Genomic DNA, 143563 nt, shown 5'->3' with positions numbered 1-143563 from the left:
AGCAGTGTCTCCTGAATTGTTCACTAGAAGAAAATTACTCCATGAGCTACGCATAGGCATGCAGAAAAATGTTTGAGAACTGTCACAGACCCTGTATCCTTCTTAGACAGTCATAGTGCACATTAGCACATTAAAGGCTCTGAGAAGTCCTGCAGTAAACAAACAAATTCACTATGTTCACGATGTTTGGTACAGCACTTCCCAAACATGGCCGTGAAAACCTTCCTCCTCCTGCTCCTTTTCTTCTTCCTCCAGACAGAATATATAATAACTCACTGTAGAACTGGTATTCTGAAGAACCCAGACTGGGAAATGTTGGCCCAGAGCTCCTAAAGCTGGTGAGAGCACAGCCAGGAAGTGGTGGGAGAGCCCAAGGAAGGTTTTGGGAAGAGCTGGGATTCAAGTTGACACATCTTTCTCGAGTTCAACTTCATCAGAGGGAGGTGCCCTGGCTTTCTTTTCCTGCCCTCTTGAGGGACACGAGCCCTTTGCTGTGTCACTGGGGAGCTCCAGCTTGGTCAGTGGAAAAGGATTCTTTGAGGAAAAGCCACTGCCTACTTGGGTTTCAGGGTCTCTAATGAGGCACTGAGCACAGCAGCCCCTTCATCCCCCACCTCCCGCCCCCCAGCCGGGTCCTCCCACCTCAGTCCACAGCACCTGGGTTCACCCAGCTGCTTGGACCACAAACATCGGATTCACCCTTGACCCATTCTTTCCTTTACACCCTACATCCAATTCACCAGCAAGTCTTCAACGGCACCTTCCAGACACGTTATGAATCCAGCTGCTTCTCACCACCTCCACCCGGGTCCGCCTGACCCACAGTAGTTAGCACTCCTCCCCAAACTCTTCCTAGGCCCCAGAGCGGGAAGGAGAGGAACCATTAAACCTTTTATTTATATTTATCCATTTCCCGTCCTGTCTACTTAATAGCATACACACTGTACGTTTGTAACATGCATAATCTATTACTAAAACAGGACATGTTTATAACATAAATAACGCGTGTGTGTGTGTGCATGTCTGTGTATATAGAGGGAGGGGTGGTGAATTTGAGTTATTTTTGCGTGCAATCTGTCACACACACATAGAGTGAAATCCACCTCTCCTGGAGACAGCTAGCAATGAAGAAAACATGAAAAGTATTTGAAGTCATTGGAGAGTTACCAGGCAGTGATGTAGGGCCAAGATCTTGGAGAGGAACGAAACACAGAAAGGGGAGCCAGAATTTCCCCTAGGTGTTTTTTTTTTCCAGAAGAAGAAAGAAGCTAAGAGAATGAGAAGCTATCAGAGCCATTGATGGACAAGGGGACAGAAAAACAAACATTGGACTCATGGGCTGCAAGGAACTGGAGGCCCCATAGGATGACAGCCTGGAAGTAAAGGGGGACAAGAAATAGACAGGCCTTCACAAGAAATGAAGCCCAGCTTTGAATTGTTTCAATCCCGGATTGGATGAAGGAGGTTAGGGATTGCTGGTGCCCATAGCTGCCTACCGTGAGTAAATGCAATTTCTCTCGGAAAAAGGGGACACCCTCCTACATCTCTATGTTTTCCATACACGATGTCTGGCATTCAATCAAAATAATCTGAGCATCAGGAGACAAGACAATGATATTTAAAAAAAGAGAGAGAGAGAATTAAGAAGTAAGAGAAACATATCAATGGGGAATCCAGATAGTGGAGTTAACACAACTATGTTTAATATATTCAAGGAAATAAATACAAATTGAAGATTTTCACAGAGAACTAGAAACCATAAAAGAGAATCAAAAGAAAATCTTGGAAATGAAAAATAGGATAACAAATTAAGACCCCAAGGTTTCATACAGATAAGATAAAGCTGAGGAGAAAATTAGTGAACAGGAACAAGAAAAATATCCACAAGGAAGCACAGAGAGAAGAAAGCAGGAAAGAGCCAGAGACATAAGGAGGCAGAAAAAAGGTCTCACATGCATATATTTGAAGTCCCAGAAGGAGAGAGGGAGAAAATGAGGCAGAAGTAATATCTGAAGAGAGAATGATTGAAAATTTTCCAAAAGAGATGACAGATATCAGACCACATATTCCAGAAGGACTCTAAACCCGAAGCAAGATAAATATGAAGAAAACCATGTCTAAGTGCATGACAGAAAAACTGCTCGTGACCACAGACAAGGGGAAACCTCAAAGGAATCACGTCTAAACTCCCTACCGTGGCCGACAAAGACGGCCTGACCTGCTTCCACTCCATCTCTTGCCACCCTCCACCTCGCTTTCTATCCCCCAGTTTTATTGAGATATAATTGACATAGAACATTGCATTAGTCCAAGGTCTACAACATAATGATTCGATATTTGCATATATTGCACAATGATCACCACAGTAAGTCTAGTTAACATCCGTCACCTCACATAGTTACAATTTTTTTTCTTATGATAAGAACTTTTAAGATTTACTCTTTTAGCAACTTTCAGATACATAATACAGTACTGGTAACTACAGTCACCATGGCTGTACATTGTATCCTCTGGACTTACTCATCTTATAATTGGAACTTTGTACTTTTCAATCACCTGCACTCATTCCACCCAAAATCCCCCACCCCACACCTCTGGCAACCACCAGTCTGTTCTCTGCATCTATGAGTTTGTTTTTTTAGATTCCACAAATGAGGGACGTCATACAGTATTTGTCTTTCTCTGTCTGAGTTACTTCACTCAGCATAATGACCTCAAGGTCCATCCATGTTGTTGCAAATGGCAGGATTTCCTTCTTTTTTATGGCTGAATAATATTCCATTGTATGTATAGTTCTTTATTTTCACGTTTTTTTATCCATTCATCCACTGATGGACGCTCAGCTTGTTTCCACGTCTTGCTTGTTGTGAATCACGCTGCAATGAACATGGGGATGCAGATAGCTTTTTGAGTTAATGATTTCGTTTCCTTTGAATAGATACCCAGAAGTGGGATGGCTGGACATATGGTAGCTCTATTTTTAATCTTTCGAGGATGCTCCATACTGTTTTTTGTGTTGGCTGCACCAATTTACACCCCCACCCACAGTGTACAAGGGTTTCCTGTTCTCCACATCCTTGCCAACACCTATTATCTCGTCTTTTTGATAACAGCCATCCTAACAGGTGTGAGGTCACACAAGCCTTCTTGATTGGACGCTCCTCGAACACAGCAAGCTTGTTCCCAGGTCAGGACTTCCATTCCCTTTGCCTGCAAAGTTCTTCCCAGATATTGTTTGGCTTTTCTCCTCACTTCATTCGGGTCTCTGCTCAAGCATCGCCTCCTAAGAGAGGCTTTCTCTGGCCACCCTAAGAACCCCGTGGCCCCCTGTCCACGGTTCTCTGTCTACTTCCAGGTTGTTATTTTTCTTCACTACCTGATGAGATGCTAGGTGCATATTTACATATTATTTGGTCTCTGTCACTAGACCATGAGCTCCATGAGGGCAGGACCTTGTCTTGCCCACTACCATATTCAAAGCACTGAGCACAATGCCTGGCCCAGAGGAAGTCTCAATAAATATTGTTGGATGCATTAATGAATGAAAGAATGAGTGAGTGAATGCTTGGCACTTACTAGGTGCCATAGGCATGTGAAAGAATTCTAAGTCATCCTCTTCACTGAGAGATGGGTGCTTCATTCCAATGAATTCATCAGGGGCCACTTCTCCTGCAGGGGTGGGTGACTGCCTCAGTGGGTGGGTAAGTCCCCAGGTTATGAAGGAAAATTGTTCTTTACAGGCAATGGAAGACTACTGCTCCCACCTTGACAAAGACAAAAAATTTTGATGGCAAATTCTCAGATCCTTGTGGGAAGGTCAACTCCTTTTAGAAAGCCAGTGTCTGCTCTGGCTAGGGTTATGTGTCTCGTGATTTTTGAGTCTAACTTAGAAAACTTTCTGACAGCCAGTTAATCTATTTTAAGAGAACTGGTCAATGCGATTGAGATTTTTTTTTCCCTGAGATAATTGAGATGAAGCTTGAAAGAGATTAAAAAAAAATTTTTGTAAGCCTTTTTATTTATTGAACAGCCAAAGGTGAAGACATCTGTTTCATAATGACTGTCTTTGGGGGGAAGCCGTAAAGATGCCAACAATAAGTAAATACGCCCATAAAATGTCCGCCAAGGTCCTGCAAAGCGATTCTTCCTCTTGCTCTCTGCCTCTTTGGCTACCCTTGGGTAGCCGAGCAGTAAATGGCTCCAAGTGTTTGCTGGTGTCACTGGATGAGTTCCGAGGCTGAGCAGCATTCAGGGTCATGGCACTAATGTCTGATTTGTTAGATGTGAGTTTCCAGGAGACAGAGACGGGAGGCCTCGGGGGCTGGGGCCAAATTTCCTCTTGGGATGACCTTTGACCCTGTCTTTTTCCTAGGGGTAACTGACACACAATATCTTCCTACGTTGTGCTGGGTCAGTTCACGCCAAGGATAATTAAGTGGCGCCTGCTGCCGGAAAGCCCAAGGCCAATTTGGGGCTAACGTGCGCCATGATGGCCCCTAATTGGTGACTCTGGTGGCCACCACGCAGGAGAATTTCCAGATTTCCTGAGACCTAAGGTGGGAACAGCAGCGTGGGGCCATGATAACACAGGTTGAGAGTTGGGCTTTCTAGAATCTGTACGCCAAACTGTGATTTAAAAATTAGATGCCACGCTGTGCACGGTGCTGGCCTCCTGTCTTCGAAACTCTCTTTTCGTTGGTACAATTTAACAGAAACCTCCATCTGTCAGGCGACCGCTTTTGATCTTCTGCGTAGGTTTCAGACGGAAGACAGGTCTTTGACCGCGGATCATTTTCACTTTGCAAAGAGGTGTGTGGGAGACTGGACGGCAGTGTAATGTCAGAGACACTTCAGTTCCTGAGCCCTCCTTTAGGTGAACGTGGAAAATCTCCAGACCGTGCTAGTGATATTAGATTTTCACCCCAGTTATGCTGAGGCCATTCCGGCGCGGTTAGCACGCACCCCGTAATTAGGGGGCGAGGTGGTCGGTTGTCACTGATGGCTCAGCTCCCAGGCATAATGACCAGCCGGCCCCAGTGCAAAAGGGCTGACACTTCTGCTTCTGATGAAAAGCAGATGCAAATGCGACCTGAGTAATGGCAGGAAACTTCGTTAATAGGATGGGGTTCTGCAGAGAAGTCACCACGGGGAAAACCAGGGAAAACGCGGGCTTTATCTTGATTTGTCTGTAAAGGAAGGCCATTCTTTCATCAGCACTTTGAAATGCTGACAGTGACCTGCAGTTTATTGTTCACAAAATCATGCCAGCAATTTCGGCCTGCTTGACCTTTTCGTCCTCAGAGCCTACATCAGAGCCGTCTTTGTTTTTGGAAAGGATGTTTAATCGTGACTGTTGTGACATGGGTCCTGCGTGGACTTGGGACACCCTGAGGGGACATGCCTTACTGTCCTGGAAGGTGTCCAGCCCACAGGTGGGCCGCAGTCACTTTTGCAAGAAAGGAAAACTGCACACTCATGTGTATTGCTTAAAATTTGAGGCTTATGAGTCTTGTTTGGTTCCCCTCGAGGTTTGTTTCCACTTCCTTGCCCGACTGTTTCTCTCACTTCCCCAATATCTTGTTAAGGCCACAGAAAAAGGAACAAATTGTTTCTTGCCAAAGGTCATCTTTTGAAAAAGTGCATTTGGCTTTCAAAGGTGCAGGATTCCTGGCCTCGACGGCGAAACGCCCTGCTCCAAGGAACCTTGGAGCTGAACTGTCCCGGCGGAGGGAACAGGCAGTAGACAGGCCTCGGGAATGGGGACAGGCCTCTGGAAACAAGGTGGATGGGGCCTGAGTTCTCTGAGAGGAGGACAGAGCCGAGGGACAGCCCCAGACAGGTGCAGGAGCAGGAACGCCGTGGGAGGGAAGGAAGCGGGAAAGAGATGCTGATGTCAGGAGAGAGTTCAGTCGCCTGGAGGTTTCCCATGACGGCGGCCCGTTAAGGAGGAGGGCCCACCCCCCTCTAACTGCTCCAGCGAGTGCAGCAACTGATGCAGGGCAGTGGGGCCTCTTTCCATTTGGCGCATGGTCACCTGGGGGGCCAAGTCATGACCTGACTTTTAAGAAGCTCCTTTTCCTGGCCCAGGGCCTCCACAGGGCGAGAGGGAGCAGCCCCACAATCGCAACCGCACTCTGGGACTCTGTGGGCTCCCAGTGCAGCCTGCATGAAAACCCATTGCCTTGGCCTGGCATGGACAATCCCTGGATCTGCCTCAATTGACTGCCTTTCCCTTTGTCACCCTCTCCCTGCACGGTGCCCATGCTCCAGCTAACTAGGCACCTGGTGTGTTCTGGACCCACCTTGTGTCCACAGCCACCTTCTCATTGTCTGGAACGCCCTCATTATCTTCCTCACCCAGCAGTGCCATCCGCAGTCATCAGGCACAGCCCCAAGATCAGCTCCCTGAGCCCCTGTGTGGGAACTGAGCTCAGTTCTCCAGCACCAGAGCCAGCATGGGCTTCCCTCCTTGAAGGGCACTCATGAGCCAGCGTTGACCTACACGTCTGCCTGGAGTCAGGGCCTGCCCAGCCAGCCAGAGACCAGCAGAGCCTTCTTCTCACCTTTGCCTCTTTGTACCTGGTCCAAACAAGTACAAACAACAGGGCTTTAATAAATGACAGCTGGAGGAATGAATGGATTTTTGTGTTGGGATCCTCTTCCAGATTCTCCAGAAACCAGAAAAGAGTTCACTTTCAAAAAAGAGTAGGTGAAGTCTATGCTGAAAAAGAAATATTTAGGAAGTTCAGCTGTCACATCAGAAATAGCAGGTGACCCATATCCTGACTGGAGAGATAATAATTTTTTTGAGAATTCTGAGTCTAAAGAAGCCTATGACTAAAGCCTTTAATTCATCCATCCATCCATCCATCCATCCATCCAGCATCCATCATCATCCATCCAGCATCCATCCATCCACCATTCATCCATCCATCTTCCATCCATTCATCCATGTATTTATTTCCCTTCATTTCCTCCAAGTACTGATGAGACTATAAAGACAAATAAGACAAGGTTCCAGGCTTGAGAAGCATACGGATTTTTTCTCCTCAGAGATATTCCTGGCTCTGTGATTATTATGAGGAGGAAATTCAAATCAATATTTGAAAGAAGGGGAATGAATACAGCTGTAAAAATGATGATTGCTAAGCGTAGGTGATAATATGGACAATGGCATGGTATGATATAAGGATTTGAAAAATATATCTATAGCATTTGAAATAGATATATTCAATATTTAAATATATTCAATATAAAAATATATTCAATGAAAAAAGCCTGGAAGAAAATGGAAAAATGTGAACAGTGGCTCAAGTGGTGGCAGTATGGGTGACTCTAGACTCTTCGCTCCACTTCTGTGTAGTTCCCAGGTTTTCCTTAATGAGCCCATTCTCTCTGCACCTTCCATTCTTGTTGAGTAGAATGCTTATGCAGAAATTTCTTCCATGTTCTCCACACTTTCTTTTGACTACTTGAATCTGTATCAATAGAGTTTGCTCCATATAACAGGAAAGACAGTGTCTTTCTGTGGTTAAAAAAAAAAATAATATGTATGGGGCCAGCCCCGTGGCTGAGTGGTTAAGTTCTCATGCTCCGCTTCAGCGCCCAGGGTTTCACCGGTTCAGATTGTGGGCACGGACATGGCATCGCTCATCAAGCCATGCTGAGGTGGCGTCCCAGATAGGACCACCAGAAGGACCGGCAACTAGAATATACAACTATGTACTGGGGGGCTTTGCGGAGAAGAAGAAGAAGAAAATAAGAAGACTGGCAACAGATGTTAGCTGAGGTGCCAATCTTAAAAAAAATACGTATGTATAAAATACATAACATAATATGTATGTATATACACATATAAACATATGCGTATATATATGTATATACATTCTTTATTCCTTTTTCCCATAGATGTTTTCTGTCTTGTTTCCAATCAGTTTAAACCTGGGTGGGCTTTGCTGCTGGGTGTCTCTGGACCCCCTGCTGGGAGCCTGGACTGGAGCCCAAGACTTCAAGTCAGGCACTTGCAGCATCTCCTCACACTGTGGCCACACTGAAGAATCAGCTCTTGAATTCTAATAATTTCTCCCAAAGGAGAAGCCCTATTAAAAGGCCTGTTTATAAGCACTAATGTGAATGCGCCTATTTCAACAGAGCAAATGACGCGTTCCTCGGCCAATCTTAGCTCACAGTGTTTATCTGGGCTTCAGATCCCTTGCAATTTAATATTCGATGTCACAGTCTCCTCGTGGGCACTTCTCACCACGTGTCTCTCAAGCCTCTCGTTTTATCTGCTGTCACCCCGTGGCTGGTGGTCCTGGGCGTTCACTTACCTCCTCTCTCGGTTTTAGAGTCCATCCTGTAACTGGACGGGAAGCGTTTTTGTTGGCAGCCTCTGCATAGAGAACGACTTTGAAGCCTCTACACATGCTCCAAGGGCCTCCATATGTGGTTTCACTGCTTGGAAAAGACAGTGACTTCTCTGGCAACCAAGGTCTGTGGTTACTTCTTTGCAGCTGGCTTAAACCTCAGCACCCTCAGATCCGGCCAAGAAGAGCTCTGAGGGCGGCTCAGCCAAGGGAGCAGGACCACTCCATCGTGAGCTCACCAGTCTGGGGAGGGCTTTCGGGTCTCATGCAGTGATGGGGTTTCGGGGAGCATCCTGCCTTCTGTTGGGGCCACTTCCAGCCTTTCCCTGGGCTGGTGTTGACATTCAGCACTGTGCACAATTCACAGTTACCGAGTCCTTTTTTGGGCTGGAAAGTGCTTTATATGCATTATCTCCTTTAATCCGAGAAAACAGAGTAATTGCCCATGGTCTCAGCCGGAGGCGCAGAGCTGGATGTGGGCCAGGCCCGCCTGGTTCCCAAATCTTCACTCTTAGCCCTTTGCTCACCCATCCCTGCATCTCACTGTGCTGCACGGCACAGGGACTCCCGTGTCCCCTGGGTCGCAAAGAAGAATCAGGGGACATGGTAATAGTGCAGGGTTGACATGAAATGGGCCTCTTCCAACAGACACGGAGGTGCTTGGGAAATTTCCAAAGGGGACAGATTTAAAAAAATGCAGTTACTTTAAGCTCATGAGGACTCAATGAGGGAGGATTAGAATTTGGCCTCCTTCTTAGAAAAGAAGGTCACTGACACCAGGGTCTGTGTGAAATCCTGCGTCCCCTCCCTCGCAGGCCACGTGTTAATGGAGTTGACGGGTCTCATCATTTAAAGCTCCCTGGGACGCTGCATTCTTCCCTGCCTCCACATTGGGACTGCGTGTACAGTGCTGACAGCACGGCTGTTTGCCTGTCCTGGGCTAGGGAAAAAAATCGATGTCGCCATTTGCATTGATGACATTGCATTTTTTCAGGTAAATATGTTTTTGCAACATTATGTTTGAATCATGTTGAGATATTTTAAACTCATAGACGAGAGGTGGTTCTCTTTATGTGCAGAATTCGTTATTCATCCTCCAAGATGTCAGAAGGTTCAGAAGACCGATGGGGCAGAGAAAGCCCAGAGCTCTAAGTGCTGAGCCGGGCTCTCTCATTGCCTGTTCGGTGTCGCTTGGCCGCTGTGAGGCTGTGGGACTTTGCGGGCAGACATGCTTTTGGACGCCCATCCTGCCATCCTGCCACGGATGCCACGCATTACTAGGTACAGACGTCCCCTTAGAGACCAGCTCGCATTCTGTGGGCACTTTGGAAAAGAAAACAAAAGGAAACAATGACAAGCCAGCTTCCCAAATCTCACATACGGTTTGTCAAACAATGATGCCAGCCTCTATTCTTCGTTTTTCGTTTACTCAGACTCGAGCTGACGTATGTCTCATACCGGGAACAGGGGACCTCGCGTTCCTTGGTACCCCCAAAGAGGAAGTGAAACAACTGAGCAAAACAATTCCATTCAAGAAAAAAGCCCCAAACTGCTTACAGAAATATGACTTGCGCCTGCAGTTCAGCAGCCTCCTAAAATAGGAACGGGCGCGGCAGGAGCCTCTGAGAAGGCTTTTGAAGAATGAAATGAGGAAACGAGGAGCCATCCTGGGCTCCTCGGACGCGGGGTTCGCCTCGGTCTGTCTGGAGCTGATGCCCTGCCACGCTGATTCTCCACACAAGACCTGTGGCGCAGGCTTGGACATATGCCCACCGGCCAAACGACTTGACCGGGCCGCTCCTCACCCGGGGGACCAGGAGCGCCCCAGTGTGTGTCGGTCAATTTCCACACCCGGGCTACGACCTGTGGGGGCCGAGAGGGGGCGAGGAGAGCTATCTTGAGGCTCTTCCTTCTGCCCTTGAACTCCTGAGTTTTTCTCAGGGTGACCGGAAGGCGGGCTGATTCATTTGCCATCCCAGTGGCAGGTGCCGTGGGGAGAAGCCACCTGCTGCACTTGTCGGACGTCCCCATCTCCCTGAGGGTCTGTCCTGCCTCATTTGGAGTTGGTTGTGGGGGGCACAGACAGTGGGAATCTTTGCCAAAGACGCTGTCCACACGGGGCTAGTGCTCGGCCTCATGGTCAAGGGCAGGTCTCAGCTCTTAGGGGGGGCCTCTCGCTGACCTCCCAGATGAGCCATTCTTAGGATCTGTGAACTTGGATTTGATGGGAACAAACTGCATCTTCATTTTCACTGACCTCTGACCTCTCTAACTAAAGGGGGCCTCTCTTTGCTTTGTGGGGCAAGCGCCAGACGGCAGTTGTGTCAGCAGTTCCTGTCACGTTGTGGTGACAGAAACCGCAGGTAACTTCGGATTGTGGTACAGTTGTCACAGATACCCAGAAACGGGGTTGATCTCGTCACTCCTTCACAATGTCGGGTGTCACTAGCCTCGCTGCTGGCACTGTTGGCCAATGTGTGAAAGGAGCGTGTCTGTTTTATCCCAGGAACTGAAGGACTGTTTTGATAATGCTGCGTTTTCAGTATCATTGGCTTCCTTTGTAACCTGTGTGTTTTATTTCACATATGTGAGAACATTCTTTTGAGAAGGGGCCCACAGGCTTCACCACATGGCCATACAAGGTTGGGAGCCTCAGATACAGGAAACTTTTTCCTTTTTCTTTGGCCTCAACCCCCAACACTTCACTCTTTTCACAGAAACTGAGCATGCTTCAGGTGAAATGGGATCCAGCTGCCTCATGGGGATGGGTACTAAGCAAGGGGTGCTGTCTTCCAGGCCAGGATGGCCATGCCCCTTGGTGGGAAGGGTCAGAGACTTGGTCGGCATGGGGTCCAAGCATCCTGGGATGGGATGAAAGGCTAGTGATGGACTTGGTTTTCTCTGCTTTCCTCTCAAGAGCTATGCTTCTAACTCAGACCCCTCCCATGGGGCTTGTCTTTTGACTAGTCTTGGGTTTCTAATTCTCCTCCACTGAGGGGGCCCTGCAGAGCCAAGGGGGTCAGTGAAATGAATGGAAGCTTTTTTTTTCCCCCTTTAACTTTATTTAAAACAAGCTACTTTGTTATGAAAGTATTGTTTGTTCATTCTAAAAAATAGATCAATTAAGAGGAAAGACATCAACATTATTTTCTGCCACTTAAATATGCTGCTAAGCGTTTGGGGTTGATCTTTCCATACTTGAAGGAACCCTAGTGACTGTCTGTGACCTGCTTTCCTCTTCCTTAGCAGTCTATTCTGAACATCACCTAGTGTTAATTTTTTTGTTATACTGTTCCTTCAACACAGCCTCCTTTGTCAATGTGTGGAATTAATTTTTATCCCTGATGTATTTGTTCAAGCTCCTAATGTTGGCACAGTGATTTTTTTACTATTATAAATAATGCCCATCTTGCGTCTATGAATCAATATTTATTTAGCTTAAGAAGATTTGGGTTTTTTTGTCTCTTAATCTCTAAAGGCGGCTTTTGATTCTTACTGGCAATAATACTAACTATGAGGCCCAGAAATTACAAAGTTGAACCTTCCAGGTAACCACCTGGGGTAGCTGCCCATTCGGGAGTGAATTTAGCCAACACCCAGATCCCCTGTGTGGCCCGGGAACCAGCCAGATGCCGAGAACTGCCCTCCCTGGTCCCACCCTGGGCAGGGTACAACGGGCAGAGGGTGCAACAGGGAGAGGCAGTCGGGGGGTGGTCAGCGTCCAGGGGCTGCGTCTGCATGGGAGGAGAGGAAGGCACAGCGCGTCTGTCTGAGCCATGAGTCAACTTCCTAAAAAGGTGGGGTGTGGTGAGTGTTGCGTGGAGTACAGAAAGTTCTAGAACCCAGGGGACGTGGGCCTGACTTTGTCTCTAAGCAGCAGTAAGACCTCAGGTTTAACATTACCACTCATGGCCTTTAAGTGAGCACCTGCTTTTTCTGAGTCCGGTCTGTTTTAAGGATCAAAATAGCTACTTTTGGTAAAAACGCTAAGAACAGCTTATTTCAGTATAAAAGGTGGGGAGTGTTGTTATTAAAGACAGCTAAAATCTAGGCCCTGTTGTAACTGAATATATTTTTTCTTCATAAAGACACAGCATCACCCTCCTGGGTTGCCATGGGAAGGAACCCCTTCTTGAGGTTTCCCTGTCATGGGACACCCACCAGGGAGCCCTGACACCTCATTGTGACCTCAGGTGTACCCCTCTTTCTCTCACCCTCACTTTGTACCAAAGGTCCCTGAGATAAGGCCAGGGGCAAGGGCCTCGGGTTGAGGCACTGGGACCTGCGAAGAAGCCTGAACAAACTCATTCGCTCTGCCCATCCTGGGATCAGGCCAGAGCCTCCAGGCCTTGGTCATCTCAGGAAGTCCTCTTGGTCCCTGGTCTCCTCTGCCCTGAAATGACCAGTGCCAGCCTCTGGGGTCAGGGCAGGTGTGTGATTTGGGGGCCTTTTAGGGGTTGCCTGTGTCCCCCCAAAAGATACGCTGGAATCCTAACCCCCAGGACCAGAGATGTGACTTGATTTGGAGCAGGGTCTTCAAAGGGGTAATCGAGTCCAAGTGAGGTCATTCGGGTGGGCTCTAATCCAACAGGATTGTGTCCTTATAAGCGGGGGGCAAATTGGACACAGACAAGCACATGGTGAGAACCCCGTGTGAAGAGAAGGCAGAGACCAAGGCGATGCTTCCTCAAGTCAAGGAATGTTGGAGATTGCCAGCAACCCCAGAAGCTGGGAGACAGGATGGAACGGACATTCCTTTCCCCATCGGGAGGACCCAACCCTGCCCACCCCTTGATCTCAGACTTCTGGCCTCCAGATCCTGGGACAGTGAGTTTCTGTTGTTTAAACACCCAGTGTGTGGGACTCGATTTGATAGTGGGGCACCTGCCTGTATGGACCTCCTGGGAGACCGGATTGGACCTGCTTTCTTGGCATTTCCGGTTTGCTTTCTGGCATCACTTGTTGGGGAATCTCAAAAACCAAAGGAGAAAACCCACAAAACTCAACCCACCAAACAACAGCAACCAAAGCAACGAAATAACAACTTGACTCCTTCCGGATCCAGGTCCCACCAAGGGAAGTGGCCGGTCGAGAAGCTTTCTCTCCAGTTGTCAAGACTGTTTAGCTCAGCAAAAGCTGCAGGAAGCTCAGCAAAGCAAAGAAAGGCCCTGAGCTGGCAGCTTGTGCTTGTTGGGCTGGGGAAGAGCTGGATCACCAGAGGCCGCCACGTGGATGCGCTACGCTCACCTTTCAACAGGCCTTGAGATTTGGCAGCAGGTGCCAACCCCGGCTGCACATTAGATTCACCTCGGGAGCTTTAAAAAGGTGCCTGCCACAGACTGCTGTGCCCGGACACCAGTGTTTTACAAAGTGCATTCTATGCACAGCCAGGCTTGGGGGCCACAGGTGTGGGCAGAGAGTTCTAGATCCAGCCAACAACCTAGCCTCCCCCAGCCTCTCCAGGCTTCATATTCAGTCACCAGTCTCTGTGCACCCTGACTCGTCAGTGGTTCTCAGCCTGCGCGAGAATCACCTGGTGGGGCTGTTACCTGGGGCTGCCATAACCAAGCGTCACAAACTGGTGGCTTTGAATGACAGACATTTATTCTCTCACGGTTTCAGAGGCCAAAATAAAGGTGTCAGCAGGGCTGGTTCCTTCTGGAGGCCTCTCTCCCAGCTCCTGGTGATTCCCACAATCCTTGCATTCCTTGGCTTCTGGACCCCTTACTCCACTCTCTGCCTCCATCCCCACATGGCCTTCTCTTGGGGTCTCTGTGTGTCTCTTCTTTCTCTTATAAAGACATTAGTCATTGGATTTCAGGCCCACCCTCATCGGGGATGAGCTCATCTAAAGAGCCTAAGTTCCACCTGTGAAGACCCGTATCCCAACCAAGTCACATTCTGAGGTTCTGGGTGGACGTATCTTCTGACGGGGAACACCCTTCAACCCCAGACACCTGAGGGTTTTCAAAATCCTGATGTCCAGGCTCATCCCAGGTCAAGGACATCAGGACCCCGCGGCCGGGACACAGGCCTGGGGGAGATTTCAAAGCTCCTGGGGATTCCAACGTGCAGCCTAGGTTGCCAAACCGAAGGGGGACTTTGTGTTTTCATTTGCCTTTTATATGCCTGAAAAATCTAAACAGAGACGGGCTCCGGGGGACCCCGCAGTGGAGGGGTCAGCGCGATCTCTGCTCTCGCCCGGTCCTCGCTTTCCCGGGGCGGTGTGTGCGCGCGCGCATCCCTTGTCGGTAAACGAAACTTCGTGAAAGAGCGGTTGTGGGCCCCCTGGCTCTGGCTCCAGCTGGCGGGTGTTGTTTCTGGCTCGGCCTCCCCTGGGCAGCCTCCGCTGCAGGAGGCGACGTCTGTTCTAACTGGGCGGCGGGGCGCTTTGTAACCCGAGTCCCAGGCTCGCGCGAAAGCCGGGGGGACAAAGCGTCTCTTCAGTGCTGGACGCATTCACGGTTTTCTCCTAAGAAACCATGCAGCGGGTTTCTTTGGTCTGTCAGTTGGATTTCCAGCCGGGTGCTTTTGATCCACAAAAGGGTTATTCAGCGTTCCCTTCAGTCTTAATTAATCACAGACCCTCTGGACGGCGGGCCTGCGGCCCCGGCTGGTTTCCATCCCCGCGCGCGCGCTGCGCCCCCTCCGCGGCGGAGCCCCGCTGGCACCAGACCCCGGGTGGGTCTGTCCCCGCTGCTCAGGCCCAGACCCCGGCTGGCTCCTCGTGGGGCGGGATCAGAGCGAATTTGAGCCTCAGACATCAGCTCGGGGATGGGTTTGGAAGGCTGGCGGCCTCAAGCTTTCCGTTCTGGACCTGCTTCCCTTGCTCTCAGGGAAAGGGGATGAGGACCTGGTGGAAGCCTGCCTGGGGGAGGTAGGCTGGCTCCTGGGTTCCACATCTCTGCCTGAAGACGGGACACCAGAGTGTCTGAGAGCACAGACCTTGCCACTGGCATGGGTTCAAACCCCAGCTTTGCCATGACAAGTTGTGGGACCGGGAGCAACGTCTTAATCTCTCTGCGCCTTCCTTGAGCCCCCGGAACGTAGTTATGACCATGGTCCCTACCATGGCGGTGATTGCGTGCGACATCCTTAGCTCCAGTAAATGCTCACTGTCATCACTGTGACCTGACTGAAGCCGTGACTCTGCCTGAGAATTGTCACGTTTGAGAGGCACACTTGGACCATCAAAGGTCATGCAAAGGAAACGCCATTCTTTATTCGTGCCCCTGGAAGGACATTAAACAGCTCCAGTGGATGGCTTCCAGCACGCTTCTCATTGCTCCTTCTCTGGGGCACGGCAGCTTCGCACACGCTCATCTTCTCCTGCCTCCTTGCCAAGGCCCGAAGCTCTTCTTCTGCCCTCTTCCAGTTCTCCATAATCCCCAAACTCATATACCTCCCAGAGCAGCACAACCCAACTGGGTGGCTGAGGAAGGGGAGACCCCGGGTGTGCAGAGCCAAATTCTTCCAGCGTGGGCCAGAAGAGCGGAGTGGTTGAGGTCCTCGTGGGTTGATAGTTACGTTAATATTATTAAGAAGCGGTGAGGCTGGGACTCGAACACAGGTCTGTTGATGCTCAAGGACTTTCTATACTTTGTAAATAGGAGCAGGTGCAGAGGGCCTGTGCGAAGCCTCTGGAGCCAGGTCGACTGTGAAGTGTGGTTTTCCGGGGTGGCACTGCCTTCCTGTCTTTGTCAAGGCCCCACTGCTCACTCCTAGGCCTCAGGGCGAATGCCTGCTCTCCTGGAACGGTTCTAAGGGTGTGTGTGTAAATCGAGAGCCATTCATGCAGCAACAGTGACATATGGTTTCTTGCTTTTTGTGACGAGGCTTTTACGCAGTCATCCGGCACATACTTACTGAGCATCTTGATGACAGCTCTCCTGGGTGCTGAACAATTTGAGAGAAGGAAAACAGAATAATAAATGAAGGTCATCCCTGCCCCTCAGCAGACTGGCATTTTCAATGGGGAAATAAGACAGGAGTTGGAGAGGGCCAAAGATACCAAGTACGAAAGGCCATCGTGTGTCCATGAGCGGGGAGTGGGCAGGTCAGCGCGGGCTGCAAAGGGCCAGAGAAGCTTCATGGACGAGGGGAGCTTGAGCCGGGCTTCGAAGGGTGAGGGATAGGGTGGGGTGTGGATGGGAATGATGATGGCAAAGGCTGAAAGCTCCGTGTGTTTCATGAATGTCAGTGACCAAGCGAGATGGCAGCAGAAATGCAAATGTCCACGTCATCTTGGAGGGGACCATCAAGGGGCCCAATTTCATTCAGAGCCGTCACTAGAATTGGCCGTGCGTGTGCATGTGGAGTCATGGGGTATCTGTTCTATGCTTCACACTAGTAGAGAAAGCACACGCCACACTGGACTTTGTCCTCCTGGGTCCCTGAGTGAAATGCATAAGGCTCTGGTCAGGATCTTGGAGCCTTGGAGCAAGACAGACCAAACCAGAGCCTGCAAGAAGACAGCATAACAACAGTGAGGGGGGTTGGGTTCTCTCCCCTCACAGCAGCCTTCCTGGCAAACACACCTGGCCTGGGAGCTGCGCTCTGTCTTCTGGAGCAGGGAGGAGCAGACAGCTCCCTCTGGAGCAGCCAAGACTGGGACAAGCCCATGCCCTTGGGAAGCGCACAGTCTCCCCTGCGGTTCTCACACTTCAGGTACATCAGAGTCGCCTGGAGGAACCACCCCCAGGGTTTCTGATTCAGCAGGTCTGGGTGGGGCCTGAGAGTCTGCACACCTAACAGCCTCCCAGGTGGTGCTGATGCTGCTGGAAGGGGGACCCCACTTTGAGAACCACTTGTCCAAGATGGGGTCCCGAGCTTCGGATGCCTGGGAGTCATCTGGGCCTAGCTTCTGGAGATTCTGATTCAGTTAGTCTGCCACGTACTGGGGTGTATGCATGCCTTCTGACAATGTCCCTGGGGATGCTGCTATTTGAGAAATAAGCCGCTGGCATCCAGCCAGGGGTGCTTGTTGTTGCAGCTCCCCAGGTCTTGTTACAGGCTTCTAATTAATACTGGCACTGATATCAGTTCTCCTGCATTGAAGCCAGCATGTATGGGCTTAAAACCAAAAGCACACATCCCTGTTCCCTGCTTCTTTAGTTACACTCATATGTAAATATCTGTTTCTTTAACCTCTGACTCCCTGAGCTTGTAGAAATTCCAAATTGTTCAAAGCCCAGGTGGCCTCAGGCTGGGCTCCCACTAAAGTTATGGCTGATCACAGGTCCTTGAAGTCTATTACAGGGAAACTGATGTCTAGAGAACATCAAGAAGCTGAAGCTTTCCAGGCCCAGCTCCTCGGTTTCCTGGCACCAGAGTCCACCTTCCACCATGGAGGCAGACGGCCAAGGATATCTACCTGTGGAATCCCTTATCTCCTCCTCTTCCCCTCCAAGCAGCCCCAAAGGCAGGCCAATGGGAAAGTGCTGACCAGCAAGGCCACGGGCCCCCTCCCTACAAGCAGCCACATTCCTCAACCTTTAAAAACCCCTACTCGCTTTTTAACGAGGAGCTAGCAATTCTTAAGGTGCTAGCCTTTGCTTTGCTCCCTCTGTCTGGCAAAGAAAGTCAAGCTGTTTTCCCTTTTGACTTGACACTGTTCTCATTATTTGGATTGGCACTGGGTTCAGACAGAACGTTCAGTGACAGTCTCTCCACTGGAGAGCTGGATTCTGGAGCTCTGGGGCAGGGTCCCAAACCTGCGTGAAACAAGCACCCCCTTACACTGGGCCAGATGACACTGGCCAGGTGGGGGAGAGAGGGTGGGAGTAGGGGCTCCTACTTCACCAGGGAGGGAGCGTCTGTTGTCCCTTTGTCAAGCCCTGCTTGTCTCCCACCTACCACTGCCAGGTGCTCCATGGCAACAATGCAGCCACTACTGTGGGTCCAGTAGGTGCCCGATTGTCCATCGTGTTACGCTTGGCACCTGAGAACATCATTCGATATTCTCAACGTGGAGACACCCAGCAGTCCTGAGGAAAATTTTGACCTTGCTCAAGCTCCTCAGGGCTGGGTCGGGGACCTCACAGTGCCCCTCGCCCCGCAACTTTAGCTGCTGTCGACTATTTCCTCGCTAGGAGGCTCAGCGAGTCTGATCGCAGCCTTCTGGATCCTTACGTCCAATCTCCCAAGAAAGCAGAGATTTGATCCAATGGCTAATGATATGCAGACGCTTATGCAAATATGTGCTCCGGAATTCTCACTCATCTTGCCTGAGCAAGGCTTGTGCAACCTGATGCCTTGAGTCATGCCCCCCTAGTACCACCCCACACAATCAGGAGACTGACAGATGCTAAATAGGCAAGATTGCAAAACAGTGTGCAGCGTATACAGGACCTGGTGTCCTAAGCAAAAGCCTTCCAGCTCCACCCCATGCAATCCTGTGACTAGTAATTCGGGGAGATTGCCCCGAGGAAGTCCCAGCGATAGGAGGCAGATTTAAGAGGTCAGAGAGCAGAGGAAGAGGGCCAGGGGCAGTTTTTGCTGCTTCGAGGCTCAATGTCCAGACAATCCCACCTGTGGAGCACAGAGGAAGGCTAATCCAGACTCATCCAGAAACCTAGGAGCCTGTGCTCTCTCTCCCACACAGAGCCAAGGGCGGGTGAGGGTGGCGTGAGAGCTAAGGATGGGGAGCAGGCGCCAACCAGGCTCCCCCACACAAGGTGGAGTCTCTCGGTTCCAGCACCTGTAAAATGGGAGGAAAATGTCTTTCTGACTCCCTACAGAGGGAGATCCGAGAGACGCGCGGACATGAAGCTGGCTTCCGGGGAGATACCATCGCCAGGCTGCCAGCCCGGTCTTCTCCAGTGACAGGGGCTGGGAGCGGGCCCCCCGACCCAGGCGTCGAGTTTTAGTGGGGAACCCACCTGGAGAAGCAGGAGGACTCCGAGGGCAGCCATGGGGCAGGAAATGAAAATGCTTTCTGACCTTTTACATGTATTTTTGCAGGTATCCTGGAGGAAGTGGGTGGCTGGCGGGGTAGATCCCTCAGCGTTACCTTCGTTGATGCTATTTGTGCTTGCGTGGCTTCCACGGCGTCCTCAACAATGGCACCCGGTGTGTGCTTTGAGAAACCAAGGGACCGGGCCCCTCCACCCCCCCCAGGCCAATAAGTACGTGCACACTTGTGCTAAAGATCCTCGTCCCATGGTACCCCATCAGCCTACCTTCTCAGGAGGCGGCGGCGCTGCAGGGCGGGGCCGCGCAGAGCGCACGCGCGACCCACGCAGGCGCGGAGGATGCCCGCAGCCGGGCTGCGAGGCTTTGCTCCACCCCCCGCGGGTGGATTGAGTGATGCTGGTCAAGACGGCACAGTTCTTGGAGTTTCAGCTTTATTTAAAAAATGGCAAAATATCCAAACTGCCAGGCTTGCAGTTACGCGGTTCTAGTGCAACGGCTTGCATACTGTCTGTAAACTGTTATATGAGAATAAAACGTGTTGTAACCAGCCATTTCCGCTCCACAGAAAGGCTTCGAGTCAGTTTAGTTGTTATAAAGTATGAGTATGGCCAAGATTTTGATGGATGCCCAAGAAGCAGCTGTTGCTCCAGCCCCTCCTGGAGTCTCTGTCCACCTTGCTCACCTGCGGGTGGGCAGTCTGGGTTGCGGTCCCCGTGGGTGTCCTCTGCTCTGTGAGCTGGGGTTCTGATTAGGGCCGGGGTTCTCTCCTCTCCGGGTGCCGTGACCCCTTGGGTGAAGCCTACGGACCCCTCGTTAGGATAATGTTTTTAAACCTATAAAATAAAACATTCTGGTTTGCAAAGAAAATCAGTTACATCGACACATAGTTATCGAATTAAAACAATTTGTGCCCTTCTTTTGAATGCATTTTGTTACAAGACCTGTCAGCAGTTCTGATAACCACTCTAATTTCAAGGTAGTGACTGCGATAAACGCTATTATTCTGAGATTTCTGGGATGTGTAATGTTGCGTCAAAGTTCTGCGGTGTCTGGTCGGTGACGGGGTCCTGGGTTCTGTCTCGGCTCTTTGTTGTGTCCACTCATGATGGAAGGAAATACGAATGTTCAGTTGGAGATTTGTGAGAATCAAAACATCATTGTTTTGCTGTGCATTTTTAAGGAGCCCCTGAATTCTGACCACAGACACATTGGGTGTCTTGTGGGCTCCCGATTAAGAGCCCTTGAATTAGAGCTTGTTTACCGGGAACATCTGCCTGGCTGCACTCACTGTGCTGTGCGTTTCCTTCCCTCTCCTTTCTTCTCACCATCTGTGTCTCTCTCTCCTCCCTTCCCACCCTCCTTCCCTCCTTCTTCACCACTGGATGCCCAGCCTGGTACACAACAGCCCTTGATAAATATTTCTGGAAGGAATGAATCCTTCAGTTATAGGCCTGGGGGGAGCTTCTATGATGAGCCCAGTCCCGTGTAAGATGTTGATAAAAAAGAACTCCAGCAGCAAGCCTCGTGGTCTGGTGGTTAAGTTTGGCACGCTGCATGTCAGTGGTCTGGGTTCATAGGTTCAGTTCCTGGGTGTGGACCTACACCCGTCGTCAGCCATGCTGTGGTGGCATCCCACATACAAAATAGAGGAAGATTGGCCACAGGTGTTGGCTCAGCAACAATCATCCTCATGCAAAAAGAGGAAGATTGGCAACAGATGTTAGCTCAGGGCCAATCTTCCTTAGCAGGGAAAAAATAAAAAATAAAAAGAACTTCCGTGAGGTCCCTGCCGTCTAGAAACCTCACCTTGGCGGCGGGGATGTGGCACTGTGTGAATGTGTCTGTGCTGTTGCCAGGTAAGTGGTGTGGCCCAAAGGACTCTGGGTGTCCCTTGCAGCTACCCCCTCAACGTGGCCAGGAAGGGAAGCCCCCTGCAGGCTGCTGGGACTCTGTGCCCGGGGGTGGCCAGCTGCTGTCCCGACAGGCTGCACCTGGTATTGGGCCCCTTTCCCTCCCATGGCCCAGTCCCCATCCCTCGTCCTCACGGTGTGCTGGTGTTTCCACTTTCTTCTCCCGGGTCCGAGAATACAGAAGAACGAGGGTTTGTTTTTACGCTTGGATTGAAGTGTGAAATGGCACCCTCCCAGCTTCCAGGACAAAGCCGCAGAGCTCCCGGGTTTCCACCCGGGACTTTGAAGCGTATCCTCGAAGTCTCATTTCCATAAAAGCTTACACACCCTGAAAGGAATTTTTCTGAGTCAGGATCTCGTCACAGCTCAGTCCTCTCTCCTTCTCAGGAAACTCTGGGACTTTCCACTGTGTCTTGGGTGGCCCTCGGTTTCGCAAAGGCATCCCCAGGCCAGGAGGGCTCTGATGTGCTGGTACTGCTGGTGGACAGGGTGATCCCGCTGTGGGATCCCTCTGTGGGGCTGCTCAAGGCCAGACTGGTCACTGCAGAGGTGGTTCCGGTCCCCAGTGGCCCTTCTGGGACCTTGGATGATATTTTAAGAGCAAATACAGGCCTCACTTCAAGGGACTTACACAGTGAAGGAGAGAGAAAAAAACCCAAGTTAAGAGGTCGTTTCTCTGGAAAGCCTCTCGTCCATTTCTCCGGAGCTGGGCCTGCAGCCAGGCCTGAGGAGCAGGGGCGGAAAGCCTGGCCATGCTGGTGGAGTGGCCACAGCCAGACTGATGGCTGCAGGCAGGACTCTGGAAAACTTGGTGTGGCCAGGTCTCCCGAAGATTTTAAGGAAAGCAGAATATCTTTATTTTATATCAAATCTCCAGAATTCTAAGTGTTGACAACTAATTCAAAATTTGAAACTTTTTTTTTTTGGTGAGGAAGATTGGCCCTGAGCTAACATCTGTTGCCAATCTTTCTCTTTTTGCTTGAGGAACATTGTCCCTGAGCTAACATCTGTGCCAGTCTTCCTCCACTTTATGTAGGATGCTGCCACTGCGTGGCTCAACCAGCAGTGCTAGGTCTGTGCCGTGGATCCGAACCTGCAAACCCTGGGCTGCTAAAGCAGAGTGCACAAATTTAACCACTACGCCCACCATGGGGCTGGCCCCTAAAATTTGAAACTTTTTTATTTTGTGTTTTTCAGTGGGCTAGACAAACTATATCTACAGGCTGGACCTGGCCTGAGAGTTCTCCGACCTTGGAACTCACTCAACAAAATGGGAATGTTGGTGCCAGTTTGGAGAATTAGCAGCTACCAAATGTTAAAGAGGTTTTAAAGAGGAGAAAGCGCTTTGTAAACGTGCGCTATCTCACTCTGTCTGTCCACAGGGTGCCTGGTGGACAGGAGCTGGTCGCTGGACGCCTGGCTGCAGGCTTGAATAATTATTTGATGTTTGCCATGAACGTTTCTTACATTTTTTTCTTACTAAATTATAAGATCCTTGAGGGTTGAACCTATTGCGGACAGTTTCCTGTGGCTGCTGAAACAAATTACCGTAAATTTAGTGTCTTAACACAAACATCCAGCCTTACAGTCTGGAGGTCAGAAGTCCGAGATGGGGCTCACGGGCTGAAATCAAGGTGTCACCACCAGGCTGGCTCCTTTTGGGGGCTCCGGGGAGAATCTGCTTCCTGCCTTTTCTAGCTTCTAGAGGCCGCCTGCATCCCTTGGCTTGTGGCCCCATCACTTCGTCGTCCTCCACTTCCGTCTTTGTCGCTCCTCCAGTGTGGACCTCTGTGGCTGGAGAGGGGTCCATGCTGGGTGGGGTGGGAGGCAGCCGAGCTGAGGGGTGGAAGGCGGGAGTCAGAATCCCGGCTCCCTGTGCTCCACCTGGGAGACCCAGGCAAGTCCCATCCCCTCAGTTCAACTGAAACAGAGGGGACGATGGAGTCCCTGCCCCGTGGGTGGTTAGGTCACACAAGTTGAAGTGTTGGGAGGGCTTTGAACGGTCCTGGCATGTGGTCAGGGGGACCAGCTGCCTCATTTGCCCTGGGTTTTGAGAGGGGACTTTAGTGTTAAAACCCCAAAAGTCTGAAGCAAATGAGGATAAGTCGGTCACCCTACTAGATGCATAGCCACCATCACCATCTGGGGTGGCGGTGTCAGAGCGTGTGGAGGAGGAAAGGAGGGGAGTTGGTGTTGAGCGACGGGAGGTTCTGAGCCTGACCTTCAACGGGGGGACCCCTGTGGAATTCTGATTTCCTTAACAGTTAACTTAAAAGGATGCCCACCCTTTGTGACCCTATTTAAAATCAAGCGTCTCAAAAAGGGGCAACATAAAGCCCCAAACCTCAGCGCCCAGCGTCATGAAAGGGCTGGCGTTGAAAGGGGAGCCTTGGTGCCCTCCTCCCGGGACCCCACTCACTGTGGACTCCCAGTCCCCCCCAGGGACGACTGGTCCCGCCTTGGGTTTTGGGGTTGGGATATTTTGCTGCAATGATAGGCTGTTTGGAGATTCGAAATTTTTTTCACAAACCCATATGCTTTGGGATTCCTTTGTAAGTGTTGTAAAATCAGGATTCTATTCTCTGGGCTATTTCAGTGGATTTGTTGCAGTTTATAATCCTCCACAGGTGCTGTTAGCTCGTGCTGAAAACTGGAAAGGTCGATATTCTCATCTTCGCTTCCTGAGCGTCTGACAGCCGGGTTCATGGAAGTTCAGATCTTTCTCCAGGACAAGTGTTGCTTGTAACTTTTGCATGTGGAACTGGGAAAGTCTTGGTAACTATTAGAGCCCTTTGCACATTTGTCAATTGATTGTGGAATTTTTTTTTTTTTTTGCTGAGGAAGATTCACCCTGAGCGACCATCTCTGCCAGTCTTCCTCTATTTTGTATGTGGGTCACTGCCACAGCTTGGCTGATGAGCGGTGTAGATCTGCTACTGGGATCCAAACCCGTGAAGCCAGGCTGCTGAAGCAGAGTGCGCCAAACTTGAACAACTTGGCCATGGGGCCAGTCCCTGATCATGGAATTTAATTGCTGCATTTAGGATTAATTTCATGCACCTGTCTCTTTAGGAAATAAACAGACATCCCATGACTCTCTGTATGTAAAGTACCTGCTGTGGGCTCCACCTTCTGCTTCTCCTGCCTCGTTCACCCTCCCCATACAGCACGATGTCCCCAAATGGAACCACGGGCTTTCCCCCTCTCGGGCTCCGCGAGCTCCTGAAGGATGCATTAAACAGAGGCTTCTAATCCTTTCTGAGCGTAACTCAAAAAGTTTAGTAAAACATATGTATACATATGTACAGATGTGTGTGTGTGTATAATTGGGAGAGTTTCTCCAAACAGCATTTACCCTTAACGTGCACTATGCATGCTGATGGTTTTGATTCCAGTCCAGGTGAGCGAGCCTATGTCCATGTCCATACATGCCATACGCATGTTGACATGTGCACACATTGCTGAAGAAGTTTAACACAACACCCCTCTCCGTATGCGACGCCTTTCGACACACTCTATTCTGGTTTCATTTTGCTTGGTTGCTGGCCGCCAGCCCCTGCGCTGAGGTCGTAACTCACTGGTGGGCTGCAGCCCCACGCGACTGCAGCTGGAGCGCAGCCTCCACGGGCGTGCGGGCAGAGCAGCTGAGCTTGCCACGCAGCCAGGCATTTCCTTGGACGCTCTTGCAGAGGTGGGGCGGTCGGCCTGCTTCTAGCGGCTTCTGCATTCGCGGGCCTCCCCTCTTCTCCTGCCTCTGATCTCGGTCTGCCTGTTCCCCCAGATTCTAATTTTTTCCTGGCCCCCGTGGCTCCTCGGAGCGGGTCGCCGTGGGGTGTCCTCCGCCCGGCCTGCACTCTAGTCTGTGCAGCGCGAGGGCTGGGTGGGGAAGCGCCCTGACTTGCTGGAGCTCACAGCCCAGCGGCCCTGCAGACCGTGTGTCTCCTTCAGTCACGCAGCAGCCCTGCGAAGTCACTGCTCTCCTCACCTGAAGAGGAGCTTTGCCCCTCCGAGAGATGCCGGCCTGGCTCCTGAAGCAAGGAGGGCCAAGGGCAACCCGGCAAAGCCAGACCTGCCTGCCCCGGGCCGCGGTTCTCATCTCCGTGCTGTCCAGACTCTCGTTTGCCATTTTTGGAGGCTGCGGTTTATGGGAAGAGCTCGAAGGGAAATACACTCTTCTTCTTTTTTTTTTTTTGAGGAAGATTAGCCCTGAGCTAACATCTGCTGCCAATCCTCGTTTTGCTGAGGAAGACTGGCCCTGAGCTAACATCATGCCCATCTTCCTTTACTTTCTATGTGGGACGCCTGCCACAGCATGGCTTGCCAAGCGGTGCCATGTCTGCACCTGGGATCTGAACAGATGAACCCCGGGCTCCCGAAGTGGAATGCGGGCACTTAACCGCTGTGCCACCAGGCCGGCCCCAATATACACTCTTCTTAATGGGAACCGGTTCCTTAGAATTTGATTGTCAACCTTGCCCGAGTTATGGAGCTTTTCAGAAAGTTGTTGAACATGAAATTGATTTTGTTTTTAAAACCACCGGAAAGGATAAAGGCTGCAGTCAGGGTTCCTTGTCTGTTCTCCTTGAATCTGTATGTGGTGGGGGTGCCTGTTGACATTAGGCCTGTTGGAGGGAGATGTACAATCATGCTGGTGAGGTTTCGGTATTTCTGAGGAAGCAAAGCACTGTCCAGCCATGGGATAGGTTGCTCTGTACAGGTAATGAGCTCCCCGTTACTGGAAGTATCCAAGCCAAATTGCCCAAGTAAACCTCCTGGAAGGCATCATTTTGAATACTCAAGACTTAGCATGGTGCCTGCATACAGCAAGGGCTCAATAAATGCTTGTTGGATGAATGAGTTTCTCAGCTCGGGTGACCCTTCCTCCCTTGATAAAGCTCAGACAAGATGAATGCTGGGAAAGACATTCAGCGAGTGGTCAATGTATTCATCAGCCTTTCATCCTGAAAGTCAGCTTTCTGGAAGCTCAGCTCGGCTGCTCCGATCAGGGGCACATCCCAGGATTCCACATGTTCCGTGATCAGCAAGTTCTTAAGGGGCTGCCTCAACTCACTTCTGCCACGAGCTGGTGCCTTTCCCTTGTCACTCTCCCTGGCAATAGAAATGAGAGGGTGCCTGTAACCGTGTCGGTAAAGAGCGCGTGTTCTGACCTCTCCTACCCCCTCCCGGCTGAAGGAGGTCTGTCCCCTGGGGAGCCGAGCGCGTGGGGCAGGCCACGTCCCCCTGTGCTTGTCCTAGAGCCGGGGCTGGCAAACCGCAGCCTGAGGGCCAACTCCAGCCTGCCACCTGCTTCTGTGAATGAAGTTTTACTGGTGCGCAATAAGCTTTTTATGTATTGTTTGTGGTTGCTTCACGCTGCAGAGGCAGAGCTGAGCAGCTGCCACAGAGACCGTAAGGCCCCCCAAATCTAAAATATTTACTTCCCCAGCCCTCACGGGACAAGTCTGCTGGCCTTTGATTGACCGTAAAGATTCAGGATCAATGCTGAAAATGTGAGCAGATATGAGCAGAATACCCTGCAATAGAAGGTCTCAGCAAGGTTTGCCGTACAATCAAAATGATGGGCACGCAGGGCAATTCCGCTCCTGGGTATACACTCTGAAGAATTGAAAACCAGTACTTAACAGACTCTTGTACACGAATGCTCACAGCAGCATTATTCACAACAGCCAGAAGGTGGAAAGAACCCACATGTCCAATGGATGAACGGATAAACACAATGTGGTCTATTCATACAATGGAATATTATTCAACCACAAAAAAGAATCAAGCCCTGATATATGCCGCAATGTGGATGAACCTCGAAAACGTCATGCTTAGTCAAAGAAGTCAGATGCCAAGGGTCACCTATTATGCGTTTCCATTTGTGTGCAATATGCAGAATATGTAAATCCAAAGAGACAAATCAGATTAGTGCTGGCCAGGGGCTGGGGGAAGGGGGAACGCGGAGCATGTTTGACCGCTACAGAGTTTTATTTGGGGTGATGAAAATGTTTGGAGCTCGACAGAGGCGGTGGTTGCACGACATGGTGAATGTGCTAAATGCCCCTGCATTGTTCACTTGCAAATGGCTACTCTTACATTATGCAAATTTCATCTCAATTAAAACAAATGATGAGGAGGCTAACCAGTGCGACACGTCCCAGAGGGACATCTGCAGCCTTGAGCGTCCTCAATGGGCCAGCCTCCCTGCGTCGAGGCTGCATCCGTGCATGGCGCGTCTATGCCGACCCTGAGTCCCTCTCTATACGACACTGTACACGCTTTTTTCTCTGGGCGTATTTCTGTTAAGCAGGCAGGCAGAGTCTTACGATCCCTCTTCAGAATTTCTCCATCGCGTGGGTCCCTCTGCTGCTAGTAAACTTCCCATCCCCACCTTCACTGTGCTCGAAGTTTCCCGCCAAGCCATCGTTGCTTAGGTAACGGGTTTGTTTCCACAGTGCATCCGCATTAGGACATAAGTACAATTCTTGGAGGTGGCAGGCAGGTAGGCAAGGCAGAGAATGGGATAGAAATGCATTAACAAAGAGGGTCTTGTTGCAGATTCTGAAAAGGAGAGGATGGTGATGGCACTGGGAAATGAGAGAGCTGAGATCAGAGAGCAGGTCCCCATGGGTGATCAACATGAAGAGAGGGCTCTTGGCTTAGGGAGGGTTAATTTGTTGAGGCCATGCTTGCTGCACTGTGCAGTTTTGAATACACCATTACATCATGGCTATATGCATGGAGTCCCTGAGATTGCATAGTGCACAGCCTGAGCAACGGTACATGGTGGTCTCTTGGGTGAAGCTAATTCCCCAGACCAATTAATCTAAATCTTCTTTCTTTCTTCCTTTTTTTTTTTCTGCTGAAGAATATTTGCCCTGAGCTGACATCTGTGCCAGTCTTCCTCTATTTTGTATGTGGGTTGCCACCACAGCATGGCCACTGATGAATGGTGTAGGGCCTTGCCTAGGAACTGAACCCAGGCTGCCAAAGCAGAGCATGCCAAACTTAACCACTAGGCCACGGGTCTGGCCCCTAAATCTTATTTCTTTTAGATGACAGCATGATATGAAAAATTTCACTACTAAATGCTAAATTTTTGTTGGCGATCATGAAATATGTTTTTCTATATATTCAATTACCAGAAGCTGAACTCTTGTTAACTCTTTTAATACATTTCTGTTGAAGTTCTTAAGTTCAAACCTATAAAACATCAAAGTCAGTTAATATGGAAATTTAGCCTCTTGGTTATTCGGTCAATTGATATTAATTGAACTGATTTTTGGCCAGTGGCCTGGGGCCCCGGAAAATATGCTGGTTGGTGAGTGCCGACCACTGAGATTCTAGCTGTCCCCTAGTTTGCCCTAACCTGGCCCTTCCTGATCAAGGGCAAACGAAACCCCAAGGAAACAAACAGACCTGGCCCGCCCTGGAAGTAAGAGGACTGAGGAGGAGCCAGGCAGCCTGTCTTCCAGGGCTGTGGGCCTCTTTGGGGCGGGCGAGTGTCTGGAGATGTCCTAGGAGGGGCCTGGACCACGACAGGCCTCCGGGCAGCAGGGACGGACCCGGAGCCAGTGTGCTGCCCTTGCCTTCTCGCTGTAGCCAACGTCACTGTCCCTCACAGTAGCGTTCGCCGCGTTGCGTTGGTGGATCATGAATCCTTTTCAAGAATCTAATAAAAATTACAAACCCTCTCCCCGGACAAATGTGCGTCTATGGTGTATTGGTTGTCTAGGGTGCTGTCACAAAGTGCCACAGACTGAGTGGCCTGAATAATTAGAAATGGACAGTGTCACAGCCTGGAGGCTGCGAGTCCGAGATAGAGGTGTGGGCAGGGCCTGTCTGAGGCTGTCGGGAAGGGTCTGTCGCAGGCTCTCTCCTTGGCTTGTAAGCGGCTGTCTTCTCCCTGTGTCCTCACGTCGTCTCCCCTCTATATTCCTCCGTGTCCAAATTTCCCCTTTTCACAATGATGATGATTAGGGACACCCAATGACCTCACTTTTACTCGATTACCTCTGTAAAGACCCTATCTCATATAGGGACGCCTTCTGAGCTCCTGGGGAGTGTTAGGGCTCGAATTTATCTTTTTGAGGTGGGACGCAATTCAACCCATAACACCTGGCCATGTAAGTTTGCCTGGAATTCAGAGGGTCAGAGAGCCTGGCTGTGGTAGACAATAGGTTTCTTCTCCATTCTTCGTTCCCTCCGGCCTTTGCACAGCGTCCCTGGTGAGATGTTTCCCTCCCACGTGGATGTTAGCCTGGACCACGTGACTTGCTTTGGCTGACGGAATGTGAGCTGATGTGACACAGGCAGTGCTCAGGGGGTTGGCTGGCTTCTGTGCCCCTGCCATTTACCATGAGACGAACCTAACCCCTGTGGGGGGCTGCCAGGTTAGCCTGCGTCCCAGGTGGAGAGATATATGGAGTCGACTGAGCCCTGTCTGCAGCTCGGAGCAAAGCTGCCCCAGCTCACCTGCAGAACTGTGAGCAAGAGGTGGATGTCTGCTGTTCTAAGCCACGAAGATTTGGGATTGTTCATTAGGTAGTGTTATCATGGCAATCGCTGGCTAATACAGTCGATCGCAAACCTCAGATTTATGTAATCCCTGCTCTACTTGTGAAATAATTCAAGATGATAACTTTGATGTTCAAATGTGAGACATCTGAGATCATTATCCAATCTACACTCATTTTAGAGACAAGGAGACGGAGATCCTGTGGTGGTGAGTGACTTACCCCAAGCCACACAGCAGAGACTCCGAGCCAGAATTCTTTTCTTCTCTTCTGATGCTCCTCATGCATTGTCATCACGAAAGATGTGGGTGTAGAAATGGAACGAACTGGGAAACCAACTTTCAGAATTTCTCCCCTTCATCCTTGGCCTCAGTGCCCTTGACAAGACCTTTAAAAGGGGCATTAACACGCAGCAGAATGAATTCGAATTACATCTTTTAGATCTTTGTTTGTGAGAGACCGGAGCAATAGATAGGTCTGCCCTGGGCATGGCGGAATAACAGAAGGGTTACTAAGAGGACAGGACAAGGAAGGGTGTGTGTGGGACACAAGCAAGGGACATTTAGACAGAAAGACCAGGCAGAAGGCAAGGAAACTGAAACCTCTGTGGGAATGGAGGGAAAAACAGAGACTGGAAAATAAACGTAGCTGACGGCAGAGGCTCGGACCCACACGAACCCGGCCTGGGAATCAGCTCCTTGTGGGGAATTGGATAACTTCTAATCTGCTGGTTCAAGGGGCTGGAGGAGAACCCCCACCCAGCCTTCAAGTCACCACGAGCAACAACTGTCTTCAAAGAACGGCGGCCCCCTAGAGCCAAAGACAGCAGACTCTGCCCTGGGCATTCCCAGCACCAAGAAGGAGGAGGGCACACACAGAATCAACCGTGATCCCTGAGCCAGTGACACAGTCATGACATCGTGCAGTGCTGGAAACCCCAGGGTGCACCTGAGAAGAGATGCCGGGGCAAAAGGGCTCCCATCACTGCACGTGAGCTCAGCACGGAACAGACCGAGAGGCCGTGCAATTTTTGGTGATTTTCGTATGGCCTGCTTACCTGCCTTTGGGAACACCTGTCCTCAGGACCAGCCCCGTGATTTGTGGGGCCCATGAAAAATAAAAATGCAGGGCTCCTTGCTCATACACCATTAAGAATTTCAAGACGGCAACAGCAGAAGTTTGAACCAAGCGTGGGGCCCTTCCGAGAGCAGTGCCCTGTGTGATGGCGTGGATCACATGTCCAGAAGCCGGCCCTGACTGTTCAGAATCATCTAGAATGCTTATTCCCATTTCAGGGGGAACAATTCACTCCTGGGCACACATTGAGGTGGACTCTGCATTTTGAACGACAGCGTAGGCATTAGATAAATTGCAATGACAGAAATATTTTACCTACTTAGAAAATGCCAGAATTGAATGTTCTACCAGGGCAATTAAGCGCCTGCTGTTTACTGTGGGAGCATCAGTGAGCTGATGCCAAAGAAGGAACTCTGTCTTTTGGCCCAGCTTCCTGGAAATTCTCCTGGCCCGCCTTGTGGTACCAAACACATGTCTTTCCTACGGAGTCTGAAGTATCCCAAAGATGCTCTCTCTCCAGGCTGGCCAGCTGAAAAGTACAGGACGCCCAGCGAAAGCCGAATTTCAGAAAAACGACAAATACTTTTTTAATATAAGTGTGTCTCGAATATTGCACAGGACACACTTTTGCTTCAACATTATTTGTTATTTATCTGAAATTCAAATTTCACTGAGTACCCTGTACTTTTCCTTGTTAAACCTGACAACTCTCTATCTAACGCATTTTTCAGACACGGGGACCATAAATGGCAGCTTCCAAATTGCGGATGTGGATCTGGAGACCAAGCTGGGCTGACATGTCTGAGTGATGGAAAATAAGCCAAATAACCAACTGTCACAATTCTGCTTTGTATGGGTGTCCTAGGGCTTCTGTAACAAGGTACCATAGACTGAGTGGCTTAGAACAACAGAAGTGTGTTCTCACACAGTCCTGGAGGATGGAAGTCTGAAATCAAGGTGTTGGTAGGCCCAAGATCCCTGGAAGATGCTGGAGGAGAATCTGTTCCAGGCCTTTCTCCGAGCTTCTGGGAGCCCCAGACGTTCCTCGGCTCGTGGCAGCGTAACTCCAGTTTTCAGACGGTCTTCTCCCTCCATCTCCTCACATAGTTCTTGCTCTGTGTGCCTCAGTGTCCACATTTCCCCTTTTTATAAGGACACCCATCAAATTGGATTAGGGTCCTCCCTCATGACCTCATCTCAACTTGATGACCTCCGTGAAGACCCTCCTCCAATGAGGTCACATTCTGAGGAGTAGAGCATCTTGGCCTGTTTGGGCTGCCATCACAGAATCCCATAGACCGGGTGGCTCGTAAACAACAGAAATTTCTTTCTCACCGTTCTGGAGGCTGGGAAGTTCAAGATCAAGGCGTGGGCAGATTCCTTGTCTGGTGGGACCTGCTTTCTGGTTCTCAGACAGCGCCTCTCGCTGTGTCCTCATGTGGCGGAAGAGGCAAGGAGCTCTCTGGAGTCTCTTTTGCAAGGGCACTGATCCCATTCCTCAGGGTCATCCCTCGTGACCTGATCACCTCCCAAAAGTTCTACCTCCTGTTACCATCGCACTGGGGGTTAGGATGTCAATATATGAATTTGGGGGGGGGGACTCAAATATTCAGTCTATAGCATGGCATTTGCAACATATGTTTTTTGGGAACACAATTCAACCCATAACACGACCGTCTAGGGCCTTTCCGTTCTTAAACTTGGTTGACTTGGTTGGATGGCTTCCATTCAGAGGGCTGGGCCCCGGTCCGTACCTTGACTGTGAATAACCCAGTCGTAACCAACGACGGTTCAAAGGGGCCACAGCCACGGTCAATCCAGATGTGTCAAGTCACAGAAAGGCAGCTCCTCAGAGGACAGGCGTGGAGAGGGCCAGGCCAGCCATGGAGAGGGGACTGTACGTCTGTTCAACACTCCAGCGGTCGTGTGGACGTGCAGAAGCTTTCAAAAGGAAGGGCGAGCATGCACACTTACTTCTGCAAAGTAAACACTTCTGGAAACGCCTGCTTCGCGGAAGCGGCCCACGCATTCTGCACAAAATGTTACACAAGCTTTGGAAGTCACTGGTGGAAACTGTTTGCAAAATCCTTTGGAGTCTTACAACTAATGAGGCTTCACACAAACAACCCTTTTCTTTCAGAAGCGTTGGCTAATGAGAAAGACCTTTTCGGAAAGACATTAATGAGAAAGGGAGGGGGGAAGTTATCATTAGACAGGAAGGGTTGAGTGGCTTGTGCTGGTCAAGCAGAGATGTGGCCTGGGGCTCTAATCACCTTTGTTGTTTTATTGGAAAGGAGGATGGTAGCTGGGCTTCAGAGAATATTTTGTTGAATAGACTTAACCGCCATTTTAACAAGGACAGGCTTCTGATCCCTGGAATTGGATAAATCAGAGGCCACCATGATAATATTCAATGGAAGCCTTGGCTGGGGTAAGGGGAAATTTTGTGGCAGATAAATATGTGGCTTCCATTAGCTCCTTTTCTTCTGCTTCCTAGTTGGAAGAGGTAGGTTGACGAGACCAGTTTGGCAAGCTCACAAATTGTGTAAATTCTCAAGAAAGAGGCAAACAGATATAAAACGGTCTTTGAGAATACTTCCAAGAGTTATAGCTTTAAAGCTTTGGGAGTCCAGTGGATCAGTGCTGCCCTATGTAAATGTAATGTGGGCCCTCATGTAATCTAAAATTTTCTCATAGCCACATTAAAAAAAGTAAGGAGTGAAGTTCATTTTAATAATATAGCTTATTTAACCCAATACATCCAAAATATTATCATCTCACCATATAGTCAATATAAAAATTACTGAGATGTTGACATTCGTCGTTTCATTCTAAATCAAAATCCAGTGTTATTTATTTTTTTTTTTAAAGATTTCTTTTTTTAAAGATTTTATTTTTTCCTTTTTCTCCCCAAAGCCCCCCGGTACATAGTTGTGTGTTCTTCGTTGTGGGTTCTTCTAGTTGTGGCATGTGGGACACTGCCTCAGCGTGGTCTGATGAGCAGTGCCATGTCCGCGCCCAGGATTCGAACTAACGAAACACTGGGCCGCCTGCAGCGAAGCGCGCGAACTTAACCACTTGGCCACGGGGCCAGCCCCTCCAGTGTTATTTTTTTATTGAGGATTAGTCCTGAGCTAACATCTGCTGCCAATCCTCCTCTTCTTGCTGAGGAAGATTAGCCCTGAGCTAACATCCGTGCCCATCTTCCTCTACTTTATATGTGGGACGCCTACCACAGCATGGCTTGATGAGCAGTGCCATGTCCACACCAGGGATCTGAACCTGGGAACCCTGGGCCACTGAAGTGGAACGGGCAAACTTTAACCGCTGGGCCACCAGGCCGGCCCCTGTATTTTTTACACTTATAGCACGTTTCAGTTCTCATTTCCGGCCAGCATATCAAGGGCTCAAAAGCCACAGTAGCTAGTGTTACCATATTGGACAGTCCAGCTCTAAACCTTTGCTACTCAAAGTGTCGTCTGCGTGGACCAGTGGTGTCTATACCAACCCGGAGTCGTTAACATGCAGATTCTCAGCACAACCCCCACCACCACCCCTGCCTCCCCCCCCCCCACCGCCACCACCTGCTGAAGCAGCATCTGCATTTGAACCAGATGACCCCCGTGCACATTGCAGTCTGAGATGCTCTGTGGGAGACTTCACCTATTCAGACCTTTCGCAGTGAGGCAGAATGCTTCTGTGCAAAGAGAAAGGAGAAGGAGCTCTCTCTCACTGCCGCCCGGCCGCAGCCCAGCAGCTGCTCTCCTGTGCCCAGCTTCTCGTTGCCCTGGACTCTGGGCTCCCCCCTCCACCCAGCTGCCCCTCCGTGTTGAATGCCCACTGCTCCAGGCTCCCTGGGGGAGGGGCCTGAGTGGTTGCCCCCTCACATCTGATGGCTGGTGGTGAAAGATGGTTTGCAAACAGCAAAAGAGAAAAGAAAGGTTCAACTCCCTCCTCTTCAAATGGGGGCTTCAGAAGGCCAGACTTTGCTTCCGGACCTTAGCAGCGAATGGACTGTTGTCTGCTGTTAGCCCTGAGGTGGGCAGGATAGCATGTGCTGGAGTGCAAAAACCCATGCTTCTGTCCTAGGCCCCCGGAATCATCTCTTTCTCTGTATCTGGGTGAAGTCAGGGAGGTGGGTGAGTCATTGGAGCTTTTCTTCTACTTTGCTGAAGAACAATGCTCTTCTTTCCTCTAACTTCACAGTTAGCTTTGCCCCCTACATGGGTAAGTTTAGATTCTGGTATACGGGACCTCTGTAAATTGCAATTCCATCTTGTGAAATTTATTGGAAAGCCGGTCCAAGTACTGTGACTTTGACTCATTCCGCTGTCGCTCCCGGGGTAGACGTGGTAGCAGCAGATGTGCCTGTGGTCGGGAAATGAAGCCCTGCAGGGAGATGCCACGGCCTCCTGTTTGGGAAGATGTAGCGGGTAAATGGGAGGCCTCCTTGGATGTCAGAGCATGAGAGTGTGGATGCACATTTCAGCACCGTGCTCCTCGCGAAGGAGAGCCAGCCGGGGCTCTGAAGGTAAGCAAATTTGGAGCCAAGTTCCTCGGCGGCAAGTCCTTTAGCCTCTTGGTGTCTCTAGTTTGCCATCAAAGAAACAGAACTTACAACCCTGCGGTGGTTCCTTGCGAGTGGAGAAGACACATGGGACCCACCCGAGAGAGAAGGAATGAAGTGCAGGCGCCGGGAATGGTGCTCATGTGCAGACACCATGTGGAGATGTTGGGATGATGATCTCTGAGCAGGAAATCCAAGAAATCCCCAAGTTCAGATTTTTACCAGAAAGGTCAAATTTTCCACAGGCAAGATAGAGAAAGAAAAAAAAAAAAAAAAAAGAAAAAACAAAAGAAAACAAAACCATGAAGAAATCCAAGAGATTATGGAGAAAAATATCCAGCCAGATTCTCTCAGGGTATAAGTGACTCCATGGGAGTGGAAAAGGTCTGCTGATAGCTGTGCTGACGTTTCGAACCTTTCCGGAACTTTCTAAGCTGGTGGGTAACATAAGCCTCACTCAGATCTCTATCAGCATTCCTTTTACATTATTTTAAAGAAAGCTTCCTAAGAAGGCACTGGTGTACAAATTCCTTTCACACAAACACTCTGCTGGAAAATGAATCCCCTGCTTGTAGGCGGTGGCACAGCTCAGGGTCTCCGAGGGAGTGGCCGCCGGGAGCAATATGGCCAGCCACGTTCCACCCATGCTGCGAGGACTGACAGCCTGATTTCGCCTGGAGAAAAGCATTAGAAGACTGCGTGGAATCCTCTGGACCATATCGTTCACCAAAACAAAAAAGGTAAAATGCCTAAGTTCTGGCACAGAAGTTTCTAGAAAAAGGATTACCTACTAATAATTTTTTTAACAGGCTCTGTTTCTTCAAGGACACTCAGGTACTCAAATATATGAAATGATGGGACTTCTTTTTCATTCCTTTGGTAACACTGAGTGGAATTCTGGAAGCCCAAAAAAGTCCTTCATTCCGTGATATGGCGGCTCATGTTAAAAACTGAGCGGCCCCTCACCATCTCACCCCAGACGTCGATGTTAAGCTCTGAGATGCACCGTGGGAGGGTATGAGCCCTCCTGGAGAGGATGTTACTCAAACACATGGCTGAAGACTCAAGAGTATTACTTCAAATGGCTCATAGTTCTTCTACTTTTAAAAATGAAAATAAAGGAGCCGGCCCCGTGGCCGAGTGGTTAAGTTCATGCGCTCTGCCTTGGCGGCCCAGGGTTTCGCTGGTTCGGATCCTGGGCACAGACATGGCAGCACTCATCAGGCCATGTTGAGGCGGCATCCTACATGCCACAACTAGAAGGACCCACAACTAAAAAGTATACAACTATTTACTGGGGGGGATTTGGAGAGAAAAAGCAAAAAGAAAAAAAAAAGAAAGAGATTGGCAAGTTGTTAGCTCAGGTGCCAATCTTTAGGGAAAAAAAGAAAATAAATATCTGTTTTTCCTAATTATCCTAGTTGTACGTGCCCATTGTAGAACGTTGGAAAATTAGAGTGTCGAGTAAGGAATGAAATTTATGTCTAACCTGACCAGCCAAGATAGCCACTGTGAACATTTTGGAAGAGAACATATTGATTTGGATGGCTTGGGTCTTGCTGTATTGACTTGTTTTCCTGCTTTTTTCTACGTAATACTGCATCATAAGCATTTTTCTGTATCCCTGAAAAATTTTCGGAAGCATGATTTAAACACTTTTTATTATGGAAATTTAAAAACATATACCAAATCAGAGAGCAGTTTGTCATGAGCCTGAAGCACTGACAATGATCAATACATGGCCGATCTTGTCTCTTTTAACCTTCTAATCCTCCCACCCCAAATTATTTTGAAGCACTTTCCAGAAATTCTATAATTTTACCTCTAAATATTTCAGTGTGTATCTGAAAGATAAGAAAAGAAGAACAACTTAAAAAAAATAATACCAGTAAAACACAATACCGTTATCCCATCTAAAACCAGTGATAATTTTTTAATATCACCATATATTGACATTTACATGTGTGTTTACATTTCCTTGATTGTCTTGTGGATTTTATTTAGTTTTTGACAGTTCATTTGAATTTGAATTGGGATCCAAACAAGGTTGGTTGGTTTGGATTGGTCCATGTCTCTCTTATTGTCTTGTAATTTATTTATCGAAGAAACCAACACATTTGCCCTGTAATTTGATGGGATCCCCATGATTTGTTTCACCTGTGTGTCTATCCTTCCGTCTCCCTCTTCATTGTAGTTGGATCTAGAAGTTTGATCAGATTCGAGTTTTGGGGAGTGTTAAGACCACTTTGTCGATGTCTTTGAGTCCTTGCATGGGAAGTACCTGAGGGTCTCTCTTTTCTTGTGATTAGTGTTACCTCGTTGTTGTTAGCGTCATGGGTGAATTCCGACTCGTAGGGAGCCTGTGTCTAGCAGAGTGGAATCTGCCCGGGCTTTTTGTGCCATCCTCTCCCCTTCCAGCGCTCTATCAGACAACGCTCTGCTGCTGTCCACAGAGTTTTCATGGCCGTTTTTTTCAGATGTGGGTGGCCAGGCCCTTCTTCCTAGTCTGTATAGTCTGGAAGCTCCACTGAATCCTGTCCACAAAGGGTGACCCTGCAGGTATTTGACATCCTGGTGGCATAGCTTTCAGCATCACAGCAACACACAGCCGCCACAGTATGATGACTGACAGATAGTGATGTGGTTCTCTGACCAGGAAATGAACTGGAGCCCCAGGGGTGAGAGCACCGAATCTTAACCACTAGACTGCCAGGGCCGGCTAGCATTGCCTAGAGCGATTAATTCATTAGGAGTTTCACGATGCTGACATGAGGTCATTCTTTGTTTATTAATTGGAATCCTTTTTCTCATCAATTCTTTTATCACCCCACAATTTGTATTGTGGAGGCAAGGCACGATAAATGCCAGATCTTTTTTCTTTATCCATTTTCAAAGTAGTGATGTATTCAATACCATCTTCCAACTGTGACCAATGAGCTTTTAAATACTGTTATGAACTCACGGATTTAATCTACTGCAGTTACTAGTCTTACTGATGCTCTAATGGTACCATTTTTGGTGAGTAGGAGCTTATTCAGATTGACTCCTAATTTCTTCTGACACGTCTATGGTAATTTTTGGTAGCTTCCTTATTTTCTGGATGACAAAATTTTAGACTTACCTTGTGTATTTCCTGCTCAGACCCGGGATCTGCCATTCCTCCAAGCAACCCTGGTTCTTTTTGGTGGAAAATGGGATTTAGAGACCACAATATGGCACTATGGATGCTCAGTGCTCGTGGGTCGATCATTATTTCTAGGCCTTGTCAGTAGGCAGTGTGTAATTTCTTAAAGATAACACACATCATGAACTCACGTCAATCCATGATTTTGCGTCATGTGGTTGGGCAGGGCTTGGCTGGGTGGTTCTTCTCTTCCAGGAGGCGGGTACAGAGGTCCCTCAGTGGTATTCAGCTGGTGGAGGGGTTGGTCTGGAGGGCTCATGGTGGCTTCATTCCCAAGTCTGGTGACTTGAAGTGGATGCTGGAAGATTGGGCTCAACTGGGACTCTTGAGCAAAGCACTGCCAGGGTGGTTAGACTTCTTACATGGTAGCTCAGGGCTCCTCATGCTCAAGGAAGCCAAGGGAGAAACCACATGGCTTCTTAGGACCCAATCTCAGAAGTCTCAGGATGTCACTTTCACTGCATTCTGTTGGTTAAGCAGGTATCCCAGGCTGGCCCAGATTTAAGGAGATTTAAGCAATTCCTTTCTACCTCTCAATAGAAGGAGGAGCAAAGACCCAAAGGCTATCTTTAATCCACCACCAAAGGCTTATGTTTCTGTTCTAATGGTTACCTCTTACTCATAGCTGTATATAACACCCATGGTCTCGTCTTTTACTTTTGCTCCTGGTCTTTTGGTTCCCTACCACGAGCAATATTGAAATAACTATTAACCTCTTCTTTATCCTCCTCTTCTTATTTCCCAGCACTGGTTTTCAAGTAACGATCAGAAAGCTTACTCTGCTTTTCATATACACTGCCCATCATGGCACCAATTGTTACAGTTTTACCATATTTCATAATCAGAGCTAAAGCCATTGCATACCTCACTCTGTCCATTCTAGAGTGGATATATTTATTTATTCTTTTAACTAACTTATCCTTAGTTCTACAGGTAAGTATTTCTTGCTCAACAGCAGTTCTTAAGTCCATGCCTCTCTGCTCTTTCTGGATACGGCTGTGCAATATTTTAAGGTAGTTGGTGTGAGACAGAAATGAGAAGCTGGCATTCACTCTCAGAAGACTCGCAATCCCTCCGTGATATTATCAGTGCTGACTTTCATCTGGTTGCCCCCATGGTTCTCTTCCATCTCTGGACATTACGCCGGTGGCTCTTGGTTAATGTTGACCCGCACAGAGGATGGAAGCTGAATGCCACCGTGTGTGCTCATGACGTTTCATCCTGCAGCCCTGGTGCCCGTACACCAGCCCCTCCTGTCTCTGCACCACACACGCGGGGCTGGGGAGGCGTGGGAGTGGAGCACCTTGAGCCAGCATGGAGAGGTGGGCGTGCGGGGTCAGAGCGCTATGCCACAGGACGACAAAGCCGCCCTCTAAGCATGGCGTGTGGTGGGTGGAGGCCCGAGGATTTTGCAGATGTAATACGACACATGGAAGGTGAGCCAGGGAGGGTTGAGATAGATGAAGAATGAGGCGAGCGAGCTGCAAAGGGTTGTGGTCCAGGGACTGTGAGAGGCGCTGAGGGGCATTCAGTCTGGGATCTCAGGGAGCGTGCTCAGATTACCCCTGCTGCCGGGGCTGATGATCAGGAACACGGGGGACAAGAAAGACAATGAGGACTCAGAGAGAGCAGGGCTATCGTGTCGAACAGGAGGCCTCCCACACGCCCAGTCGTCTTTTTCCTCTGGAATCTGGTGACTCCTTGGAGGGCTGAGCATTCGTTTTGGCTGTCACTGTGTCCCCGGCCCACCTCGCCTCCATCGCTGCTGCTGTCCAGAGCTTCCCTCCTTGGGGCCGTGGGCAGGAAGAACTGGAGACTCATCGGGATTCCTGTGCAGATGGAAGGGGCCACAGGGACGGACGGGAGACCATGGGCCCCAGGCCCTGTCAGCTTCATCCACCCTAGAGCTGGAGTCTTTCTGGGGGTCTTCATATCAGTGTGCCTGGTCAGAGGGCTCATGCCAGGCCAACTCCTAGGTGCCTGTCAGCGTTGGAGTGGCCGGGTAGGGTCATGGGGGATCAGGCATAGAGACCCGTGGTGACAACTCCCTTGGAGGAGGGCTACAGCCTGGTGGGCTTCCCCGGGCTCTGGGAAGAGGTGGGGCGGGAGGAGAAGGAGAGTGAGGCCCTTTGCTGGGGCCTCATTAACTCCATCCTGCCTGAGACAGTGTGCTAGGAGGTGCAATGTTCTCGGAGGTTCTAGGCTGTGGACCACATTGTCCTGGTCCTCATGGGGCATGGGTCATTAGGAAGCTGAGGTCCATCCATGTATGGACTTATCGCTTGCCTCGGTCAGCGCAGGCCGGCTCCAGTCTGCTCTGGGGCTCTGGAGGGGCAGTGGAAGAAAGGTGTTGGGCCCTGTAAATGCTCCGTCATGGTCATCATCGGTGTCTTTCAGCAAGTGTGCAAGCCATAATGTGCTCCAAGGGAGAATCAGAATCCTAAGAAGGGGTGTCACAGCAGGACCGAGCTGGGGGTGCATTAACAAGTGATTCCAGCTGAGGGTCATCCTGTAGGTGACCTCGTCCCTGCGGAAACGGCCACTCGGTGACTTAACCCTGTGGTTTCCCTCCAGGAGCAGCTGTAAACGCGAGCTGCACAAAGGAAAGAGAGGAGGGAACTTTCTAGAAAATTCAAGGGGTGAGGGGAGAGGATTGTTTGTGCCTCTGTGTGTGTGTGTGTGTTTGTGTGTACAATACAGATAACTTCATCTCGAGGTAGGACTTTGTTGGTTGAGCTATGAATCATTGGGTTCTCAAATTCTGAACATTTTCTGTTACTGATCGTAACTTGGATCCGTTGTAATCCAGTGTTCACATTTGTGTAGTGACGTGGGAGAGACATTGAACTGAATGTGGAACAGATCTGCGTTTCGGTCTCAGCTCTGCCACCGACCAGCAGCCTGACCTTCAGCAGATCCCTTGGGCTTTCCAAACCTTAGTGTCTTCACCCACAAAATGGGGCAGCAGCCCTTGCCTACCTCACAGTACTGTCGGGAGTGGACGAGGCGGGGTGTTTGAGAAACGCTTTGCAAATTTGAGAAATGCAAAACACAGTCGCCCTACGAGGCAGGCCAGCTGAGCGAGCTGTGCCCTTCCCACCCAGTGTCTTCCTAGGTGCCGAGCACAGCACTTTCCATGTAGTGTGTCTCCCGTAAGCACTTGCCACATCACGTATTTATTAATCCCATTTTAGAAGTGTTCCCTGGATAGCTATAGGTCAGAAAAGGAGAAAGCGGAGGCTGGACTGGACACCACGCATTTCATTGGTCAGTCTCTTCCCCCGCCACAGAGGGCGTCTTGGTTCAGAGAATTTCGACTGGTGTTTAAATAAAGACCAGCTCGAGATCTTCCATCGGGACTGAGGAGCTGGCTGTGTTCTTTCCTTAGCCATGGGCTCACTGAGGCTTCCGCAAAAGAGACCATTTGATCAATAAAGTGCCGGGGGCTGCTCTGTCGCGTACACAGCCGGACAAAGCTCATGGACGCTGAATTCTCAGTATCCACAAGGAGGAATGAATTAGCTCCTTTGTTGATAATCTGAGGCTCCTTCTGAATCAAGCAGCATTTTATGGTATTTTTCCATAAGGAAGAGCGGTCATATATAATTTATAAAACATTGTAAACCTGCTAAAAATAACAGCAGTTATAATACATGAATCTGGGACATTTCTCTGTGTTAGAGGCTCCTGCAAGATTGGGGGAGAGAAGATTAAGTGTGATAATAGATGGTAGCCGTGTCCTGGTATTTCTCTCCACATAGCTCTGCAGTCACTTATCCATGTGTATGCCCACGCGCGTGTGTGTGTGGCAATTCTGAGATTCAGATACAGAAACTGTTTGGATTAGTCACCATAGGCTAATCTCTGTGACAAACAACCCCAATATTTTAGTGGCTTAGTACAATAGAACCGATTCCTCACTCACGTAAAGTACGGTTGGTGGTGGGTGGAAATTTGATGGGGAGAAAGTCTGCTCCACAGCATCATTCAAGGACGTGGGCTCCTTCTGTCTTATGGCCGTACCATTCTCTAGGTCCTTAGCATCCTCTCCATTCAGCCAGCAGATGTGGGAATAAAGTGTACGGAGGATTGCATAGGGATTTTTATGGGTCAGATCAGGAAGTGGCGCATGTTCCTCCTGCCCATGTTCCCTCGGCCAGAACAGTCACATGTCCACCTGTCTGCAAGGGAAAATGGGAAAGTTGGTCCAGCTGTGTGCTAGCCAGCAGAGGGACCCATGTGGGCACAAGGCATTCTCTGTCACCCTGGCCAACCTACAAACTGGTGAACCATCCTAGGAATAGGAAAACAATCTTTTTATTGAATCAAAGGATAGTAAATTAGTATCTACTACATTTCTTTGGGATTCAGTTGCTTTTTGACTCGGTGGGAAGGCTTCGAAAATTAATATCTTGTTAAGAAAGTTATTCTCAGCATTTGGTCACACTCTGTAGGCCAAATTAAAATTTCGTGTATAAAGGTCTTAAGACATATACTTTTTGAAAACATTGTCAAGAATTGTGAAGAGGTCTAGGTTTTACTCTACTGGCAACCGAACGAGTCAGCCTGCCAGGTTCACGGATGCTGGCGGAAGACTCGAGACTCCTGGGTCAGAGTTGCTATCTATCCAGTTCACTACTGTCCACTCAGTGTCTAGAGCACACTGCCTGGCACATGGAAGCCTTAAGTAATATTTATGAATAAATGAATAAGTGAATATTCATTTATTATGAATTTATTATTCACTCTCAACTCTCTCTATCATAATGGAAACCATCACATGCATGAAAACACCTACCACCCAAAAATGGTTCCTCCATGTGCCAACTCATGTTGACTTGATTCTGCCGTTGCTGGCTTTGAAGGTGGAGGGAGGTGCGGTGGAATGCAGGCAGCTGCTAGAAGGCTGGAGAAGGCAAAGAAATAGATTGTCCCCTAGAGTTTTCAGAAGGAACCGGCCCTGCTCACACCTCGATTTTGGCCCAGTGTTACCCATTTCAGATTTCTGACCTCTAGAACTGTAGGAGAATAAGTTTTTGTTGTTTTAAGCCACAGTGTTTTCGGTCATTTATTCCAACAGTGATAGGAAACCAATATACTTGGTAAGGAGAGAGGGGGGCTCACCGGAAACCCATCCCTCCCGGGGAGAACTCGTCAAGGCTGCTGATAGGACCCCACTCCTGAAAAGTTCCCTTTGTAGGGTGAACACAGAGGGAAAGGAGTGTTGAGTGGGTGGCCATGGGGCGGGATTACAGATTCTCTAGAGAGATTTCCAAGCTAGGCTGGAAGGAACCAGAAGGGAGTGTGCTGGCTCCTCCATCCGTGTTATTGAGAGTCTTCAATGTGTACCAAAAGGTGTGAGGACAGGCGTGCAAGGGAGAGGTTAAAATTATCACACAGTTGTGTTTCGGTTCAGTAAAACCAAACCCTCCCTGTGTTGTTGTGAGGAAAAGATTTCTTTCCTTTGCAGGGTGTCTCTGACTTCCCAAATTGCCTCACATCAATGTGATTAAGATCTCGTAAGCTTGCATGAGGTTGATTTTCTTGGCTACGTTCTGGCTGCCAAGATAGTAGCTTTATTTTTTTTTAAATTTCTTTTAAATATTCTTTCTTTCTCCTGATTGCTTGTCCCTCACGATTTTCCAGTGGAACTTGGCGCTTAATGAGGAGGAAAAGAATTACAGATGAGACTTAAAAGGTGAAGCTTCTAAATTTCTAAAAGGAGAATATTGAAAAGGAAAAATGTTCCAGTAGCATCTAAAAGGGAGGGAAGAGAAAAGAGAGAAAGCAAAGGTATAAATGGGATTGTACAATAGGCATGAATGATCACCAGGGCTGAACTGGGCAGTAAGGAGAAGACAGTGACGGGCCTCAAAAGGGCGTACAATCTACTGGGGACCCTTGTCTCCCAAAGAGGGGAAGGGTGGAACTATGAGAAAAGGAAGGCTGAGTATTTCCCACAGTCATTAGAAAGACCTAAGAAGGGAGGCATGCACGATCAGAAACATGACTGATTTTTCTATCTTTTGTCTTCTGTTAGCTGTCTGTTCTCAAAGCTCCATCACGTTAGAAAGAGCACATGGTCTTGGAATTATGTGCTTTCTTTCTCCTACTTCCTGAAGTGTAATTCCAGTAATTTAGCTTGCTGAGTCTTGGAGCACAACTCTATCCGCTTCCATAGCATAGCCTCATGGTGCTCTCTGGTTCACTGTACATGTGTCTACCCCACAATTTTCATCTGACTCCAAATATATATATATATTTGGTCCTGTTGCTTTGAGGTCTTTTGCATGGATATGTTTGTGAAAAATGTGGAATGCTTCGTCTTCACACCCAGCATCACGGAACTTGTATGTACTTGTTGGGTGACTTTGTGAATTATTCAGCAGTCATTGCTTCTAGAATTGCTCAGAAGTTATGAAATGTCTCTTGATATTGGTAATTGGCCTGTGCCTTCAAACTGACAAATAGTCTCCTTACGAAGATGTTTGCAAACATTTGCCTGTGGACGTGCTCCCTGGGGCCTTTCGCGCTCGTTAGTCCTTCTATTCGCAGCTGCTTTTCAATCACTTATCAGTTAGCTTTAATTATGCTTTGTTAATTTGTTAAAGTTTTGTATTTGCTGTCATGTATAATCATAACATTGTAATAAAAGCCAATAATTTGTAGGTGATGGCAGATGGTGGGGATCCAAATGGGTGCCAGAGGGAGAAATGAATTTATAGACCGTATCACAATATTTTGGTCGTCAAAGTTCCTTTCTTTTTCTCCTGCAAAACATTTTTTTTTTTGGTGTTTGTCTTGAGGACATGAGTCTTTGAAGTAATTTTGTCTTTGTGCTGCCAACTCTCCATGACAACTATTGGAAACACACTGAGACATTTTCTAAAAAAAAAAAAAAAAAAGGAAAAAACCCAATAATGGTAATAAAATTACTGGAAGCAAGGATTGAGATCAGCCAAGGCAATTAAAAAGTTTTTGAGTAGCAGAGCAGTCATTTCTGTTGTTGCAATTCCAATCATGTTGGAAATTGTCATTGTCTTGAATCCCTTTGATGAGAAATCTCTCCGGCCCCTTGTACCACCTCTGGTATGAGTGTTTTGGAAAAACAAATGTAGTTTCTGGCTTCCCTTGGGGAGGCGGAGGATGGAATATTTTTTCCTTTTCTGGAACATGGTATTTTTTTTCAGATTCCCTTGTGTGGAGCTTCAGAGCCGATGATAGCAATGTGATAAATGGCCACATGGCTCTGCAAATGATTTGAGATCCTGGGGAAATTCTCCTGGGTTGGCCAGAAGGTGGGGGCTGTGCCATCTCCCACGGAAGTGTATATTTGAGATGAATGGGATCTCCACCATAGTACGCAAATATTTCATGCCGGTTGCCCACCTAGAAAGGGCAAACCAAAGTGGACATTGGTCGTCTCTCAGTGGGGATATTGACCAATCTCTCAGACCCTGAGGTGGTTGAACTTGCCGAAGACCTTCCTGGAGTGAATGTGGCTCTGACCCAAAACTAGGACTTCAGAAAATTGGCAGACAGCTGCAATTATGTCAGGGTAGCGTCCAAATGAGGGTTTCCCTGGGGCTCTTGTTTTGACCTGAAATTACTCGAGTGATCTTGTCTGGGAAGCAGAGCATCTTCCGATGGGGGAAATGACATCTGAATGGCTCTTTGTTCAGATCCTGGCTACTGTCGCTGTGGATTTGTGGTTTGTTGTGGGAAGCCAGCCTGCTGGTGGGGCCTCTGGCTACAAAGACACAGCTAATTTCAGGGCCTGGGACCCCGACTCCAGAGACTTGGGTAGCTGAGGAGGGGAGGGAAAGAAGGAATTTGTCCCTGTCTCCCTCTGTCTTCTGTGGGCTGATCTCTCTCTTGAGGAGTGGATGCCTGATGTCCCCATTCAGAGCTCGACCATCGTGAAATAGTCATGTGTTCTAGTTCACGTGTCAGATTTCTGAGGATCTCAAAGTCCATGGAAGATATCCTCTAATTCTATGTGGTCTTTTCCCTGGAATTTTATTGAGAGTGACAAGTCAATAAGGCCTGAGCCAGCGGTTAAACCATATTTGCATAGACTTTAAGAAACTTGGTGTGGGGGTGCGGCCCCATGGCCTAGTGGTTAACTTCAGCACACTCCGCTTCAGCAGCTGGGGTTTGGTTCCAGGGCGTGGACCTACACCACTTGATGGTGGCTATGCTGTGGTGGTGACCCACATACAGAATAGAGGAAGACTGGCACAGATGTTAGCTCAGGGCCAATCTTCTTCAGGAAAAAAAAAAAAGAAACTTAGGGAATGCCCCCCAATCTGAGACTCCTTCTCCAGAGTCTTCTCCATGAAGCCTTGGCCTTTCTTGGGTAGCTTCCTCTTAACAAAGATCAGGACTGGGGAGGTCTTCACAGGCAGTCCTTGAAACCCCATAACAGTTGCTAACCCTTTAGGTGTAAGGAGTTCTGGAACTAAAGAGTGTGCCTGTGTTCCTGAGGGGGCAGGAGGAAAAGTGTCTTCTTGCTGATGAGTCTGTAGAAGTGATCAGCACATTTTTCCTGTAAAGGGCCAAATAGGAGGCATTTTAAGCTTTGCTGGTCATCCGGACAACTACTCAACTCTGCCATTCTGGCATGGGAGCAGCTCCGGGCAATACTGAAATGAACGGTCGCAGCTGTGTTCCAACAAAACTTTATTTACAAAGCCAGGCAGTGGGCCGGCTTTGCCCTGTGGGCTGCAAGTGGCCAATTTCTGGTCTATAGTGACTCATTCTTCCCATAAAAACAGAGGGCGTGAAATAGTTTCTCAATTTCTCAGCTTATTGACTATAAAAGCCTGACTGTGTCACACTCTGATAAGAACAGAACAGATAGAGGAATGCAGAAAGTGAGGGTGGAGCACGGAGCAGGGGCCCCGAATCCACCCCAGGTGGGGACTAAGGTTGGGTGAAAAGACTTGGAGAGCGGTGAGGGCCCGGGAGCTTCTTAGGTGCAGTGGTACTACGATGGGTTTTGAGGATGAAATAGGAGTTTCAGGAGGTCAAAGTTGGAAGGGGAGTCAGGGAAAACCAATGGCATGTGCAAAGGTACTGAGACATAGCAGAGCTGGACTGTGTGGGGGCTGCATGTACACTGGTGTGTCACTGCCTAAGTCAGAGGGCCAACTTCAGCGGCAGAGGAGGCTGGAAAGGCAGGCCATGACCAAGTCGTGAACAGTCTCTTGCCTCCTGCAAAGGAATTTGGGCTTTCTCCTATAGGAGCTGTGGAGCCACTGAAGACTTTTAAGCAGGGGACACACATGATCAGAACCGGGAGGGTGCCGAGAAGGGGAGATGGGAGGTGGGTGGGGTCCCTGGTGAGGTTTCCATGGCTGCACTTGGCCCTGGCCCAAGGAACCTTGCATGAGTTTTGAGCCCTCTGCAGGGTTGGTCCAGGGCCTGGGTTCATAACTCTTTAGTGTCCCCCAAGTTCAGTCACTTGTATCTGTGTGGCCTTGGATCGGCTATCAGATTCCTCACCCTGCGTGTGTATGTCTCAGTTTCTTCATCTGGAAAATAGCAGTGCCAGTGTACCTCCCCCAGTGACAGAAAAGCATTTCACAGTTCGACGTAGGTCGGTTTCATGTGTCACCTTGGCCTGGCAACAGCATCCAGTTATTTAATTAAATGCTCCTCTGGGTGTTGCTGTGGAGGTGTCTGTAGATGTGACTTTGAGTTGACACTTTAAGTAAAGGAGATTATCGTCCATAATCTGGGTGGGCCCCGTGCGGTCAGTCAAAAGGCTATAAGGGCATATCTGTGGCTTCCTTGAGGAAGAAGAAATTCCACATGTGGACTGAAACTTCTGTTCCTGCCCCAAAGTTTCCAGCCTGCCCTGCAGCCTTCAGACTTGCCCAGCCAGACCCACAATTGCACGTGCCAATTCCTTGAAATCAGTCAATCTGTCTGTCTGTCCCTATACACACACACAAACTCACACACACACACACGCACGCACACACTACTGGTTCTGTTTCCCTTGTAGAGCCCTCACTGATACACATGGGAAGGGCAAGGCTGAGGTCTAATTGTGATGATAAATTTAATTAGTGAGGTGAAAGTTTAGTGGTTTGTTTTCCATGGTGAAGATAGAAAAACATAATCTGTCTTGAACAGAGAAGGACATATTTTTGGTTCTTCTGCCTTCATCCCAGGGGGCCATTAAGAGACATGGAGTCTTCTGTCAACCCAGAATGGTGTTGATGCCCCCGCCCTCTCCCCCCGGGTTGGCTAGATGAGGCTCAGAAGAGATGTTCAGTCATGATTCCCAGGTATGAATCAAGGCACTCGAAGGCGTCGTAGGCTCTTGCCTAATCCCCCTCTGCAGGTGAGGTTACTCCCCGTCATGCATCCCCCAGCAGGGCTTTGTGGGAAAATCCATAAAGGTGTTATTCACTCTTGCTAATGAATAGGTCATCTTGCATAGACAACAGAGTGGTTCCGGGGAAGTGATTTCATGGGCTCAGAAGAAAGTTATGAGCCATGTTGAGTCGGAACCTTAAAGTAAATTACCCAGTGGCTTGCAGGCTAAGTGCTAGGCAGTGGGTACAGGCTCCTGGGCTGGGTCTTCTCACGGAGAGCAGCTGTGTTGAGCAGCCTCAATGCCAGCTCATCGTCCTACGTACGAGTGTTTCTCTCGGTTCTCACAGGCAGAAACCTCTGTGAAATCTGCCCGATGGCCCACGGACCACAGGGGTATTTCTGGGAACCGAGGAGGCAGTGGGCAGAGAGCCCAAAGGGCACTGCTGGCCAGGCTCAGGGGACCTGGGCAGAGGGGAAAGTCCTTCTGGTGCCCACCATCCTGGAAAAGTACACACATTAAAATGAAGGAAATGTCAGAGGCCTGGGGCAGGAGCTGACTTATGGGGAGAAAGGAACATTTGTGAGTGTCAGTCGCTGTTTCAGGATTTAGAGCGCCAACCTTGAGGCAGACAGGAGGTTAGAGCAGGTAACTGAACCCTAGCCGTGAAGCTGGCTTCAACCAGGCCACGTCAAACTTCGGGAAGTTGCCAAGGGCACCACTGTCAGCACATGCCACCAGAGCCTGGGCTCGGGGTCTCTCCTCTGCAGCCCCCACCTGGTGTTTAAGGCCAAGGGTGGGAGGACGAGGTGAATTCATGCTGAGAGGAAAGAAGAGGACAAGCACCGCCCTAGGAAAGATTAACCCTAAACCACCAAGGATTGCAGGAGCTCCACACTTTGTTCCAGTTGCTAAAACTCTGACCGGGCTTGTCAGATTTAGCAAATGAAAATACAAGATGCCTGGAAAAATAGCATTGGGACAACTGAATATCCACATGCAAAAGAATGGAGTGGGAGCCCTTCTTTATACCACGTACCCAACTGATCACAGACCTAAAGCTCAGAGCGGGAACTGTAAAACTCTGAGAAGAAAACATAGGGGTGAATCTTTGTGACCTTGGGTTAAGCAAAGCCATCTTAGGTGTGATATCCACAAAAACACAAGCAACAACAAGAACAAAAATAGATAAATTCGACATCACCAAAATTGTAAAGTTTTGTATTTCAAAGGACACAATCAAGAAAGTGAACAGACAACCCACAGAATGGGAGGAAATATTTTCAAGTCATATATCTGATAAGAGTTTAGTATTCAGAATATATAAAGAACGCTTACAACTCAATAATGGAAAGATAAACATCCCAATTAAGAAAATGGGAGAGAAATCTGAATGGCTATTTTTTTCAAGGAAGATAGATACACATATGGCCAGTAAGCAGGTGAAAAGATGCTCATTAGCCGTCAGGGAAATGTAAATCAAAACCACAAGGAGATACCACTTTACACCTACCAGGATGGCTATGATAAAAAAACACCAGAAACTAAGAAGTCCAGTAAGGATGTGGAGGAATTGGAACCCTGTACACTGCTGTTGGGAATATAAAAAAATAGTTTAGCTGCTGTGGAAAATGGTTTGGCGCTTTCTCTAAATGTTAAGCATAAAGTTACAATATGATCAGTAATTCCACCCCTGGGTATATACCCGAGAGAAATGAAACTGTGTATCCAGACAAGAACTTGTGCATTCACTGCAACGTTATTAACCATAGCTCAAAGTGGAAACTATCCAAATGTCCATCAACTGATGCCTGGATAAACGAAATGTGTTATGTCCATACGATGGAATGTTACTCGGCAATAAAAGGAATGAGATGTTGCCACATATTATAACATGGATGAACCCTGAAAAAATTATGGTAAGTAGAATATGCCAGTCCTAAAACACTACATATTGCATGATTCCATTTATATAAAATGCCCAGAACAGGCAAATCTATAGAGACGAAAAGTAGATGAGTGGACATCTTCGGCTAGGGAATGGCGCTGGGCAAAGCGGATGGAGAGTGACTGCTAATGGGCACCAGGTTCCTTTTCTGGGTGATGAAAATGTTCTGAAATTGATCAAGGTGATGGTGGCACGACTCTATGACTATGCCAAAACCCAGTGAATTTTACACTTTAAATGGGCGAATTGTATGCTTTATAAATTCTCGCTCTATAAAGCTGTTAAAAATACAGAATGCCTAGTTAAGTTTGAATTTCAAATAAATCAGGACTAAGTTTTCAGTCTAAGTATGTCTTTTGCAATATTTGGGATGCACTTAGACTAAAAAATCAGTTGTTGTTTATCTGAAATGCAAGTTTAACTGGGCGTCCCGCATTTTATCTGGCAACCTCACATCTGAGTGCACTTCAGTGACCAGAGGATAACTTTGAGAATCATTAAAGCGGGTCACTCTTTTTTTTAAACCTCTAGGCTACCTGGAATCAGAGATGCAGTCAGCCCGGAGGTGGTTCCAGGTCTCTGAACGTCCCTCCTGGAGCGGTCTCCTTGGTTCCCTCCAAACAACGTGTCATCCATCCCTCAGCCAGGGAGGGTTTGCCTGAAGCCCTCGGAGCTGCATGAGCAGGACCTACAGGTTGTATAGGAAATAACTCGATTCATCTGTGCATATCGTCCTGTGAGACAGGCCCCTCTTCCTGGCTACTTTCTTTGGAACCAGGGCAGACCCCAGGCCATGGCTCTTTGGTTACTTTCAGATCATGCCAAATCCTGTGGGCACCTTATTCCCCTCAAGTCTCGGTCCGGTAGTTAGCATGTGCAGCTCCCCAGACTCATCAAAACCCGTCACTTCACTCAATGTCGGGGCTTCTCTCCTCCCCCAGACCCGGGAAGGGGAAGCAAGGAAGGGGGCTGGTTCTTCTTTCTTTACTCTGCCAGCTCCTTCTTAACCTCCCCCTCCCCTACGGCAGTTCTGACCTCTCCAGGGAGGGGGAGGGGCAGGATAGTTTCACTTTTCTGGTACCATTACAGAGCTGGTCTTGGAGGGGCTTTAAACAGACTCTTTCTCATGTTCTGCACAAATTCATGAGAAGTTTTGGATTCTACCTTATAACGTAGCTGTTTGCTTTATTCTTTTTTTTTTTTTGCTGAGGAAGATTAGCTTTGAACTAAGATCTGTGTCAATCCTCCTCCACTTTATATGTGGGACGCTGCCACAACATGGCTGATGAGTGGTGTAGGTCCAAGCCCAGGATCTGAACGCACAAACCCAGGCCCTTGAAGTGGAGCATGCCAAACTTAATCACTACGCCACTGGGCTTGCCCCTGTTTGCTTTATTCTTAAAATGTGTGTATTGATGACTAATTAAACACTTGACTTTTTGATCTCTTCCTCCACGTTTCTACTCCTGCCCTCAGAGCTTCCAGTTAAATCTCTGCTCCAGGGACACGTGGCACACCCATCCTGGGGGTGGATGTAAATCACGCAGTTAGGGAAGCACTGGGCTCCAGCTTGGGACCTACAGTCCCCAGAGGGTTGTCCTTGTGGCCTGGTGGCCTAGGCTTACATGGAGGCCGTCTGTTTGGAGGTCATAAGACTTTGTGTCCAGGAAACTCTAGTTCATTCTCTCTACTCAGTGCTGTTGGGTACTGGTCCACATTACCAAAACACAAACATACACACAAATAATTTATAGGATGTGATGCAATTATTTCATGTCTGCATTGCACTGTGCCTGCTAATAACCACCAGGGAAAAATGTTGTGTCCCACTAATGCAGGTCCCCAAATGTTGTCTTGCAATGGCTTCTCTGGGACATTCAGGTGGTGGGTTGATATTGTGTTGTCTGGGCTAGTTATTGCATTGTTCTCAGCTGAATGCAAGGCATTCTCCAGAGAATTGTTCTGGAATTTTTTCCTGGAACAGTCATCTCCTCAGACGAATGCACAGGGCTGGGAAAAAGAGGCAGGAGGTCAGCGTCACTTTTCCTGAGACCCGAGGGTGAGAGGTGCAGGCACCAGCACCCTCCGAGAACCCCCCACGAACACAGGGAAACCGCTAAGGCCCGGGCCAGGGGAGGGCGGGGATGTGGACGGGTGCTTGTCCATCATTGTTCTGGCAGCATCATTTACAGTAGCCAACAAGTGGAAGCAACCCAAGGGTCCATAAACGGATGAATGGATAAGCACAACGTGGTCCAGCCATATGATGACGTATTATTCATCCTTAAAAAGGAATGGAATTCTAACATGTGCTAGAATTTTGAGGACATTATGTTAAGTGAAAGAAGCCAGTCACAAGACAAATTCTCTGTGAATCTACTTGATGCGTGCTTCCTGGAGGAGTCAAATTCCTCGAGAGGGAAAGCAGGATGGTGGGTGCCAGGGGAGGGGGAGGGGGGCTGGGGAGTTAGTGTTTAGTGGGGACAGAGTTTCAGTTTGGGAGGATGAAAAAGTCCTGTGGATGGATGGCAGTGATGGCTGCACAACAACGTGAATGTGCTTAATGACACCAAACTGTACACTTAAAAATCATTAACATGGTAAATTTTGCGTTATGTATATTTTACCACAATAAAAAAAAGGGTAAAGAAAGAAAAGACACTGTGAGGAGCGACCTCCCCACCCGCATTGGGAGGGCCTGGAGATGGTCCTTCTAAAGCACTGGATGCGCCATAATGAGGCAGGTTTCTCCCCGCACGCAGCTCCTCAGCCCGGCTCTCCCCTCCCCTCTGAGCCTGCAGGCTGGAGCAAATCTTCCCTCTGTCCGGAGGGCGAGATGCTTCATCTGCGGTGGAACCTCTGCCTTCAAGAGTAAATTTTCTCCCACCAGCAACTTTGTCCTGAGGGGGGAACCAGGTAGCAGGGGCTGACTCAAGCCAGTGTACACATCTCTCTGCCACCTCTCACACTAGTCCCGCGTCAGTTAAGTCACTTGCATAATGTCACATGGCTAGAAAGTGCTAGACGCCAAAATCGAACCCTTGCCAGTCTATTCCAAGGCCCATGGTCTTAACAGCTCTTCTTTGCAGCCATTGGTTCTTCAAAACTCAGCTCAGATCCCCCTTGTCTCGGAAAGCATCTCGAGCTCTCTGGGCTGGGAGCTGCTCCCTTTTGCATGGCCCTGTGGTCCTTGCGCTCCCGTGGGACCAAGTCTGCTGGCTTTCATGTGTTTGTTTGCCCACAGCCTCCCCCATCAGACCGAGGGGCCCTCAAAGGCAGCCCGTGCCTTGTGTATCTCCATGGACTGAGCGCCGTGGAGACCAGCGGCTGCCTCCTGGATCCTCCCCACGGTCCGTGACGATCGGGCCCGCCTATCTGTGAATCCCTGGAGATTTAGGTAAGAGACTACGTTGCCACATGCAATCCCACCCTGTATATTTCCAAGGCCCTCCCGTGGTGAGAATGCCCTCTGGGTGTGATGCACTGAGAAAAATGACTTCCGCTCTTCTAGAGAATCAAAATATTAAAGAGAGAGGATGTCTTTCACAGCTGGGAGCAAATCTTCTTCTTCTCTGGTTCCTGTCTTTCGCTGATTCGTGGCTCAGTGTGCATTGGGGAATATCTTAATTCTACAGTGTTCTGCGTGAGGAATGGGTTTATTCAGCACGGCTGGCATCATAGGGTAGACGAGCCCCTGAGGATCACTGAATAGGAAAGCATCTCCGAGCCCAGTGGAGGAGAATTCTGAGTTGTCCCATGTCCTTCCAAATGTGTCTGTGCAGATACTATTCTACTGATCACACTAAAGTGAACACTGTCTGTTCAACAAAGGAGATCATGCAGGTGTCCCACAGGGAGAAAGTATTTGTAATATCTAATACTGACAGAGGATTAAAATAGAGGTTCAATGATACACAAACCTCCTTGGAATTCATCAAGGAAAAGATGGACTGTCTTTCTACCTTGTATTCTTGCTTCTTGATTGTTTCTAACATCTGTCTTTCATAAATAAGGAAGAAAACAGTTTAATGGTAGAAATATTTAGGTCAAGGAAGACTTGAGTCTCAGTTTGTGATGTTGTGTCCGAAACATCTAAAATTTTAAAGTTATTTTCGCTAACTGATATGTTGATAGAGGCAGCGTGATGCGATAGATTGTGTTAGAGACCAAATGTTTGTGTCTCCCTCGCTCCCTAGATTCATTTGCTGCAGGCCTGACCCCCAGTGCAGCTGCATTGGAGCCGGAGCCCTAAGAAAGTTAATTAAGGTTAAATGAGGTCATAAGGCTGGGCCCCTGATAGGATTAGTGTCCTTGTAAGAGAGACACCAGAGAGCTCCACTGTCCGCAAGCCAGGAAGAGGGCTCTCCTTGGAAACCCACCTTGATCATAGGCTTGATCACGGACTTCTTCTCAGCCTCCAAAATCGTGAGCAAATAAATTTCTGTGGTTCAGGCCACCCAGTCTGTGATACGGTGCTGTGGCAGCCTGAGCTGACTAACACAGACCAGTAGTTCTGGATTAGACAAAATTGGGTTGAAATTCTGGTTCTTCCGCTTGCTGATTGAACTTGGACAAGTTATTCAATCTTTCTGAGCTTGATAAGTAACATAGGATTAAGGTAGCTTGTTGGTAGTTTTGTTGTTAGGGTTAGAGATGACTTTTGGCACCAAATAGACCTTCAATAGGGTCTCACTGAGTTCTAGAGTATGCCCTGTGATGATCTTCTTTCCCAAGAGCCGATCCTCGCCCGGGCCTTGAATTGTGAAACAATGAATAGGTGGTAACTTGGAGGATATGTGTCATTGGAATGGACAAGGCAAAGGGGACCCTTTTCCAAATTCAATTAGTATTTCTATATTTATTCTTTTCATTGTAAGGCTTCAGCACAGACTCCTCTTGGGAAGAAACCAGTTCACACCACTATTAATAGGCATACCCAGCTAGTCATTACAGTTCTCAACTCCCCAGCGAGCCTTCCGAGGAACGGGAAGCTTACAAATAGAACCCAACCTCTTCCCTTGGGCCCAGCCAAGAGAAACGCATTTTTGCTCCAAGGGAAAATGCTCATAAAAGGGCCTGAGTGTTTACTTAAATGTGGCGAATGCCTTTATTCCGGCCACACACAACCAGTATTTGACTAGACACTGAATTCCTAATTCTAAGGTGAATTTTTGAGGAGCTGTTAAGAACGTTGAGAATTAAACACTTAGGTTGTGACGATACCTAGTTCCTGCAATTAGACTAGGTGTAGATTTTTGTGTTGATCGGGGAGGGGGGGTGTGTGGAGAGGTCTTTGCCGAAGTTGATCTTATTGATGACAAGTCTTAAAGGCAGTCTTAGAGTGGCTTCTGTAAATGTCTGAGTGGCAGTCATTCAACGTTCCCCCAAACCTTGGGTTTAGAGCTTGTGTTGAGCCTAGATTTCTGTGTGCTTTGTAGAGTTACTGCGTTCTAGGATTCCAAGCACGGTACCATAGTTCGATGTCCTAATCTTTGATTTAACCAAGGATGGACGTGTGAGAAGAGTCCAGACATTCCTTCGTGATACTGATAGTTCGGATTCTGAAGTGGGCAAAATGTGAAACTGAAGAGTTTATGTCACCCTTTTAAGCTACAGAATAAACGACTGATATTTGATCCGTCAAAAAGTTTGGACAATCCATGACAAACCTACTTTAAAATTAAAGATAAGCTTCGCTCCTTGTCTTCCTCAGAAAGCAAAATTTTAAATGCTTGTATCATAAGCAAAACAAGTTGCTAAAATGTTGTTGCCCATGAGAACCCTATGAACAAAGTTAGAGAAAGATGGCGGATTTGGAGAAGGTGTCAGGCCGCAGGAAGCTCTGTTCAGAGCTCAAACCAATAAGGAAGATACAAGGAACACCTACCAACCAAAAGGGAAAGAAGCAACTCTAATGGAAAAAAGGGTGAAGGGTGTAAATAGGTGATTTACAGGAGAAGAGACCCCCAAAGGTGCTCAAGCATATGAGGAGACCCTCATGATGAAGGGAAGAAATGCAAAGCAAAAGAATAAGAGACCACTTTAAATCTCCCAGGCACAATTAGGAAGCCTTCCAATGCTGAGTGTTGGCAGGTGAGTGGATAGTGGGACCCTCAGGCCTTGCTGGTGGGGTGTAGACAGATGCAGTACTTGGGAGAGCAAAGTGGCAGTACTTCATCTAAGTAAGCACAGGCACACTCAGCGATGAGCACTCGGGAGCACCCAGGACAGGAGCAGCCAGCCATGGTGCTCCTGGGCATGGGTCCCAAAGGCATTCTCACAGAATCATGGCAGCTGCGGGCGAGGATGTGTGTTGCACTGTTGAGGGTGTCCCAGGAAGCTGGGCACACTTGGCTGCCTGCCCCTGGGCCGCAGGGGTGGCTAATGTGCAGGAAGCTCTTCCCAGAGCCCCGGCAGTGGTTAGAGATGCTGGACCAGATGTGCTGGACCATCCTTGCTGGGATGTGAATACTCTCCATGTTTCCCTCCCTCCCTTTCAACAGAGATACCCAAGTTTTCTTCCACTTGTCTATTTTCTTCCCTGGTGTGTAATTCACTCCCAATAATTTTGCCACTTATTCTTGGAAGGTTTTCCTACATTTGACTTAGTGGCACTATTTAATAGTAATTAATGGTAAGGTCTTCCTATCTTCCTTGCTCCCTGCCTTCCTCCCTCATTCATGTACTGGACACCCTCCACATGCACGTGCCCTGTGCTAGGAATATGAGAGGGAACTAAGTCACAGGGTAGACCTCCTAGAATGTCATGTTAACCAACTGATACTCTACATACATTTATTTGTTGTACAGGCCAGGGGTTCTCAAACTTTTTGGTTTTGGGGCCCCTTTCCACTCTTAAAAATTCCTGAAGCCCTCGAAGAGCTTTTCTTTTTGTGGATTGTGCTAAACAGAGCATTTTTACTGTATTAGAAAGTAAAACAGAAATTTAAAAAAATATTTATTCATTAATTGATCTAAAAATAATAATAAACGCAGGTTGACATAAGTAGTGTATTTTTTTAAAAATCTGTATTTTCTGAAAAACAAAATAGCCTATTAGGAAGAGCAGCATTATTTCTCATGTTTTTCAAGTCTCTTTATTGGCTGGCTTCGTGGAAGACAGCTGGATTCTCAGAGCTGCCTCTGTATTCCATCTGATGCAACATTACATGTTCCAAAGCTTCTGGAAAACTCCACCACACACTGAGAGAGCAAGAGTGAAAAAGACAAATAATGTCTCAGTGTTGTTATAAAAATGGCTTTGACCCTACGGGTTCCCTGAAAGGGCCTGAGACTCCCAGGGGTCCCTGGCTAGACCACACTTTGAGAACCACCAGGATCAGCCTCTCTGAAGTCGAGTGTAGTGCCTTCGTCCTAGAAGCCACACGACGGTCCTATGTGAGATCTAGGGTCGAAGTCTGGCTGGGATCATCAGGCAATAACCTAGAAACTGGCGCTGGAGGGGAAGTGATGTGAGCTGCAGGCACCGAACTTTCTTCTTAGCATTTACTCGTGTCTTTTGAGGGTTACATGAGTGCTCCTTTATTGACTATAGGAAGTGGGATATGGGTCGCTCATTGATTTTTGGCCATTGTTTACTGAGCACTTCCTACGGGATGATCATTTTGCTGAGGGAGTGCTTTCTCTTGCTAAAATGAGTTTATCCTTTGCGTTCCTCTCGACATAACAAAGGAGTTGAGTCAAAAGAGTCAAATGTTAGTGGCAATTGAATGGTGCTTGTGGGCCCTTTAATTGTGTGGTGGCTTTGACTTGTCTGAATCTGTGCTACTCATAGATCCCACTGTATATGGGGAACAAGGCGGGCACACATCCTTAGAGTGGAGACAAATTCTCAGAACGACTTCTGGAAAAATGTAGGTGGAAAGGAAGGAATCTTTGGCTCCAAACTTCTGCGGGGTAAGAATGGGTGCTACCTGTTGGAAAGCTGCTTGTCACAAGGGAGACATGGTGCCTTGAGGGCTCTGTGGGATTGTCACGATTCACTCGTCGTGGTGCTGGCCTCCTCAGGCTGTGCTAGGCGCCAGGGAACAGATTGTGTTTGAAAAATAGAGCTGGGTAACTTTGTAGCAGCAGAATGTCAACAACAACATAATGGTCCCCTAAGAGATGACTGGTTAAGAACATCACAGGACAGCTATGCCGTGGAAGGCAAGAAGGGTGTGCTCTTTATGTGCTGATGCAGACAGTTCGAGAAAGAGCGTTAAATTCAAAAAGAAAGTGCAGAATAGGGTATACAGCATGGTCCCCTTTTTGTAAAGGGGACGGAGGAATATATATTTGCATAACAATCTTTGAAGAATATATAAAACCATCTGCTAAGAGTGGAGCCCTACGGGACGGAGTCGGAAGCAAGCTCCTTGTACCAGATACCTTCTTATGCTTTTTGATACCAAGTGAATGTATTATCTATTCAAACATTAGCTATGTTTAAAAATAATAAAAAATAGTAAAATCCAGATGGAAAGCAATCCCAATCCTTCTCACTAAAGCCTCTTGGTTTTTCTAGACAAGGAATAGCCCCTCTGTAAACCGAGGCAGTCCCATTGCTGAGCTCAATGACTTTTCAGTGTTAACGGACGTCAGACTTACTGACTGTGTAACTGTGAGAAATGCAAAAAGGCTTGTACCCAAATCACCGCTGTTTGGCTCAGCCAAGCAGACCTTTATTGATCCCTGTCGCGTCTCGTCGGCTTGGTTTTGAGGAGGGTCATACAGAGACTAAGTGTTCAGAAATGTTGGATCGAGGGTGGAATTTTAACAGTTTTCTTTGGACGGGTTTCAGGGTGCACATTCTTTGAGAGGGTGCCTAAGTGTGCAAAACCGTTAGGTGGGACCCTAAGGCCGCCTCACGGAGCCCTTCCACAGGAAGGAGGTGCCGCCAAGGCGGGAGGCACTTAGCCTACTGGAGTGGTGGCGGGATTGGCCGTGTGTCTCTGGGGAAGCTCTCAGCAAACTAAAGGTAAAGAAGGTAGTGGCTTTTTAAAGGCAGATGTGGGTTCCGGGGACGTCTCAAACGCAGCAGGAAAGAGAAGGTTTGAGTCTTGACAAAAAGCATCATTTTTAAAATGTTTAATAAAGCACATGGTTCCCATCCTATTACATAGTCAACATGTGTCAAAGTTTTAGTTTAATTAATGAAGAGACAACGGCTTGAAGTATTCCCTCATGCACTTTCCTTTTCTAGAACATCAGTGGCTGTCCAGTGCCCACAAACTGCAAATTAAAACATTAGGAGAAGTCTAAGGCAGCCCAGCCTACCCCAGCCTCCTTGCTGTCCCACCTGTGTGGTGTCCCACCTGTGTGGTGTCCCACCTGTGTGGTGTCCCACTTGTATGGTGTCCCACCTGTGTGGTGTCCCACCTGTGTGCCACACTCAGAAGGGCCGCTCCTTGGTTTAATGCTCTGCTCTTGCCATCTTGAATTTCTCGATTTTTGAACAAGTGGCCCTGTATTTTCATTTTGCAATGGGCACCCAAATTATGCAGGCGTCCTGTGCTGAACTCATTGCTTCTGGAACCAGAATTCATCTATAGTTTTTTTTTTTTAATTAATTAAACTTATCAGGTTGAACTTATTTTAAAACAGAAGTCTGCTATTCTTGAATTTTATTTCATTTTAAAAACCCTCTATAGCTTGGTTTTCAGTAAAGTCATTCTGTCTGCTCAGGAGAAGTTTTGTAAAATAATTCCTGATAATTGGCTCATAATCTTTCCTGGAATGGGCCGTTTGTTGTTAGAATAGGAGGGGCCGGGAGCTGAAGAAACAGAGCCCCATTTAAGGCAATGAAACTTGGCACCATTGAGTGATTTTATTATATGCGCTGAGCGGTTAACAGCTTTGTCGTCATAGGTGGATGTGTGTTGAGGTTTGAATTGAGGTGGAACTGAGTGTGATCTGTAGAGCTACCAGGGAAAATATCCTTCTATTTTTTTGGAACGTGGGAAGAGTTTTAATTTCAAAGAGCATGTTAGGTAAGCATTTGCTCTTTTGCCCGAAAGTCGTTTGTTTGTAGTTTTGAAAATGTGATGCTGTGTTCTCCAGTAGGATTGTCTCTCAGTTTAATGGAGGATGTGTTAAAAACAAGCGCTTCTATCTAAGCAGGAATGTAGTTGCGTATCGCTTAAAGACGAGGCTACGTTCTGGGAAATGCGTCATTAGGGGACTTTGTCATTGTGCGAGCATCATAGAGTGTGTCTACACAAACCAAGGTGGGACAGCCCGCTATACACCTGGGCTTTGTGGTACTAATCTTAGGGGACCACTGTCATATGTGCGGTCCCTTGTTGACTGAAACGTCATTACGCGGCTCACGGCTATGTGAAAGGAATGCCGGGACCCTGCCTGGCAGCATCCCTGTGTAGACTTTCTGTTTCATCACGACGTGTTGGGAACAATTGTGCAGAGAGTTTTGGTTTTAACTTAATCATTTAAGAAAGACTTAAACATCCAATTGAATTTTTTCTGTAGAAATTTTAAGATTTATGTTTTGTTCTATTCTACTAAATATTTTCCCTTAACCTCCATGTGCACGTTTGAAGATGAATAAATTCCCCTAATCTGTGCCGCGAATCTCAGTCTGGAAGCCCTCAGCGTAAGTTTCTCAGCATTCATTCTCAGTGCACTTTCTCGTGCATGCTGTGGGATCCAAATGGGCAGATGATATTGCCATATTTAACCTGTTAATTTTAACATATACAACAATGTCATACGAATCCTGTATAACTTTAAGGGTGCATTCTATATTAGATTATATATATAAATAATCAATAGGCTATTTGTCTTTCAGCAGTTGTACGTTTACAGAAAAATTAAGTGGACAGTACAGAGAGTTCCCATGTATCCTCTTGCTCCCCCCGCCCCCCCGAGTTTTCCCTGTTAGGAACATCTTATGTCAGTGTGCTACATTTATTATAAACGATGAGCCAATATGTATCATTTTGTTAACCGAAGTCCCTAGTTTATGTGAGGGCTCACTCTTTGTGGTGTGCATCCTGTGAGTTTTGGCACATGTATAATGACGTGCACCATCATTACAGCATCATCCAGAGCAGTTCACTGCCCTAAAAATCCTCTGTGCCCCATCTATTTATCCCTCCCCTGCCAACCCCCTGAACACTGGCAACCACCGATCTTCTTACTGTCTCTAGAGTTTTGCTTTTTCCAGATGTCACACAGCTGAAATAATATAGTATTTTCAGATTGGCTTCTTTCATTTAGTAATGTGCATGTAAGTTTCCTTCGTGTCTTTTCCTGTCTTAATAACGCCTTTCTTTTTTTTTTTCAATGAGGAAGATTGGCTCTGAGCTAACATCTGTTGCCAATCTTCCTCTTTTTCTTTCTCCCCAGAGCCCCAGTGCATAGTGGCATATCCTAGTTGCAGGTCATTCTTGTTCTTCTATGTGGGATGCCACCACAGCATGGCCTGATGAGTGGTGTGTAGGTCCATGCCTGGGATCCGAACCAGCGAACCCTGGGCCGCCAAAGTGGAGTGTGTGAACTTAACCACTCGGCCACAGGGCCGACCCCTGATGACTCCTTTTAAAATAATATTCCATTGTTTGCACGTACCACAGTTTGTTTATCCATTCACCCACGGAAGGACGTCTTGGTTGCTTCTAAGGTTTGGTAATTATGAATAAAGCTGCTATAGACATCTGTATGCAGGTTTTTGTGTGGACATAGATTTCCAACTCGTCTGAGTAGATGAATATATATATATTTATAAATTATAGTTTATGAAAGAGAAAAAGATCATATATTATTTCAGAGTATGAACCCTGGATCGCATGTGAACTATGTTGTGTGTTAGGAGTGTAAGTTAAAAGTGAATTTAGTGAAAAAAAAAGGGGGGGGTGGGCCCCATGACCAAGTGGTTAAGTTTGCAGGCTCTGCTTCAGCAGCCCAGGGTCTTGGCTGTTCGGATCCTGGGTGTGGACGTGGCACCGCTCACCAAGCCATGCTGAGGCGGCGTCCCACATAGCACAGCCAGAGGCACTCACAGCTAGAATATACGACTAAGTCCTGGGGGGCTTTGGGGGAGAAGAAGAAGAAGAAAAAAAGAAGATTGGCAACAGATGTCAGCTCAGGGCCAATCTTTAAAAAAAGTGCCACAAACGACACTATTGGAAGAAGTGATGAAAGTGGAACGTGGACTACAGATTAGGTAAAAGTATTGTATCGAAGCTAGATTTTCTGACTTTGATAGCCCTCCTGTGGGTCTGTGTTCCTACGACATTACTACTTCTGTATTAAGGTGTAAAGGGCCATGATGTGCATAACCTACTCTCACGTGGTTCAGAAAAAAATAAATAGTAATATGTGTGTATATAAGCATTTGTGTATACGTAGGTATGTATATATTAAAAAAAGAAAAAGCAGAGCAGGGTGGAGGGAGCAGGGCTGTTGGAGATGGAAAGGGATGGGAGGGGATGGGAGGGAGGGGCAGGAGGCAAAAGTCAACAGGGTGATGGATTAGTGTCCTGGGGTGGCCGCAAAAAGCACCACAAACTGGCTTATCACGACAGCGATTTATTCTGTCACAGTTCTGGAGGCAGAAGTCAGAAAGTCCACTGGTGTCCACAGGGCCATGTTCTCTCTGAAGGCTCTGGGGAAGGGTGCTTCCTGGCCTCTTCCAGCTTCTGGTGGCTCCAGACAGTCCTTGGCTTGTGGCGGCATCGCTACAATCTCTGCCTCTGTCTTCACGTGGCCTCCTCCCCTACGTGTCTCTGTGTGACGAATCTCCTTTTCCTTTTCTTATACAGACGTCAGTCATTGGATTTAGGCCCCACCCTAAATCCAGGATGATTTCAGCTTGAGGTTCGTAACTAGTTACATTTGCAAAGACCGTATTACCTAAGGAGATCACATTTACGAGTTTCAGGTGGGCATCAATTTTCCAGGGGTGCTATCTGACCCACTACAGGATCTGGGTAGGTCTCAATGAGAAAAATAGATGGAGAAAAGCTTACAGGAGGTGAGGGAGTGAGCAGACAGCTCTCTGGGGTAAGCGTGTTCCAGGAGGAGGGGTCAGCTGGAACACGCTCCCTGGGATGGAGCTGGCCTGGTGGAGTTGAAGGCAGCGAAGAGGCCGTGTGGCTGCGGCAGAGGCGGTGGGTAGAAGAGATCCTGCCGTGGGAGAGGCATCACGGAGGGGCTTAGAGACTATCATAGGGACTCTGCATTTAGCTCTGTGACAACTGGGGGCCGTGCAGGGCACGGAGAAGAAGAATGACACCATCTAACTTGGGTGATGAGAAGAGGAGCAGGGAGAGGGTTAGGAGGCTGGATCGAGACCAGGAGTGAGCTGAGGATGGCTGGATCCTGGATTCAGTTTAAGGAAGGGCCAACAGGAGCTCCTGGCTAATTGGAGGTGAGGGGGTGGCCGGAGAGAGCGAGAGAAGGAAGACTTGAGAATGGCTCCAAGGCCCTTGGCCCGAGCAACCCGAAGCATGGAGCCAAGTCAGTGGAGATGGGGAGGTTTTGTGGGGCAGCAAGTTTGGGTGGAAAGAGCAGGAGCTCAGCTTGGGGCACGTTGAGCGTGAGACGTTGGGGTTGAGGTGTTGCGTTGGCCGTTGAATATGCACGTCTGGGATCTGGGAGAGAGCTCTGGGCTGGAGACACACATTGGTGGGTGGGTGGCTTTTTTCATGATTGGCTTTTCCTAGACGTTAGTACTTGGGCTTATAGATGGAAAAGAGGGTGGGGAGAAGATAGAGAAAGGAAGGAGAGAGGGGAGATATGGGGAAAGTAAGTGGGGTCAGACACTTCACGGGGGGCACCACGTGGGATTGTTGGCAGAAGTGGTGCGAAGGGGAGAAGAAAGGGCTTTGGAATCAGACAGCCCTGAGCCTCTGTTTCCACTGCTGTGAAACGAGGACAATCATAGCCATCCTCCACCCACCAAGGACCATGGTGTGAATGACCCAGCACAGGCAGAACACCCAACAGGACCATAACAGCAGCTAAGGCTTCACGGTTCTTACCAGGCGCCAGTTCTGAGCACTTTACGTGTTAACTCACTGAGCCCTCGCAGTAGCTATGAGGCAGGCTGATTATTCTTTCTGTTTGGGAGTTGAGCCGTCTGAGGCACAGAGAGGTTACATACCTTGCTCAAGGTCACACAGCTGATAAGAGGCGGTGCCGGCTTTGCTCAGGCCATCTGTCTGCAGTGCCTACGATGTTCACCTAGACGGCTTCTCTGCATGTATGCTTGGCACAGACTAAATACTCAAAAAGTATTCATAAATAAAATCAGGGGCATAGGATCACGAGTATTGGGAATTATAAATAAGAGGGTCATGTTCTACTGCTGGTCCTGGGACAGTCAGGCCGAGGGAGCGACTCTCACTGCTTTCCTCACTCCCCCGTGTTCTGTACTAGCCGGGAGCAAATGAAGGTGACTGTCAGCTGGGGATTAGGGAGGACTCGTCTGTTCTGTCTTAAGACGTCTTAGTGGATCTGCCTGGGGGCACTTTTCTTCATATCCTGTTACCTTTGGACTATAATTTCCTTTATTTCTGTTTCCCTGAATTGCCTGTCTCCCTCTGTATTTTGACCTTTTCTTTTGGAGGATAGAATCATCTAATATTTATTAAGTGACTCCACAAACCGGAAGTGTGTCCTTTCAGCCTGGCGGCCCGGGGGGAGCAGGGCTGGGGGTGGCGTTCCCTCCTGGCCCAGGGCGTCTGCTCCCAGGTCCGGGGTGCGGGGGCAGCAGCTGCCCTGGGCTGTCGCACCCCAGAGCCTGGAGAGCGCGCACACGTTATGTGAGAGAGGCGTTGTCCCCAGCCCGCCCGGTCCCCAACAGACAGCTGTTGTGACCGGGGTGCCCCCTCAGGCTTCCCAAGCAAAGAGCGGCTTTGAAGCCCCATCTCACGCTGACGATCACTAACCGCCCTGGGGAGTCATCTGTTTTGGAAACGAAGCTGATCAAAGGCTCCTAAGGGACAAACGTGACCCCAGGTCCCCTCGCGAAGGTCGTGGGGAGAGGGCTGTGCCTCCTGCTAGAACACACGATGCTGGGTTGGGCTCTTTCCAGATCTCGGGGCCGGCGACGGGTGAGGCTAAAATCGATGGGAAAATATTAAAATGCCTCTATTCCTAACGTCCGAGGGACCCCACTCCCAGGAGCACCCCAGGGCCGCTTATGGAAATGCCCCCTTGCACTTCGCTTTTAACTAACTGACTGCCAAAGCAAGCAGCATCGACCACTAACCCCAGTTTACTTTTCTGAGGGGAAAATCACAAAATCGTTGCAAAGCAAATGTTCAGAGAGGTGTAAGGAAGGAACAAAGATCGCCAGCTGTTCCACCACCTAACATTTGGCGTATTTCCTTCCCAGCGTTTTTCCCACGTGCACGTGTTTTCAGGGTCTTACAAAGTTGCAATAATGCAGATGACACTTATTTGTTTCCTGCATTTTTTTTTCACACATTTATTTATTTATTTATTTATTTTAATTTATTTTTTTATTAATGTTATGATAGATTACAACCTTGTGAGATTTCAGTTGTACATTATTGTTAGTCATGTTGTGGGTACACCACTTCCCCCTTTGTGCCCTCCCCCCACCCCCCCCTTTTCCCTGGTAACCACCGATCAGATCTCCTTGTCAATATATTAACTTCCACCTATGAGTGGAGTCATATAGAGTTTGTCTTTCTCTGACTGGCTTATTTCGCTTAACATAATACCCTCGAGGTCCATCCACGTTGCTGCGAATGGGTCAATTTTGTCTTTTTTTATGGCTGAGTAGTATTCCATTGTGTATATATACCATATCTTCTTTATCCAATCATCAGTTTCTGGGCATGTAGGTTGGTTCCACGTCTTGGCTATTGTAAATAATGCTGCGATGAACATAGGGGTGCAAGGGACTCTTGGGATTTCTGATATCAGGTTCTTAGGATAGATACCCAGTAATGGGATGGCTGGGTCATAGGGTATTTCTATTTTTAACTTTTTGAGAAATCTCCGTACTGTTTTCCATAGTGGCTGTACCAGTTTGCATTCCCACCAACAGTGTATGAGGGTTCCTTTTTCTCCACAACCTCTCCAACATTTGTCGCGCTCTTGGTTTTGGATGTTTTTGCCAATCTAACGGGTGTAAGGTGATATCTTAGTGTAGTTTTGATTTGCATTTCCCTGATGATTAGCGATGATGAACATCTTTTCATGTGTCTATTGGCCATATTTATATCTTCTTTTGAGAAATGTCTGTTCATGTCCTCTGCCCATTTTTTGATCGGGTTGTTTGTTTTTTTGTTGTTAAGCCGTGTGAGTTCTTTGTATATTATGGAGATTAACCCTTTGTCAGATAAGTGGCTTGTAAATATTTTTTCCCAATTAGTGAGCTGTTTTTTTGTTTCAATCCTGTTTTCCCTTGCCTTAAAGAAGCTCTTTAGTCTGATGAAGTCCCATTTGTTTATTCTTTCTATTGTTCCCCTCAACTGAGGATTATAGTGTCCGAAAAGATTCTTTTGAAACTGATGTCAAGGAGTGTACTGCCTATATTCTCTTCCAGAAGACTTATTGTTTCAGGCCTAATCTTTAGGTCTTTGATCCATTTTGAGTTTATTTTGGTGTGTGGTGAAAAAGAATGGTCAATTTTCAATCTTTTGCATGTGGCTGTCCAGTTTTCCCAGCACCATTTGTTGAAGAGACTTTCTTCTCTCCATTGTAGGCCCTCTGCTCCTTTGTCGAAGATTAGCTGTCCATAGATGTGTGGTTTTATCTCTGGGCTTTCAATTCTGTTCCATTGATCTGTGGACCTGTTTTTGTACCAGTACCATGCTGTTTTGATCACTGTAGCTTTGTAGTATGTTTTGAAATTGGGGATTGTGATTCCGCCGGCTTTGTTTTTCTTGCTCAGGATTGCTTTAGCAATTCGCGGTCTTTTGTTGCCCCATATGAATTTTAGGATTCTTTGTTCAATTTCTGTGAAGAATGTTCTTGGGATTCTGATTGGGATAGCATTGAATCTGTAGATTGCTTTAGGTAGTATGGACATTTTAACTATGTTTATTCTTCCAATCCGTGTGCATGGAATGTCTTTCCATCTCTTTATGTCATCGTCAATTTCTTTCAAGAAAGTCTTGTAGTTTTCATTGTATAGATCCTTCACTTCCTTGGTTAAGTTTATCCCAAGGTATTTTATTCTTTTCGTTGCGATTGTGAATGGGACTGAGTTCTGGAGTTCTTTTTCTGTTAGTTCATTGTTAGTGTATAGAAATGCTACTGATTTATGTATGTTGATTTTATACCCTGCTACTTTGCTGTAGTTGTTGATTATTTCTAATAGTTTTTCTATGGATTCTTTGGGGTTTTCTATATATAAGATCATGTCGTCTACAAACAGCGAGAGTTTTACTTCTTCATTGACTATTTGGATTCCTTTTATTTCTTTTTCCTGCCAAATTGTTCTGGCCAACACCTCCAGTACTATGTTGAATAGGAGTGGTGAAAGTGGGCACCCTTGTCTTGTTCCTGTCCTCAGAGGGATGGCTCTCAGTTTTTGTCCATTGAGTATGATGTTGGCTGTGGGTCTGTCATATATGGCCTTTATTATGTTGAGGTACTTTCCTTCTATACCCATTTTATTGAGGGTTTTTATCATAAATGGGTATTGGATCTTGTCAAATGCTTTCTCTGCATCTATTGAGATGATCATGTGGTTTTTGTTTTTCATTTTGTTGATGTAGTGTATCACGTTGATTGACTTGCGGATGTTGAACCATCCCTGTGTCCCTGGTATAAATCCCAGTTGATCATGGTGTATAATCTTTTTGATGTATTGCTGTATTCGGTTTGCCAGAATTTTGTTGAGGATTTTTGCATCTATGTTCATCAGTGATATCGGCCTGTAGTTCTCCTTCTTTGTGTTGTCCTTGTCAGGTTTGGGGATCAGAGTGATGTTGGCTTCATAGAATGTGTTAGGGAGTACTCCATCTTTCTCAATTTTCTGGAATAGTTTGAGAAGAATAGGTATTAAGTCTTCTTTGAATGTTTGGTAGAATTCTCCAGAGAAGCCGTCTGGTCCTGGACTCTTATTTTTGGGGAGGTTTTTGATTACCGTTTCTATTTCCTTACTTGTGATGGGTCTATTCAGATTCTCCATTTCTTCCTGATTCAGTTTGGGGAGGTTGTAGGAGTCTAAGAAGTTGTCCATTTCTTCCAGGTTGTTCAATTTGTTGGCATATAGTTTTTCATAGTATTCTCTTATGATCCCTTGTATTTCATTGGTATCTGTTGTGATTTCTCCTCTCTCATTCCTAATTTTATTTATTTGCGATTTCTCTCTTCTTTTCTTGGTGAGTCTGGCTAAAGGTTTGTCAATTTTGTTAATTTTTTCGAAGAACCAACTCTTTGTTTCATTGATCCTTTCTATTGTCTTTTTTGTTTCAATATCGTTTATTTCTGCTCTTATTTTTATTATTTCCTTCCTTCTACTGACTCTGGGCTTTGTTTGTTCTTCTTTTTCTACTTCTGTTAGGTGTCGTTTGAGGTTGCTTATGTGAGCTTTTTCTTGTTTAGTGAGGTGAGCCTGTATTGCGATGAATTTCCCTCTTAGGACTGCTTTTGCTGCATCCCAGATGATTTGGTATGTCGTGTTCTCATTTTCATTTGTCTCCAGATAATATTTGATTTCTTCTTTAATTTCTTCAATGATCCATTGTTTGTTCAGAAGCGTGTTGTTTAGTCTCCACGTTTTTGCACCTTTCTCTGCTTTTTTCTTGCAGTTTTCTAGTTTCATAGCATTATGATCAGAAAAGATGCTTGATATTATTTCAACTCTCTTGTATTTATTGATGTTTGCTTTGTTTCCCAAAATATGGTCAATCCTTGAGAATGTTCCATGTGCACTTGAGAAGAATGTGTAACCTGCTGTTTTTGGATGAAGTGTTCTATATATATCTATTAAGTCCATCTGGTCTAATTTTTCATTTAATTCTATTATTTCCTTGTTGATTTTCTGTCTGGATGTTCTGTCCATTGGTGTTAATGGTGTGTTGAGGTCCGCTACTATTATTGTATTGTTGTTGATGTTATCTTTTAGTTCTATTAAGAGTTGCTTTACAAATTTTGGTGCTCCTGTGTTGGGTGCGTATATATTTATAAGTGTTACATCTTCTGGTGGAGAGTCCCTTTTATCATTATATACTGTCCCTCTTTGTCTTTCTTTATCTGTTTTGCTTTGAAGTCTACCTTGTCTGATATTAGTATAGCGACACCTGCTTTCTTTTGTTCATTGTTAGCTTGGAGTATTGTTCTCCATCCCTTCACTCTGAGTCTGTGTTTGTCTTTGGGGCTGAGGTGTGTTTCCTGGAGGCAGCATATTGTTGGGTCCTGTTCTTTGATCCATCCTGCTGTTTCCTGCATTTTTAACTTAATATTATCTCATGATCACATTCAACTTTGAAAAAAGTGATTGTGGGGCTGGCCCTGTGGTGTAGTGGTTAAGTCCAGTGCTCTGCACTTCAGCGGCCCGAGTTTGAGGGTTCGGATCCCAGGTGTGGACCTATATCACTCGTCAGCCATGCTGTGGTGGCAATCCACATATAAGGTGGAGGAAGACCGGCACAGATGCTAGCTCAGGGCTAATCTTCCTCACCAAAAAAAAGAAAAAGAAAAAGAAAAAGAAACAAGTGATTGTAATTAAAATCATCTTTATGAAAAGAATTTTAATTGTTCATCATATTCTATTTTGTCATATCACAATTGATATTACCAACTTACTACTGTTGGATTTTTAGGTTGTTTCCAATTTTTTGCCTAATCAAATATGTTGCAATGAACATCTGGCCAATGAACCTTGGCCATAGCTCAGATGTGTTGCTTCAGATGGTGGGTTCTCCAAGTTTCCTTAGTTTAATAGCAACTTTCAGGTCTCCACTTTTTTCTTAAAGTGTTATGAGAATTTTACCTTCTTCTCCACAGCAGACTGGCCTATTTTATTGTTTAGATAATGCTTTCAATCATTTAAATGACTTAATTCTAGGCCTACCCCTAGAGCCTTTCCGTGTGACGATGTCCCAGGAAGACACGCCCTGGGGCCCCTGAGGCCTGAGTCTCACCTGGTACAGGTCACACCCCTCATGGGATGAACACGCGCCAGGCTGAGAACCAGGCCTTGGCAGAGCCGTGCAGAAATGGAATCACAGGGCTGAGGGGCGGGATGTTTTTAGAGGTGGTTGATACATATTGTCATCAGGCATAACAAATTCCACATGGATAAAAGTGAAGTACAGGAAATGAAGTCATGGAAGAATTAGAAAATACGGATGAATACTAATCTGTTTTTAGGGTAAAGGAATTTCTAGATATGGAAGCAAAGGAACAGCATAATGAAAAAAAAAATGAGGGACTGGCCTGGTAGCATAGCGGTCAAGTTTGCGCGCTCTGCTTCGGCCGCCTGGGGTTCATCAATTTGGATACCAGGCGTGGACCTACACACTGCTTATCAAACCATGCTGTGGTGGTGACCCACATATGAAATAGAGGAAGATTGGCACAGATGTTAGCTCAGGGACAATCTTCCTCACTAAAAAAAAAAAAAACAGGATCTGATTCTATATCTGAAAATGACATTAACAAAATTGAAAGGTAGATAATAAACTAGAAGTCTCTACCTGCTGTACGTATCCATCATAGAGGTATATGAGATATTATATGTGTAGACAGAGATTTGATCTCTTTCCTCCAGAGCCCTTTCAACAGACGTTAAGCCAACACTACCCAAGGGGAAAATGAGCAACCACCACAAACAGAAAATCACAAGAAGAAACAGAAATGAGTAATACACATATGAAAAGCAGTCAACCCCACCAGCAACCAAAGCAACGTTAATTAACGCAAAATGCCCTTCTCATCTAACATATTGGCAAAGAATTTTAAAAATACTAATGGCCAGGCCTAGCAAGGGCATCACTATCAAACAAGAATTGAGATGCCCTCCCTCATGTCCCTGCCGTGAGTGAAATGGGTCGGTCCTTGTTTCCTCCCCAGGCCCAGTGACTCCCTGGCTGAGTGCCTTCACTTCTGTTCTGCCTTTCTTCCTCCTCCAACACCCAGGCAGAAACAACTTTTCCCTCATCTAAACCCCCGTCGTCCTGTATCTATGACTCTCTTACCGCAGGTAGTATGAACTCTTTTACTTGATAATATGGATACTAGCAATAGCTAGGGTTTTTTATGGTTTAGAAATAAAGAGCATTTTGTTATCAAATCTGTTCAACAAGCATCTATCGTGCTTCCACGATGGGCACTCGGCACGGATCTGGGTGCTGGGGAGGCTGCAGTGGACAGAACAGACCTGGTGTCCATGTCACAGAGCCGGGTGGGGAGATGGCTGCTAAACCACCAAATACGTAAAAGAGGAAATGCATGGTTTCAGTGGGGGTGACGCCAGAGAAAACGAAGAGGCAAAGCAAGCGAGCAATGGGCCATGGGGGGGCGTGGGAGACATGTCAGCTCAAGATGTGAGAGAAGGCAGCATCTGAGATGAGACTTAAGTGGAGGGAGGGAGCCAGCTATGGGAAAACCTGGGGAAGTTCCTTCCAGCAAAGGGAATGGCATGTGCCAAGGCCCTGAGGCAGGGGCATACTGGGCGGTTCCAGGGCCAGGAGGGAGGCCAGCGTGGCTGGAGAGCCGTGGGGCTGGGGAAATGATAGGAGACGTGGGCAGGGAGGTGGTGGGGGTGGGAACACCCAGGGAGGGCCTCATAGGGGGGCTTTGCATTGTGCTCAGAGGGGGGTGGGGAGCCGCTGGATGGAAGGACTTTGAGCCAAGGAATGTCATGGTCTGACTTTTGTTTTCAAATTGAGATAAAGGACCCGTAAATAAGATTCACTGTTTTAATCTTTTTCAAGTGTACAGTTCACAATGTTGTGCAGCCGTCTCCACCGTCTAATTCCAGAATGTTTTCATCACCCCCAAAAGAAGCCCCTAACCCATTGAGCAGTCCCTCCCATTCCTCCCTCCCCCAGCCCCTGGTAACCACTACGCTACTTTCTGTCCCTGTGGATTTGCCTATTCTGGACATTTCACGTAAACGGAATCGTACAATATGGGGTCCTTCGTGACTGGCTTCTTTTATTTAGCACAATGTTTTCAAGGTTCATCCATCGTGTTGCATGTCAGAACCTCTTCCCTTTTTACAACTGAGTAATACTCCATCGTGTGCACAGACCACATTTTGTCTATCCAGTCAGCCGGTTATGGACATTTGGGCTGTTTGCACCTGACCAACAGTAAAACAATGTCTCTGGGCCCAGAGTGGAGCAGGAGGCCAGGCGGGAGGCGGCTGCCCTCTCTCTAGTGATGCAGGCCAGGGATGAAGGTGGTGGCCGTGCAGGTGACAGACGGCAGAGGGAGGAAGGGCAGCTAGCGAGGTGTAGGGCCAGGGCGAGCCCGTTGATGAGACTTGCTTTCTATCAGGGTCCCCCCACCTGCTCTTTCTCGGTCGTCTGCGTGTCGGCTTTAGTTGTCGGCTTCAGGAACTGGGTAGTGATGACTGAATGAGCTGCCCTCGCTCACCGAGGGAAGTCCCTTCCCCATGCTCCTCTGCCTGGGGCGCGTCCACCCTCCGCGATCTTTCTTTTGAACGAGGATTGCCTGTAAGTGGCGTCTGGAGGGGGCTGCTCGTCCTGCATCAACCTGAAGACGGTATTAACAGCGATTTTCCTCTGCGGGGTGTAGAACCAGTAAGTCAGGACAATGGGCCCCAGCCGAGAAACCTTCCAGAAGTGAGTGCACGCTGGGGCAGAGCCAAGTTCTCAAGCCCCCCCGCCTGCCTCTGGGGGCATCGCTTTCTGTGTCCTGCTGGGAAAACACATGCCTAGAACAATTCCTGAAATTAAGTACCATCCACCGAGTTATTTTAAACCAGAGAACGAGAGAAGCCTTCTTCAACAGGGAGAAATGGATTCGATGCCACGTTCCCACGGCCCTGAAAGGACTCCAGCTCAGTGTCCCACCTGCGACGTGCTTCCGTGTTTTTTCACTAAGGGAGTCATAATTTAGTAAAAAAGAGAGTGTTGTGTGCTTTTTAGGCGAAATGACATTAAGTATGTACCTCACTGGTAAGCTTTGGCAATTGCTGCCCTCAGTATCTTTTTCATTCCTTTTTTTTTTTTTACATTAAAAAAGATCTTTCTTCTTATTTCAAACGGAATACAAACTTAATCAAAATTCAAAAATTCCAAACTCATCCAGCAAAAGGTTAAAATCTGTCACAGTGCGGACACCAAGGGGCCAAGGCTGTCCTCGTATATGCGCTAACGTTCTTGTTGCTGTGTTAGTTTCTATCAGTGACTCCGGGATCTGAGAGCTGGTTTGACTCCGTCTGCGTGTCTGTCTGACTTTCCGCTCTGGGCTGGCCCTGACTGTGACTTGCCATCTGGAAAGAGCACAGAGAAGCCCTGTGATGGAAGTGACAGGCGTCTAGTAGATAACGTAACCGGGTAGTGCACTGGCCAGTCTGAGCTCTTCATACCTGACCTCTCCAGTCGCCTTGAGCCAAGGGCTGATGGACGCAAAGGAGCCAAAAGATACAGCCATGCAGGGAGGGTCCTCAGTGGGTCCTGGACAGCAGGTCTGTAGCTTTCCGGTGTGATTCCTTCCCAGAAACCCAGCTTCATGGTGACCCCAATAACCCCTCCGAGTCACAATTGAATGCCCAACCCTGTCCTAATTCTAATCCATAAAGTAGAGTGACCCTCGTCATCATGGGTTTGGGTGGCCTTGCCCAGCAGGTCCGTCCATCCTCTGTTCCTGGTGGCAGGTCCTCTCCAGACTCCCCTCATTCACTTTTCCTGTGATCTTTTCTGCGTCTCCCCCTAGAACGTTTTCAGAAGCTGAAAGAGAGATTCATCAAATTGCCCGGCTGGCAAATCTGGATGAGAACCTCAGGCTCTCCACCCCTGCGGCGGAAACTCTGAAGCACCCACTGGAGAATTCTTGGAAAACCCGTGGATTCACAGGAAAAGGAAGGATGAAGTTGTGCACAGCAGGCACGGTGTCAAGGTGGTCCCCGGGAGGAGGAGTCCATTTCTGCTATCCTCCGCCATTCTCCCCGGATGGAAGCCTCAGCCGGAGTTTTCTCCGTCAGATGAGCTCTCTGCCTGAGGACAGGACGGCAGCTCTCCCTGCCCAGGGCGGGCGGCTCAGCTGTCCTCCGCCTCCTTGAGCAGAAGGCTGCTCAGCGGCCAGGGAGAGTGTTTGCAGGATCTGAGATGAAGCCTGCCTTGCTCAGAGTAAACCCCGTCTCTCTGTCACCTCTGGAAGCAGCGATGACATCCATTTCATCGGATGCACCTGCCTCCCTGCCTTGAATCTAAGGATGTGAATCCTTGCAAGCAAGTGGAAGGAAGGTGGCCTGGAAGCTGCGCTGGCATGGGGGTCACCTGTACAGTTCCCATCCTGCCTCTTCCTGGTGGGGTGACCTCAGCAAGCTGCGTGGCCCTTCTGAACCCCTGATTTCTAGTTTGTAAGATGGGGACAGTCCTCTGGGGGGTGACTGGGAGGACTGAGGACGGTCATTTCAATGCTAGGGCAGCACCTGGCCCCTGTGAAGTGCTCAGTGCTCGGTGATACTTACTTCACATGTTCACAGTTCCTGACACGGCTGTGGACTTGCCCTTTGCTGTCCCAAGTGTTCAGGTCTCGCATCTATCTGCCTCCTGAACCCTCCCTCAGAACCCCTAGATCACAGTGATTTCTACCTCCAACGTTGTCAGCTCAGTCCACTTCACTGCACCCCAGTGAGCTCTGGACGACACCTGCCACCTGGGCCCTGTGAGCTTCCTGTGGGTGAATACTGCTTCGCCAAGAGCAGGAGGTGGTGTAGGTAGTGGCTCAGCGGTGGTTTACGATGATGGGGAAGAGCATGGACTGGAGTCGCAGTGGTTCGAATCCTGACCAGGCCACCTACTATTAACGTGACTTTATTTCCTTACCTGTGAAATGGGTCCAACAACAGTTCCTCACAGACTTGTTAAAAAGGGTTAAGTGGGACCTTATGCACAGACCTCTTAGAGCTGAGCCTGACGTTGTAAGTGCTGCTTAAGTGCTAGCTATTACTGTTATCCCTACCCATAAAATGTTTAGTCAATTGTGTCTTCTTCCTGAACCTCAGTTTCCTTATCTGCAGTGCAGTGGGAGTAAAAGCTGTCCTCCTGGGCTGTGGGGGATAGATGAGGTGCTGTGTGTGCAGGACTTGGTGTGCGGGAGGCCCTCCATCGTGGTAGCCATTGCTACTGTCAACTCCTGGGGGCAGGACCCTGTCTGGATTCCCCTTTCCTTGGAAAGTTCTGGCAGGAGCTGGCCAAAGATTTAGCAAATAAAGTAACAGGACTCCCAGTTAAATTTGAATTTCACATCAATAGCAAACAGTTTCTCAGTATGTCTCCGATATTGCTTGGGACTTACTATGCTACAAGATTATCCATCGTTGATCTGTAATTCAAATTTAATGGGACATCCTGAATTTTATATGACAATCCTGCAAGAGGAGTTTGTGGGAGGCACAGAAGGTAATCGTGGTCAGAATAGTAAGCGGCCTCGTCAGTGGGGGACAGAGCAGAGGTGCCCGGGGGTCCCAGCTTCTTCTCTCCTCTGCTCCGCATCCCGCTGTCGCCTGGTTGCTGGTCCTGCTGACAGCATCCCACCAGCCTTGCCGTGACTCGCCCTTGGTGGCCCCACCTCGGCAGCTGGCTGTGCTTGCTTGTCCTTGCCCAAGCTTCAGGTTCACTCAGTGACCCTTTGACCCTCCAACTCCTCCCAGGGTCCTTGGCTTCCCCAGCCCCTCCCACAGTGTGTAAGGGCGACTTCTTACTAAACCCCACATTCCTACCGTATTCCTGTTGGTTCTGAGCCCCGCCAGGCCCACCCACAGACCCGACCAGGCCCTGACTGTGGCAGGCCCGGTGACATCTGTTATTACACTGCTTGTTCCTCTTCTCTCACCTTCGGGATCCCTTTCCTGGGGGGAGAAAACAAACTCGGTCACAGGTTTCGTTCAGGAGAAGCGGTGACAACCACCGCCCCTCCTCTCAATGCAAAGAGCAGCCCTTTCAAAGATCATTCTCTCCGGGTGCTTAAAACACTCCCTCCTTTCAACAGCATTTTCATATATTTGCACAAAACCCGAACAGAAGGGCATCTCCAATTACTCACGGTTCCGGCACGTTGTAGCGTAGGCTGCGAGCAATTCTGGGAGCAGGGCTGGCTCCCTCCCTTCACCTGCGGCTCGGAGGGTCTGCGCTGGTTGCATTCACTCTGTAAGGCTTCATTCACCATAATCTTAAGCAAATGTCACCTCTCCATCCCCCTCCCTTTTCCCAACCTGCTCCTCTTGGGGTCTTCCAATTTCAGCAAATGGAAAATCCATTACTCCAGTTCCTCAGACCAAAACTTTCGAGTTCTTCTAGACTCTTCTCTTTCTCTCACATCTGACCCATTGGGAAATCCCTTAACAATTGCCCGAATCTAACAATTGTTCATCCTTCCCGCCACTTCCAACCTTGTCCCAGCATCACCGTCTCTCCACTGCTGTCCCCAACCATCCCCTATGCACCCGCAAGAGAGACCCTTTTAAAGAAGGTCACTCGTTTGCTCAAATCCCTCCAGCATCCCCCCTTTCTGTGCAGAATAAAATCTACGAGTCCGGACCTTTGTTTTTAAGGCCCCAGGTGGTCCAGCCGTCCAGGTATCTGTATCCCCATCTTTCCTACCTGTCTCTTGCTCACTCGGCTTCAGACACACTGGTCTCCTTGCTGCCCCTGGAATGTACCCAGCTTGCCCCATCTCTGGCTGTCTACTTGCTGGTCCTCCTGGATGAAATGTTCTTTCCCCCAAGTACACAAATGGATGCTCCCTCCCTCATTTCATGACGTCTTTGCCTGTCCGTCCCCTCATGCAAGAGGGCTCTCCTCACACCTTGCCTTCTTTTTCCCTCTTGCCGCCCATCGCCTCCAGATGCCCGGTGTGCGTATGGTTTGCTCACTGTCGCCCCCAGGGACCGTGTGTTGTCCGCTGCCCCACCCTCATCCCAGAAGAATGCTTTCGTACGGTGAATACTCGGCAGGTAGGCGTGGAATCCACGAATCGCGGTCTGGTGAAGAGGTGGGAGGATGGCCAGCCCTCTGGGCTCCAACAGGGAGTGAAACTGTGCCACACAACACGTGGCCAGTCCTGGGAGCGGCTGGGAGATGGAAAGCTCTGTCTGTGGCAGCAAACTCACATGACAGTGAACCAAACTTCCGGAAGTTTCCGTCCAAGCCCCTCATGTCTGCTGGTGGAGCTCACTTTGATTCTGTGCTCGTTGTGTCTGCTAATGCCTCCTCTTCCTTTACTTTATTGCCAGAAATATCTGTTCATCACAGAGCACCTCTCAGGCATTTAAAAGGACATAAAACCGAGCCTTGCCCTCCAGTAAGAAGAATGATGAAAAGTTTTGCTCCGTGACCCTGGCCTCCAAGGGGCTCCCCTGTCCTCAGGTCATTTCAGCCCATGTGAGCCCCTCAGCCATTCTCAGAGGTCAAGGGGACACATATTCTGTCTACTTGCAGCTAGAAAACCGGAGTTTGCAGAGTTAAATGGCTTCCCCTAATCTTACAGATGTTGAATGTTAGAGATGACGCAAACCAGTTGGTTCTCCTTTGTTTTTAATTTAAAGAAGACATTAAATAAAGAGAAATTTAAGATAAAAATTGTCCATAATCCCCCGTCTCCAACACAGCTGTTTTCGTTTCCCCACCCTCCTTGTTCACACGACAGACATGTCACAGAACTGCTGTCAGAGGCGTGACTCAGCATCGTTAGAAATATTTGTCATTTTGCAATACAGTCTCCAATTAACATTTTTGTGTGTGTGTGTGTGAGGAGGATTGGCCCTGAGCCAACATCTGTTGCCAATCTTCCTCTTTTTGCTTGAGGAAGACTGTTGCTGAGCTAACATCTGTGCTGGTCTTCCTCTACTTTATGTGGGACACTGACACAGCATGGCTTGACGAGTGGCATGTAGGTCCACACCCAGGATCCGAACCTGCCAACCCCAGGCCACCGAGGCGGAGTGCACACATCTAACCACTACGCCACCAGGCCGGCCCCTCAATGATCATTTTTAATGACTGCATAGTAGTCCAACAAATAAAAATTCCAAATAGCGTGTCTTTAGGTTATTTCTACATATTTTGAAACTATAATGTTGCAGTGAGAAATTCTGAGTTGTATTACTTTCTTTCTTTTGAGCCCAGGTTTGAGGACTCTGTTATGGGTTGATGTCCCCCCAGTATATGCTGAAGTCCTGACCCTCAGGACCTCTGAAGGGGACCTGATTGGGAAATAAGGTCTTTGCAGATGTAATTGGTTAAGACGAGGTCATTAGGGTGGGTATCAATCCGATAGGATGGTGTCCTTAGAAGAAGAGAAAAACCCTAGGTGAAGACAGAGACATAGGGAGAAGCCATATGATGACAGAGGCAGAGATGGGAGCAATGTGTCTACAAGCCAAGGGACCCCAAGGACTGCCGGCCACCACCAGCAACAGGGAGATACAAGAAAGGATACTCCTCGAGAGCCTTCGGAGAGAGCCTGACCCTGCCGACACCTGGATCCCAGCCTTCTGGCCTCCAGAACTGCGAGAGAATAAATTTCTGTTGTTTCAGGCCTCCCACTTTGTGGCGCTTTGTTGTGGCAGCCCCAGGGAGCCGACACAGACGCCAATTCTGGGATTCCCTCCAGGATACCATGCAAACCCACATCTCACTGTGTCCCGCTGACCGTGGATGACTATGAGCCCCAAGCAAGCCAGTGCAGGTCCAGCCACCTTGGGGAGCGGCCGTCCTTGTTGTTTAGCCTCCGCGGCTACACTGGGCAGAGGCCTCGGCATTCCTCCAGGCTGGGCTGGCACAGTCTTCCATGCAGGGATGGAATCCAAGGACTTCGCCCCCTCAAGGTCAGCAGTGCAGCCAGCCGGGGGCGGCTGCGCAGGCCAGCTTCACATTCCTCCTCAGCATTCAGCCATGCGTCCTCACCACGCAGGTTTGCAGTTGGCCCCTGTGTTGAGACACAGGTATGCAGCTCAGCGAGGCCTTGGTTCACCCCCCGCTGGGCCTGGGAACCTGCCTGCACCTCATTAACCCTGGGATGTCATTTCATTCCTGACATTGTAGCCCCAGGAGCCAGCGAGTGTGCAGTTCGCTTAGAAGGTAGCCTTCTGAGAAGCTCTGATCTGGAAGGTCCTCCCTCTGGATCAGGCTTGCCTGTGCCCAGGCAGCATTTATATCATTATTTCAGTGCGGCTGATAGTGCCAGGCCTGAGTTAACGTCAGCGGTGATGGTGCATCTTCATCTGCCAGTTTGCAGCTTTGCTGTGTTGGCAAGTGTTCTCTTGGCATGAAAAGATGATTCCTGGAGGTGGCCCCATGGCATAGAGGTTAAGTCTGGCGTGCTCTGCTTCACAGGCCCAGGTTAGCAGATTTGGATCCTGGGTGCAGACCTACACCATTCATCAAGCCATGCTGTGGGACCCACATACTGAAAATGGGGGAAGATTGGTACAGATATTGGCTCAGAGCTAATCTTCCTCACCAAAAAAACAAAAAACAAAAAACAAAAACCCACGTGATTCCTTTGCTCCCCGTTTTGGTCAGTTTCTCTCCCTGGACTAACTTTTGAGCTCAGCTGAGGGTATGAGCTGTGCCTTTAGAGAGAGGAAATCCTCTAACAGCACTGGTTCCTGGAGAGGCAGGAATAAGGAGGCCCAGTGGAAGTGCCTGCAGAACCATGGGTGTCTCTCCCTAGAAAAGACCTGTCTGTGCTCTTGGCTCAGGATTTTAGTCTCCGCTCAACCACCGTGAAAGTGGCATCTAGGGGCTTATCTCATATGCGTGACAGACGGGATGTGGGCCTGGGGGCACTGGGTGGGCTCCCGGCTCCCCTACTCCCCGCTTGGTGACCCAGGCTCACTGTAGCCTGATGCTCGCCCAGCCCCCTCCCCGAGTAGGGGAGGGGAGAAGTGGGTGAGGCCAGGGTGAGCGCCCAGCAGCACTTTCCGATTTTCCGGGTTGGAAGGAATTTCCGAGGTACCTCGTCAGCACCTTTCCGAAGGAGGAAACAGTCAGGGTCACCTGTTACACTGCCCAGCGGTGCCAGCTGGACAGACAGGGCGGGAATCGAAGTCTCGGGAGTTCTCAACTCCGCACTGTTTCTGCCACGTATTTGGGACAAAAAACACCTGTCTATGGGATTATCGATAATAGATGTTATTAGTGACGTCTCCCCCGGTAACTGGCCGTGCGTCAGCCGGGGTGGCCCACAGTGCTTTCCCTGGGGTCCATTCATGTGGATCGTGATGCCCATGGGCTACCTGGTGTGGCCTCCTGAGGGAGGAGGGGGCTCTCCCCAGCCACTGCTTCCATTGCGCTGACCCAGACCTGCTGCACGTGGGATTGGAGGCGGGGGCTCAGGTGGACCCTGGGCAAAGGCATTCGTGGCCAGGTGCCGTGTTGGGAAAGAGGCAGGAAGAAAGAACCAGAACCGTCCAGCCTTCCTGGCAGGTCTTGGGAGAACTGACTTTCCTGCCAGAAACTTTAACATGCAACTTAATGAAGACAAGATTTTTGTGCAAATTTCCTTTCAAAACCGCCACAGCTCTGCAGAACGGGACACAGAGCACACCCGGCTCTGAGATTCCCTTATCTACAGCGGCAAATCAAAGACACCTGGGCTGCTCTGCAGTGTCACAACCCAGAGACAAGTCGAGGCTGCTGCCTGGCCTGCCGTGCACCGTGTCCCGGCTCCACCCCAGTGCAGCCAGAGTCCCCACCATCACGCAGAGAGCCTGCTCAGTGGGGTGGTGCCTGTCCCTGTGCTCCTGGCAGGGGCTGAGTGGCCGGAGCATCCGAGGGCAGATTCGAAGGCAATGGTGGGGGGTGTCAGCTCTTTCCTTTTGGGGTGCAGTGGGCGGATTTTGGTGGTAAGCACGAGCTTGTCCATACTGCCCATCCCGGGGGGCACCAGGTTTGGCCCCTGATGTCTGGTTGCGGTTTTGTTTAGGGCGAGGATGTGAAAGGCAGGAGGGTGTATTTACGCGGTGGTGTGAACCCTTTGGACTTTGGTTGGAGGGCAAGGAGAGAGAGCAGCTGCCCTGAGGCAGGAAGCGACACCTCCGGGCTGGCAGGGGACGGCTTCTCCGGGCAGTTGCTATGCCTTTGATGTTGGCTGTCCTGTCCTCTCTCTCTGACCACCGGACAGCCGGGTGGACTTAGAGGGAGGTGCAGGCTTACATCCGTTTCCGGGAAAGCAGCCGCCAGCAAAGGTCACTCCAAGGACTCTGGGCGGGGACCTGGGGCCTCTGGAGCCCCTCCGAGGGGCACCTGCTCCGAGCCCAGGATTTGGCCCCATGTGTCATTTCCAGACCTCGGTGGGCATTTCCAGCCTCTCTAGGCAGATTCCAGCCAGGTGGCAACGTAAGTCCCACCCCTGGGTCCTGGTGCTGGGGTCATGCTTCTTAACTTACCACAATTCACCGCAGAGGACCTGGGCGATTGTGTTACTGTGGGGAGAGGGTTGAAAAAGAAATGTCCCAGACGCATTTAAAGAGTTAGGAGCCTGATTTAAAACAGGGAATAGGAAAGTCTTTAAAAATATCTTAATTTTTTAAAAATTAAAAATATCTTTAAAATAACATTTATTTTCTTATTATAGAAGATTAAATGTTTATTGTAGAAAATCTAGAAGTAAAAGTATAAGGGAAAAGCTGAAAATCACCCTGAATTCCACCAGAAACTGACAACCCTTACTAACTTTATGGTCTGGTCTTGATAAACAGACAGACACACAGACTCTCACACCTTCACAGGCAATTGAGGCAATGCTACAAATAAAGGATACGTCTTTTTCTTTTCATTCAAATTCCATTATCAGCACATCTTTGAAAACATGAATTTTAACAGCTACTTACCATTCCATGGAAAGGCTGAGCAATTTATTTAACTAACCCCTTACAGATGATGTCCAAATTTAGTTGAAACAAATCAAAATGTACAAGTTTGTCTTATGAAATAGAATGAGAAATGTGCCATGTGTGCCTCAGTTTCCCCATCTCTCAAGTGGGGTAACACTGCCCTGGCTCAGGTGGCTGGTGTGGCCTTTAATTAATATTTAAGACCAGCCTTGCGATTCACGAGTTAAGGATTGCTGTTTAAGTCAAAGGTTTTGTGTAATTGTTTGTAATTATTATAATTTGCTCATTACGGGCAATTAGCGCGCTGGAGGACAACAGAGAAGAATTTATTTGGGAGTCCATCTGCGTCTTTGTCTTGCTAGAGCTGGCCAGGGAGGTTCAGAAGGCCCATGATTTTCTTCCTGGCTAGAGAGACAAGGATCGGCCAGAGCGCAGCCAGTCTTAAACGGGCCAGGTAATCACTGATGAAGGTGGAATGCCACCCGGGCGGGAGGGTGACTGGTGCAACGTGGCGGCTCGAGATTTCCCTTGGCTTTCCTGATTTTAATCTCCAAGCATACAGAGATAAGTCACCAGGGTTTTCATCTTAAGCCTCTTCGAGGCCGAAAGAATATTGGTTCATTTAGAGTTTCTGCAAATGCTCATAATGGCCCACAGGCTGTGTCATCTCTCCTTAGACTCTTCAGAAGTTCTCAGATGAGATTAATTACGGCTCTCAGCATCCCCATAAAATGAGAGGAAGAGGTCAAGGAGAGCAGTTGAAGACCAATGAATTGAGCACACATTTGCCACAATTTGCAGAGATGTTTATAAAGTCTGTCTGCAGAGGGATTATGATCATATTTTCTGACCTCAAAGCCGGACAAATGGTCTGAGCAAGGTCTGTTTCTTCATCTATGAGTAGAGTTATGTAAGACAAGGAGAGCGAAGGTTTGCAATGGGTGCTAACCTGGAAAACCCAGGCCATGTGGACACCTTACACATGGGAGCAATGTCTACAGTCCTCGGTGGGAAATCTCAATGCCCTAGCCTGTTTTCCAGAATATTCTGTATCTTGCAGATTGCCTGATGGCGGTTTCAGAAGTACTGGAGACCCGTAGGAGCAGTAATGAAGATTTGACATTCTCAATACTCTTTCCCCATTGGGTCTGGCTTCAATGGCTTGACCTTAGGGGGCTGTGTGTGTGTGTGTGAATGGGGAGCAGCGGTGGTGGGGAAGGGTTGTTTAGACCATTCTTGAGTCAACCTCTAGTTCTGAGTTGTCTGGGGAACAGATTTAAATCTGAGGTAACTGGGGGATTCAGTCTGTTGACTGATCCAGATTTAGGCTAGGACCCACGGGCTGCAGAAGATAGACAAGGGTACACCCCATGTAGACTGTTTCTATGGGCATCCAGTAGTGGCTCATTACATGGCTAGGCTGACCCTTAGATTTACTGTCAGACTTTGAAAAAGAAATTGGGATGGTTTCAAGGCCTCCAGAAAGCAAAGGAGGGGATGCATGGGGTGCCCGCCACATCTTCCTTTTCCAATCGAGATAAAATAGTAGATCTGTTATCCCCATAGCTCAAGTTTAACTGGTTCTGAGCAAACCAAAGGGCTTCTGTAGATTTTGTGCTGAGTGATTCTAGCATGGCCCTACTCAGTTATTGAAATATTGAGTTCTTTTTCATTTCCATTTCATTTCCCAAAGCCTTCCCAAGGCTTTGTGCATGTAAGCCAGAATGTCTTGGTTTTACCAAACTATCTCAGATGAGATGTTGAGTGCCCCATGGTTCTCTAATTCTTGAAATGCTGGCTAATAGAAAACATAAATCTCTTAGGTGTTTTCTCTTCTCATTTTCTAGATCAGTTGTCTCCAAAGTGGGTACATGACCTTCCATGATTTTATAAGACGATCTAGTGGAGGTGTTCAGGAAGAAAATTCTAGAATGTCAATTTGCATGGTTTTCAATTTCACCTTGTTGATTTTTTTGAGCATGTTTTATAATATACACAGTACATGAGCATTATTAGAGGTAAGCACAACATTTTTGTCACTGATAGAGATGCCATAGACCAGGGGTCAGTAAAGTACAGCCCACAGCCCAAATCCAGCCCACCCCCTGTTATTGCCTGGTCCACAAGCTAAGACTGGTTTTTACATTTTTAAAAGGTTGGGGGAAAAATCAACAGAAGAACACTATTTTGCGACACATGAGAATTGTATGAAATTGAAACATTAGCGTCCATAAATAAAGTTTTATTGGAACACTTTCATGCCCGTTCATTTACGTTATCCATGACTGCTTTTGCACACCCCAATGGCAGAGCTGAGGAGCTGCAAAAAGATGGAATGGTCCGCAAAGCCAAAAATATTTACCATCAGGTCCTCATAGAAAAAGTTGGCCAACCCCTGTCCTTAGACCATCGGCTTCCGCTCCTGGGACGATATCTTTGTACCAACTCACCTTTGTGGAAAGAGAGTATTTTTAAGCTCCATAAACTTAACTTCCTTAAAGAACTTACCACATGTATCTTGGATGACCTCTGCTAAGAATTTGCCTGGGGTCAGGAGGGAGCTGGTGGAGGAGGGGAAGGAAACGCTGAGAAACACCTTGAAGTTGGACGGTGAGAAGTCAAGAACCTGTGCAGAGTTGACAGTCACGTGTTCAAGAGCAAGCTGTCTTATCCCCTTCAACTCGCCATTATCTTTGTTGGAGGGTTAATGCTGGAGTCATCCTGTGGTTAGACTCATCACCATCGTCACCTTAATAATAAGGCTGCAGTGTCCTGTACTCACCAAGCTCCCTTCCCCGCGGAGCCCACAGCACTTCACACATGTTTACTTTTGCCACAACATTCCTGGGAGTGGTGTTTCCATTGGATAAGATCTCTTGTGATCGGTTCACTTCTCTTTAGGAACATGAAACAAAAACAGACAAACCCTCGTCATTAGTGGGGATCGGGGGGCGGGGTACTTCCAGCAAAGCCCAAGTGGTTCTTCACAAGTATTTCTCCTTCCGTGTTTTTTAAAACTGAGGAATGGAGGTGAATGATTGGATCTAGCCCCAGCACCTCGACTGATCCAAAAATGGAACCTTGTCGGACTCTCTCTTTGGTCAGCCGGTCTGCCACCTTGAGTAGGAAGACTTAGGTTCCAGGAGCCCTGGTGATCTCAAAGGTTTGATGAGCACACAGGTTGGTGGATGTCTGAAAAAGCAGCTCTGAAGGACTCAGGTGAGGGAGCGCGTGTGGGTGTGGAAAACTGGTCTCCAAAAACGGGATCCAGTCAGCCTGAGCGAGAACACAGGCCCGGCAAGGAAGCGGCTTATTCCCAATGTTGGAAGGAAACCAAAGCGGCTGATGGTTTCTGAGTCCGTGTAATTTCCTGATGGACGCTCCAGTCGGAGAAGAAGCGGAAAACCTCCGAGTGCTTAGTGAGAAAGGAAACGGTTCTGATTGGGCAACCCTGACTCAGAGAAGATGGAAAATTTCATTCTGGGAGGAAGAATGTGCTTAGTGACATTCGCTGGATGTCACCAGCCCAGAAACCCTGGGTAGCTCTGAGTAAACTTTGCTTACTAATATTATGGAATGACTTCAGCTTAAGGGAGTACGAAGTACACTTTCCAGAAAAGCAAAAACCACAACAGTGGGCAGAGCGCTCACTTCCTTCGCTTGCATGTTGGGGACTGTTCACGTGATTTCTGGGAAGGCTGGTGTTGCCCTCCACGCGTATTCAAGAAACGCAGGTCTCTGCATGTTAGTGACTGTGTTGGAGGTTTCGGCTTTCTTGGGAGCCATGCCGTGGTGACCCACTGGGGGAACTCGAGGACCAGCCACCTCTACCCCCTGAAGCCGGGTCTCCTGGATGCTTGGGCGATGATGTGCTCAGCAGAGGCGTGGGACTGAGAGCCCTGGCCCCCGGCTCTGGAGACAGGCATGACACCGTGACCACTTGGAATGGTCAAAGCAAATGGGCAGTATTTCTCTTTTTATTAAAAGTATTGTAAAAGTGTAAACAATAACAATATTAAAGAAAAAAAGCAAAAAACTCCAAATCCACTACCCTAATGTAATGACTATTTTTATTTCCGAATATTCACTTACGTAAGTTCTAGAACACTCTCAGTGATGGTGCACTCATGCTTTATTTGCATGGGGACCACCTCAAAATGAGTGAAATAATCGGGTCTTTCTGGAACTAGTGGCACAAAAGCCATGCTCTTTCTTACCCCCTGAATTTGCCTGCTGTGTATGTCCAGGGACAAGGTCGCGGCAGAAGATGGTACTGGACTCCCATGTCCGGAAGCAGTGCCCTGAAGCAGCCCCTGAGCCCTTCACTGATGTGTTGATGTGAGGCCTTGAAGCTGCCCACCCTCCCCCCACCCCATCCTGCTCTTGATTACTGCTTTCAGTGGCGAATGGCTTCTTCTGAAGGATCAGTGTCTTCAGAAATTGTCTTCTGAGGGCTCCGCCCTTTGAGCCCCTCCATCCCCACGCGTGTGCCAGGAGGGCCCTCGTCTCCCGCAGACACATTCTTAGGCTAAGGTAACGGGTTAGAAGTGGAAGGGGCCACTAGGAAGGATAGCGATGTGTGCATGTGTGTGTGTGGTACGGTTGTAGCATAAACTGATAAACCCAACCCTGAAGGCAACTCTCAGAACAGGCATTTCCAGAATGTTCTGAGGAGCATCATTGCCATAAGCTCGGCTTCTCCAGTTAGAGCCCTGTGGTGGACACCCGTTCACGGGGATGAACCAATTCTGCTGGTAGATTTGTTCTAAGCCGTGTGTTGTTGCTTCAGAGGCACATCTTATAAAGGGAGTGGGTTTGCCTCGCCTGAACCCATGTCTTGGGAAGAGGGGAGGTGACAGGCACCTGGAGAGGGGCATTTCCACATCAGCCACAGCGCGAATTTCCACACCTCTACCCAGGGGCCCGAGGGAGTCTGTCTGTAGAACATGACCCAGGAAAAGCCCACGGAACTGTCAGGAGGAAATCTTGCATCCTCACTGAGAGAGAAGCCTCCGTCAGGGGAAGTGGAGGGACCACTCAGTGGGCTGAGCTGATGCACTGGAGCAGGGCGGGCTCCCAGCAGTGCCCGGGCTATTCGTGCAGCTGCAGAGGGAAGGCGCAGACAGCAAGAAAGCATTCGCTCATTCATCCTTTTATTGGGGAAACTAGCGGAGGAGACTTAAAAAAATAATATCAAAACCACTGTAAATAAATAATACATCTTTGCTGTCCGCTAGAACCTCAGTGTGGGGTGAGCAGTGGCTGAAGGAAGGGCCGCACGTAGGTGGGACCACACACACAGTCCTCCCCTCGGCTCCCCTGCCTGCGTTCCTGCCCTGGGTAGGTGGCCCCTGTCACCCGGAGTCCTCTGTGGCTCCTTGTGGTGGTTAATTTTATGTGTTGACTTGTCTGGGCCACGGGGTGCCTGGATATTTGGTGAAGTGTTATTCTGGGCACGTCTGTGAGGGCGTTTCTGGGTGAGATGAGCGTCTCAATCTGTAGACTCAGTAAAGCAGACTGCTCTCCCCAGTGCGGATGGGCCTGATCCAGTCCACTGAGGGTCCACGTAGAGCAAAAGGCAGAGGGAGGGAGAATTTGCTCTCTCTGCCTGACTCTTTGAGCTGGCACATCGACCACCTGCCTTAGGACTGAGACCTGGAATAGAGCTACACCGTCGGCTCTCCTGGGTCTCCAGCTTGTCGACCGCAGATCCAGGGACTTCTCAGCCTCCGTAACTGCATGGGCCAATTCCTTATGATAATATACGTGTGTATCTCCTCTTGGTTCAGTTTCTCTGGAGAACCCTGACCTGCACACTCCCCCTCCTCTCCCACATCGTGAGTTGTCTTCTGCGTTTGGCTCAGCTTCCATGACTTCCCCCAGGACCAGGTCTTCACTCTCTCCCACCTGGACGGCTGCAAAAAAATGCCTGGATGACCAACCTGGGCCCGTGCTCAGCTCCTTCTGACCCATTCTCGAGTGGCTGTCAGAGCAACCTGGAAGAGCATCTGACCTTCTCATCAGAACGTCTGCTTCTCATTCCACGTCTCCCGGAAGCCTGCATGCTACCTGACCAGGACTCCCCCCATTCCCAGCCTCCCCCCGGCTCCGCCCCAGTTCCCAGCCCATGGGTCCTCTTCTGGTAGCACAGTGTTCTTTTCCTCCATAGCACTTTGATCCATGGCAGTTAAATAGCCACACATGTAGCTGTTTCACTGCTCTCTCAAAGACTAGGTTGTGAGCTCCAGATCACTGTGCCTCTATCCTGTTACCCTCCCAGACTCCGGCCTACTCCAGGGCGGGCTTTGTGAGAGTTATGGAGTGAGTGATGGATCTCCAGGAGCACGAGGGGTAAGAGAATTCCTGGGACAGGAGGAGTGCAGAGGACGTGGCCTTGGCCTGTGTGGGAAAGTGTGACAGCTGGGATACGGTGGGAGGGTGGAGGAGGTGCTGGCGATGGTGCCGGGGCCGCAGCCTGGAGGGCTCTGTGCTTCCCTCTCTGAGCCTGGACCCATCCCGGAAGTGGGGGGAGTAAGGACCCTGCCCAGGGATGCTGAGCAGGAGGCCAGACGGTGGTGTGGACACTAACGCAACGTGACCTCTGAGCTCAGGGTGGAGGCTGGCTCCTGGGGCACGGACTGGGACAAAGGTCAGAGCTGACATGGTATCAGGTTTGTCAATTGTGCAGGAAGATGATGTGCCTCACGAATAAGGGACAGGAGCCAGCTTGGGGTGGTTTCCATCCTAGCATAGGCCCCTGGGGACCACTGATGGTGAGCCTCTAGGTCTTAATATTCAAAATGAATATTTTTATCTGGGGAGGCTGTGGGGTTGGCCCCTCAGGTCCCTTTCCTCATCTAGGAACTGGCAATCAGGACTGTGCTATTTTATTTATGGAATGAACGTGCTCCCACGGCAACAGGAACGACTTCAATCCTTCGAGCAAGTCATCCTTTGTGCAAATAAGTCTGTTGGCATTTTAGGTGATTCAACTTCCTCTCCAAACCTCTGCCTCCCATCCCAAAACACAGCGGAAGCTCCAAAGAGCAAGTCTGTCTTCCTCAGTGGGAGAGCGGGCTTGACAGGATGGGGACAGAGCGCGCAGATGGCCTCATGCACCCGGGGGTAGGACGTCCCTCCAGTCTGGCTGTGTCCTTAAGTGAAGCTTCTGGCTCCAAGGGCCACATTTCCAACTGACACGATGCAGCTTGGGCTGGCCAGGTGGGGAGCGAGCAAGGCCTGGAGGTGCTGGAGAATGTGGGCAGGGGGCTGTGTTCCCAGAGGGGCATGGCTGCCCTGAACAAGGTGTTTTCTGATCTTTAGATGCAAATGTGTGTGGGGACAAAAGCCCAGAGCAGATCTGTTTTTCCTTCACACCTTTCTTCAGGCTCTTCCCCTGCTAAGAACCAGTCCTTTCCCACTTATCGCTCATTTATCCAAGCTCTGACTCCCCCCAACCTCCACCGCCTGCACAATGCCCAGACCAGAAGCCCCTTCTTCCCCTATAGAGACTGTCCCCACCCATTCGTACCTCAACCTCCCAAGACACCTACTGCCTGGACCAGGGTCTCCCAGGGCCTTGGAAAGCAAGGGTCCCGTGTGATGTCAACACATCTTGAAGATCCACTGGATTTGGGGATTTGTTGATTGAGAAAAGGTGTTAGAAATTTGTTGACTGAGAAAAGGTGTTGATTGTCAAAAAGGTGTTATAAACTCCTAACTCTTTTTTTTTTTTTGAGGAAGATTAGCCCTGAGCTAACTACTGCCAGTACTCCTCTTTTTACTGAGGAAGACTGGCCCTGAGCTAACATCCGTGCCCATCTTCCTCTACTTTATACATGGGACACCTGCCACAGCATAGAGTGCCAAGTGGTGCCATGTCCGCACCCAGGATCAGAACTGGTGAACCCCAGGCCGCCGAGAAGCAGAACGGGCGAACTTAACCACTGTGCCACCGGGCCGGCCCCTCCTAACCCTTTTAAAGAATTTGGATTTTGTCAATCCTAACAGCACTTACATATTATTGAAACACAGTTAAGCATACTTGTTGAGTTTTTAGACAATGCTTGATTGCCATCTGGATGAGTAGATCCTTTGTCATAATTCTGTGCTTTCTAAGCCCGGGTCGTGTGGCTCACCCAGGATGGAATTACGTAAGCTACTCAGCGAGCACACGGTGTTCCTGGATTTCACGTCAGACGAATAAAGGCCTTGTCTCCCGGGGGAGTTTGTCAGGCCTCTTGGGGGGCTGGGACGATGTCTGGTGGCAGGTGCCCTGTGCAAGGAGGGTGTAAAATGCAGGCTTATTGTTAAGATGACATCGTAGCAGGGCCAGAAGGGCTGGATCCCTGAGACCAAGTGTTTTGGGAAAAACAAGTCTCTGATGAAAATCTCCATTGTGGTTACACAAGGAGACACAGTCATTCAGGAGGCAGAAGTCGGGCGTAAGTAAGGCCGTCCGAAGCATGTTTTGTTGGGGAAAAATAGGCAGGGCCATGAAAATAGTCGGAGCTCAAAATCTCGTCCTGGAATACAGGGACGGAGGTGTAGGCCAACTGCATTAGAACATTCCAGAAGGAAAAAGCTGGGAGCTCCCCCTTTGTAGTGAAGAAGATGTGCAGGGACTGGAGTGGGTTAAGGGAGTGAGGTGGGGGCAGATAGCACGTGAAAACCAAAACAACCGTGTGATGGGGGAAGAAAAAAGGAAAAAAAAAAGAGAAGGTTTTCATGGGGACAGCCCAACACCCAGGCTTGACAGAAACCAGAAACAGGTTAAAACAATGGTAATTAAAACTCCCCTTTGATGTGACGTGTGGGGCAGAGTAACGACTTCCTTAGAAAAGACTGGATTATTGCAACTAGCACTATTCTTGTGAAAATACCCTTCTCCAAAGAAGATAATTATTTGGCTCGTAATTATCCCTCATATTAATAGGAATTCAAAAGTTCCATTGTTCACGTTAGGTTGGGTCTCTAGTTCTTAATTTGGGGAACCGTGAAAGATTTGGGAGTACAATGGGGTGCTCATAGGCCCTGACCTCAGAGCCATCCCTTCCACCAGCCGTGCAGGGTCTACCACTTTTCTGAGTGAAAAGGACACTCTGGTGCAGGGGGACGACACCAGCCAAAAGTCGCAAACCTCAAGATCTGTCCTGGCTCTGCTTGGGGACCTTGTGCCATTGCCCCCACCCTGGGGCCCTTGGTTGGGCTTGATTGCCTCTGAAGTCCCTTGCAGGCTGGGTGTCTATCCTATTCTAGAAAGCGTCTCTGAATGACGGTTCTTTCCTGTAGCGTCAACAGCTTGTGGGCATGGGGATCAGCCAATGCGGGCACCAGCTCTAACTCAGTCCCAATCAGCTGGGTGACCTTGGGCAATTTGTTTAACCTCCCTGAGCCTCAGTTTTCTCATCTGTGAAATGAGGTTAATAATAATCGTTTTTTAAAAAATCTCAAAGGCTGTTGGGAGGGTTAAGCGCTCAGTGACTGATATAAGCCCTGGGACAAAGAGTTACCCAGCACAACGCAGCACCAGGAGTTGGGTGGAAGCCTCTCTTGGGATCTGAGGCATTATATGATTGGCCAAAGGGGACCCATCCCAGAGTGAAATAGGTGAGAGTATGGACAGAAATACCCAGGGTTCAATTAAATCCGGCTGGATACGCTCGGATTCCAGGTTCCAGTGTAACGGTGCGAATGTTCGTTAGATTGCAGTGGCGGCACTCAGGCCTCAGCCAGTGTCACAACCCCCGGGGAAGGCTTGTTAAAATGTAGACTTCAGGGTTTGTGGTTCAGAAGGTCCGGAGCGAGGCCCATGAGTCTGCACTGGTAACAAGCTCCCTCGGATGCTGAGCCGCTGGCCGGGGAAGCACCTTGAGAACACTGGATTACAGATTACATCCTAACGCTGTTCTGTTTTTCCCTCCAAATTTGAGTATGCTTAGACCCCACTTAAAAGGGAAAGAAAATCATGGATTCTCTCATCTGTAAAATATTGAGTTAGTCTTATTCTCCGAAAGTGTCTTTCGACTGTGAATTTATGGAAGTAGAATAATTTTTTATATTTATATGATCACCGAAGTGCAAAATTAAAAGAAATATTTTTTCCCGAAAAGATGCAACCCATGGAATTCAACCTAAGAGACATTATTCTAAAAAGGAAACATTTCTCATTCTTTTTTTAAAAAATTACTCTGTCGAGGTCATACTGGTTTATAATACTGTGTAAATTTCAGGGGTACAGAATATCTAATTCTTTAGTACCCTTAGGGGTAACGAGGGAGTAAAAGTGGGAAGGGGGTGGGAGGGGCTGGATCTGAATTTGAGTCCTTTCTTCACTGAGCGTCCGTGGCTGTGCACCCCTGGCCCTTGTTCCCCAGGTGTGAAGCACTGTGCACAGTGTGCATTTGCATGAGGTCCTGAATCTTGCCGTCTGGTCTCCTATCCGGCAATGCAGAACCTTCTGTGGGCCAGGGCAGGCTGGCAGGGTTGCTGGCTGAGGAAGGAGCGGGTGGGAAGCTGGACTGGGACAGGGTGGGAGGGGCCCGGCCCTGGGGTGAGCGCTCCCGGGGTCCTATGTCGGTGGCCAGCTCCCACATTTAGTATAGGTGAAGAAAAGAGCAATGGTTCAAGCACAGAGTTGAGAGCTCCCCTGGGGGCGGCTGACAGGAGAGAGGACACAAAGTACGTGACAGGTGACATCTTTCCATCACCCCGGGAGAGCAGGGGGAGGGACCTGCCTGTTTGACTAGACCGAGAGGAAAACCAGGAGCACCTTCACGCCTTCAACAGGTCTGCCGAACTAAGCCTTGAGTCTCTTCCGCGTGGTGTGCCGCCCGTCCTGTTCTGCGGGACTGTCCTTCTAAAGAACGCTGTCGGTGGGTTGCTGTTAGCTAACTGCCCCCTTTCCTTTCTGACTCCTGTGCCATCTCCACTGCCACGTGATACACTCTGAGAAGTGATGACACTAATGGTGGTACCGCGTGTCTAGCTCCTGTGGAGTTCCCACTCCTGTCTTCGCCGTCGGCCGTCACAGGCTGGCCCCAGCGAGGGTGTTTCTACCCTCATCTCTCTCTGTTATTACCAGTGGGCAGAGGTACTCTGCCCAGAGTCCTCTGGCAGAGGACTTGCCCAGTGTTGTAAAGCGCAGGAGTCCAGCCAGGATTTGGGACCCGAACTGTGGGTCTGTCCCGTAGGCAGATTCGTCTATCTTGGGAGACAATCTACTTAGAAACTCAAAGTCGGAAAGCTAGTTGCTTAACACGCTGTTCCACGCTGGATCTCTGAGAATGAGGGCCATGGGCGCTGCGGAAATGAGTCTTTTCCAGCTTGCATAGACCCCAGGAAACGCTGCAGTCATGCCTCAAGGATGGACCAGGTCAAACTTGATGTCCCTGTAGCTCGCGCTCCCCCACCCCCCAATCCATATCCTTTGGGGTTTCAGAGCCGTCACAGCTGAGCAAATGGAAAAAGTTTTAAGTCCTTCATATTCTACCAGACCAAGAGTTTTTTAGCTGTGGAAGGAGATGGGATGTTACACAAATGGAAGGTTCTAGGCTATTTGCGTGAGTACTTAGGCAAGAATGAAATGTTTGCACTAGGTGAGAGAGCCGAGGGGTGGGGGCAAGACACGGGGTGCTGGGACCCACGCGCCCCTTCTCCAGCCTCCCTGATGATGGTGCAGCTCGTCTCTGCCGGGTGCTGACATGCTGATCTGATGCGCCTCTGCGTGGTCTTCTCCAGCCGCTTGTTTTAAGCTGTGGAGGGAGTGGGTGTAGGGCATTGACAAGCTGGTGTAGCAAGTTGACTAGCGTCCCACCTCCAAACTCATGTCCACCCAGGCCTTCGGATTGTGAATTTGGAAATAGGATCTTTGCAGATGTAACTAGTCAAGTCAAGATGAGGTCACGCTAGATTAGGGTGCTCCCTGAGTCCAACGACTGGTGCCCTTATAGACAGAGGAGAGGACACACAGAAACGGGAAAGGGCCATGCGAGGACAGAGGCAGAGATTGGAGTGAAGCAGCCACAAGCCCAAGAACACCAGAAGCTGGAAGAGTGGAAGAGGCCGGGAAGGACCCTCCCCTACAGCCTTCCGAGGGAGCATGGGCCTCCTGACACCTTGATCTGGGACTTCCAGCCTCCAGAACTTTCTAAGCCTTCCAGCTGGTGGTCCTCTGTGACCGCAGCCCCAGGAAAGGAATACAGCGGGGAAGCGCTTTTTCAGGAGCTCTTGTGTCTGAAGCATAAAAGGAAACACATTCCAGCGATGGTAGGAGGTGGCCCAGGCCGCAGCGCTCCCTTATCTCCCTCCTGGCTGGCTTCCTCCCTGGCAGGGCCTCTGTGGGTGCCCTCAAGAGGAGGCCTGGCGTCACCTGCCTTTGAGCTGGATGCCAATCTTGTGTTGTGTGCTTCTTTCCCTTTGCGACCAGCAGGCGTGTGCTCAAGGGATAAGGGCGAGGGAGGCAGGGGAGGGGCTGGGGGTCAGCGCAGAGGAGAGTGGCGGGTCACTCCAGAAATGGCCACCCAGCGGATATTGGGGCGGGTGTCTCCCAGAGTGCCCCACGCCTGGGCTGGAGTTGGAGACCTGTGATGTCACGGCTCAGCTTCTCTTCCCATGTCCTCGAGCAGGACTGGGCTCTGAGCTGCCTCAGTGATCTTTGCTGAGAAATGGGCTAATGACACGCACAACTGTGCATGGGTCAAGGCCCCGGAGGGTGGAGTGAGTGACGCAGGTGTGGGGACATTGTCCTGTCTGTCAGGTGCTTTCAAGTGGTAGCTCCTGGTGTCTTGTAGTGACACTGTGGTTTCCTTGGTAACACATGTGGCTGTTTGGCAAATTACCACGGCCAGCAGCCCAGCAGTGGTACTTGACGCTGGTGTCGCTGAGTCGGTTCTCATCTTTCGAGGAGTTGTTTTCAAAACGGGCGGATTTGCGTCCCCAGGCAGGAGGCTGCTCCCAGGGAATCGTGCACACATGCACGCACACGCACGCACACCCTGAAACACGCCCATCGTGCCCCATGCTGCGGTGACGTCAATAGGGAGGCGAGGGTGTGAGACCATCCCAGGGCGAGTCACGCTGACCTCCCAGCCCTGATTCTAAGAAGGCTTCCAGTGCTTTTTGAGCTTAGAGCTTTTAGAAAATAACCTCTTCCTTTATAAGATATTATCTCCTGACAAGAAGCTTCTGAGCCTTGGGGTGGAGCGACAGCATATTTTCGCAGTATCGGCCCTAAAGAACGACTGAGAAACCAAAGACGGGGAATTTGGGTTCCACGGTGTAAGACCCACGGGTCGGGAGGGCGCAGAAGTTCTCTCTTCCTCCGGGGATCCCCTTCCTCAGAAGGTGGATCCTGGCTAACCGCATAATTGGGTCCCTGGAGGATGGCCACCTTCTTTTATGTCGGGTTACAAAGAAAGTAAGTTGCTCGGGTCACAAAGCTACTCACAACGAGGCTGTGACAGCAAGAATGTCAATAGAAGAGCTAACGTTTACTGAGCACAAACTCTGAGCTGACACTACGCTCGGGGCTCCACGTGCACTAATTCGGTGACTCTCACAATATCCTATAATCCAGGTATTACCCCCATTTTACAGCGCAAGGAACTGAGGCAGAGAGAGGAAACATAATCGGGAGTCAGGCGGTGGGGTTCCGAAGCCCCAGTTCTTAATCCAACACCCTACTGCCTCTCACACCTGAGATCAAGCGCCCTGGGTGAGGGTTGTGGCAGAAGGGAATGGAAGGAAGAATGCAGGCTTAGAGTGGGGCTGACACGCTCCTGCAGCTTACCGCTGAATGGCCCAGGGCCAAGTACTTGACTCCTGACCCTGGGTAAATTGCCTGACCTCCCCAAGGCTCAGTGTATTCTTCCCTAAAATGGGCGTGCTGGCAGATACCTCACCCGCTGCTGTGAGGATTAGTTGCATGCTATGTGCGAAGCGCCTCTCAGATTTTATTCCCGAGAAAACTTAGTGATTCTTCCTCCTTCTGGACTGGAAATATCACATCTGCATCCTTGCTGCCTGGACCATACTAACTCTGCCACCCATGTTTGTTAATCAGAGGGAGCTTATCTTGGACGACATTTCAGGAATTCTTTGATGAAGCTGCCCACACAGTTTATCACCTTGGCTTAATCAGCATAAGAGCTTTTCTCTGTATTTATTGTTTTAGTGTTTCTCCGTCCCTGACCCGAGGTCAATTTCGGTCAGCTGTGGGGATCATTAGAGCTGCAGTGTCGTCATCCACCCGGTCCTGCTGGTTTGATCTGGGCCATCAGGTGCTATGTCTGTGACCAGGCTCTTAGAGTCAGCAGGGAACCCTGGCGTCCTGGCCACTGGATTGGGATCAGGGTTTCCCAGTGGGCGTCTCCTCCCTAGGGACACCGTTTCCTCCTTCCTGGGTCTCCTTTCCAGCATCCTGGCCCCTAGCACCTGCCTGGGGCTTCCTCACCCGTCCGACCACAGACTCAGCCTGCTGGGGGTGGGGTAGGACCCTCCCTCAGTCTTCCGATGGCCTGCAGCCACTCAGCCTCTGCAGCTGCTTATCCTCCTGTGAGTACGGTCAGCGGGAGGTGAAGGCCGTTGACCAAGACACAGCAGACCTGGGGCGCTCCCTGGTAGCAGCCTGAGTTTCACGTCGTGATTATCAAATGAAATAATTACAGGCCACAGAGGCCGTTGCGATGGCCTGATTTGGGCCACGGCTCCTCCCAGAAAGCCTCTTCCTGGTTGGCAGCACCGAGGGCGTCAGATTTCCTCTTTGCATCCCATTCCCATGTTTCTGGGCCTAGAAAAGAACGTTGGCACCAATCACTGTGTATTCTGTGTTATTTAAAAATTACTGATATACAGATGGAATTACACAGATGTGCATGAAATGTGTGCTCTGTGATGGCACTTTCTAGGTTCTATAATGGATATAAAGGCAAATGAAGCATCATCTTGTCCTCAACAAGGTGTATCGCAGGGATCCCAGTGCGTTCGTGTGCACACACGTGCGTATACATACACATATGCACAATATGATATTGTGTTAGTTCTGTGGCTGTAACGATTTACCACGATCTTAGTGGCTTCAAACCACATGAACTTATTATCGGCTCTGGCAGTCCAATACAGGCCTCACCAGTTTAAAATCGAGCTGTCAGCAGGGCTGTGTTCCTTTCTGGAGAATCTGCTTTCTAGCTTCTAGTGGCCCCTTGGCTGGTGGTCCCTCCCTCCATCTCTGATCCTTCTCTCCCATTATGTCTCTCTGTGACCACGGCTGGGAAAGGGTCTCTGCTTTCAAGGACTCATGTGATTAGATTGGGCCCACCTGGATCATGCAGGATACCTCCCCATCTCAACCTTAATCACGTCAGCAAAGCCCCTTTTGCCTTGTAAGGTAACATGTTCACAGGTACCAGGGCTCAGGACGTGGGCATGATGTGGGGGCCATTGTTTTGCCTGCCACAAATACATACATGTAAGTAGTAACTACAATACGATATATAGTTACGTTTATACACTTATGAACAATAACTATAATATAGTATAGATTAGTGATTCGGAGGTGCTCAGAATGCTTGCCTGGGGGGAGATAGATATTCGAGAACTGGGTTGAGGAAGTAGCGGCAGTGGATGGGAGGGAAGGTTAGTTTGGAAAAGCAGACATGCAATTAACTATAAAGGATGGCACATATCTATATATTATCTATCTATCTATCTGTCTGTCTGTCTATCTGTCATCTCCATCATCCATCCATCCATCCATCATCTATCTATCAAGCTATCCATCCATCTATTGTCTATCTGTCATCTCCATCATCCATCCATCAATCCCTCCATCCATCATCTATATATCAAGCTATCTATCATTTATCATCTATCTGTCATCTGCATCATCCATTCATCCTTCTATCTCAAGCAATCTTTAATCAATCTATCTATCTATCCATCACCTATCTCATTTTAAATGTTGCTCACAAGAAGTCATAGCTAGGGAATGGTCACTGCTTCTTTATCGGCACTAGAGTTGGGGGGGTGGTATTTTTTATGCTTGGCTGGAAAGTCTTCAAGGAGGAGGTGTGCTTGAAGGACTGAAAGTTGGGCCTTGGAAGACAGGAGAGTTTTGGACCCGTGGAGATGAAAGATCAGGAGATAAGGGGCAAGAGGGAAGGCATCACGGGCAGATAACGGGAGCCCTGACTCCATCACCTGGGCTGTAGGAGAGGGTTTCACAAGGGGACAATAAACGGTAAATTAGGGAGGTGAGACCCCCCCAAGGGCGCAGGCCCTGGGTAGCTTTCCAGATTCGGAGCAGGACAGTGCCCAGAGGCACCTGAGGAGCAGAGGCCAGCAGTGGGAGTCAGGTGGGCTGACAGGTGGAGGTGGGGAGGACCTGATCCGCCAGTGGGCTCTCAGGCAGGGTTGGGAGGCACAGGGGCTGGCCCTGAGGCAGCAGAGGGGTGAGTCTGCTGGGGGCAGCTGGGTCCCCTTTGGAAACGCCCAGTGGGGAATGCTCGGCCCCTCCAGAGGCGCAGGTTGGGAGTCCCAGTACAGCTGGAAATTCAGGACTGGCTCTCAGGGTTAGAGGAACATGAGTCAGGTCATTTCTCCCCAGATGGCGATTACCTAGCAACGGACAGCCAGGCATGCTCGGAATGGTGGCGAAATACTTGTGGTCTCTCTCCTCATCCCCCCACCTCTCCGCTCACCTCCCTCATTGCTTCACTTCACATGGACATAAAATGCTCCAGATCATGTGCAGCCAGCTCAGCTGAAACCTTGTATCCCTTCTCTGATAACAGGACACCCATCCCTGGCTCACCTGGTGACTTTAGTGATGGGCCACAGGCTCCCAGCGCTCCAGGAGGGCACTCAACCTGGCTACACATGGGCCCTCAGTGCCCAGCCCAGACACCAGATCTGCCGAATCAGAGTCTCTGGGGGAGGCCGAGAGCTGCTCCTTTAGCAGGCATTGCCGTGGGGCAGGGCCAGGCCACCCTTCTGCAGAAGAAAGGAGCCGGCAGAGCTGTCAGGTCCTGGGGGCTGGGCCTTGAGTGGATGCCTTGGAAGTACTCCTGGGAGGAAATCAGGGTCAGTGCACGGATCTGACGAATGGATTTTAGGGCGCTCTGTTCAGATGCCCCAGCCACATGCAGTTTTACCCCGAAGAGCCGTGGTCACGTCCAGAGAGCACGGCTGGCCTCCATCAGTGTGGGCTGGAGTGCTGGGCGCCTCTGCCAGCAGAGAAACCTGTGCTGTGGGACGGGTTTTGGTTTATTAAGCGTCCGTTCCTGAGTGTGGCGATACCAGGTTCTCACATGATGCCGGATGATGGACGTCGGCGTTCCCCGACCCCTCCTGGCGCACGCTCTTTGAGAGCCATGCGTGATGCCTGTGGCTTCAGCCATGATTAGTGGCCTTTATTTCAGGGACCTGGCATGTGAGGGAGTAGTTAGTGATGCTGTGTCCCTATCTTCGGTTGTTCACGTGTCTCCTAACAGGGCGTCCTTACCCCGTCACCGTGTTAGCAGCATCACAGAGTCATTGGATATGCAGATTCTTGGGCCCCTCCAGCCCTTCTGGATCAGAAACGCTAGGCTGGGGCCCAGACATCTGGGTTTACCAAGCCCTCCCTCCAGGGGATTTTGATGCCGCTCAGCGTCCTGTCCCATTCTTCTCCCCCTCCGTCACTCATCTCCTTCCCTCTCCCATCTCATCCTGCCCCTTGGTCGACACCATGTCTTCATGTGTCTGACACTCGTCCATCTTCCCGTTACGACAGGCCCTGCTGGGGCGGAGGCCTCAGAGAGGAGCCCTTCAGATGATCAAGGGTAAGTTGTCTGTCCTGTAGGAGAACTGGGGCCAGAGAGTGAGCGTCCCCCTCAACCGCAGGAGGGGCTGTTAGGTGGAGGCTGGTGGCCAGGTACCCATCTTCGTCGTGCACAGCGCAAAGATCGTACTGTCCCTGTGGCATGCCTGATTCAGGTGAGACAGAAACAGGACTCTCTTCAGGGATGCGCTGTGTGAAGGGTGATGGTAGACTCCCCCTCTAGGTGCCTCTGGAAGCAGGGTGAACATCATCCCTGCCTCAGGGTGGGAAACTGGACCGCGCAACCTGGTGTGGTCCTGCACCATTCTAAGCATCTGGGATCTTACCCTCGTCTCCACTCCTGTCTAGAATATAAGGTCCAAGGAGGACCTTACGGGGTTGAAAATGAGGCTTTTCTTATGAATGCAACCTCCATCAGGGCTCCAGTGGGAAGCTATGATGATGCCAAATATAACTGGGGGCTCTGGGGACCCCATGGCCCCTCTGTTCTTCTAAGTCACATACAGCTCCACTTGAGCGTGGACAGTGGCTATAGTGTGCTGTGCTGCTCAGTGCCACAGAGAGCCAGGATGAGAACACAGTAATGATGTGACGTTGGGGGGGGTTTCATAAAATGTGCATCACCTGCGAGGTCTCTCACTTTGTTTTCCAATTTGAAAAAGACACCTCTTAGTTTTCCTGTAGTCGGTGGTCAATATATTTCTTAGCTACTCCTTTTTCTAGATCAGGAAAATCCAAGACACCCGAAACAAAGATTCGAACCTAAGAAAACATGGGGTAGGAACTGTGCCTGATCTGTGCCAGGTCTGGGCGTCTGCTCCTCGGCACAGGGTTGGAGAGGAGTGGAGCCGGGGCCGTGGGTAGGGACAGTGTGGGGTAGAGTGAGGACGAGGGGCTCTGGGTTGGGTGCTGGCTCCACCACTACCTGTGTGTGAGCACAGGCGAGGAAAGGACAGGAGTGGAGGCGGGTGCACCCCCTCCCTGCGCCACCCCACCTGAGACCTCTGCCCCTGGCTGGCCCTGCTCTGATGGGACCTGCTAAGGGGAAGACTTCATGTAAAAAAGGCTGCTGACCTCTGGGTTTTAGTTATTTATTTTTTTAAGAGTTGAATTAGGGCCAGCCCCATAGGTGAGTGGTTAAGTTCACACCACCCCGGGTTCATGGGTTCAGATCCTGGGTGTGGACCTACATACCACTCATCAAGCCATGCTGCGGCGGCATCCCACATAGAAGAACTAGAATGACCTACAACTGGGATACACAACTGTCTACTGGGGCTTCAGGGAGGAAAAAAAAGGACAATTGGCAACACATATTAGCTCAGGGCCAGTCTTCCTCAAAAAAAAAAAAACGAGTTGAATTAGGGGGTGGCCCGGTGGGGTAGTGGTTAAATTTGCACACTCCACTTTGGTGGCTTGGGGTTCATGGGTTTGGATCGCCAGTGCAGACCTACACACCACTTGTCAGCCATGCTGTGGCAGCGTCCCACATACAAAATAGAGGAAGATGGGCACTGATGTTAGCTCAGGGCCAATCTTCCTCATACACACACAAAAAAAATGAATTGAATTGTACTTTTATTGTGGTAAAACACACATACCATAAAATTCACCATTTTAACCCATTTTAACAAATTAGTGTCACTAAGTACATTCACGTTATTGTATAACCATCACCACCATCCATCTCCAGAACTTTCTATCATTACCAACTAAAACTGTCCCCATTAAACACTAACACCTCTCTTCTTCCCCTAGCCCCTGGTAAGCTCCATTCTATTTTCGGTCTCTATGAATTGACTAGTCTGGGTAACTCATGTAAATGGAAGCATTGAGTTTGTCTTTTAGTGACTGACTTATTTCACTCAGCATAATGTCCTCAAGGCTCATTCGTATTGTGGCCTGTGTCAGAATTTCCTTCCTTTTTAAGACAATAATATTCTTTGTAAGGATGGACCACGTTTTGTTTATCCATTCCTCCGTCCGTGGACATTGGGGTTGTTTCCACCTTTTGGCTATTGTGAATAATATTTGTTGTACAAATATCTGCTTAAATCCTGGCTTTCCATTCTATTGTGTGTTGCCCAAAAGTGGAGTTGCTGGATCATATGGCAATTCTAGGTTTATTTTTTAGGAACTGCCATACTATTTTCCACAGTGGCTGCACCACAGTACATTCCCATTAGTAACACACAAGGGTTCCAATTTCTCCATAGCCTTGCCAACACTTGTTATTCTCTGGTATTTTTTAATAATAAGTTTCCTCACGAGTGTAAAGTGGTATCGCATTGTGGTTTTGCTTTGCATTTTCCTAATGATTAGTGAGGTTCCCCCTTGGGACTGGAGCCAAAGGCGAGACTTTGTCAGGCCTGGAAAGCGGGTGGCTGGATCCCCTGAAGCTCGTGGCTGTGGTGTCAGGGCAGAATGGCTGAGGAAGCGTGGCGAGGCCGTTGGGTTTATCACACGCCTCTCTCTCGGCTTAGAATTATTTGTAAGAAAGTTTTAAATCTTTTGGTTCTAACTCTTCGTCAGTAGGCACGTCTTACTGCTGTTTGTTGTCAGGAAGATTTTGGAAAAACTCTATGGTTGTTTAAATGAATTAAAACATGTTTTAAAAATGGACATTACGGTTCAGGACGTTGATAGTGGGGGAGGCCGTGCTCCTGTCGGGGCAGAGGGCTTATGGGACTCTATACTTTCCACTCAATTTTGCTCTAAAGAATAGAGTCCATTAAAAAAGAAAGGACACTTAAAAAGGAGATCTCCCACCACTTCAGCACCGAAAATAACAAGAGATTGTGTCATCGATTAAATAGTAATATAAAACATATCTTTAGAGAGGTGTAGCTTTAATAAACAGGCTTTATCTTCAAAGCTAGATTAATATTTGTTGTTCTGCTTTAAGTGGGAGATATACATCTTTCCTAGTTGAATAAACTCTGCCATCGCAGGCCCCACATGACAGGTCATTAATTCGCTTGTGTGTATTTGTACGCACGCACACATCCATGCACACCCACAGGTGGTACTGTGTGCAGACCTGGGGAGCCCTGAGTACTTCAAGTCACCAAGAACTCGTCCACTGAATGTGGATTGCGGCATAGATGAGGTTTCCGGTGTGCTTTCCTGCTGTGAAATTCACTCCCTTCTCCGTAACCGAAGAGCTCCTTCAGCTTCAGTGGGCATCCTGTTTCCCCCTGCCCCCACCACTGCGGCCGCTCGGGCTCCGGGTCTGTCTGCATTCATGACCTCTCGTCAAGTTCTTACTCTCTGCAGCTCTTACCATAGGTCACAGCCGCCTTCTTGAGACGATTCTCTTGGCTTCCGGGACACCATTTTTTCTTGATTTCCTTTTTACGTCTCCTGCCCTGGCGCCCTCTACTGGTTAGAAGCCCCACTGAAATGGGGGTAATTTGAACTTAACAAAGGGACCATATACCAAACTGGGGGCAAGACTTAGGATGGTGCGGCACCCCAGGACTAGCAAGAGTGGGGGGCCCTTGCTGACTCTCCCTCTGAAGAATGAAAGAGAGGGAGCAGTGCCATGGGCAGAACCTGGAGAGAGAGCTCAAGGAAGCACATCTCCAAGCAACCTCGCAGGGAGGGACCGGGGGAGTAATTAGCATAACACCCTTCTCCAGGGATCTCCCCATGTGCTCCTCCCCCACGGGGCCCAGTAGAAGCTGGCAGGCAGGGGCCACTGATGCATTTCACCCACCAGTGTCCTGGGGCAAAGAGCAGAATGGAAAAGCACGGAGAGCGACTCTGCAGGGACAAACAGAAGTCAGCTAGGGCTGCCGTGACAAAGTCCTGTAGAGCAGCTGGCTGAAGAAGGCTTCCAGCCACCACCAGACCTGTTACCGGCTGAACTGTGTCCCCCCAAAATTCATACATTGAAGTCCTAACCCCCAGTATCTCAGAATGTGACTTTATTTGGAAAGAGGAGCTTAAAGAGGGGGATCAAGTTAAAATGAGGTCACTAGGATGGGTCCCTATCCAGGATGGCTGGGGTCCTTATGAGAAGAGGACACAGGCATGCACAGAGGGAGGACTGCGTGAGGACATAGGGAGACGACCACTGCCTACAAGCCAAGAGGTCCCAGGAGAAGCCAGCCCGACCTGCACCTTGATCTTGGACTTCCAGCCTCCAGACTACGAGCCACTCAGTCTGCGGTTTAAGCCCGCTGGTCTGCGGCACTTTGCTGACTGCAAGAGTACCGAAATTTGCAGCCACCCCAAGCCTTCCTTCCCCTTCCTGGCTTGGGTTTCCTCTTTAGCATCTATTACCATCTGGTGTATCAAACATTTTATTTATCTTTTCCTCTGTCTGTCCCTAAGTCCCCTCCCTCCCCACGTCAACCCCATAAAGGTGGCATTTCTGTCTGTTTCTCCTCTGCTGAAGCCCCTGTGACTGCATCAGCACCGGACACACAGGCGGGGCTCTGTTGGGGCGAGCATTTGTCTAATAAAGGTTTTCTGAATCCCTCCTTTTAACAGTCTTTGCTGATTTCTTCTCCTCTGCTCACATCCTAACCCTAATGCCCCAAACCCCACTCCTGCTCTTGGCCTCTGCAGACCAGCTCCTCTTCTCCCTCCTTGCTTTGATGAGCGGACCGCAGCCCGAAGTGTCTGGAGAGAGGGACTCTGGAACCATCTGACCCCTGCTTTTCCTGGCCTCCTCTCCCTCAGTGTTGTCATGGCCTTGGCGGGGGGGGGCATTCTAAGGGTGGCCTGCAGGAAGTGTGAGGAGGGACTGGTGTTTGAGTGACCTGGGAGACTAAAGGGTTGGGTTGAGTCAGACGCATAGTGGGGCTTGTGTATGTGTAAGAGAGAGCGAGAAAGACAGACAGAGAGATAGAGAGATAGACATGTACACACATAGAAACAGAGAGACAGAGAGAGATACAGAGAGACAAAGAGACAGAGAAGGAGAGAGACAGAGAGAGAGTGTGTGCACACGTGTGTATAAAATTTGGCAGGGTTCCTTCTTCTTCATGTAGCATGATCTGACCCTGTCAGTCATCAGGATATTGACATCTGTGATCAATAAATCATCTGGGTTTTTTTCTGTAAGGAAAGAGAAATGCCCAGAGTCATCCAGAATGTGAGTCAGACCCGTTGTCTTTACCCACCACATTTCCTAGGAAGCCTCTCTGGGATTTTCTTGTCATCTGAGCGGCAGGCCTCAGGACAGAGCCTGCGCCACTGTTAGCTGTTTTCCAAATGTTCACACTCCATCCCGGAGAGGATCAGGACTGACCCGGGCTCAGGGAACAGGAAGGACAGAGGGGGAGCCCGTTTCCTCAGGACGTGCGAGGCGCTGCCCTGCCCGGGAAGAGGGAGCGCTCGGGCCTGGGTGGGAAGCTCCAGCGGGTCAGGTGTCGGCACTCCTCGGGGGTCCTCAGGCTCGCCTCTGACGCTCTGGGAGGTGAGGGCCTCAGGTTCCTCATGGGGGCCACGTGTGTGAGCACACACACGTGTGCATGTGCTTGGGGGAGCGTGCATGTGTGTATATGCTTGTGCATGCATGAGCGTGGATGTGTGTGAAAGGGAGAGTGTGCCTGCACTAACACGCGGTCGGTGAACTAGAATGAAGAGGCTCTTTGAGAAAGGGAACAGGTCTCCCCAGATCCGAGGCGCGTGTGGAGGGCCTGAGGAGTGGACTCCCAGGCCGTTTGAGCCTGCAGCCGTCTGGATGTGATCTGGGGCCAAGTGGAGGCCAAAAACCGATGATTACAGAGAATGGCAAAGAGAAGGAGTGCGTGCAAACGCGGGTTGCCGGCTATTATTAGCGCCCAAGAATGTCTTGTCTTATTTGCTAGAAACTTCAGAAAAGGAAACAAGGAGAAGAAAATGTAGAATGTACTGCCTTTCAGAATTTAGGGGGTCAACAATAAGGTGTGCGGCTCCTGAAGCTGATTATGAGGGTTCAGTGTGATGTGAGTTTGAATATAGCAATCCCAGCCTCTGACTTCATTCGTGCATTTATTTAATCACTTAACAAATATTTACCGAGTGCCTATGATTGACTGATTCATTGATTCAGTCAATCAACGGACGCATCCTCTCAATACATGCACAGTGCTGTGCTAATTTTGCTAGAATGTTCCACACTTTTGCTGAATAATTTTATTCTAGATTTTTTTCTATCTTTTCAGCATCCTAGAAGAACTCCAAATAATCCTTAACTTTTTATTTCAATATTTTTACATCGCGTTGATTTAAAAAAATCTTTAAAGCCAACCACTGTGTTTTTATGTCAGAATATCTGCAAAATATACCGCACTCGATGTAACTATATGCAGGATGACATCCCCAAACATGAGTCTGTAAACTACGTCCCTGGCCCTGATCGGGGCGCACAGATCATGGGACAGGCTCAAGTTGTTGCAAATACTGGGAAATGCACATTCAAGAGTAGTTGGAAATGATCGTTTCCGCTACTTTTGGGCCAAATGTCCCCAACCCTTATCCTGGCCTTTTCCTCCTTTTGTTTGGGAAGTTTCATGTTATCCTTGTCAGCTTCCCCAGTTCCGCCAGACTCTGGAATGAATTGCCCCCTGTGACTATGCTATTCATCGCCGCCAAGGACACCCTAGCACAACGTGATGTTTTTTCCCTCTCCAACAGCCATCGTGACTTTTCCTGCCTGGTGGACCAGATTGCGCTGTTACTTGCCTCTTGAGCAGAGGCTTGTCTGCATCCCCTGGGGCCGCAGGCTGGAGTCTTCCCAGAGCAGAGACCAGACTGGTCGTCTTCTGACAAGTGCCCGGGGGTCTTCCACCGTGTGGAGTGCAGGGCTGGCGCCTGACTCCTGAAGTGCCTGGTGTTTCCATCTCACCCTCTCCTTTGGGGCAGGTGGAGAGGGAGAAGTAGAATGAGGCCCCAAGGAAGAGTGGATGGGCACAGTACCAGGGATCACCTGGGCTGCCTCCCTGCCCAGCTGCCCGGCATGCACAGAGGGTCACGTCAGCCTGTGGCCCCCGCCTCGGGCCCCATCCCTGGAAGAGCCGGTAGGAGGCTCTGCTAGGCTCCGTGCTGCTGAAGCCTCACCCAGTGAGTGAGGGAGATCCCGGGCACGCCAGTCCTCTCCCACCCCTGGATGTCCTCAGGGGCAGAATGCCACAGATTGGGGTCATGGTATTTGAAGGCCACTGGCCCAGAGGGCTTGGAACCAACAGAAAGCCCCCAGGAACTGTACCCACCTGACCGTTCACATCTCAGTAGGTTCTCCCAGCCCTGACCCTGGCTGCCAAAGGCGCTTCATGTCTCGCCCTTACTAACTTCTCCAGCCTTGTCCAAACTCTGCTCCAGCTCCTGGAGCTTTGCCCCACAGCCATCCGGAACTCCTTCCAGCTCCGGAGCTGCCCTTGTCCACCTCTGGGCCATCACACGTGCTGTTCCCTCTGTTCAAACACTCTTCCCTCCTCCTTCTGACCATGTCCTCATCCCCCCGCAGGTCTCAGCTTCCATGGGACTGTCCCAGGGGTGGTCATCCTTGATCATGCTAAAAGGATGAGGGGCCCGACCTTGTGTTCCCACGTGCCTCACACGTTCCTCCGATGGCACAGGCAGGACTATGTGGGCCAGGCTCTGGGCTCGGCCACCTCCTCCGCTGGTGTGGCAGCTCTGCGGGGACCAGGCCTGTGGGCTGCTCCTCTCTCCCCAGGGCCTGCACATCACCATCAGCTGGCAGCTGTTGGATGAAAGAACCCTGCACAGCCAGTGCCGGGCCCTGAGCTAGGTGCAGGGACACAGGGGAGAACTAAGAACACAGGACTGGGGCTTCCTGGAGCTGGCTGAGGGAATTGGGGATTACCACACGTTGCCGAGAGCGGTCTAATCCATGGGGTTCTGGGGTTCTTTGAGAGGCTGGAGGAGGGGCATGGGATGTCCAGTCCAGAGGAGGGGGTGGCAGTCAGGGAAGGCTGCCTGGAGGAGGTGACACCTCAGGTGATTATTCTCCTCGTTGCCTCTTGCTGCCAACGAGGCTCCTGGAACCATGGAGTTGTGGCCCTGAGCTGGTGTTGGGGAACCAGGAGTGGACCCCAAGTGGGCGTGTGGTGCCCAAGGTGTCCAGGCTGGTGGGACCCCCATGGCCTCTGGCTCTCTGATGGCAGCTGTATTAGTCAGCTAAGGCTGCCGTAACAAAATACCACAAACTGGGTGGCTTGCACAACAGAAATTCATTTGCTCGCAGTTCTGGAGGCTGGGAGTCCGACGTCAAGGTGTGGGCAGGGCTGGCTCCTCCTTGGCCTCTCTCCTTGGCTTGTGGACGGCTGTCTCCTCCCCGTGTTATCCCCTGGTCCTCCCTCTGTGCGCACGCCCCTGTGCCTCTCTGTGTGTCCAAATGTCCTCTTCTTGTAAGAATGCCAGCGGGGTTGGAGTAGCACCCACCCTAACGGCTAATTTCACCCCAGTCCCCTCTGCGAAGACCCCACCTCCAAATATGGTCACATTCTGAGGTACTGGGGGTCAGGGCCTCAACACACGGATTTGGGAGGCACACAGTGCAGCCCACGACCGTAGCTAAGACACACACTATTTGCACCATTTGTGTCATGTTCACACACCTCCACAGAGTATGTAAACTTCGCCTAAAACGCTCTAACACTTTATTCACTCCTTCTTGATTTTTCTCCTTGGTCCGCCTCGGGTTTCCTAACCCCAGCCTCCTCCACGGCCGCGTTCCTGCACAGAAGGAGGCGTGCAGGAGGCGCGTGAAAATGATGTGACGTCCGTCACTTCAAGGTCGCCGGGCACCCTTGTGCCACAGGGAGGCCGTGCTGTTTCCTGGTTGGTGAAACCGTGGCTGCATGTAATGTCTTCTTACTCTGGGTTCATGTTTATTTCTCTGCGAGGATTGCTGAGGCCGGCTGGGCTCTTACGCTGGCTGTCAGGGGAAGGGTGCTCCCACAGAAGCACCCTGACTTTGTGGGGAGGTGGGATTTTCCAGCTCTTGGCCCCTTAATTAGGGTTCCCTCGAAAGGGCTGTGGTTACTGAGCCACCTTGGGTCTTGTCATCTCGTGAGGAACAGACGGGCAGACCACGCACGCTGTCACTGGTGGTGAACAAAAGGGGTTTTGTTGTCTCAGTCCCCTCAAGGGACTCTCCAAGACCCCCAGAAGGCTCCATTTGGTCCCCCCACTCACAGGGACTGTCGTTACCTCCTGACCTTGGTGTTTGTGCCTGCCGTGCAACGATGGTTTCAGAAGAACGCGTCAACCCACAGTCCCACTTTCATGTCTAAAAGGAACAGCGCCAGACTGGTCCTCTGCACCCCTCTGCTGGGGCGTCAACTGAGTCTGATAAAGAGACCCTTACAGACATTAATTTCAGCCAGCAACTCCACACTGCGTTTTATATGCATGTCTTCTGTGCTGTTTCATGTCCTAGGAGAAACCTCGGAGCAAATTAACATTTATATGGGCCCATTAATCTTCAAAGCGTTTCACTGACTTTAGTCAATCCCAATGACCCTCTTGTTCAGGGAATAATAAGCCTTTTTGGTCTCATATTCTTTTCCCTTCTGCTTCTCCGTTTTTGTAGATGGAAGGAAAAACAAACACAGAGAAATGAAGTACCCAGCATGGCCCCTGACGTCAGAGCTGGGGTGGTTTGCATGGGCGATGTTCCAGCCTTCTGGTCCCCCGTCCTGACCGTTCGAGGCCTCTCTCCAAGTGTGTGCTCTGCCGCGGAGAAGCTCAAAGCCACGTTTGATTCCTAAAGCCTTTGACTAACTCCGAACAAGGTGCTTCTCGTTAACACGCATGCACACACCCGCACACGCGTGCACACACATGCACGCTCTATGGGGGCCCACACTCTCTCAAACTGGCTGAAGGGTTTCTGGGTGAGGCGTTGGGAACGGAGGTGGAATTCTCTGAAGAGCCTCATTTCAGGGGTTCAGGGTGTTTACTGGCTACTCGCTTAAGAGCGTGTTCACCTGGCAGAAAACACTGGAAGGAATTGGCCTGGAACCCCCTTTTCTGGAAAGGCCGGCTCTTATGCCCATTGAGGTCTGGTGTGCCCAGAACCGGGTGATGTTTAGCTAGCCCTATACATCCAGTTTCCAAAAGTGCACCTCCCAGCAGCATTTTTGTAAGTTCGTTCCTTCCTTCTCGGGGAAACCCGGGAGTCTGTGGCCACATTCTGTCTTTGCAGGTGTGTGAACAGCTTCTCTCTGCCCTGCGTGGAGCAGCTGTCCAGCTCCTTGATTTCAACATGGCTTGCACTCGTGGGGCTCTTGCCAAAAGCACCTCTCCCTGATGGATCAGGAAAGGTCAATGAAATGGTGGTTTTAAGCTTTTTCCGTGGATTTGGATCTAATGTTGAGGAAAGAAGTTAGGAAGAAGAATAAACAGCAAAAGCCCTTTTTAGGAGCAGCCTGGTGCAACTACTCCCCAGAAAATGCCTAGGTGGTAAGTGCCCCAGTGATCACTCTTTGTGCATTTTTGCTCCATAAAAATACTCCCGAGGCAGGGCCAAACTCCCATGGCATTGATGGGGAAGCACAGGAGGAAGGTTCTGGAGCCGTTGAACGGCCACCTAAACGCTGTTGGATGTGCCCGTCCCTCTGAGCCTCAGCGTGGGATTTTTTGGAGCAGAACATGAAAGGAGCATGTGATCCTGATGTCAAAAACAAATCCTCTGCAGACTCCAATCTTAGGCTCCTTTTCTTGGAGTTTTCATTTTTGCAACATCAGCAGCCTGACACCAGCCTGGTGTTCAGACCACAGTGACCGCCACGCCAGCACGCGGTTCTGTTCAGAGGGGTAATCAACTGCGTCGTTCCATAGTCTTATCTGCCCAGGCTCGCAGGGCACGATGTGATATGCATTTTCCAGTTGAGAAAAAAAAAGTCTTTCCCTTATTCTTATCACTTTAATCACTTTTTTCTTTTAACAGAGGGACCATGATCCTGAGAGGGAGGTGATGGCCAGAGGAGGTGTCAGGGGTCACAGCTGGGGGCTCAGATAAGGTCCCCTCCAATTCTGCTGGGGTGGAGACCCAGCACTCTGCTTGCAGGCTCAGCATAGATCTATTTTTGTTTTCCCATCTCCAGGGACATCCATCTGACTGATAACGAGACAAACTCACTCACCCGGTGGACATATTTCTGCGTGTATCCGCCGCCTAGCTTGCTCACATTTTACTGATCTCCAAGTGCCCACCTGACCCCCACCCGCTGCCTCTTCCACGGGGACAAAGCTTCGGTCTCCGGTACGGCACCTATTGTCTGCATCCGTGGTCTTGGGCACCTACAATTTTCTTTGTGCTTTGAGACATTCCTGCAAAAAGTCAGAACGATACAAAGCTTCCTCGTGCCCAGGGGTGGGGAAGGGAGAGTCATGGGATTCCGAACTGCCAACGACAATTGCAGCGAACAAAACGGCGGCTGGCAGCCCTGCAGGGAGCGGTGGCTCCATCCAGGACGGTTCAGGGTCAGTTCTCTATGTGGAGAGAGACAGCTGTGCAGTGGCAGTGGGAGGTGGCCCAAAGAAGGGATGGGCAGACAGGAAAGTCAGGAATAGATGCAACTGCCCTGGAAATTAGCCAGCAGATTTTAGGTCTTTGGTTTTAGGAAATTATATGCATTCTCGTCGCTAAAAAAGCCGTATTTTTAAAGGGCCATTTCTATTCTCATTTTTAAGATGGAGCAACGGTGGGGCAGACACTGTGCATGTGAAAGATCAGAAGTCCAGAGCAGGGCTGTGGGCAGAAGTGGACCTCAGAGTCCCTGATGGCTGCTCAGGTGGGTTGACGTCCGGATCCCAAACGTCTCCAGAGGAGCCATCGGTGACCACAGAGGTGGGGAGGGCAGGGATGGAGGGCGACGAGCGAGAAGGCCAGCTCTCTTCATGGGCCGAGAGACGAGGAATGCGTTTGCCAGCTGCTGGCTGGAGGCGGTCACGGAACCGCGGAGAAACCATCTCCAACTGCATTAACTGCACAGGACCGGAGACTGGAAAGGACCCCCAGCCCAAGAACATCCTCCCCAATCAGGTTTGGCTGCGAAGAAAGAGGATTATCTTAGCGAGTCCTCGCAGAGAGTTGTCAGAGCAGTTTGGAAATGGAAATCAACTTTGAAAACCATGACATGTACAATGCTGAAACAATTTTATGTAAAACTGGAAATGTCCACGTGAGCTCTTTACTTTGGGAATTATCTGCTAGAAACTTTAAAGTCCATATGGGTTCCTTTGCCACTTCCCATATCTTACAGGGTCCCCGCCCCCACGAGGATTCAACCAGAAGCCCTTTGGCCTTCAAGGAAGATGCAGAGAGGACAGAGATGGGGAAGAATGACCAACCGACACCTATCAACGATTTGCCTGTGGCAGGGGGTAGGGTTGCTGCAAGAAATATAGGACACCCTTTTAATGTGAAGACAGAGGCAGAGATGGGAGTGACGCGTCTACAAGCAGAGGAGCACCAAGGACTGCTGGGAGAGAGGCAGGGGACAGCTTCTCGCTCACCGCCCTTAGAAGGAACCAACCCTGCGGACACCTCGGTCTTGGATTTCCGGTCTCCAAATTGTGAGATGATACATTTCTATTGTTTCAGTTGCCCAGTTTATGGCGGTTTGTTACAGCAGACCCAGAAAGTAACAGAAGGACCTTCGCTTGACTGCAGACAGAAATACTGAGAGTTCTCTGCAATGAATTTCAGGTCCTGAATTCAAGGAAGGGGCTTTTCCAACATCCAGCGGAGCTGGATACACAAAAGCAGGGTGCAGACAGAAGGTCTGCCATGATTAGTGAATCCAGGCACAAAAACAGGGAGACCCGGGGCCAGACCCAGGGGCAGCTATTTCCCGGGCCACCACAGGCTTGATGACACCAAAAAACACGTCGTCAGATATTCCTAACTTATGCACGTGTATTTGTGGGTGTGAGTGTGTGTGCAGATAAGCCCACATTGCATTTTCTACTTACTGCACTCTGTGTAATGCCTTCCCTGGTGGGGTCATACTCAAGTAATCTTTTGATTGTCATTATGAAGTCTCAAATTAAAATAATTGCTTGAGATACTGTCAGCAAGGTGACTAGATCAGGGGCCTCGAGCTGCCGATGTCAGTCTAATATGCAGGGAAGAGGAAGCCTCCACCCTCTTAGAACTGTGGCTTTCAGATATACTCCTCCCGCTCGGAGGGGACATGTGTTCCGCGCCACCCCCCCACTCCATCAGTTGTACGTCTGAAAATACAAAGTATTTTCAATGTGATCTAATATGCACACATATTTAAGAAACCAGGTATGCTGTCTGTTGCTTAGGATAATGCACTATCTCCATCCTGAACATTCACTAAACTCTCCTTCATCCAGCTCATCCACAGCAACAGAGGTGGTGAGTTTGAGGTCAAAGTTCCGAAGTCAGACAGCACGTGTTGACTCAGTGCCTACTATGTGCAAATCCTAGGTGTCATCAGGTTTAGGTGTACCAGGGAGACAGGTGTCCGTACATTCAATGTCTTAGGGATTTTGGGTGACATTAATGGAGGGCTTGGTTGCTTTGACTTGGGTTGCAAACATGGGTTGGGTGTCTGTCATCAGACCTTTGTTTACAGCCTGGAGTGGACTTCTACCCCTTTGCATGTCTTTCCCCATCAGGCGTCATCTCTGAAGGAGACTCTTTCCTTGAGTCAGGTTCCTTGTCTGGCGGTTTCCACTGTGTGGTTTTGGATTCTTGCCCCTTTCACTCTGCTCTTGCCCTTTCTTTGGCTTCGGTTCGCTTTCTTTTTCCTATTTCTCTCCCCAAACTGTGCCCATCATCTCTTTTAAGAGCTTGCCTCTTCCGGGAAGTCGTCCTGGAATCACTCCTTTGCCCTGTTCATCATTTATGTGATCTATCTGAGTCTACCATCCTCGGGTTAGTGATGTACTGCTTTGCGATGTGCATCTGATTTCACCAAAACCCTTTACAGTCTCTGTTTCCAGGTCCTCATTTCACCCTCCGCTCAAAGGTTTGCTCCAGCCCCCTCCCCTTCCACGCATGAGCAGGGGCTCGGCTTTTCTGTCCAGTTACAAGTGACACGAATCCACCCACACTCTTGTTAAATAACCACTATGACATTCATGTGAGTTATGGAGAAGATTAACGGAGGAAAAATGACAGAGCCCCCCGGGGCCGTGGAGCTGCTTATCACACAGGGCTTTACCCCATCTCCCTGTAATTAGATTCGCTGTGACGCAGCCAGTTAATTGTCTGCCCCGCCCACCAGGGAACTCCAGCCCCATGAGTGAGCACACAGGCCTCCCCACCACAGGACAGATGTCGGGCGCGGCTCGCTTCCCACATGAACATCTGCTCTGTTGTTCCCAGTCGGTCACGAGAGCCAGCCGGCTCAGACTAGCAAGGGATGCATTCCTGTGCGAGTCGTACGTACTGCCAAGTTTCTGAGCACCAGGCCTGGGCCTCTCACACTGTTAGAGCTGTTTTCCATGATTGGCAAAGCCTCTGTTTCTGCATTTAGAAACCAGCATCCACAGACTGTGTTCCCTTGTTCTGGCGGCCTTAGGCTAAACGGGTCTAGGAACCAAACGTCTCTTGACATGGACATGTACACGCTGAGTAATTTTTATTTTGGGCATCCACAGCATTTTTTCCTTTCCTCAGATTGATGAACGAATGACGTGAGAACCAGGACCTACGAGCTGAGAGACCGTCACACAAGTATGGCGCACCTAGCTCGAGTCCCAAAAGTCTTTAAGGTTTACTAGGAAACCCGAGGTCCTGACCCAGCTGCCTCCTGGCCCCAGGACTTGCCTGTGGCCCCACAGGAGGTCTGGCCCAGCCGGGGACTGTGGGTGCAGCCTGTGGTGGTGGTTGGTTTTTTTTTAAGCACATAATAATTTGCAGATGTTGGCAGTAACCAGCAAAGCCAGAGCAAGCTCCAAATGCCAAACCACAGAAATACATCGTTTTTACTGCCTGATTCCTGGAAATGAGGCAGCGTCACAGTAAAACAATTCACAAAGATGAATATGCCTGTTCCCTTTGGGCAGTGGACCTGTGCCGAAGTGGTGGAAATTAGCAGCTCTTGGTCAATTGCGTTGTTCCACAAAGATGGAGAGAAATCTATTTGCTTCTGTGGGTGCGTGGGAGGGTCACCATCTTCTTCATGTGATGATGCATCTTTAAGGAAGGCCAGCTGCCCAGAGCTTGTCTTGAAAGAGACGTAACAACATTTGCGTAGGTTTCTCATGTCCGGATCAGGAGTTCTTAACCTGCTCTGTGCCTAGGACTCCTTTGGCAGCCCGGTGACTGTCAGGATTCCTTCTCAGAATAAGGACTTTAAATGCGTGAAGGAAATTACATGGGATTACAAAGGAAACCATTATATTGAAATAATTAACAAATACTAACAAAATACTACAAAACCTCAGAACTGTGATATGGTAACCCATGTGCTTCTGTGTTAACATATTAAAAACAAATTGAGCAGTCTAAAAAGTATTATAATTTCAAAGTAGAGATAAGCATGGAAGGTACTGATGATACTTGCAACAACTGAAATGCAACATAAAAATATCTGTGACTTCGACAATCACAAGTGTGGCTAACGCCACATGCTTTCATGCCTGTGGTCCTGATGCAAGGAAGCACTGATGTTCTGTTTGAGGTCCATGAAAATGAAAACGGAATTTCTTTCCCCTCCAAGTGCATAGACTGTGGGACTTCTACCCCTGTTAAAGTCCCCATATTCTGTCCCCCACGGTGACGCTGCCCTGTCCCGGGCATCCCCTGGCAGGTCCGATGACCCTTGGCCTTCTGCCATCTCTGAGTCCTGCTGTATCTTCCCTAAGGTCTCCTGTTTGAACTGCATCCTCATGACAAGGCTAAGCCATTTGACCCCTTTCAAGGAGTCAAACCAAATTGAATGCGTCAGTTCTGTTTAATGGGCCTAAACCCATATGGCGGGTCCACTCATTCTAAATATTTTTTCCCAAGAAGCAAGACACCAAAGAATGAAGCCTGGTTTTCAGCAAGGCAAACTAATAGCACCTGTATCAGCTGCCTGTGGCTGCTGGGACCCAGTACCATGAATTAATGGCTTCAAACAACAGAAATCTAATCTCCTGCAGTTCTGGAGGCCAGAAGACCGAGATCAAGGTGTCACCGAGCCACCTCCCTCTGGAGGCTCCACAGGAGGATTCTTCCTGCCCCTTCCAGCTTCTGGTGGCTCTAGGTGGTCCTGGGCTTGGGGCTGCATCACTCCCGTCTCTTCCTCCGTCTTCACGTGGACTTCTCCTGTGTATCTTTTTGAGGACACCATTCAACCCACTGAAACACCTGAGTCAGAAAGAGTCTAAAGGAGTGACGGAGCGTAGAAACCAGGAGAGTGGAGAAGCCGAAGTTCCCCTGATCTAACCTCCCCTCCACCCCGCCACCTGCCCTGGGTTGCAGGGGAACCCACAGCCAGGCTTTCTGGAGAACCTACACCAGGCCAGACTGCGAGCATGGGGCTCCCATCAGTTGTCTCACTAAATCCTCACAACCACATGGTGAGTTAGGGCTGTTGTATTCCCATTTTAAGGATGAGACGTTAAATTAACTTGCTCCCATCCACAAATCAGTGCTGAAGTGAGGGCTCGAGTCTGGATCGCCTCATTCCAGATGCTGTCATCCTGCCCCTCATGGACTTCCTGTGCCGTCCAGGGCGCTAGCGACTCACCTGTGTGGCTATTTAAATTCAAAATAATTAAATGTAATTGAGAGTCCAGTTCCTCCATCGTAGCGGTGGCAAGCGGCTACCATATTGGACAACGCAGAGAACACTTCCATCGGGACAGAAAGTTCTAGGGGGCAGGGCTGCTCCAGACCACTGTTTATCTTATAATAATACCTATATTAAAAGGCACAACAACTAGCCAGAATCCTCAGTTAACATTTTCAGGATGTTTTCTCGACAAGTAAGTGCTATGGAGAAAGAAGCAGACGAGAGGCGGAAAAGCGGAAGAGAGATTTAAAAATGTCAACCACATTCCAAGTGATGTCAGAGAGAGGCGAGTGGGGCCCCACATCCGGGTCCTGTGGGATCATCATGGAATGGTGACCTCAGGGCACAGAGCTTCTCATGTGGAAAAACAAGAGTAAATTATATTGACTCCACCACATAGACTAAGGGAAGCAGAGCGACTGGGGTTTTCTCCACAGAAGCCCAGAGTTTGCAATGATCTCCTTGAACTAGACAGTAAAATGAACTTAAACGCCTCATTTTTTGAGCATTCCACTTAACTGAGCTTCAGTCACGTTCACAGGTTGGAGAGAAGAGGGCTCGCTGACCGTGGGATCACCCACTTCTGCCATTTTCTTGCAGTCGGGGGATTTCTTTACCGTTGATCTGTTTCTCATAATGGCGCTAGTGAAAACAATTCAAAATGGAGGCGGACACTTGAACAGGGCTTGCTGGCAGGGAGGCGACAGCTGGTGCTGGAAGAGATGAGGAGCCGGGAGGGGCTGCAGGGGACACCAGGGCCCCGAAATCCTGCGGTCAGCTCTGCCCCAGCGTGGCTTAGTGCTTTGGGCTGGGGATGGGGCTTTCATGACCTTTGCCCTTCACAGGTGGGGCAGGTTCAAGCTGTAGGCAGGTCTTAGAGGCCATGGTAATCACCTTCATGCATCCTTGATCCAGAAAAGAATGGAAAACAGCTGGGGAATCTGAGGAAGGATGCAATCAAGGCCCAGAACTGTGCCACAGGTGAGTGTGTGCATCACAGGATGGAAGGGCTGCTGGTGTCCAGCTGGAAGTCATGCCCTGGGGGATCCAGAGTCACGAAGCAGCTGCGGGCCTGGGGGTGACTGTGGGTGCTTTCTTCATGCTCTTAATGCCTGGGTTCTTTCTTGAGCCCCTGCCTGGCTTCCTTGCAGAGAAGCTGCTGCTTCTGAATTTCTGTTGCCTTTAAGCCAAACAACAGCTAGTGGCCCTTTCTTAAGGGGAGGACGGTCTGAGGTCCCACCTCTCTGCAAAGGGCTGGGCTTTGGGTCTCTGGGAACATCCTTCCCCCTTGTCATCCCAATGAATTTATGAACAGGTAGCTTGAATGCCTGTTTGTCAAGTTGCATCGTTTTCCTGAAAATATGGGGATGCTCCTGGGGCCACTGTGCACGTGTCTCGTTCCCCTAACCCAGATGTGGTGGAGATGTCGAGGCCTGGGGTCTCTCAGATTCCTCCCTGTGAACAGCCCCTCCCAGCCCAAGTAGCCCTGGGAAGGAAGGTTCCAGGGAAGGGCAGTGAGCAACAAACCAAACTGGGCTTTGCCAAGATGCCAAGAGCCCTGTGGAGTGGATGCACAGACAAGTGGGGTGGGAGCCCTGAACCTACACAAGCTCCCCAGATCAGAAGGCCCTCTGGGGTCACCTGCCCAAATCCACAAGCAGAGCCTGGTGAGGGTGAGAGGAAGTGCTTTCTGTGGCCCTGTAGGGGCAGAATGCATCCAGCAGTGTGGCCCCAGATACCGACCACCTTCTGTCATCCAGACGCGCAGCAGACACATGGACAATGGGCAGAGCTGGCTCTCCATGCCCTTGGACAAGGCCTGAGTATTCTTTCCCATCTATGTCCTGTGCACAGTATTGTTACTGAACCAAAGTGGGCCTGCTTCTTGGTGAGTTGAAATCAAAGCCTTCACCAGGAGTAGTTGTCACACAAAGCAAGATTTATTCGCAGCAACTAAGGAGCCCATGGAGTATTATTTCCCAAAGCTGTGGCTCTCCAAGCAAGGGAAAGCAGGATCCTTTTATTTCAGATGGGGAATGAATACTCAAGAGGGAGTTTTCGTTATCATGTGTAGAGCTAGGTATTTGCTTACGCAGGGGCAATTGGAAAACGTGCTTCCACATACATCGCATGTTATGATAGTAAGGCCTAAGCTCCTCCTGGGGTGGAGATCTTAACATTAAAATGAAGCAAATGTCGTCTCTTGGGCACTTCTTGGCTGGTCTGTGCAGGTGTGGCTCTTGTGGTGGGGTTTCGACCCGTTCAGGGCGGTTGGTGATTGCATCTCTTAACATAACTGAAAAAGAATTTGGAAAAACAGTTACGTGCTTCTGAAACCTCCTTTGAGGCAATTAATCAATGACAGTATGGGTTCCCTGTGCTGAGTCCATAGCTGGCCCTGGGACCTGCCCATCTATCTAATCCTGCAGGAAGAGACACCTTGTGTCTACGCATTTACAGAGAGATTCTGAGTAGCTCACCAGAACCAATGGGACTGAATTTGGTGTCTGATTCCAGATTCTTCTTTAATTGTCTTTCTATCCTTCCAGCATGGTTTCAGAAATTTAGTGATCTGCACGTTCTCCAGGTTTGCTGGGGAGGTGGGGGCGGTGGTGGGGCAACTGGAGGGGTGAGTTCTCTTGTCACCTAAGAAAGCTTCTTTCAGGAGGTAAAATATGTCTCTTTATAAAGGCTAATTGCTGAGATTAAGGACACACGGCCACAATTAGCTGGAGGAATGTGGCATGTAGGAACACATGGGAAAGAATAAAGAGCTGGTTGCAAAGGTTGCTGAGGGATTATCTGAGCCCACTGGCTGGCTGCCCTGCGGGGTGGGTGGATGGTGCCCTGGGAATGGCCTTGATGGAGGCTAACCTTCGGGCTATGAAATACAGTTTTGAAAAGATAATTACACCATAATGCCGCTTAAATTTATTTCAAGAGCTTGTAAACCTGCTCGCTCACTGTGATGGAGGCTGTGGGGTTGGCTCTGCTCACTAGATACATAAATGAAAGGTTTGTTTTTTCTTTTTTTACAGGAAATGTTGCCATCAATCATATGCTTGGTCTTACCTGTGTCCCTCTTCCTGGTTTACTTGGTTTTGGGGGCAGTGGATTTGTTGGTAGCTGGAATGCTTCCAACACTAAAAGAGGTTAAAGGAATGACAGGGTGGCCCTGGGAAAGGTGACTGTGACCCCTGAGTACCATGTCCCCTAGAGGGAGCCCCAGTGGGGGAATGGCCATGCTGCTGGATGAAGTCAAGGCTGGTTCTCAAATGTCAATGTCCACTAGATTCATCTGAGAAGCCCGGAAAAATGCAGATCCCTGGACCAAGACCAGAGAGTTTGGTTCAGCAGCCTAGGAACCTGGTTTCTTATGAGTGTCCTAGAACCTGATTGAGGAATCCTGGTGAGGCACCCTGGTGGCAACCCTATTGTTCCCTGAGACAGGGCGCAATAGCTCTCCTATGCTTTCGACTCCAAATGGCAATATTATGATTTATGTAAAAACAGAGTCTCTATCCTGATGAATGTTCTACCTGGAGATAAGTTAAGGGCTGAAAGAAATACCGAGGGCTGACTAGGAATCCAGAACCTCTGCTACGATCTGCTGAAGCTCCGCGTAAACATCTGCCATCACTTGGATCTAGAGTTCTCTTCACGTTGCTCCTTAAACCACTATTCACTGAGCACCTTCAAGGGCCAGGCTTGGATGACCAAGAGGTGAGCAAGCCCTGGCCCCATGCCTCCTCCGTGGAGCCTACATTCAGTGGAATAGGATCAGCCCTGGAACACGGATTGCTTTACTTTCTTTTCCACGCATCTCATCTCTCTCTTCAACCCAGGCAGCCATTGTCTTGCAGGGACAGGAACAGTCAACACTTAATATGACTCTTGAAGTTCATGGTCTTAGAATCCAAAGCCTGTGATTGCAAGACCATGTGTTCAACACCTAAGAGCTCAGGAACTCAGCGCTCATACGGTCTAGTGGGAGGAGGCGTGAGGCTGCACAACCTGGAATGCTGAAGGAAGAAAACTGGCCCCCCTCAGCCCGCCCTGAGCCCTAAACCAAAGTGGAACGTGTCTTCCAGGAGGTTAGGAAGGCTGTGTCCTGTTGCCCTTAAAACCAACCCTCTTTGGTGGCCAATCCAAACATAACTCCAGAAAGACCAGGGCTGAGATATCACCTTGACCTCGTGGTGGCTTCTCATCTGGGCCAATCCCGTCCAGCACCTCCAAGCACCTTCTAGCGTCCAGACACCCTCCAGTCTAAACTTGATAACTCTTGTCGTAAACATCTCTGGGTGTTCAGGGTTGGGGCTCATTGTAGTTTAATCGTAAAGCCAAAGCTGTGGTCCTTGGGGCATCCTCGGCTCTGAATGTGAGCAGTAGGTGTAGAGACCAGAAGAAGAACGGACAGGGCCGATGCCCCCTTGTCACTCCCAGCCCACTGTGCAAAGGATGTTCCTAGAGCTGACCCAGGTGGGGCGGCCCTGTTGGTTTAGGGTCAGCCCCTCCCTGGGGGACGAAATGCCCCACAGGGCTTAGGAGCAGGGCCCAGCTCAGCTCCCTGGCAACCCCATCTGCAGGGGAGCTTGAGTGGGGTTGGCAGGGCTGGCCTCATGTTGTCCCCTCTCCCTGAGTGAGGGCACACCGTCAACCAGGCCAGGAAACTCTCCTGACTGCCCAGATGTAGGGCCACTGTGACCTCCCTCTGAGCCTTTATCTGTGCTGTTCCCTTCACCCAGAGAGCCCTTCCAGCCATCTCTACATGCACAAATGTCTCCTGCGCCTCAGAATCTAGCTGAGACCCTTACACCTTCACCAAACATTCCTGACCACACCTCTGAAGTCCTCTCACGCTGTTCCAATGCCTCCCTTGTGTTTAGATTTGTGTTGTCATGGTGAGTCTCCTACCTCACTCACCACAAGAGATTTCACCGAACTCCCTTGCCTTCCGCAGAGGGTCTGGATCTGAGCTTGACCTGGGAAAACACTCAACAGAAGGACCACCCTGTGTTCCTTCAATTGCCTTAGACCCAGGACAGCCAGCTGCTGTCTTAGTCCGCAGGGCCGGGCGCAAAGGGCAAGACAAAGTATGGCAACTGCGTTGGCTTCACTGAGCTGCTAAGATGGTGATTGAGTAAAATCGTGCACTCACAGCGCGAGGTGCCCCAGTTACCAAAGCTAATGAGAGCAAAACAATCTTTCTAAAGCTACCACATTTCCAATGCCCCCAGTGCACGAGGCGATCTATACACATAACATAATTGGACTCTCTCAACAGCCCTGCAGTGCCCATTTGATGGTCATCATCATTACGATCATTTTACAGTCGGGATAACCAAGGCTTGGGGAGATCAACGACTTGCCTCAGGTCCTCAGCTCTTTAGAGTCAGAACCAGCATCTCAACTCAGGTCTTCTGCTGCTCAAATCCACACTTTACCCAAATACCCTAGAACTGCTTCCTAAAAGCGCTTGGTGAAAATAGTAATTATCTAATTTATTTTTTACTTTGGCAAATGGTTTTCCACTTATTATCTCATTAGAAATAAAAGGGAGATTTGAGAAGTTCTTTTTACACACGTTGTGACACCAATGGGACCTTGTTGGGATCCCTGGCCTCCACGAGCCTGCCCCCTGGAATCTCGTGGAGATCTGGTTCAAACCAGACTCCGAGTCTTGGATCTTGGGGGGCCTCAGCTTCCGGGCGATTCCTGTGGGCCGCCAGATTTTGGGTCCTGATTCAGAGTGTGATTTGGTCCCAAAAGCCAACACAACCAGGCTGACACTCTCTTTTCAGGGGACTGCTGACGTGTGCTCCACGGTCTGTGGAACATGAAGATTCATCTCCACCCAGCTTCAGCGTGGGGACTGCTGTCCCAGAGCCCATCCCCACGGGCTGGCCTTCTAGGAATTTGCCTGGAGGCCTGACTCCCAGGAAGTGCCTCTTCTCTTCCCATCACTTCTCTCTCTTTCTTAAAAAAATTGTTTTTGGTTCACGTGTTAGCGGTCTATTAATAATACATCCTTACTCCCCCCTTTTGTGGTTGGGGAAATGCACGTGGGAGGGAGAATTCCCGAGCAGCAGGAGTAAGGGACTCTGGCTTTGCACCCGGCTCAAATCCTTATTCCACATGGCCTCAATAAAGCCGATTCTGAACGTCGCATTTCCTCTTGTGTACATGCCGCCCACGCCCGGCCTGCCTGACTCACAGGGTCCCTTAGTACCAGAGAACCATAAAAGTCCTTTGAAAAATATGAGGCCTAATGTGACGGACAGTGGGATTGGGGGCAGTGTAGCTGAATGGGAATGGAAAGGCTTGAGGTCACAGGTGGGGTGACTCCACACTCTGGTTTGCCTGGGGCAGTCGTGGTTCACACTAGTGACATTTCAACTCTCAAAACTCGTTAAAGATATGGTTAACCTCAACATAAGCCCCAAGGCTTGGGATCTTGTGCAAATCGCTGAATCTCTCTGTCTTAGTTCCCTGTTCTAAAATGGGGATCGTGATCCGAACCAGCAAAACCCTGGGCCACCGAAGTGGAGCGTGAGAACTTAACCACTGGGCCAAGGGGTCTGGATGTGGACCTAGCACCACTCATCAGGCCATGCTGAGGTGGCGTCCCACATAGCAGAGCTGGAAGGACTTACACCTAGAATATACAACTATGTACTGGGGGGCTTTGGGGAGAAGAAAAAAAAGTAAAATGGGGATCATAATCCATGCATTTAGATGTGTATTGTGAACATTGAAAGAGATTCCAATTGGGAGCCCTTTATAAGCTGGAAAAAAATCACAGAAATAGTGGGTGTTATTATGGTTGAACCTAAGTGATGTGAAACTGGGAGGCAGCATTTCGCGTAAGCTCTGGAATCAGGCTCTTCGACAAGGGTTATCCCTTTCGTCCTTCAGACCTGCCTCCTCTGGCCCTAGAGACCACCGGCTTCCCTCCGCCAGTTACCTTTTCTGAAAACCAGAAGGACTGGAGTCTGGATTTCTGAGCTGCCTCCCAGGGTTGACGTTCTATGATTTCATGATTCTTAAGAATGTTCGGCCTGCTGGTCTTGCTGCTTGTTTTCTTAAGAACAAAGACAGCCAGACTACCTGGACATGGAATGCAAGCCCAGCAGTGAATTACACGGGCTTTGAAAAAAGCATTAAGCAGAGTGATTATGTCTAATACGGAGCCTGCTGGCCTCGCCAGAGCCTGGTAACTGGAATCAGATGTCTGAACTTGATCTATACCTGCAGGTACAGTGACGGCTTTTAAGCCACCAAGCGCTGTTGTTGAACTGTTTGAAAGCATTCAATAACTTTCTTTCAAAGCCAGGCATCACGTGACTCTGTTTTCCGGAGCCAAATTGCGGACGCTGTGTTACAACTGACTTCAGCGCCCTGGCCTCTGCTAGAGGGGCCTTTCATTTGGATTTGTTTTGCTTTTGTAGAGTTTCCATGCGCTCTCTAGGGATGTCTGCCGACAATTAATCAATGTCATATTACGAGTTCGGGGATCCTCTTGGGTTGGCCCTTGTCTTGGACGGTGAGATTGCTGGAGGGAGTCTGGCTAAGATGGCACCTGAGGGCGCAGGCTTCTAAGAACCTGGGCTCCGGACAGAAAGAACAGAAATGAGGGGGAGAGTATACCTCCAGGCCAACCATGCTCGGGCAGCACCCACTGCAGGGTCAGCCCTGAGCCCAGGCTCCGCCCCTCAGGGAGGACCCGTCGCTCAGGGTCCCCTGACCACAAAGGCACCAGGAGGCCCAGTGGCTTTGAGTATCTTTGCTCTCCACCTGCATGGCTGCCGCTCTTGGCTGACAGACTATGGCTGCAAGTCCCCCCAATTCTCTCTGTTTGGGGCAGATGAAGTCATTGTTGCGTCTGCTTTGCAAAATACAACAGAACCAAGCAAAGCCACAGAGGCCTCTTTCCTCCACTCGACCCTTCTGTGCTGTGAGTGGGCTCTCTTTCGTGCTCTATCCCGTGGCCAGTCCTGACCCTCACAGCACGAATGGAGCCCACGCCATCAGGTTCTCTCTGAAGAGCAATACACGGTGTTGCATCTGTTCATTGTTGGTTCGTGCACATGTCGACCATGATAACTGGGCCTCTTAAGTTCTAGTCTGCTCCAAACCTGTTCTGCAGGTCATGGGATGTCCAAATTTTCTGAATTTCTGCTTCTGCTGAGTTGTTCCCTTTAGGGAACAACTCATCACCTTTTTCTGCAATCTTCTTTTCTCACTGCGTCCACCCAGACATGGAGTTCCAGATCTTTCCATTATAAATACACTCACACAACGCATTGTGATTTGGCCAGTGGCTTGGGGAGCTGGAACAGATATGCTGCAGCCATGATAACAACTTTGGGAAGAAATATTTCTGTGCCTAAAACAACGCCTGCGGGCCGTTCGCTCAGCTCCAGCTCGCAGCTCCCTTTGTGATTTTCAGTTCCCTCCCACTCATCTCCCCTGCCCTTCTTGGGTCTTTTTTCTTTTCCCAGGTTCCTAAGCTAATTCCAAGCTCCTCCTTTTACACTGACCCATGTCCTCGAGGTCTTCATTTCTACCCCAAGCAGCTCTATTGAGATATTTTGCTAAATAGAGACACCTGCTTCCCTGAAAGACATTCTGGTAACATCAAGATGATACATTTTTGGAAATGCATATGATATGGGTTGGCTGTTGGATGGAAATCTAAAGTCATGTTTATCTGTCTGATCAATATTCATTCAGCATCCACTCTTGGGGATAGAAAGATGACCAGGCCCACACTCTCTGTGCTCAAGGAGCTTTTAGTCTCATAAGAGAGACACTACTCAGGGAGCAGTGGTACGCCATGGAGCATCTGTTGTACCAAAAGAGATGGAGCAAGAGCATCGAAAGTTCCAACTGGGGCATCAGGGGAGACTTCACTAGAGAAATAACCTTTAGCTAGACTTCAGAGATGTGGGAAATGCAGAAATTGTGGGGAGGGGAGGGCAGAGGACCCCCAGGTGGAGTTCACCATTCATTGAGGCTCAGAGGCAGTGCCATGGACAGATACCAGCAGCGTGATGGGAATGAGAGGAAGGGGTAGACTTCCAGTTTCTGGTCCAGCACATGGGGGGCTTGGAAGTTGTTGCTGTCATCCACACAACAACAAGAACAAAAGCCCAACAGACTGAAAACCAATAACCATCGGAGGATTGAGGTCACAGAACAAACCACTGCATCCAGAATGTGAGAGGTGGACAGGCAGCTGCAGAAAATCCCGACTTGGGAGCAGAAATCCATGAGCAGAAACCTCCCTGGAAACCAGTATTGGGTTCCTTTTATCCAGTACAACTTGTCTAGCTTTCAGTAGAAAATTACCAGGCGTACTAAAAGGCACAAAGAGGAGTTTGAAGAGACTGAACAAGTATCAGAACTTGACTCAGACATGACAGAGATGTTGGATTTATGAGAGCAGGAGTTTAAAACAACTAGATTAATATGCTAAGGGCTCTAATGCACAAAGTGGAAGGAGTGGGAGCCCAGGAGATGGGGTCCTGGCACGCAGGCTGGGCTGTGGAGGAGCCTGGGGGCAGGGGTGTGGGGACACACCTCTCTGGGGATGCTGCTCTCCCTGTTCCTGGAAGTCACCATCTTATGCTCCATCCTCACATGCCGCCTGAAATCCACCAGGTCTGGGCCCTTCTAAACCACTGATTCCCTCTGGATTCCTTGTCCAGTGGCCCCAGTGCCCATGTTAGCAAGGGGAGCAACAACATGGAAAGGTCTGCTGGCCTGGCCTTTGTGTGAGCTCGGGATTCAGCTGAAGTCTGCCTTCCTGGAGTTCAGGGCAGGAAAGGGGGCTTGGCCACTGAAGCATGACAAAAGCAATGATTTTTATTGTTTGAGCAGACAGATGTCGGAACAGATCATCTTCCTTCCTTCTTTCAATCATTCAACATTTATCGCCAGGCTGAGCCAACAAGTCGCTTACTCTTAGTCATGGTGAGAACTGCCCACCAAAAAAGGCAATGTTAGGAAGATAGTCACTGGGGCCACTGCGGGGTGTGGACAGGTTGCCGTAGGGAGATTCAGCGAGAGGAGAGGTCGGGCAAGTCTTGGGTAGAGTGGGAGAGCCAGTTGTCTGCTCTCGGAGGGGCTGTCGGTTGTGCCCTCTGATATCCCTTCCCCTCTCCTGATGACAGACCCATCCCTGACCACAGCAGGGGTGGGCTTGTACCCAGCTGGCCACTTGTCCATGATGGCGGATTCAGAGGCAGCAACCCCACCAGACGTAACGCCCAGCAGTCAGCAGCCAGCAGGCCCTCTCCCCTTGGTTCGCTCTCGTCAAATCCTCTACTCCAGCATTGCAGTGGGGAACTAAATGGTATCCCAACCCTTGAAGTGAGAGCTCGTCAAATCAAGCCCACAAATGCTCTTGCAACCCCCTTGCAAGGCGGTGCTGGGGCCTTACGCTATAGGCTTCCGCCATCAGCAAAAAAGCGAACATGCTGCCTGGCAGTGCCATCATCTCCATTAGACTCAAAAGTTAGGTTTCTGTTAGAAGCAAGTTAGAGTTAAAACAGAAACACGTGCGAAGGTCACGCAGCCACCAAAAGCAAAGTGAGCGCCCTCCTCCCAGCTTGTCACCCACTGAGCCCCTCGAGGGCTGAATTCAGGAAGTGAGCTTGGCTTTGGGGTTACGTGCATCTGCCACTTACTACCTGTGTGACCTTCAGAGAGTCACATCTATTTTCTGAGCTTCAGCTTCCTCATCTGTGATAAGAGATCCCAAATACCACTTCCACGTTAGTGTGAAGGTCAGTGGTAACAGCCACTGTTTCTGAGGATCCCCTTGGCCAGCGCTGAGCTGAGCCTTTCATACCTGCTGACCCTTTTAATACCCAGGCCAACCCTTCCTTGTTATCCTTTTGTGACAGAAGCAGACACTGAGGCACATTCCAGCTGAGAAGCTTGCCCAAGTTTACACAGTTCTAACGGTGGAACTGGGTTTTATCCCGGCAATCCAACATGGGGTGGAAGCACTCAGCTCTTTGCCACGCCCCTGTTTGGGAGGTGAGCCCCACCAAGGTCCGTGCCAGGTGAGCGGTAGCTGGTATGGAGCTGACATCTGTTAGTTCATTTTCTCAGCGTATGTATGGGGACCTTCTCTAGCCCAGACCCTGATGCAAAGTAGGTTCTGCAAAGGGTGGTTAACATCGGTGCTGTGAGGTGCACCCGCTGTGTGGGCGTTGCAGGTAGAGAGCCCATGACATTCTCTAGGGAGCAGCTTTCGGTTTCGGGGTCCATGAAACGGGCATAGGAGCCATTGGTGCCATTTACATGGTAAGCCAGGACACTCCTTGGGCAAGACGGAATCTTTAACATTTAATACTGTTTCTTCATTTGTGTTTGAAAACAGTCTTGGGATAATCTAGGTCCTGTCTTACAAGACCCAGGAAGAGACTATGGCAAAACCATTGAGAGGACCGAATTAGGAATGGGAGAATAAATGACACAACAATCCAAGATCAAAGCTTGGATCCGTTTCCCACTTGGACGATCCTCTGAGAGAGACACAGGAGGATGTGAGTGTGATGGTTCTGAAACTGACACGGCCTCTTTTGTTCAAATGAAATGGACCCCTTGGTGTCTTCCTCCATCACTGGCCCTGACCGGGAACTTTCAGGTCTGGAAACAAGGCCTGTTTGCTAGGAGCTGTTCAAAGGCTCTGTCCTGCCATTCCCGTCTACGTGAGTTGAGGTCAAGGCTGACCCCATGTGAAGCCCGCTCTGTGAAGACGCCCAGTGTTAAGCCGGTAAGAGAGCTTCCTCTGGCCTCCCAGGAAATGAAAGCGTTTAGAACAGACGAGTAGGTGCGTTTTCGTCCCCCCTGGTTTTGAAGTAGGTGTGTGGACTGACTGATGGTCCAGAAGGCAGACCTCGGGCTGCCTAGGACTGTCCCTGTTGGCTGTACGACCTCCCACGGGTCACCGGACCTCCCTAAACCTCAGTCTGCGCATCAACCAAAGGGGATTGTAACTGAGGGTAGTAATATAGTGACACGTCACTGGGTTATGGTTGGAATAAAATAATGCTGGGCTTATGATTTGAGTGGCTGGTTGCGGACATTGAAATCACCAGCTCCTTTTACTTGTTTTCTCCCTAACATGATGTCCTGCTTATGGATGGCCTTGGAGAGTGTATTCTCTGTAAACCAAACAGGAACTGCATGGCTGAGTCTGGCTGCTCTTGCCCGGCTCTGTCGCCTCGCTCCCTGTGGAGGTGGCCCCATCTGGCTTCTGTGGGGCTGCCCTCTTCCTGTCCTGCTCAGCCTGAGGTCTGAGCCTGTTTAACCACAACAATTAGAGGGCTAGTTTTGTGGAAAGGTTCAGATTGCTAACTCACTGTGCTCGGGTAATTATAACGCGGTGGAAGCTGGCGGTTGGCTGGTGTGAGAGCTTAGAATTCCAGAATCAATGCTGGCTCTCATTTCTTTATTAAATATACTAAGCTAGCCCAGGGGTTGTCAACCTGGGCACTGCTGACATTCTGGGCTGGATCATTCTTTGTCGTGGGCGCCGTCCTGTGTGTTGCAGGATGTTGAGTAACGTCCCTGGCCTCTGCCCAGTGGAGGGAGCCGAGAGCTTCCCCTACCCCAGGCGTGACAACTGAGAGTGTCTCCAGGCCAGGGCTGGGACAAAGGCGGGCCAGTGAGGCACCTGGCACTTGCAGGACTTGAGAGAGAGTTCCTCCTGTTCCTCACTTGCCTCACCCGGTTCCAGATATGGCCAAACGGCCCCAGGGGGCAAAATTACCCTGATTAGAGCCGCTGAGCTGGGGGCTTTCTCCCTGTGGGCTGTCAAGAAAGAGGCAGCTGTGGACCTTCTGGGGCCCACAGACCTCTCCGACAACTCAGTGCCTCTCCGGTTCTCTGCTCTGTGCCAGAACTACTTCCGTGTGGCTTCAGGACATGGGGCCTGGAGGCCTAAGGGCATCATGACCCATCCAGAACTCCAGGAGATGTTTCAATAATCTCAAAACGCAAACCAGAGTGCTAAGAACTGTGGTCCAGGGGCCGGACCCGTGGCCGAGTGGTTACCTTCGCGCATTCCACTTTGGAGGCCCACTGGTTGGGATCCTGGGTGTGGACCTAGCGCCACTCGTCCAGCCATGCTGAGGCGGGATCCCACAGAGCAGGGCCAGAAGTACCTACAACTAGAGTATACAACTATGTATTGGGAGGCTTTGGGGAGAAGAAGGAGAAGAAAAAAAACAAAAAGACTGGCAACAGATGTTAGCTCAGGTGCCAACCTTAAAAAAAGAAATAAAGAACTGTGGACCCCAAAGTGACCACATCTGAGCTACAATGCTTTGAGGTATAATAAGAACCATCCACTGATTCTTGGTCATCTCGGCGTGGAGGTGGTACTGCCATTCCAGGCTACTAGGAAAAGTGTCTTAGCTGCCTTTATTCCTTCTCTCAGAGGTCGATGATTTTCTGTAGAGGACCTGATCAGGTAACAAGACATCCCTGGTTATTTAACAATGTCATGAAACTTCCCTGCAAAATCTCAAAACCAAACCAAAGTCACTGAAAAACAAGTGTATACCACAGGAAAGTTGTCAGGAAGTCAAACGCCAGAGAGGAGATTTCTACCCAAGAAATTAGGAAGATCACTGGGTTCCTTGTTACTAGGGCAATGAACCCCTCAGCCCTGCCCATCCTCCAATGCCTGGGCCATGAGTGTGGTCACAGGTGGGCTGGAAAGCAGTGGAGATTGTTCCAGAATTTCCCCAAAAGAGAGGCTTGCGGATGTAATCTGGTTGGAGGAAAAGGTTAAGTTTGCACATCAAGTTGGCAAATTCTTGCTTAGATTGCACGTTTTGAATTAATAAAGTGACCAAGATGATTTTATCTACATTTTTGTAAGATTAAGAAAACCAGCTGTAAATCAAATAATATTTTCATGATCTCAGGGCGTGCAGTGGGGTTGCTGATGGAACGTAAGGCAGGGGCTAACATGTCTGTCCCCAGTCCTTGCTTACTGGACAGTCACGAGCCAGCCTCCTCCTCCAGCAGCCTGTGAAAGGCTTGCCCAGACAGCTGGCTTGGTGCTTCTCAACCTGCCCCTTTGCAAGGACACAGTGTGAATTAGTGTCCCTTACGTCCTGATTTTTCTGCTTTCTCTCTGTGCTCCGCAAGAGAAGCCTGGATGTGTATCCAAGTGCTGTCACTTGATGGCCATGGGTTACCTGGAAGAAGTCACTTACCCTCTAAGCCTCAGGTTCCTCCTGCGTAAAATTGGGATCAGAATAACCCCTACCTCATAGGATAGTGTTCAGATCGAATAAGATCACTCTGGGAAAGCCGTTGCCCCAGTGCCTGGTGATGGGGTTCAGGGCAGGCCACCCCAAGATGCACCACTCTGTATGTGGATTATTTCAAGCTGAAGACAATAAAGGCTCAGAAGACTCAGGAAGAACACTTGACCTTCCCCTAAGCTGCCTAAAAGAATTTAACAGAGAAGGCCTGTCCCGGGAAGGCGCTAATACCATAAGACAGCCATAGTATACTGTAAAATAGGGGTGATAGAAAGGCACCGACAAGCCCATTTTTTGGCCTATTTGTTTAACAAACATTTGCATTTCCATCTCCATGTAAATTGCCTTCCTCCCCTCTGAAACCCCAAACAAGTCCACCCAACATCTTCCTTTGTCTTTAGCTGAAGATGGTATTTAAGGCGGCAGCTTTGGCCATTCTGGTGAGTTGCTCAGTTTTCTTGGGTTTTTCCTGTGAATACACGTTATTAAACTTTGTTTGATTTTCTCCTGCTCACCTGCCTTTTTAATTAATTGACCAGCCATAAGAATCTTAGGGAAAAGGACATGGGGCCGAATTCTCCCTCTTGCCTTACATCAGCATTTTAAAAATGTTCTCACTGCATAATTGTTACTATTAGCAATATTGGGGAGTCTTTAATATGCTTAGAGGTACGAATGAATTGCTATCCTACCTGGGAAAAAAAGACTTTGGATCTTAGTTGTGTTTTTTTTCTCTAGTTAAGTTCATAAATTCCCATTGAGATTTTGGGCAAGTGCACCCTTTTGAAGCTTTAAGAAATGCAAATTAATTATTTTCCTAAAAGACCAGTGTAATAGTCAGGACAATCTAGGCTTATGCTGCTGTAACAAATAACCCTAAAATCTCAGTGGCACAATATGTCAAAGTTTGTTTCTTGCTCACTACAGGCCCACCTTAGGTCAGCAGCGATGGGACTCTGCTCTGTGTTATCACTCAGGGGCCCTGGCTCCACTCTCTGGAGTTTTGCTGGTTGCCCCAGAAGGAGAGGGAGAATGGAGAATTGCTCAGGGGTTTGTCACTGCCTCAGCCTGGAGGTGACGCACATCACTTCTGCTTGCGTTTCATTGGCCAGAATGGGCCACATGGGGCTGAGAAGAGCAGGCTCCCATACCCAGGAAGGGGAGGGGAACAGGGTACCACTGAGCACAGTTGACCTCCCCAGGCCCACAGAGACTGTATGCAGGGCCAGAGGCCATTTGGCCAGTGGGGTTTGTTGACAGCAGGAGTCAACAAACATCTTCTAAAGGGCCAGCCACGGGGCAGGCGTGGTGGTGTAGTAACTAAGTTTGCATGCCCTGCTTTGGTGGCCTGGAGTTTGCAGGTTCAGATCCCGGGCATGGACGTATATAGTACTCATCAAGCCATGCTGTGGCAGCATCCCATATACAAAATAGATGTACAGATGTTAGCTCAGGGCCAATCTTCCTCACCAAAAAATAAAAATTAAAAAATTAAAAAAAAATAAAGGGCCAGACAGTTAATATTTTAGCTTTTGCGGCCATAGGGCCTCTGTCCCAGCTGCTCAGCTCTGGAAAGCAGCCATGGACAATGTGTAAACAAATTGCATGGCTGTGTGCTGAAAAACTTTATTTACAAAACCAGGTGGGGCCTGGTTTGCCGACCCTGGTTTAGAGTGGCCTACAGCATCTCTTAGAGAGCCAGAACTGTGTTTTTAATTAAAACATAACATTCCAAGTGAAGTCGCTTAGTTTGCCAGATGAATCGGGCTGCTGTGAGGAGTGACAATGTGAAGGGGGTATGAACATGTGCCGGAAATGACCACACTCAGGATTGCAGGAACCAAGACGTTCAGTTTCAACCGTTGACCCAGAGATGCTTAAAGGACCTCTGTTCTTCCCACAACTTTTTAAAGAGAAGCAAACCGTCTCATTGTTCTGGAACTGCTAGTTTCTCATCTGAAACGGCAAAACATGATATTTAAAGCAGAGGAGGAAAGAGGGCAGCTGCAGAGTCATCGTAAGCATAATTCATTTAACCTATAACCTACGTAGCCTTATTTTCCAATATTTCAAGCATTCTAAAAATGCCTTTGGAGCTTCTTAAAGGAGAAGCCAAACTTAGCAATTCCTTCTTTCCTTCCTGGAGGAGAGGAAAAATAATTTTCCCTCTACCCTCCTGAGTTCTTGGCTGAGACCCTCCCCTTTAATAAAAGAGAGATGAACAAGAGAAAAAGGAACAGAAGTGCGTTAACACGTCTACCTCCTGTATCCTCTCCTCTCAGGGGAGAGACCCAGGGAAGGTGAGATGGCCCGAGCCACCACCTTAAAGGCCGTCTCCAGATGAAGAGGAAAGACGAAGAAGGTGGGGAGAGGGAGGCCAGTGACCAGGAGGAGCCCAGCAAACAAGGGTCAGCAGTTTATGCGGATTTAAGTCGGGCCTTCTCCACCGATAGAATTTCTTGCGGTGTGGAGTCCTCCTTCCTCCAGGACGGAGAGAGAGACACCCTCAAAAGGATGATTTCCTTTATAAACGTAAATTTTGCTGACAAAAGGATAACTTCCGCTCTATTTTCAGATCTCCTGTACCTTCAGTTTCTCAAAAATAGTGAGCTCAAAATAATCCTTCTGCCAAAGAGGCCTGTTCTGGGCTGGCATCTTCTGCCACCTGCATTTGCTTCTTCCAGAAATGTCCAGCCAGCGCCCGCTGCATGCCCGGCCTGTGCTGGGCACGGGGTGTTGGGGAGTGAGAGAGACAAGGCCACTGTTCCTGCGGCGGTCACCATTCAGACAAGAACCACGCAAACGTGAGTCATTTGGATGGCAGTGAGCGCAACGAAAAAGAAAGTGTCTTCAGTGGACGCTGTCAGTCGGGGCTCAGGTGCAGAAAGGCAGCCGCTCTGGCTGTGTTAAGTAGAAAGGGATTTAATACAGCGGATTAGGGGCTTTCAGACCTTTGCAGGCCTGGGCCACCCAAATGGGCTGCCGGGAGCTACCCATTGCCACTATCAGGGAAGTGGGGAACCAGCAATCCGTGATGGCAGCCTGGCTCAGGAACGTGTCAGAGGCTAGATCCAGGTAACTGGAAGGCCCTGGAGATGCCTCTGGACCCCCACAAAGCTGAGTTCAGCTGCTGCTGCCACAGCCACTGCCTCGTGTGGCTCTCACTGCGAGGGCTCCAGAAGCTGCTGTGGGAACACCCCACACTGCCACCGCTGAGCAGTCCAGGAAGCAGCCGGCAGAGCCAGCTGCCGCTCATCACCATCCCCATGTTGTGCAAGTGCATCGAGTTGGTGGCACCTGCCTCCCCCAGAGTCCCAGCCACAGGGTCTCGGGAAAGTGATCATTGGCCTCCCAGCATGTCGGTTTGCCAGGGCTGCCGTAAAGAAGTAGCACACGCTGAGTGTCTCCCTCTTAGCTTCTGGTTGTTGCTGGCAATCTTTGGTGTTCCTTGTCTTGTAGATGCATCTCTGCCACCATCGTCACGTAGGGTTCTCTGTGTGTCTGTGTGTGTGTCTGTGTGTGTGTCCAAAATTTTCGCTCTTGATAAAGACATTTGTCACATCGGATTAGGGCCCACCCTCATGACCTCATCTTAACTAATTACATCTGCAAGGACAGTATTCCCAGACAAAGTCACATTCTGAGGTCTTGGGGGTTAGGACTACAACACAGGAATTTTGGGGGACATAGTTCAACCCTCAACACCCACCCTCTGTAGTAGGAGGACGGAATGGATGATGCTAAAGGTCAGCACACTCCGTACCACAGGACAGAAGGGGCAGGCAGTTGAGGGGGAGCTGAGCTCAGAGGGAACAGGCAGGGCCAAAGGCCTAATGCAGGAATGAGTGTCATTTGAGGAACAGAAGGGAACCTCAGGGTGGAAGGGGGTGAGCGAAGGGGACAGTATGAGACAGCGTTGGAGAGGGAGCTAGGGCCATGTCAGGAGGCACCTGAACCTGTTGAATTTCACTCTACGTGGGATAAGAAGCCACTGGAGGGTTGTAAGCAAGGAATGACACGATGGATGTGCATTTTGGGAATATACTCTGGCTGCCGCGTGGAGCAAGAGTGTCGGGGCCATGTCAGGAAGCAGGAGGATTGTTCCATTGACTGCTGCTGTCTTCCTGGGAGAGACTATAGCGGCTTGGACCAGAGGGAGCAGTGGGCAGAGAGGGGATGAATTTGGGACAAGTTGTGATGAGAGCTGCCAGGACATGCAGAAGATTGGCATACAGCCCACTTGGATGTAGGCTAGCGAATGCCAGATGTGGTTGTTGGCATCTGCAGACAGCTTAGAGCTTTTTAGGGGGTGTTTATGTCCTAGGATGACATCCACAGGGCTGGGTGGGTGGGTGCCCATTTCATTTCTAGTGACCGTATTTTCTAAACGCCAGATCAGGACACAGAGCTGGGCAGGAGAAAGAGCCCTTGTGGGGCAGCAGGGCTTTCTGGAGAACTGGGCCATAAATGCCATCACAGGGGATGCCAGGCCAGGGGACCACAGCCACTCCTGCCCTCCTCCTGCCACACTGACATGCACGCCCCGTGTGACATGACTGGGGTCCCTGCTGGCAGCTGGGAGAGGATTTGCTCCTGTGAGACAGCTCACCTTAGCACTGGCCAAAATGCTGTGGATGGCAAGGTAGACAGAATAATGCCATCCTGGGATGTCCACATCCCAAACCCCAAAAGCTCTGAATATGTCACCTTTCATGAAAAAAAGTGATTTTGCAGATGTGATTAAGATAGGGATGTTGAGATGGGGAGATGATCGTGGATTATCCATGCGGGCCCAATGTGATCACAAGGGTCCTTATAAGAGGGAGGCAGACAGGTAAGAAGAAGAAAAAGGTGATGTGACCATGGAAGCAAAGAGAGAGATTGGAGGACCCTCTGGTTTTGCAGCTGGCTTTAAAGATGGAGGAAGGGGCCACAAGCCAAGGACTGCAGACAGCTTCTTGAAACAGGAAAAGCAGGAAACAGATTCATCGTAAAGCCTCGAGAAGGAACCAGTTCTGCCAGCATCTTGACGTGAGCCCAGTGAGAATGATTTTTGAGCTTCTGACCTCCAGACCTATAAGATAATAAAATTGTGTTGTTTTAAGCCACTAAATTTGTAGTGATTTGTTACAAAAGCTATAGGAAACTAATAAAGGGAGAGAGAAGGGAGAGCATGTAACTAAATCACACTAAGAAATACCAAAGGAATGGAAGGGCGTCTTCAGGGGCCCACGTGTCTCTTACAAATGCCAGTTGGGTTCGCCAATGGCGGGAGTTGGGGAGAAGAGCGTGTGGGGGACACCTCTGTCTGGAGTAACTCCGCTGCAGGTTCCCAGGTGGAGAGAGTCAGAGGACTACGCCAGGCACACAGCTGCTTGACTTGTTGGGGTTCTTCTCTAGACAAACAGAATATAACTCTAGAAGGAGCGGCCTGTATTTTGCTGGTTTCTGTCAATCACAGACAAGTTATGTTTCCTTTGGCTTGCAAATTCTATTGCTGCCCCTCCTTAAAAAGTTCTCTCCAAATTGTACTGAGCTGACAAACACCCACGAGGCCTTCGCGTCTCAGATGCGGTGTTTTCAGCCAAACTCCAACTTGCGTGGATGGAGAGCTAGAGATGGAGCATGAGAAGAGGGGGGTCAGAGATGATGGAAAAAGTTCTTGTTGTCAAGACAGGAGGAAGCCTCCGCTTGGACCTGACCCTTCTCTTGGATCGGTTCCTTGGGATGGAATAACATTGCTAATATTTGATTTCTTCACCAAGAACGTCTCGTTGGGTGTGGCTAGAAAGATGTAATGAAGACTTTGCAATTTATCTACTGATCTGTTTAGTTTTAGAGAAAGATGTTATTCAAACATATTTAACAGTTAAAAAAAAAAACCCAATGTGTCGAGAATGTTTACAAGACCTCACTGACCATGAGAGATGGGGCTGTGTCCCTTGGTGGTCTGTGGACTAGGGGCTCTGGGCGAAGCCTCTCGAAGCCTGTTTAGGTGTTATGCAAATCCTCTGGATTAGGTGTGATCATCACACACAAAACACACACAGCTCAATCCAGTCACCCAAAGTATTTTGAGAGCTGCCAGTTTGCTGAATGTCACTGGAGTCTGAATAACATGTTTTGGAACAGATATTGGGCAGACTTGAATTTCATTTGGAAAGAAGCCGGAGTAACATGGTTTTCTGGGGGATTTGCTGCTGTTGTTGAGAAATTTTCAAGCAGGCGTCATGGCTTACCCTCTACTGGAAAGTATCCAGGGAGGCAGGACCCCACAGTCAAGTGCTGTCTGCCCTCGGTTGACTTCGTTTCACCCCATAACTGTTGGGTGACGTCAGGAGATGTCAGTCATGGGGCTTCCTGGGCTGTCACCATAAACAAGTAAAACACCATGGACCAAGCGCCTTGGACCTCCGGGCCGGCCAGAGCGTTTGCAGAGCCTCTCAGAAACAGCTGCCTTCAGCGTGCGTCGAGGCAGCCATCTCTCCCCAGACATTTGGGTTTTCTATTGTCTGCGGTTTAGGAGCTTCTCCTGCCCTGGGGTTGTGACTAAATGAAAACTGAGGGCATCAGTCCCATATTCAAAGCCCATGAGTCCCTGAGACCTCAAACTGGTACTTTCTCCACCACCCACTGCCTCACTCTTGGCTAAAACCATCCATTCCAGGAGGCCTTCCCTGACCCTCCAGTGAGGCCAATGCCCACATCGGTCACTCATGTGACATCCACTATGCTAATGTCCTATTGCTGCCATAACAAATGACCATAATTTTAGTGGCTTGAAACAACACCCATTATGGTCTCATGGTCCTGCAGGTAGAAGTTGAGGCACGGTGTGGCCCAGCTGGTTCCCTGCTTGGGGCTCACAGTCAAGGAAGGGCTGCGTTCCTTTGGGAGGCTGGATGCGTTCCCGGGGCTGCTGTGGCAAGCTCTCAAGCTGGGTGGCTGAAAATGATAGAAATTTACTCTTTCACGGGGCTGGAGGCCAGAAGACCTAGCTCGAGGTGTCGCAGGGCCACGCCCCCCCCCGAAGGCTCTGGCGGGGGTTCCTTTCTTGTCCGTTCCAGCTTCTGGTGGCCCCAGGCGTTCCTTGGCTTGTGGACTCCTGAAGACTGGAGTGACACCGCCTTCTCCTCTGTGTGCCTGTGTCTTCTCCTCCTCTGTCTCTTAAAAGGACACTTGTTGGATTTCGGGCCCACCCTAAATATAAAATGGTCTCATCTTGAGATCCTTAACTTCATTACATTTGCGAAGACCCTTCTTCCAAATAAGGTCACATTCACGGCGCTGGACGGTTAGGACATGGGTGTATCCTTTTGGGGGCCACCGTTCAATCCACGCCAGCTGCCTTGCTTGGGGCACCTATGGTTAAAAACTCCCCATTCAGTGCCTCCTGGGTGGTTTATTAAGGAAACTCCTCAGCTCATTTTGACATGAGTCATGCCTGAAAGACTCTCCGTGCAGAAGAGCAGCATCGTCAGAAACACGACATACGATCGCACTTTAATTGCCAAATGGTTGCAGGTTGCAGTGCAAACCCAGGTGAACCCAGGTTGAGTCCAGCAGCACCTGCAAGGATGTTTACTTTGGGAAGCTTTGCATCTGAGGTCTGAGCGCAATTGCTCCTTCACCTCAGGCGATCAGTACGATCAGTACGTTGCTTCTTTAAAAGAAAGACGCGCCCACCTCGAAGACTGAGGATGAGGAAGCAAACCTTTTCTCTACGTGGAACTGTTTTGCTTTCTGTTTTGTTCTGATAAACCCTGCACAATAAACTCCCGAAGACCTTGAAACGTATCATTTACTCACTTCTAATCCTGATCTACAATACAGAGCGTCTTTAGAGCAAACAAGAATCAGGTTACAAGATGCGATTCCTCCACGCCTTGCTCTTCTGCCTGGAAGCGAGGGGGAGTGGCCTTCTCGCTTGGTCAGCAGGCTCGGGACAGGTGCGCACTGGCATGGCCACACGAGGCAAACGTGTGACCCACGGCTCCCCTTTCCAGCTATTTGAATCCTCCACCCAAATGTTCTTTCCTGTTCGTAAACAGAGATCATGACCTAATCCTGGGGCTGCTGGGAAAGACAATTGCCGCGGCTCCAGGCGGCTGTCAGCACCAGCCACAGACACAGATGGGGAACTCTCCCACCCACGGGCTGTCCCAGTGAGACTTCCTGGTGAGACTGTCGGGGTCGGGAAGGTCCATTCATGGGGGGAGGAAGAGGTATGCACAATCTGGAGGAATCTCTATGGTCTATCAACCACATCCCCATCAACACACAGCTAGACTCCGCTCCCCGCCTCCGCTGCGTCCTCAGCTCCATCATTCCGCACCCAGATCATCATCAGGCAACATTCTCCTCCGAGGGACCCCTCTCCCTGGATAACCTCAGGGCTCCATCTGCACCTTCTTGTGGCGGCCTTACTCCCCAACCCCCATAATTTATCATCACGTGGTATGGTTTTCCTAACATTCCCTCTCTGTCCCTTATTGAGTGGAAGCTCCCAGGAAAGACCAGTCTTGTGGTTTTCCTTCGTGTGTTGCTGCTGCTTCCAACACCTAACAGAGCCCGGTGCTTGGTGAGCACTGGGTGATATTTGTTGAATGGGGAAATGCACGCCTGCATGAATGAATGAAGAGCCGGGTGCCATGTCAACCTGTCTGTTCAGAAATGGCTTTGTCATTTCTATCTGAAATGAGTCATCACCTGCGTGGCCTCTTGATTCTTCCTCCCTTTTTGCCCACAGCCTTTTTCTAATGATGAAAGGCTGGATCATTAGAAATCGCCGTAGGATGTGTGCTTTTCTGGCCCTGGGAGTGGCACTGACCGTGAAATTTTCCATGCACCCGGGGAAGGAGGCGGTAGATTTCCACCAAGAAAGAGGAAGAAGCTGGTGGCGAAGTGGAGCGTGGTATTTTACTGGGGGAAACCAGAGATGGCTGTGCGCAAAGCCATTTGTAGGCTCAGTGCCAACACCACAGCCACCTAGCGACCAGGTGCAGAGCCTTCATTTAGAAGCTCCCAAACAGAATGGTTATTACCTATTATCTGAGATTACACATTTCAGTTTACCCTGCCCCCAGATTTATTCCTGAGAAAAGCGGCGTTATCTCAAGGGTGGCTTAAACAGCCCTGCTTAGTTTCATTATCTGGAATGCAGCTGTCCACGCTCACCTTTTTAAAAGGTGCTTCTAATAAACTGGCCACCTGACCCATTAAGCAATCCGGCTTGGACTGAGGGAAAAAGGCAAATGCTTTTATTCAACATGCCCGCAGTGTATTGTTCTGACAGAGTTTCCACCCGTTTGTGCCTTTTTCTTCTCATTTCTCTCCTTAGGAGAGCTGTTTTCCCAGCACCGGGATTTACTGAATGGGGAATGAGCTGGATTTATCTGTGGGTTCGCTGACCTCCTACAGGGCTGATGGCCTGGCTCAGTCCGCCCTCCATCAGGTGCTGCCCCAGGAAATCAATAATGTCGTAAAGTGGCAATTGCGTGGTTCACCGAGGAGCGTATTATAGTGAACGACAAAGTTACAGACTTCAAAGCCAAGTTCATGTTCGATTGTCCGCTGACTGGCTACATTACCTTGGGAAAGTTCCTTAGCTTCTCTGATCCTCCCTTTCCTTATCTGTGAAATGGGTCAATTAATAGCTGGCTCATGGAGCCATGGTGGGAGCTAATCACAATGATTTACATAGAGCACTGGGCACAGTGGCTGGCATGAAGGAAGCCTTCAGTGAATGGCGGCTGTTTCTGGTTGTCATCCCCACCACGCCTTCTTTAGCTTGGAAGCTGCAGGGGCTGGCGGACACAATGCTTCACCTGGTGGGTGTCCAATGAATGCTGGTAAGTACGTTAGCACAGGTCATCCTGGAGCTCAGGACTCTGGGATCCTCAGCTTCTTAGATCCTGGCTCTGTGTACAGATGACCCTGTTCTACAGCTCAACATGCATCCATGATTTTGTGTCATTATTCCTTGTGTTTGTTATCTATTATTAGTATTGTATAATTAATATTGTATTTGTTACTTATTAGCAATCATGAGCTTGTTCAGGATGATTCCATGGCCAGGGCTTCTCTCCCCTCCTCTGCAGGCAACTCCATGCCTAGCTTCCTGATTTACATGTCACTCGCTGTTGGTGGACTAAAAGGTCCCAGCCAGGCTGACCTTGCCTTGCTCTCAGCATCTTGCAGACTGTGACCTCCCCAAGGGTGGGTGCCTCATCTTTCAGCTCTGTCTTCTCTGGGCTGAGATCAGGATCTTGCTTTGCAGGACCCAGAGCAAAAGGAAAATGGGGGCTCCATTTTTAAAGACTACTAATATTTTAAAGAATTTCAAGATGACAACCACAGAGTGTTAAACCAAGAGTGGGCCCGTTCTGGCCGTGGAGCCCTGTGCTGCTGCCCAGGTTACATTCCCGAAGGATGCCAACCCTGTTTTTAGGCAACAAATGTATCTTGAGTTGAATTAAATAAAAAATTTAATTCGATGCACGTGGATGCCCATGTGTCTCCACTGTGTCTTGGTGTTTCACTGCAGGATAATTAACAAATGTTAGGTCTCAAGTTGCTGATTTGAGCTGAGAGGTCTCATCTACCTTGGTGAGGCTCAGCCCAGGCACACGACAGAACTTCTAGGAAAATGTGAGTTAGGGTAAACACATTATTGTTCTTATTTTATTACGGTAAAATGCACATAACATGAAATTTATCATCTTAACTCTTTTTAAGAGCACAGTTCCAGCGGCATTAGGTCCATTCACATTTTTGTGCAAGCATCACCATCACGCATCTCAGAACTCTTCATTTTGCAAAACTGAAACTCTGTCCCCATGAAACGCTGACTCCCCATCCTCGTCACGCAGCCCTGGCACCCACCCTTCTACTTTCCGTCTCTATGAATTTGACCACTCTAGGGACCTCATAGAAGTGGACACACAATATTTGTCCTTTTGTGTCTGGCTTATTTCACTCAGCACACTGTCCTCAAGGTTCATCCATATGTCAGCACTTTCTTCCTTTTTATTATTTTTCTTATTTTAGATTTTTTTAGTTACAATTCCACTGTATGTATAGACCACATTGCGCTTGGATGATTCAAGCATTCATCGTCCATGGACACTTGGGGTGCTTCCACCTTTGGGTAAACAAATTACTTTTATAACAGTGTGGTTTGATTGTCACCCATTCACAGAGAGGGACACTGAGGCTAAGAGAGTCCCTTGTCCACACCAGCGGAGAAGCAGGCTCCAAACCCGGGACTGTCCGCAGCCCCCCCTCCCCTCTCCGCCTTCCCATACTTCCTCTTGTTCCTGCAGAGGGGTGTTTTTTTAGCATGAGGATAAACAATGACTATTTACTCAATGAGTGGCTTAGCAGTTCCTTCCCTCCATGCCCTGTGGGTGAGCTGGTGCTGGTAGGAAACTGGATACACACAGGTGCTCTCTTATTGGAGCCTTGTGTACACAGCAGCTGCGGGCACCTGGTCCTTCCATGACAGGGCTTGCTCGGCAGGTGAAGAGGTCGAGAGCCTGGTGCCCCTCCCGGACCGGGCCGACGTGAGGCACGTGCAGACGGCAGACACAAGGACGCTGCCACAGCAGAACTGGTGGCTGCCTTGCTGATTCTTCTGCAAGACTGTTCATGTCTATTAATTCAAGTGTGGTGGGAAAAGCAGGGTCTTGGGGGTTTCTAGCAGGGGTTGACAAGGCTTGTTGTCTCTGCATATTCACAGGGACTCGGCTGCCCTGGCCATTTCCAGCAGATGATACAAAGCACTGTTTAGAGAGTTCCAGAAACAAGAGTGGCTGCCCGTTGGTGATGTTGATTGACGAGGTGCACAGTAACAATATCCACTTACAGCAACCATGACATCGCAGGCTGTGTTGGCCCAGAGTGGACACTGCCCACAGACCGGAT

General features: G+C 49.3%; 1 long non-coding RNA gene across 5 annotated transcripts; it reads left to right on the top strand.

Moving 5' to 3' along the window:
• The first annotated feature begins 51347 nt into the window (after window positions 1-51347).
• On the top strand, window positions 51348-132143 carry LOC123278323 (uncharacterized). 5 transcript variants are annotated; one of them, XR_011495415.1, is made up of 7 exons: window positions 51348-51506; window positions 54057-54209; window positions 110168-110369; window positions 110783-111039; window positions 111684-111841; window positions 112273-112373; window positions 112845-132143. It is a non-coding gene; the product is annotated as an uncharacterized lncRNA (long non-coding RNA). The 5 variants fall into 5 exon arrangements; XR_006515664.2 differs by having other exon boundaries at window positions 112273-132143; XR_011495414.1 differs by having other exon boundaries at window positions 111684-112373.
• The last annotated feature ends 11420 nt before the right edge of the window (window positions 132144-143563 follow it).

Source organism: Equus asinus, chromosome 18 (genome assembly GCF_041296235.1).
Source record: "Equus asinus isolate D_3611 breed Donkey chromosome 18, EquAss-T2T_v2, whole genome shotgun sequence".
Taxonomy (NCBI): domain Eukaryota; kingdom Metazoa; phylum Chordata; class Mammalia; order Perissodactyla; family Equidae; genus Equus; species Equus asinus.
Note: the sequence above shows the minus strand (reverse complement) of the source record. Positions and strands in the feature narration are given on the sequence as shown.